The sequence below is a fragment of the Sciurus carolinensis genome, chromosome 6 (genome assembly GCF_902686445.1).
Source record: "Sciurus carolinensis chromosome 6, mSciCar1.2, whole genome shotgun sequence".
Taxonomy (NCBI): domain Eukaryota; kingdom Metazoa; phylum Chordata; class Mammalia; order Rodentia; family Sciuridae; genus Sciurus; species Sciurus carolinensis.
Window position 1 is genome coordinate 52,742,837 of NC_062218.1, and position 144,179 is coordinate 52,887,015.

Sequence of the window (144,179 nt, forward strand, 5' to 3'; positions counted from 1 at the left end):
GTTCTATTGATGGGGTACTCAATCACTTATCCCCTCTTTCTTCCCCAGAGGTTGGGGAGTGGGGAAATTTCCAAGTTTCTAAATAAGGGCTACTCTTTCTGGTAACAAGATGCTCCTGTCATTCTTGTCCCTCAGATAATTTCCAATGGTTTTTGGAGTTCTGTGCCAGAAACCATATATTAGCTCTCTTATTTTACAACACCATGTCAGTGTTTAATTGTCCTGTGAAAAATAATAATAATAATAATAATTCTAGAACCACCCCCTATTTGGGGGTGTTAGCCTTCCTGTTTCTGGCTCTCCCTTTCTATGTATTTTCCATATCCCCTTAAGAGACTGACCAGGAACCTCTGATTTATTCTTGATAGGCTTTCCCCCATGTAACTAGTTCCTCTGTGGCAGACTTCTTTTATCTCTCTCCTCCAAATAAATCATTCATGAGAACAAGCATCCTCAGAGCATTAGAGTTGAATGCCCACACTTACTCCCTTTTCTTCCCAGAAGGATCTTAGGAAGTCAGTGGTTAAGAGTGAACATAGGTGGCTGACACCTCATCTCAACCCCTTTTTATACAGGCATCTACTCCTCTTTCCATTGGCCTTCAGGTTAGTGATGCCCCCAAAGAGGAAAAAGGATCATTTTTGAGGGTACATGGAAGTCTTTTGGCTCTTACTTCTTCTTGTCCATACTGGAAAACTCAGAGTTGGATCCTGAGACTCCACAATGTAAAACCAAAAGTGTAAGTTGAAAATGGAAAGGGGATGAGGATCGATTTGAGGGAATGCCTCTGTGCATTCCACCTGATTGCCTCCCTACCCCTACAAACAAAAACAACAAAACCAAAACAACTCAGGGAAACAAAGCTTCTCTTTTATGTTATCAAGGGATCTTCACATGAAGCAAAAACCTCACTCCCTCCTGTGGACCCAGACAGTCTCCTCTGAGAAGCTGAGGGCTCCAGCCCACGTTGGCTTATTTAAAATCCTGTTTAGGTCCCAGCATGTGGCAATGTGCTCTACTCTGATGACACTTTTCGTTTCTAATAATAGAGCAGATGAAGTAATATTGCAATTGATGTTCCCTGGGATTTGATTGGGTAAGTGCATAAACTGTGGAGGGGGAAGGGGGTTGTATGGACAGATCACATTAGTATTCCTGTCCTATCAATGTGCGGGGCCGCGACCAACGTCAGCCGGACCGATTCCCTGCGTCTGCCAGTCCCGCCACGGATTCATTTGGGATCCTTAAACAGAGGAGCCCGTGGAGACAAGGGATCAAGGCAACCGATTAGAGCCAATTGCCTGCTGCGGGGACGGCCAGCCCTTCCAGGCCTGGCGACCGCAGAGGGAGGGGAAAGAGGAACTGAGCGCCGCTGCGGGAAGACACTGAAGCAAGAGCGACACCCCCTCCCGCCCCCCACCTCGCAGCTCAGGCTTTGAAAGCTGCTCCCCCATCTGAATGGAAACTCGGAACCGTGGGGCAGCGCGTTCCTTCTCGCTCAGCCTTGCAATCCATGCCGAGAGGAAGGCTGTGCGAACCCACGCCAGCGTCCAGCTCCCGGGACAGGGCCGGCAATGCTGCTGAGCAGAACTTGATCGCGCCTCTTCATCGCTGCTAGTGGAAGCGATGCTGCACGGCACAGCCAGCGCTTCCCCTGCTCTCCTTCAAGCTGAAGGTTACCCACCCGCGCAGCCAGCTCCAACCTTGTGAGCTGCGCGCCTCGGGTCCCGACTCCTGCTGCTTGGCCGCGTAGTGCAGGGCAACCACCGGGCCGCCCGCGCCGGGGCGCACTGCACCAGCGGCTTCGGCTTAGTGGATGTGTATGCATGAGTTCTGCACCGAATGGGCGCAAAAAGCGCCCCAGCCGGTCCACCCGCTCCTCCATCTTCCAGATCAGCAAGCCCCCGCTGCAGAGCGGAGATTGGGAGCGCAGGGGCAGCGGCTCCGAAAGCGCCCACAAAACCCAGCGAGCCCTGGACGACTGCAAGATGGTGGGTGAAAATTGCGCCTCTTTTTTTTTTTTTTTTTTTAAAGAGGGGGTTGGGGGAGTCATGTATGTTCCTCGTTCGCTTGAGTGCCAGCCACTCCCCACGCTCAGCTCCTCCATGCCGATCACGTGCCATGTACTATTTTTAAATCTGCAGTCCCTCAGATTCGGGGTGACTGCCGGGTCGTACTGACCCTGCAGAGAGAAGTGCCACGACCAGGGTCCTGGGAGTCAAGGTCTATCGATTGTGCCTCTCCCCCCTGGAAGAATGGTGGATGTAAACTGGCTCGCTCACCAGGAGGGAGGGGTTGGGAAGGTGGGGGGGTGCTGCTTTGTGGTGAGACAGTAGCAAACAAACCCAAACAGAGCGCACGGGGCGCTGCGGAGGGAATGAAGGTTCCAGCGCAGAAACTGTGTCCAGTCTTCCCGTCAGGCTCCAGAGCCAGAGGGGTTCCGTGGCCCCGCAGGAGATGAGTGTTTCTGCCTGTTACACCCTAGTTTTGGTCTTTTTTCTCTTGCCACTTCATATCTATGTCCTAGCAGTAGCAGAGTGGAGCGTCCATGTAAGAGTCCCCAGCATCGTTCTATAGTGACCTGGGAGTGGCATGATAACTCTCCAAATAAGCTCTTGCTCTTCAAAAACTGAGTCTGAATAAGTAGGGACAAGTAGGTGTGCAGATAGAGCTTCCGGGGTTAGGCTTGCTTATGGAAAATAAACATTTGCTTTGGACAAAGAGATTTGCCATCTTTGCACCTTAAGCTTTTAAGCAGTCCTTAGACTCCTTGACTGGAGATGTGGGGAGCAGGCTCAGAAGTCAGTGAAATTTCGTTTATGTGCACCCAAATAGGAAACTTTCTAAAGACAAGTGTTTGGTGAAAGAAACTGGCTTCTTTTCCAGCTTGTCCAAGAGTTCAACACGCAAGTGGCCCTGTACCGAGAGTTGGTCATTTCTATTGGGGACGTCTCAGTCAGTTGCCCCTCACTTCGGGCGGAAATGCACAAGACAAGAACCAAAGGCTGTGAAATGGCCCGTCAGGCACACCAAAAACTGGCTGCCATCTCAGGGTAGGAGTCTCTTGGCATTATTTGATAATGTGTATATATGAGGAATGGATACTGACAGAATGTTATGGTGGCCAAGGCTCAGAGATGGTCTTTGCAAATTTGGGATTTAAACCAATCACCCCAAGGTCGGACTTTTCTAGAGAGCTATAAAGGAACTATAAGTGAAACCATAATCTGAAAGCTATAGGATTCTTGTGTGTGTATGTTGGAGGGTAGTTATTAAGTGTTTTTTTTTTTTAATTAACTTTCAGTATGATGGCTGCATAATGTAATTTGGGACTTAAGATTTGGGGAGTGGGGTGGAGCATCCAATTAAAGTTAAATTATCATGCCTCAAGCTTATTTTGTCATTTGCTGCCAAACAAAAGGGCTATGTTGTAGAGAGAAAATTTTTGCTAAATCCCAGATTTACTAAACTATTTATACCATGAGTTGAATTCCTATGATTTCACTTAAAATAAAATCCCTAAAATAAAGTCTTGGAAATAAATTACTCCCTTCACTGTAGTGATATTGAAAGTGAGGAAGTTTGTTGTTTGCTTGTTTTTACAGATTGGAGAAATTCACAAATCTAAATAAACCTAGTCCGTTTTGTCTCTCCAAGTTATTCATTTTTATATTTATGGATTTCCAAGTCTATGTAAGGTGATAATAGAGTGAGTGAAAACTTTTCTCCTGGGACCCCATCTACTCCTTCTTGATCTCCATATTGGGAGAAAAGTTAGCCAGGGTTTTGTTAACAGTTGCTATTTTAAAGCAAAGAAGCATAGAAATCCTTGTACAAATACAGTAATTTAAGTGCTCGGTTCAGTCATGATGTAGCCTTTATCTGTGTGAGTATGGCTTTATCATAATAGAAGTTCAAATTAGTCAGACCCACCTGATAATGTTGCAGATTGATCACTTGTAGGAATTACATATAATTTCTTCTTTATCATCATTAATGCCAATATTATGTATAGTGACTATTACTGGTAGAGAGAAACTGAAAAGCCCTATGTTGCCTTTCTTACTAGCTTATATTTGACAATAGGCATGTTATATCATGAAAAAAGATACATCTTTCTGATTGCCTGGAAGTGAGGGCAACAAAATATGTACTTAATATGTACTTAATAGGAGGTGAATCTGGGAAATGAAGGGGAAGTATTTCAAGAAATGCAGCTATAATAATTCTGAGAGACAAAAACAATGTAAAATATGAAGGGAGAAATGTGAAGTGGAGAAAAAAACAGTAAGAAACATGAAGGGGAGAGTAAGGTTTAAAAAGCATAGAGAAACAATGTCTCAGAAGAAAAGCAGGTTAGGACAGGGAATTTTCCACTCAGGGCTGAGGAGTAACAACTCCATAACCTTTGTGTCCAAGAGTGTAGGATGTGGTTGTATCCAGGATCCTTTTAAGTTGAAACTCAAAATGAGAATTCATTCTAAGCAGAGACGGTGGACTGGATAAATGAATGTTTATTTTTCTGTACACATGAAATTCAGTTCCTCTAAGTTTTAGAAAAGAAGGGATCTAAAACTGTTGGCTAAGAGTTTTGAGGATTTGAGGTGGATTGTATTAACTTTGTTGCTTATCTATTAAACGAGGGTCATGTTATTGGTGGAAGTTTTATAAGAATTAGTGAGAAAATATGGTGTTCTTAGATCCTTGCAAAAGTAAGGCTAACTTCAGAAAATGGTCTAGGATAAAATTTGACACATTTTCCCTCTTGAAAATAATTAAATGCAGTTTGACATTATTTATAAAAAATGACAGTGATATAATTGAAGAAAATCCCTCTAGTTCTTCACCTTCAGTGTTCCATTAATGAAGAATGTGATTCCCTTTTGTGGAATTCTGTTGCTGATATTTGCTTTTTTTTGTGGGTTCTCATATCAAGTTTGATGTGAAGGTTGGTAGAGAGGCTGTAAGTTTCCCTTCAAAGTATGAAGCTGAGGTGAGAAAAATAAAAGTTCTTAGGAAAGTAGAGAAAAATACTGGATTTCTTGAATGCCCACTATCTGCTGTCACAATTCAGCTAATTCATAAAACAGGCATCTGAAGGAGGGATTATTATCCTTATTTTACCAAGAAGGCTCAAGGAGATTAAGGAACTTGCTCAAAGACCCAGCTAAGAAGTGTCGCATCTTTGATTCAAACCCCATGTTTCCTTGCTTCTGAAATCCTTGCTCTTTTCTCTATTTAATGATACCATTCAAAGAGTTATGTAAAAGGGAACGAAATACCAACAATGCCAAAATATGGATGAATCTTAAAGAGAATAGGATAACTGAAAAAAGTCAGTCATAAAACACCTCACAGTATATGATTACATTGCTATGAAATGCCCAGAAAAAACAAAGTCATAGGGACAAGTAGATTAGTGGTTACCTAGTACTTAGGTCGGAACAGCTAATTACTCAAGATATACTCAAGGAATCTTTTTAGGGTGATGGAAACATTTCAAAATTGGACTGTGGAAATATTCCAAACTACAACTCTTTTATTTACTAAAAACCATTGACTTGACCACTAAAAGTGAGTTCATTTTATGGTATATAAAGAATATCTCAATAAATGTTTTTTAAGGCATTATCACCATCACCATGCTTAACACTTGGCCTTTTGTTGGCTTCATTCTTTTCTACAGATGTAGCTTGTAATAAAAGGATATAAGTTAGAGAGATGAAAGAAAAATTAAGCTTGGTTCCCCATGCATCCATCAAGTGCCTGTCTGATAGCTAGCCTTTAAGCACTGGTGCTACTATAGGAATACAGTTACAAGAAAGGCAGGAGTTGAAGTTAGTGAATTCCCTAACTCTATTTCTTACCAGTACAGAGCACTCCTTCCTTGTTTACCAGCTGAATTTGGGGCCAGAGGAGGGAGATGGGATTGAAAGTAGGGTAAAAAGACAAAACAAGAGGGGAAGAAAAAAAAATTATGAGTCAGAATTAAGCCACAGATGCTACCTCTCTTTCATCTGCGATCAATTCAACCACTCCAGGAATGGTAGTGACCACGAAGGAGAAAACCCAGCCTGAGTTTCTCATGACCACCCTGGATAAGAAGGCTATCTTTGCCAACAATCAAACACTTTCTGAAATGGTGTTTAGGTCAGTAACTGTTCCAGCAATAGCCTTTGCTTTCAGAGGCAGCAAGTGTCTTAGCACAAACCCAGCCAGGTGAATCAGGAGTATCCTGTGCCTGGTATGATTTACCAAGATTATTATACCTTTACAACTCAGATATTTTTCTAGATATTAAGGCTGGGAGAGACCTTACTTGCACTGGGGATGTATCTCAGTGGTAAAGCACTTGCCTAGCATATGTGAGGCCCTGGGTTCAATCCCCAGTAACACAAACACACACATACACATTACTTGCAAGAGACTTTTTAAGCAGTAAATCTTCCCTTCAATTTAAATGTGGAAAGTCAAATCTAGAGGATAGGTCAAAATAGCATTGCTATGTATAGTTTGAGGGTATATGTATGTGCCTAAGTGTGTGCCTGCTTGCATATCATGGGTAGGTAATGGTCCAAACCCTGTCTCCTTGGACTTCCTTCTTAAAGTGACTTCTGAGACATCCTAGGGCTCTAGGGCACTTTATATTTGAGGAGTCTGACATTCAGAAGATTTTAGAGGCAACTTGGCAGAGTATACAGGAGATTTTGGTCAGACAGACCTGTAATGAATACCATCTTTTATGACCTTGATGGAATTAATGTTCTATCAGTCCCTTCATCTGTAAACTAGTTGCTGCATTTGCTCATGGAGTACCCAAGAGGACTGAGAGAGCTCAGTATGCAGAGCAGGGATCACGTGCCCAGCCTATCTGATGGCACTTTTCCTATCAGAGTTTGCCTGAGACTGGAATCCGGAGTCTTTTGCTCCCTGATCTAGTGCCTATTCTATCAAACACACAACCACCTCCTGAGCATAGAACACAAGGGAGGGGTGACCCAGAAGGGCCCCGGGCCCCTAGCAAATCCCAGAAGCTGATGCTATGGTGGTCTGGTGGTTAGGATTCCTTTCTAATACTGCTTCTGTGGTGTCTGTGTTAAACTGCGTCTTCTTCATGCCAATACTTTCTGTAAACGGCTGCTGAAGAAACTCCAAGTGTGGAAGGGCATTTGCCAGATCTTAAAAATAAGATTTAAGTATGCTAATGTGAGAGACAAGATAGTGTAATGGAAAAGAGCATTGACTCTAAATCAGATTAGATCTGGATAAAATTCTGGCTTTACAGCTTACTAAGGGTACATGTGCAAGTTGATATGCAAATTGCTTCACAGAGTGGCATGTGGCCATCTGGTAGAGCGGTTAAGTACATAAACTTGGGGGCCAGACTGGTAGTTCACAAACAGTATATCCTTTGGCAAAGGTATAATCTCTCTCTGCCTTAGTTTCCTAATCAGCAAAATGGGGTTAATAAATAGTAGAATCAAATCATACGGCATTGTGAGGGGCAAGTATTTAGGAGGCTGCCTGTTATAAAGTAAGTTGCTCTTATTAAGTATGGGTTGATGTTAGTGTAATTGTTAAGATATAAATGTTAAGACATAAAGTGCAGGTTGTCAAGATGCATTTATATAAAAATGTATATTAATCCATCAAATATTTTTCAAATAAATATTATGACTGGAATAAATTTTTGTTTGTCTTTGTTTCTTACATTATATTTTGAGGAATGTTCTATGATGAAATTTCCCAGAAGGCCATAAAAAGAACTGTTCTTGAACACCTAACAGACAATATGGAGAAATCATTAGGTTTAGACATATTTTCTTTGTTTATATCAACTTCATAAGTTATGTAATACTGAAAAAAATTTTACCTAGTTCTGGTGTAGCCTTTGTGACATTGAACACGTCTGTTAAATTCCCTGTGCACCTAAACAAGAGGATTGAACTACATTAATTGATGTACAGTCACATAGATTTTGTTTACAGAACTGACCTAGGAAATAAAGCACCACATAGGGAGTTTAAGGATTAAATTCCAAAAATAATTTTCTTTTTAATCTTAACACATACTAAATTCACAAGAAGAATCTTAATTTCCTGATTTTTTTTTTTTAAGCAATGTGAGGAGTCTCCTAAAGATCCATAAATACAAAATTCAGGATTTTCCTTGACCAGCCAGGCCTATGTTTTTCTCTTTTTCTCCTTCTCCCTGCCTCCTCCCTCCTTGGTCTGTGTTTGTTTGTTTCTTATCCAATTTTTCTGCTCTATTTTTTCCATTCCCATTTCTTGCAGGTTTCTGGAACATTCCCTTGCTTCATTTGTTAGGAAGAGGGAAAATAGAACTGCAGCTTAATAAAATCCCCTTGCCACTATGGCCAAGACCACAGCAAAGACGTGGAGTGGGAAAATGTGGAAGAACTCAGTAACCACGGAGGCAACTTCTCAGTTTTCTTTGATCCGCACGATGGAGGAGGCCTTAAGTGGGCAGTGACAGCCTTTGCTGTTAGCAAAAGAGCCCTGGAGTTGGCAGGCACACCAGGCCACCCACTCTGTCCTTTATTTTCCCTTCCTATGACAGGTGTTTTGCTTTAGAATTTTTAATTCTCCCTGATCAAATAGCGAAAGGCAAGTTATGTCTATACCAAAATGAATTTGCTATCTTCTGAGATAATGATGGAAGCACAATTCTGCATTAGTTTGTTAGGGCAATAATTATAAAGTGCCACAAACTGAGTGGCTTTAAACAATGGAAATGTATCGCCCCACAGTTCTGGAGGCAAGAAGGTTAAGGGGAATGTTTCTGCAGAGTTGGTTTCTGGTTCTAAGGACTGAAGAAGAATCTACTCCATACATCTCCCTTAGCTTTTAGTATCTTGCTGGCCATCACTGGTGCTCCATGGTTTGCTGAAATATCTGTCTGCAGTTTCACATGACATTTGCTTGTGAGTGTGTCTGTATTCAAATTTCTCCTTTTCACAAGGACACAATCAGATCAACAAAATCAACTGACAATACACATGCAGAGTGACCACTTTCTCTGGTGTGCAGGGAAGTATTGGGCAGGTGGCAGTCCATCGTGGTGCATACACAGTTGGTTAAGGACCATAAACATACTCTGGAGCACATGACCAAGTACCAGTTCACATCAGATTAAAGAATGCTCTGATTAGCCACTAAACTCAATTGTGAGAGGGGATCTAGACAATTGTCTCTTCCATTGTCTGCAAAGTTGAGCCTTTTTATGTTTTGAGTAAATGGAATGATTTTCACCTTGTTAGTGTTTTCTCAATAGATACTCCAATTAGAGAGAAAGTTGGGTCTAAGATAAACTGTAGGAAAATTCATCAACTCTTTATTGTTTATACTAAGAAGTGCAAGGGGTCAAGGCTGTGTTTCATCATCTCCACACTCTGAATGGCACGTTCAGCGACGATTTGTGCCTTGTTTGTTCATTAAGTTTACTTGATATTCCAACATTTACTCTTAAAAGGAGCTGTGACTTGATACAGACTTTAGTAAGAATTGGGAGATTAGATTAGTTCACATTTTATGACATTTCTACTATATTTGCTACTTTTCCTGTTTTATAACTCTAAAGCCAATATGTTGGTTTTCAAGTAATGGAGGACTTGAAGAGTATATCTAAGATCAATTTCTGAAGCATAAGCCTTCGTTATTGTAACCAGTCGGTGGTCAGTGTGTTATTCTACAATTACTTATAAGTAATTATGTTTAATATCACCATTACATCCTTCTGCTTGGTGGCTTTATATTGAATAGTTAAATAATCATTACTATTGAGGTCACCTTTTAGAATTGTTCTTTAAACTTTTAGCCCTTGGTTGTTTAGTTGTGCTGTGTCCCAGAGACATCTGTATACATCATGGCTCCAGAGCAGTAACTACATTGCCTATTTATTTCCTTCACTTTACTTGATTTGAAAAAGAAAAAAAATCAAAACCTCATGAAAAATCTTTAACTGCTTATACACACACACACACACACACACACACACACAGATATAAAATCTTTAACTGCTTATGTATACACACACACACACACACACACATATATTTATAAACACACTAAACTTATTTGTGAAATTAACTCTTGTTAGAATAAAACTTCCAAGCCTTTAGCAAATTTAGCAAATAAATGTTCCCAACCTAATGAGAGACTCTAGATACACTCAGGCTAAAAAAAATCTACCTAAGGTTTGTAGCTATAGATACATAGTAAAGTAACAGTTGACAGCAATTTAACTGAGTTTAAGCAAAAGAGGGCTATCTGCATACTAACCCAGAAGTCACACCCCCTAGCCTATTCTTCTAGAATATCTCTAAGTTCCCCCACCCCTTATCCTCTCAGTTACCAAGTCCTTTTATCTTTTTCAGTGTCTATTCTTTCTCCTTTTCCCCATTTCTGTGGCCACCCTCAGTTCAGAAATATATTCCCTCAGGCCATTCACTACCCAACTACCTCCCATCTGCTCTCCTTACCTTCGATTTCTCACCTCTTCAATTTATTCACCAGATTCAAACTAATCCTCCTGAAATGCTTCTCTGATCTTGTTACATCTTCGCTTTAAAACTTCCAAAGATTCTCCACTGCCTAAAGCACTGTCTCTTCAGATGTGATCCTAGATTCTCAGTACTGGAATCACCTGCCCTCAGACCTAAGGAACTAAAAACCTCTGGGTGTGAAGCCTGGAAACCTGAGTTGTTAACAAGCATCATTGCCTCCCCCAGGAGATTTTGGAACAGGCTACATATGAGGTCTGTCAGCCAAACACAGTGATTCTCAACCTGAGCTGCCCGGGGGATCACTGAGGCAGCTTTTAACATTTACTATGCCTGAGTTCCATCCCTAGAATTTCTGATTTAATTGGCCTGAGATGCAGCCTGAGCATTGGGATATTTTAAAAGCTTCTTACATGATCATCTGTATCAGAAAGGATTATATGTGGCTACATATATTTTATTTAAATTTTTGGTTAAATTTTATTTAACCAAAAAATTCAAAGTAGCAGTTGCTTAAAGACACCAGGCTTTATTCTTGCACAGAAAAGTCTTAGAATGAACAATTTAGAAGGGGGTGTGGTGGCTCATGTGATCATGGTTCTGTTGCCCATTCTTAGTTTGTGGCTTCCACCTGAAACTTCACTTTATGATGCAAGATTACTGCATTGGGTTCCAGACTAGAGTGAAGAAAAGAAGAAGGGCAAGAGGCCATACTTCCAACTGCATCACTGTTCTTTAAGCAGTTACAAACAGAACCTCTTCAGGAACTGCATTACATTGTCGCCCTAACTGCACACTTTCACCTAACCAGTATTCTTTTCCCATTGTCATGTTAACTAAAATGAGAAATTTATAATTAGAATTTTTTAAAAAAGAGAGAGCAAATGAAGATTAAGAAACAACTGAAAATCTCTGTCAATAGTACCCAACCTAGACTCCTGTTCTTAGCTTTTGCCACTTAAATTTTAAAGTCTCCATTTCTTTGCACTGGTCTTCTTTTTAATTTCTTACATGTATGTAACAGGAAAACTCTATCCCATTTGTCCAGATAGATGGTTTCTATATGTAAAACCATACTCATTAGCCAAAAAAATAAATAAGTCACTCTCCTGAATGTCAGGAGACATCTCATTATGACCTCCTATGCTTCTCACAATGAAAGCCAAAACAGAGGGAAGCATCCATTTTGCTGTTTTTAAGCAGACCCATCAAAAAGTATTGAGGCACAGAAAACACTTGGGAGGGCAGGGAGTTGGACAAGGTGACTTTGAAAGGATTTGAGTATAAGTTTCACCAACATAGGATGTGACATGAGATAAAATCTGGAAGGAATATAGGTAGTGGCACTCAAGAAATCTGTTTTCAAAACGTACCTGACATTGAAAGGGACTAAAAACAAAGTTTTTTGAAAACTCCTTTAGTATATCAAAGAAAGAATTTCATCAAGGAGTTAAAATCTGATCTGCTTTTATGAATAAAAGGTGGGGAGGCAGCTATACAACTAATTCGAGGAGGGAGGAGGGTTTTCTGGGTATGGGGATGAAGTACAAAATGATCTATGGTCAAGATTGTAACGAGCTCAGTAAGCGAAACTGAACTCAAAGCTCAGTATCTCCTAAAAACACTGCTCTATTGTTAGGTTGTAAGTCATATTTAACCCATAATTCCCTAAATTGTGAACCCATTCAGTATATATGATAGTATTTTCTATGGGAAACTCTATTTGTGGCCCAACTCCAGGAGTCATCTCTCTATTTGGGAATCTATTCATGGAGCACCCACCATATGCCACCATATGCCATGTGTTCTTCCAGGTGCTGCAGATACAACCACTCTGAACAAAATGCATTCATGCTGTGGGGGGAAGGGGAGACCAAGATGGAACCAGTGAAAAGGCATTTTAGATAGTGATAAATGCAAATTCAGTGATTAAAATAAAGCAGAATGATATGAAAGCATTTTGGATGCAGTATGGGTAGTTATTTTCAGATAGGGTGGTTGAAAAGGATCTTCTGAGCAGGTGACATCGTACCTCGATATCTTATTTTGAGAAGGAACTAGATGTGTGATAATCTGAGAGAAAAGCACTTCGGGCAAAGAGAATAACAAGTATAATGTTTCTAATTATGAACTGACATTGGCATGTCTGAGGAAAAGAAAGCAAGCTAGATTATTAGTTCAAAATTGTCCCTAGCTGTAAGTAACATAAACCAGACATCAGTGACTTAAACACATAAAGGTTTAGCTTTCTCACAGAATTAAAAACCCAGGGGTGGGACATTACAAGCATTGTTCATTATTCAAGGATATCCAGACTGAGATTTCTGTAGTACTCCATGTGTTGTTCTCAAGGTCCCAAGATTGCCATTGCTGTTCCAGAAATTGTGTCTATGTTCCAGGAAAGTAGAAAAGTCATAGAGCAAGGACATAAGCCAAATAAGTATGTCTCTTTCTAAAGACCTTTATTAAAAGACTCATATAGCAACTTCTATGAAAATCTCATTGGCCAGGACCATGTCATGTGGTTTCCCTGGTTATAAGTTTCATGGTCTGATTTACTTACATCTCTCTTCATACCAGCTGTCTAATGAGAATAAAACTCTCCTAATCCATAAGCTAAGGTCCAGGACATGATCTTTAGCAAAACTGGGGAGATGGGAAAAGTAGGAAGCTTTGATGTAAGAAGTGAGGAAAAGGGTCTGAAGTGAGAAGCAAAAAGTAGAAGGAAGGGCTGGGATTGTGGCTCAGTGGTAGAGCACTTGACTGGTATGTGTGAGGAACTGGGTTCAATTCTCAGCACCTCATACAAATAAATAAAGGTTCATCAACAACTAATAAAAATATTTTTAAAAATAAGTTTAAGGAGATCTTTTAGCATCTCCCTGTCCTTCCTGCCCATTTCCTTCTTTGTTTGTTCCTTCACTTATTCATTAAACATTAAACACCTATTATGGAACAGATATTGTGCAAGGCTCCAGAAATATAAAGATGAAAAAAACATAGTCCCTGCACTTGAGGTGCTGAGCACCTAGCACCTGGATAGAGACAAGCATGTAAACAAACCATTGCCAAACAATGCGATAGATCCTGCAAGAGAAATATCCAGTTTACACAGTAGAGGTAGAAAGGAGGCAGCAATCAGTTCTGCCTCAGTGGGCATAGCCAAGGAGAAAAACTTCAGGAGGGGGATGATGCCATTTGGCTGAGCCTTGAAAAGCAAATAGCAATGTATTTTCTCTTTTATTTGTGTGGCCTTGGGCTTCCTGCCATGGAAGCCTCAGGAGACACTCTTTGTAGGTCTTGAACCAAGAGGAGACAGAAATAGTTTTTATTTATTTATTTACGTATTTAGAGATGGGGTCCTACTAAGTTGCTCAGAGTGGCCTCAAACTCCTAGACTGAGTTTGATCCCAGGTAGCTAGGCCTATACCTGACCAGAAATAGGAGTTTAAACGTGGTAAGAACCCACTATGTGCGTTGCCCTTTGCATATGTTGCTTCATGATTAAACAAGTTCATTAGAAATAAGAATTTCTTACAGGCCACAAAGATAATGTTTTTAAAGGCTGGGCATGCTGACTGGGAAGTAAATTTGCTTGCACACGACAGAGGTTGGCCATAATGACCTTATCATAGAGCCAACTATGTAATTGAGTGGGAGCTGAATTGAGTCCTTGTCATTCTTTCGACTTTTCCCTATGGTCCCAAGATGGCAGTCCTCTTCAGAACAAATATATTTCCATGGATGTCTCTGGAGTCTAGGTCAGGCGCGCATGGAAATTTTTCAGAGCAAGCAAAATGTTACTTTTTCTTTTTCTTTTTTTTTTTTAATTACATTTTGTAGTAAACTGGGGTTCTGAAAATTTGATATATTTGGTCAAACTATTTGGTGGGTTGGGGTTTGGACACTAGTCTCCCTGGTACCAGAGTCTTTATTCCAGCCACTACGTGGGCTGTTTCCTCAGACTGACCCTTCCTTTCTTGGACTGCCCCAGCATTCCTTTCATTTTCTTCCACTGCCACAAACTATTATTTCCACTCAGAATCTCTCTCCTCCCCTGGACACACTTCAGAACAAGGATCTCTTCAGCTGACATACACAGTCAACTTGAGGGCTTTTAAGGTTTCCTCAGCTACTAAGAAGAGGAAAACAGGATGGAAGAATAACAGAATTATGGCCTTACTGGAACCGCCAGTGGAATGTAAATGGATCTTGGCTCTGCATTCCTGAGGTTTCAGCACTTTTCTCTGGACCCCAAATTTTTCAAACTTTCTTCCCTCATAACCACATTTTCTCAAATTGCTCCATCCTCGGGCACTTTCCTTCTGGGTTGTGATTATGCATGTCCTAGAAATGACCTGAAAGATCACACTTTGTCCCAGGCCTGACGGGGCTGAATTCTGGGTGTTTCAAGAGCGGATCTGCTTCTTCCAGGCAGAGGACATTATAGCAGGAACAGGATATCCCATCACCACAATGACCATGACCACTCTGCTCCCTTCCAGGGTGCCAACCGGCACAGGAGTAAAAGAGAAATGCAGGAGATGTTGAGGAATGGTACCAAGGGCTGGAGGGTCTCAAAGGAGAGACAGCTTCCCACTTGGATGACAGAAGCCCTCATAAGAAAGTAGCCTTTCCATTCTTGCCATCCACTCATTGAGCTGAGGACATATGTGAAGCTGATAGGGTTTCTTTTCCCCCCTCTCTCTCATATATTCTTTATCAGTAAACAAATTCTCATTTTTCCTTTTTGGTATTCTATTCTTGTTATTCCATTACCTTGAATATTGCTATTTGTCTTATAATCAAAACACAAACCATAGCCCTATTCCTCACCAAAATATTTCTTATGTAGGAAAATTTTAAGCAGGAATAGAAATTTATTCCCAAAATGGTCTCCAATGCACAGTACACACTTAATGTTTCTTGAATTGTGCACCTCAAACATTTTGGGTTTTGTTTCATCATTTCTGTTTTTGAAAATACATTATATTTCCACCTATTCTTGCTGTAAAAAGAGAGAGAGAGGAAAGAAAAGAAAAAGAAAAGCAGGTGGGGAGCATGCATATTTTTTCATAGAGTGAGAAATCAATAAGCAGAGTCTAGGATCAATCATCTTAAGACTTGTCTCTGTTCTTCCTAGCAGTTTATTAACTTCTGTAAAGATCTGTTTGTTTTAGTGTCGTGATATTCCTCCCCTGGGCCTTGTTCATAAGTAGTGGCCAGAGTAGACAAGTCTTCTCTATGAGGACCACAACATGTCTTCACCCCCAAGTAGTCTAGGTGAGGCAGGTATAAGTTCCTGACCAGGAACTTTTCTGGGACTCGGACTTGGTATTATGTAGTTTGGATGAGGATAGCTCTCTGGGGGGAGAGAAATGCTAACCCTACTAGAGGTTGAATGGAAGGTCTCTCCCCATTTGGGTCAGTTCCTTTGACTATAGCAAATGACCAAAAGCCTCAGAATTCATAATTCTTAGAGGATAGCTATGGAAAGGTCACCTATGGACATTTAAGGAGCCTTCTATGTATGCACAGCCAGAGGGGAGAGTAGAGGTAGCTCCTGCTAGACAGCATACAACCAGGAGCCACAACACATTAACCCTCTGCTAAGAGTGAATCTATGGGGAAGGACAGGGTGTGACAGATTGTACTGGGTAACTCCTATGAATATTTCCCCCCATAAGCCACATTTTCTTATTCTCCGAAGTTTGAGCTCAAATGACTGCGTCTGTTTGAATACTGTACCATGGTTGAATAATGAGGAAACTGCTCAGGTTATTTTGGGCCACAGTATCCACCATGGTACAAAAATCACTCTGCAAATGTTCCTTCCATAAAACAAGCCATATCAACTGTTTTTATATTCATAGATTCAATCTTTTGTTTTCTGAGGAAGAAATGTGTTTTAAGCTACTAAATCTGTTCAGACTCAGAGTGGCTTTAAATTATTCTCTAAATCTTCATACCAGGTTATTGTAAGGCACCCCTGTACACATCATGTGAAAATGTGAAGTGACTTCTGCTATCCATTTAGGTATAATCTTTCCAGAAGCGAGGCAGCACAGTTCATTCCGGGAAATTCTAGCGTCACACGTCAGCATTCTAAAGGCATTCTCCAGCTTCTGAGGAGGAAATTCTGTGGGATGTGAGGGGGAACAAGGCAGGCGAGGAGAATGATTCAGCTGAAAAAGAAGAAAGGAAATGGGGAAGGAGGGCTGAATTCGTTCTTTGCGAACTATGCTGACTAAGGAGTTGGTACTGCCAAGAGATGAAGGGATGAAGTTGAAGGGAAATAAAAGGGACTCTCGGGTCTCCAGATGAGGAGCTGGAGGCAGTGTGTGACTCAAGGTCTCTGAATTTATGTCTAACTGGGGCCAAGATAGGTGAGGATGTGGTGGTGAGTGTAAGATCATGTGCCAGGGAGACTGAAGCAGGCCAAGGCCACCAGCCTTCATTGGTTGCTGATTCCTTTATGGAAATATGGGCCAGATATGCGGTTTTTGAGGCTTCTTCTTCTTCTTCTTCTTTTTTTTAAATAAAATCTCATTTATTTTTGTTCCATTTTTTAATGGTTGCATTATAATTGTACATAATGGTGGGATTCACTGTTACATATTCATACACATGCACTATTTAACAGTATAATTTGGCCAATGTTATTCCCCAGAATTTTCTCCTTTCCCTCCCCTCCTCAGTCCCCCTGGTCCCTTTCCTCTACTCTTAGATTTTTATGGTATTCACCTCCACCCCACCACAAATATGTAGCTTATTTCTTAAGAAACCATGAATCCATGTTTGTGTATGAAATATCATGATTTTGTATGTTGGTCAATGACTTCTGACTCAGGGGGCCTCAGCCTTCTGTGTCTGCCTCTGTTAGTTATCACCTGCTTGTTTGCTCAGAATACTTAAAAGTTGTTGATGGTGAACAAATTGAGAAGTGCCTGGACGTTTTATAATTTTAGATTTGTAATGTTCATTGTGATCGGTATCACCTCTTAATTTCTTTGTTACTTTCACAGTGGCATGTGGTAGAGTAGTAAAGTTTGTCAATACCAGTAGCCTCATTAAAAACACAAACTTACTAAATATAGAAAAAAGGAAATACATTTTAGTTTTCAGTTATTAGTTAATGAAGACTAATCTTATTTAATTAGCCTTAGGAATCTGTTAAACATTTCTGGAATGGAACCTAAGGAAGGAATGATAATATTTGTGCATTTGTCCTAAAGTCAAATTGCTTGAAAGACCCTCTTTTGCCAGGAAGACTGTTATTTAAATAATTATATAGCTCACATATTATTCTCTTTCATTAAACAGGAGCCATTAATCTTATTATGAGCAAGATCAAAACAAATAGCCTGTCAGGTGTGAGTCTGAGGTCTGCATGCATGCCAAATATTGAATATACATATTTTACTTTACCTAAATGAAGTCCTAAGGGGAAAAAATCTTAACCTGATTTCTTGGAATTTATATGATTTAGTAACTGCTAGGATTTAACTGAAAGAATACCACATACAATGTACTGACAAATTTCACTCTATGAGAGTTATGACTGTTTCTATATAGCTGTTTCTTAATTCCCAGTAGAGTGTTCATTTTATGATCAGATTTTTTTCTTCTCACAGGCGTGGAAACTGTATCTAGCATTTCCTTTTCTGTAGTCAACTATACCTCTTCTAAGACTAAGCTTGAATGTAGCCTAGGATTAGCCATTCTTCTCATTCCCTCCTCTATTTCCCCCTCCCTCCTCTAATAAAGCAGTCGGGTGAGATGAGACTAAAGGGAAGGGATTTGGGACTAGAAAGGCATAGGTGTGATTATGCAGAGGGAAAAATGTTTAGGGAAGAAATTTGTGTGTATGGAGAGAAACTGGATTGAATGACTGACTTGTTAAATTCATGAAAACTCCAAGGTCCACAAATTCTATAATAATATAACTTTGTCTTGATAGTTCCTTTTAGTCATAGATTTAGCATCTATATATGTGAAGCGGTATCAATATTTCAAACACCATTCTTATATTACTAATGTAATTATACCTTCTGGAATTTTTAAGGTCAGTAAGGTTCCCAACTCCAAAGTTTTTAGAGTTCTTTACATTTTTTTTTATTGTTTATTATTATCTTAGTCCCCAAGGCATTAGTGCACATGCTCAAATCTCCAACCACAGGCACCACACAGCAACCTCTAGCCTGTTTCCCTGTCCTGAATTGACTTCGTTTGTCCATGCCCACTGCCCACAGGTCCCTTAGCACAGCTTCCATGCCACCTCTTGACAAAGATGTTGTCTTAAGTTTTTCTGGAAAAAAAAAATATACATTCCCTAAGGTGGAAAAGTGGTACTGAGGTCTATCCTGAAGTGGGAGAATAGCCACCACTCCATCTCTATGCCAAGGACTGGGGCTTGAAAAAACTCTACTATGAACTATTGATGTATTTACTGAAGCTTTTGCCTCTACTTCATCTCATCACTGAGGTTGAGTCTAATCTAGGGTTCAGGTGGTAAACAGACACCATTCAACCACCAACAGCCTATTCCTTCTTCCAGGTCTTTTCCTACACAAGTCTATCCCCCATCCCCTCCTCCCAGGACAAATGAAATTCAGGAATATCCACATGCAGATTCTGGTGATGGAAGTGGAGATGAAGATATAAAGAGAGCCAGAGATATGGGAGGGTGTCCTTCATCTGGGAACTTCTCTACCCTAGCTCAGCTGGCTAAGTCAAATGAGCAGTTGAAGAAATAACTACTGGGACTTGTATTCATTCCCAGGCATCTGATAGAGTCCCCTCACCCTTCCTACCATGGCAGGGTCCACAATGTCAGAGCTAAAGTGGGTGCTCTGTGATATCCCTTGATTTCCTGGAGCCCTAGAGACCCCTAAGAGGTGCATTCACCCTTTACTGAATAAACAGAACCCATTGTCACCACAGATATTCTACTGCTTTCCCAGAGCAAAGTGCTTCCACTTACATTAAGACATTTAATTCTTACCTTTACGAACTGGGAATCATCATTGCTGTTTTACATATGAGGAAAAATGAAGCTCTGAAAAGTGAGGTGACTTGCCTTCACCACACCACCTGGGAGCTTGGAATGAGAAGCCCATGGTCCTGCCCTCTATCCCACAGGGCCCCTCTCCATTCATTCTGTTATTTATCTTTAAGGGATTTGGGGGTTGCAACAGACAGTTTTCTTTTTTATCTCTTGTGAGTGAATGCCCATCTCCATTTTTATTTTTTGCAGTTATTTGCCTCCAGTTGTTCTGATGTATTTATACAGATCTGAAGAATCTCCATCACAGAAGGGACAGCAGGGAGCAAATTCACCACAAGGGAGAAATAATCTACCACTTTGCTGTAGTTTCTGTGGGAGTGTATTCTGGTACAGCTTGCACCTAACCTATTCCCAACTGAAGCCCAGAGGGGAATTTGTGGGTGTGAGTGAACATTGAAACACTAAATCCTAGAGTTTTTCAGTCCAGTTAACCTTGCCTCCAGACACTTCTCCAAATAATTGGAAGACTTGGCAAACTGTCTTTTTCTGACCTGCAATCTTTGGTCTGAAAAAGTGATGAGTGAGTTCCACTTTTTCTTGCTTCAAGGTAATATCCATTTTCAACTCCACTGCAATCAGGAAGGGATAATGGCAGTGATGGCCAAATCCTAGTCCATTTGACACCTCCATGAGACAGTTGGGGTCTAAGTCTGCATGTGCTTCAGCCAGCTTACTTAGGCAGTGAGCAAATAATAGGAACATTTAAACACCTACCAGTATTTTATGGAAATATAAGCTTGGGGTTTCTGGAAATGCTTGGAGAGGCTGGCTGCAATCAAGCAGTTGGTGCTCAGAGCCATTGAGCTCTCAGGACCAATGCTAAAGGATTTATAGCTATAAGTACAAGTAGGAAAAGCCTGAGACACTCCAATTTCCCTTGAATTGAAGCTCCTCATTTACCCTCCAACCTTTCCCTTGTAACCAACTCTAAAGCAAAAAATTCAAAGTTCTCTAAAACCAGAGTAGTAACAAGAATATGCACTTCTCTAGCTTTCAAGACCAAATACCCTGTGAAAATTGACTAAGATATCACCAGAGTGATATGCCCAGGTACCATTAGCTCAAGAAAGAGTAGGAGGCTTCAAGAGACTCAGTTATCCACTTCCCCCTTTAACTTGCAGAAGCTAATGCTGCGAGGGTCCCAGGACACCTCTCTTGAGAGATCTCGATTTCAGCAGCCACCTGGTATTGAGCAGTGGCTCTTCACCCCGCTGCACATTACAGTATTTAAAAATAATGATACCTGGGCTCCATCCCAGATAAATTAAATCAGAATGTCTGGGAGCAAGGTGAGGGCATGACATTTAAAAAAATTTCTACAGGTGTTTTGAGAACATGCAGTAGGAACATGAGAATCACTGGTATAGAGGAAAATGGTCAGGACTGGTCATCAGAAGACCCCATTTAGAATTTCTGCCAAGCTTTTCAACTGGGTAATTGTGATCAATTCATTGACCACTCTGAGATGTAGTTTACTGTAGGCTGTAAAAGTTTGTATGTACATTACAGTATTGTTCATAACTATAAAAAAATTAGGAATGATTTAAAGACCCAACAGAGGATTAAATAACTAAGGATGTACCAAGGTGCTTGAATACTGTGTGGACATTTAAAATGACATTAAGTGAAACACAGATTATAAAGCGGTTTTACCCTATGACCTTACTTTTGAAACAAAATTCAAATATAGATAAATAGACACCAGAATCTACAGTTTTTCCTTTCTAGATAAGTAATTGTCATTATTTTTACATATTCATGTTTCTAAATATTTCGTATTAAATGCTAAGGGGAAAATCTACTCACACACTTCAAGTCTTGAATATTAGTGTTGAAAAGAGTAAAATCTAAAAAATAATTATGTTTATATATGTGGAGTTGCAGTTCAGTTTAGTTTTAATTTTAGTTTTAGTTTTGTTTTTTTTTTTTTTTTTTTTCTTGGCAGTGTAGGGAGTAAATCCCAGGGTCTTTCTCATGCATGCTAGGCAAGTGCTCCACTGCTGAGCTTCATCACAGCCCCTGAGTTTTAGCTTTTGTATGTGTTAGGCAGCTATGTGCAAAACTGGCTGCTTTGCTTGTCCTCCAAATTACCCACAAAAGTGTAGTAGTGGGCTGGGGATATAGCACAGTTGGGCTGGGGATATAGCTTAGTTGGTAGAGTGCTTGCCTCACAAGCACAAGGCACTGGGTTCAATCCCCAGCACTGAGCACTGAAAAAAAAAAAAAAAAAAAAAAAAAGTGTAGTAGCCCTAGGCTTGTTTTCTTCCTGATTTGCAGACTGAAGATCAAGAAAGGATGGGAGGATGAAGAAGGCATTTCTCCTGCAGTGTTTGTTCTGGGTCCTCATGGGGCTGCCCTCATTTCACTGGAGAGAACAATGAGAGAGAAAGCAGGAGTGAGAATGTCAGGAGGCCAGGGAACCAGGAGAGATGGCTTTTGATCCATTTTTCTCCCCTAGAGCATCTTGTATATATTTTTTGTCTTGTTTTGGTGGTGATGAAGATAAGATGAGAGATATAAGTAAAAGAGACTAGATCACCGTCAGGCACACAATCACTCAAATTTCTGTGCACTCACATATGCCTCCCTGAAGTGAGTGACATAACAGTTATTTAACAAACATGTGACCTCAAAAATTATCACCTGCAAACCTTAATTTCCATTCCTGAAAAATTGAGGATAATAATAGCACCAACTTCACTGGGTTGCCATGAGAATCTAATAATGTGAAGCACTAAGCAAAACATCGAGCATATGTGTTTGGTACATGGCAGTTATTATTATTCTAGTATTCCTTAACCCAAAATACTTGACATATTGATAATAACTTCACTGTAATTCAGAAAAAAATTATACATAAAATGATACAAATAGTTTGGGAGATTATATTTTTATTTAGAAAAATGTATTTTTTTTCCTTTTTGGTGCCTTTTAAGAAAGGATATTTCAACTTTTCAAAAATAATTCTTATGAGGTCTGACACTTAAAATAGAATATTCATTTCAGAAAGAATGCCTTAGAGAAATGATGAACCACCTACAAAGGCTACTACACTGGAAAATGACTTTGGGTTGAAGGCCAGTATTTCTGTTATAAAAGTGATTAGGCCTTTAAAAATAGTTTCAAAACAACACAGTAAATGCACATAATATAATAAGGTTTATTTTCAAGCTCAAGTGTCAAGAGAACCAGGTAGAAGAACAGGGAAAAATAAACTCTCAGATACAGATGCTTTTAATTCACACACTTTACTGGGATAAACAGGTTATGAAACAACATAGGTGGTTTCCAAACTTGCAATGCCCAATGGAATAACCCCAGGAGCTTAAAAATGTCAGTATTTGGATTTTACACCCATAGATTCTGACTTACTTAATCTGGGGCATGGTCCATCCTCCAGATTTTTTAAAAATATCACCAAGTACAGCCAAGTTTGAGAACTACTGGCATAGACAAAGGACCATTTAGGGCAAGCAAAGCCCCCAATAAAGGATGTTTCCCTTCTTTCCTGAAGGGCATGGTCTCAAAAGTAGAGCAATGGAGAGCAGTCCCACATGAGTGTCCTCTTTCTTTCCCTCTCTGTCTCTCTTTTTTTTTTTTTTTTTTTTTTTGACCCCTGCTAGAAGAGATACATCAACTTCTGCTAGAAGAGATACATCAACTTCCAAGAGACAATTGTTACATCATTCAGGACAATGACCATATTTCAGATTATAATTCTTGCTTTGCCAGCATCATGCCACCTCCTGATTTATGCACCTCTACCTCAATTTCCACAGCTTCCCTTTATCTGTGATAGCATCACATAACCAGAAATCTTCCATTTATGGCCACTTAAGAGCCTCCATGGGCAAGATTTAATTTTGTACTAAGTGACATTGCCAAACCAAGACAACACATTTCAACTACATTAATTTTAGGTAGAAGTCAATAAGTTTAGATGGTATCTTTGAAGTATGACCCAGTAGAGGAACTGTTTTGTTTTGTTTGTGTGTTTTCTATTTTGGTACTGGGGTTTGAATCCAGGGCCTCATACATGCCAAAGGAGTGCTCTACCACAGAACTACACCCCAGCTCCAGGAGCTGGGTTATGAACACAGCTCTTATTGTCTACATTTGTGTGTCTATCTATAGGAGAATAAATAAAGTACATTGGGTTAAATAGAAACTTAGGTTTTTGAATTGAGAAACAAGAAGTCATTCACTCATCTTTTAGACATAGTCTGGGCTCATTGCTTACACTGGAAGTAACTATAAATGTCCTTTATACATTAGAATTTGAAGCCAGAGTCATTTCACTCCCCAGTCTCTACCTGAAAAAGGAACTAAGAAATATATAATGGATGTGGATGGTGTACAAAATGAGACCATATTGAAGAGAGTTTTTCGACCTGAAATGATAAAAATACCTTCAAGATTTAAAAGGGCTTTCATGATTAAAATAATCTTACATTATCCTTGGAACATACCTGTGTGATATTTTTATTCTTCTGTTGTAGATGAGGAAAGAGAGGCTCAGAGATTAAATGTCATGCCCAAGGTCACATAATCAATAAACAATAGGGTCAGTGCTAGAATGCATGTCCTTCTGATTCAAAGACCACAAGACTTATTACTGTACCACAACTGGAAGAATACAAATAACCTCTGACTATGGTTCTAATTTATTTAGACAATTTATGACTTTTTGCTCTTCTCTTTATTTTAAATACAACTCCCAGGAATAGGCTTAACTCTGCTATTGATCAGTAATTAATGTGATTTGTCAATTAGGGTTTTTTTTTTGCAAGCAGGAACAGCTGGCTATATATATCTTAAGTAAATATTTATTGGGACATTATGCGGGAATCATACAATTAAATGAAAATAGGAGAAAAAAGAGTTGGAAAATGGGCATGAACAAAGGAATCTGCACATACTAGGTAGCAGCAATGGCACAGGTGGAATGGCCAGAGTACCACTATAACCAATGCCACCAGTGGATACTGCTGCTCCAAATGGGTCCTAACCATTCCTTTCTCTTGGACTGCATACTCCAGCTTCACAGTTCTGTTAGGAAGACTCAGTTGGCCATGTGCAGCAACCTGGCTGGAGGGGGTAAGGGAGGGAGGCTTTCCCCATTTCATCTTCCATGGTGGACTTCATGAGTTCTCAGAACCACTAGAAAGGGAAAGAGGAAGAAGGGTTGAAGGCTGGATAGCTAAAGAAATGTCCCCTACAGAACAACACTGGTTTGAGAAGATATCTGTTCTTCTTTCTATTTTTCTGCAGTATTAGAAAATCTCATAAGAGAGGACTCCAATGAAAATTATAAGCTATGATAAAAAACACTTTATTCATCCTTTTAATTAAAAAAAACCCTATGGTTAATAATGTCAAGTCATTGGAAACATAAGTCAATTTGCACATTGAGAAGAAACAATGCTGCACCAGGGGACTTCGTTATTTGTCATCTCCCAAGTTGGAGGATCTGTGGAGTTACACTCTCATAAGTTTTTTAGCCCATCTCTGGTTCCTGAAGAAATCACCCATGCAATTGGGTCACAGCCACTCTGGACCAGAGTCTGAAAACACACTCCTTATTCATTCATTCATGTACTCATTCATTCAATCCTTCTTCAGCTTACATTTATTATGCATTTTTCTGCGTGTTAGGCTTTGGGGTTTCCAGTGTCTGGTTATGGGAATATGAGGATAAATCTTTTCAGGATAGATCCTGAGAAGAATATTTTATTTGTGTGGTAGGTTCATCCTCATATGATTTCAAGTGTGTTTATGTTGCAAAGCAAGAATTAGAGATAATCTAAGTTTTCAAACTATATATGGGATTTAGGTCATTTAGAGAATACCTTTATTAATAATATGAGAGTAACAAATACTAATATTTAGACAGTGTTAAAATTTTCATTATTTTGGAAATTTGCCTCCTTCTATCTCCTCTAATTTTGTACCTGCTAAGGCTTTTTTTCTTCTCTCTCGGCTGTGTCCACACACACACAACTAAACAGCAAAGATTGCTTGTTGCTTATCAGTAAGTGATATTTTTAGAGAGAAACTTAGGTCCTAAAAAATTTTGTTTCATAAATCTTTTTGGCATGCTTACTGTCTTTCAGAAAAATGACACAGGAGAAACTCACCAAAGAGATTTATATGTAAAGTTGGGTTAATTTAAGTGTTAAGAACTGAGCTGGAGTCACATACAGGAAGAGCTGAACAATGACTTAATGCTATCATGGTTTAAATCTTTCTCTAAATAGTGCAAGCACCCCCACAATTTGTGGCAATATCCTCTTCTCCTGGAGCCATACCTGGGTTATGTCAGCTCAGTGTCTGTTTTTATAAACCCAAACAGAAATCTCCCTGGAACAATGAGACCTAATTGGTAAAGCATAGAGAGGCAGAATGTGCTTTACAAAAAAACATTTATTTTTGAGAGAAATTGTGTAAATACCTTTTCAAGTGTCAAAATAATAACCTTTTGTTACTGGAAGTTGAATGTAGGAGCATCTATGTTTACTTTTTTAGTTATTTGGAAGGCCATTTCCGTTTAAAAACAGGTAAAAAGAATAATGATCTAGTTTCCTATTTCATAGAGAAAGTAAAAGAATCAGCTGCTCAAATACCCATATAAATAATGATCAGTTTCTGTTCCTGGGGCTGCCTTTTTTTTTTTTTTTTGGTGAGGGAGGTACTGGGGATTGAACCCAGGAATGTGCTTGTTAAGCACACACTCTACCACAGAGCTACACCAGATGCTTTCTGCCCAAGCATCCTCCAGATGCCATTCCTAAGAACTCTTCTACCTACTGGTATGGCCCAGGGGATAACCACAGCACTTACTCAATTGAATCATTAAATATCCACCTCATTTCTTTCCTCTTCAGTGGACCACCCTCCCCTCCCTGTATTCAGTTCTCTTCTCATTGCTTCTGAAACATTCAGCCTCTTCTCACCAGGTGTCACCAAAGCCTTCTCAACTTTGGGGAGTCATGTGGTTAGTGACACTGAAACCCAGCCAGGATGAATTAGGCCTTTTAACTCCCAGCTGTATTAATGAATAAGAAGATATAAAAACCTGTAATATAGACAAATAGCCCTATTTCCCAGATTCCATGGGATTTGGAAAGCATATTTGATGTGATCCTAAAATATCCTGTAGAATAGGCACTAGAGGTACCCTAGGAAATAAGCAGGTATGATTTTCCCTGATGCAATTTACATCTGCTCTGGAGACATATGACAAATAAGAAAACAGACCCAAGTACAAAAATGTTACATGTACAAAGACAATAATATAAAAGGATAATATGAGAGTATATATGCTGCATCTGGGAGCAGAGAAAGGGCAGTTGATTTACGTGGGCAGGAAAGTCCTCTCTGAGTGAGTGACACTTGAGGTAAGACCTGAATGGTAAAAGAAACCAGCCCTGCAAAGATCTGGGGCAGAGCATGCCAGGCAGAAGGTAGAGTGATGCAAAGACCCTGAGGCAGCAACAAACTTGGCAAGTTCCAGAACCTGGCAGACGGGAGTGTGGAGAGAGATGGGTGAACAGGACAAGACAAGGTCAGAAGGGAGTTAAGAACCAGTCTGGTGGGGGTCATGCTAGGTCACAGGGAACAGTGGATTTGATTAAAAACAAGTAAAAGGCCATTAGAGAGTGAGATTTATGTGTTTTTAATGTCAAGGAAAAACCTGTACAGGGCAGAAAGCAATCAGTTGCTCAGGTGACAGTGACTATTTTAGAGGTACAGTCTTAGAGGTAAGGCAGCAGCCAACAGGACTTCCAGATGGATGGAGGGCTGGAGGAAGAGGGAGGGAAATGAGGGAAAGGGAAGAATAAAAATCAAGTCCTCAGGTTTGGCCCTAGCAACTGACTCAATGGGGGAGTCATGTCATGAAACAAGAAGGTCTAGGTGAAGCACATGTAAGGGGATGAGAGCAAAAATCAAAAGCTCTGTCTGCATATAACTTAGAAATTCCTTTAGGCATCCATTAATATCCACTAGACGCTCATGTCCATTAGGACAATTCTGGAGCTCAGAGGAAAGGTCAATTCTATAAATTTAAATTTGGTAGACATGGGCATGGAGGTGGTATTTAAAACTTTGGTAATAAATGACTTTGTTTAGGGAGATAATATAGGTAGAACATGGAAAAGAGTGAAGAATTGAACACAGAGACACATTAAAGTTCAGGAAGAAGAGAACGATCCAGTAAAGGAGATTGAGGAGGAGGAGCCAGAGATGCAGGGTTATAGGGACCTGGAAGTCAAGGAGAAAAGTGAATCAAAATGGAAGGTGTAACAATTGTGCTAAATGCTGGTGACATGTCAAATAAGATTAGGACAGAGGGAACAGTGAATTTTGTGGGAAAGGTTCTTGGTGATCTTGACAGTTCACATGGGAGGTTGAAGACACAGTGGCAGGTGAGGAAAGTGGAGACAGAGACTATTGACACATTTGCCAAGAGGTTTTTCTATTCCTGGAAGCGTGTGTTCTTTCCCTGTCCTGGTTTAGACCTCTGGATAGACAGGTCTATTACAATGTTCCCATTTTTCTTGTCAGAGCACAAGTGGATGCATTCACTGGTTGGCTTAATGGCCCCCAGAAACTTGAATGAATGCTTGGGGTAGGATTGGCTCTGCTCTCAGATCATGTAAGAATAACTGCTGGAAAGATGCTTCCTACCAGTCCCACCTCATCATTATCAAAGAGGAAAAATATATGGTCATCTTAAAATGGCTATAAATAAAAACAGATTACTAACTGCAAAGAGAGGCATTCCAACACAGAGTTTCTTAAATAACATAAAGCAAAGTTTTCTCACATATTACTCTTCATTTTGACTTAAAATCTGAATAAATTAACATGGCTTTTAGTTTTAGATGGAAATAGATCTTTGTTCCTCTCTAGAGCAGACAAGAAGACACACATCTTCCTTTATGGAGATAAAATAATAGCTATGCAATATCTCTTTTGTATACACAGACTTTGTTGTCTTCAAATAAATCCCCAGAAGTGGTATAGCTGGATCATCTGGTCGTTCTATTTTAGTTTTTGGAGGAAAATTGTTCTCCCTAGTAGCTTTACTAATTTACTTTCTTACCAATAACGTGTAAGAATTTCTTTTTTTCTACATTTTACCAGGATTTTGTTTGTTTGGTTGGGTGGCTTTTTATGGTACTGAGGATGGAAAGAGGGCCTCACATGTGGCAAGCACACTCCTACTGAACTACCTCCTGAGACCTTTTTTATCCATTTGATCTATAGTGTGATTTATCTCTGATGTTTTTTCATTTGGATAATCTATCTAATTGTAACAGTGAGATATTAAAGTCACCCACTATTATTGAGCCCATTTATATCCAGTAGTGTTTGTCTTATAAAAATTTAGGGGCATATGTATTTGTATTCCTTATATTTTGATAAATTGTTCCCTTTATTAATATGTAGTGACCTTCTTTGTCTCTTCTAACTGATTTTGGCTTAGAGTCTGTTTTTTTCAAATATGAGTGTAGCTACTCCTGATTGCTTTCAGATTCCTTTTGCTTGAATATCATTTCCCATCCTTTCACTTTCAGTCTGTGTATGTCTTTACCAGTGAACTGAATTTCTTGCAGGCATATTATTGGCATTGTTTTCTAATCCAATCATCCAATCTACATCTTTTAATTAGAGAACTGAGACCATTTAAATTTGGGGGTATTGTTGAAAGGTATGTACTTGATCCTATCATTTTGTTGTAGTTTTCTAGTTGTTTTGAACATTCTATGTTTGTTTCTTCCTATTTTATTCATCTTAGAGTTTGATGGTTTTCTGTATTAATATTTCTTTTCTAATTCTCATTTACTTATCTATTCTAGTGAGATTTATTTTTTCTCATGCTCTCACAATTGTGTTTATCTTTATTCTTCTTCTGGGTGTAGGACTTTCTTAAGTATCTACTATATGCTGGTTTAATGGTCATGAATTACCTTAGTTTATGCTTAGCAAGGAAAGTTTTTATTTCTTCTCCAATTCTGAAGGATAATTTTGCTGGGCATAGTAATCTAGGTTGGCAGCTATTTTCATTCAGAATTTGAAATACATCATTCCATCCTGTCCTGGCCTTTAGAGTTTCTTCTGAGAAATCTTTTGTTATTCTGATGGGTTTGACTTTAAATGTGACATGGTGCTTCTCTGTTGCAGTTTTTAATATTCTTTCTTTTTCTGTACTTTTGACAGTTTAACTATAATGTGTCAAAGAGAGGTTCTTTCCTGGTTATGTCTATGTGGGGTTCTAAAGGTCTCCAGTACTTAAATATTCATGTCTTTGCAAAGATTTGGGAATTTTTCTATTATTTCACTGAACAGATGTTCTATGCCTTCTTCCTGTAGCTTTTCTCTCTTGAATATTTCAATTATGCTTTAATTGACCTTTTAGAGGTATCCCAGAGACCATGTACATTGTTTACTCTTCCTTTTTCTTTTTTCTTCATTACTATCTGAATGTAAAAATTCCTTAATCTTGTCTTTAAGCTCTGATATTCTTTATTCCATTTTATCTTGTCTACTGGTAAGGCTGACAACTGAATTTTGAATCTTACTTATTGAACTTTTTATTTCTAAGATTTTGGTTTGGTTCTCTTTTTTTTCAAAATCTCAATCTCTTTTGACTTGCTCATTCCTATCTTGTATTGTCTTTCCTAATTCTTTTAACTGCTTATTCATATTCCATTGGAATTCATTGAACATTTTAAAAATCATTGTTTTGAATTCTTTGTCTAGCATTTTATCCACTTTAATAACTTTGGGATCAGTTTCTAGAGAGTTATGAACTTTAGGTGGTGTCTTGTTGCCTCATTTTCTTTTTATATTTTTGTGTTTATCCCCTGAAATTAGTGCATTTAGCTATCTCTTTCTTCTACTTTTTGTGTGGGCATGCTTAGTAAGCAGTCTTCTCTTTATGTGGTGCCTCGGAATATCACTTATTGTGTAAGATTGAGTTCAATTTCAAGTATACTTGTTTACTTTTCCTTTGTTTTCTTTAGATGGTTTTAGAGGATTTTAACACATGGTCAGAGCCCGAGGAAGACACTTTCTCTGTAAGTCTCACTAGAGTGGAATCCCTCTGGTAGTTCAGGCAGATGTGGTGCAGTCAGCAGAATATAAGGTAGTGCCCTCTGTGGTTACTTCTCTAGTCTTATTAGCAGTGTGAGGTTTGATATAGTGTGGGAGTGACCTATGATAAAGTTTCTTATAGATGCAATGTCTACAACTGTGTGTAATTCTCTCTGCTGTTGGTATAGAGGTTAATGTACAGAAGTAGGACTTCAGTCTCCCAGCACTACTCTATTTTGGGGTGAGTTGATTGCTGGCAGGGGTCTTTTGTCTGCATTATTATTTATGTTCAAGTATTTGCCAAAGTTTGAACAGGGTAGAGCAAGACTGGAGTAAGGAACAATTCTTGAACTGGTCTGGGTGTATAGCTGAGCCGAAGATTACCCACTCAATGTGTTCAAAGCATAAGACTTGTTTCCAAGCACCACATAGAAAAAAAGGGGGAAAAAAATCAGATAAGGAAATAAAATAAAAACCAAATAAAAGCAACCACCACAACACCAACAACAACATAAAAAGAAACAGAAACTATAATATATAATAAACTGAGAAGTTAAAAATAATAAAAAAAAAATTAATTTTAAAACTTAAAAAAGAAGAAAGAAAATGGAAAAAAGGTAGAAGAAACAAATGTAAACTTTAAAAGAGGAAAGAAAAACTGGGAAATAGGAGAGAGCTAAAAAATTAAAAATAGAAAAAAGGAGAAAAAATAAAAAGAAAATGTTAAATATTTAAAAGAAGAAGAAAAGTTAAAGAAAAATAGATATACAGATGACAAATAGCAATAACAGAAAATGTATTAATAAACAATAAAAATTTCCTCTTTGTCAAGGTGCTTGATTGTGCAGGCAAGAGTGGATGATCAAACCTAAGCAAATCTATTATTCCACCATGTCTTTTCAGGCTGTGTCTCTGGAAGAGATCAAAGGCTAGGCGTTTTATCTCCTTCTTTCCTTTGCCATACTGGTTAAGTAACCAGTAGGAGTGGTTTGTGGCCAAAAACAGCTGGAATACCTTTCAGTTATTCTGCACACCAAGATAAGTAGGGCAAAACTCAGAGATCCCCAGGCAAAGATTTATTCTGGAGTTATTTGAGTTGCACACTCTGAGAGTGGGGCAAGCACTGATGTTGTAGTGTGTCATCAAGGTAGCATTATGAGTGGAACTTCCCCCAACACAGAGTCCTTCTAGAGCCCTGTGCACTTCAATAACATGGCCAACGTGGTTTCTGCAGAATGTCAAGGACTCTGGTGCCTTTTGAACTAGCACTCTGAGGGTAATGAGGAGCTTTGGAGTCACTTCTATACTGGGAAATGGGTGGCATGGGCCTGCATAATTCATTGCCTACAACTCTGGTGTTCTCAGACCTAGCTCCTTGGAAAATCGCAGCGATTGCCTGGTCTCTGGGACTCCTACAGTTGGCTTCCTGAATCTGCCTCACCAATTGAAATGTATAGTTATCAATAGTCAGTTATGTTGGGTTCCAAATCTGTTTGTGATATAGTTTTGATTAAGTAATTCAATGAAATAGGAGGATAAAAAGAGCTGTTAGTACAAAAACTGATTTGATGAGCTAGTAAGAAAAAATTGATATCAAATTGGTGTGGACAAAATAATTATAAGCCAGGTGCAGTGATGCATGTCTGTAATACCAGTGGCTTAGGAGGTTGAGACAGGAGGATTAAGGTTCAAAATGAACCTCAGCAACGGCAAGGTGCTAAGCATTCAGTGAGACCCTGTCTCTAAATAAAATACAAACTAGGGCTAGGGATGTGGCTCAGTGGTTGAGTACCCCTGATTTCAATCCCCAGTACTCCCCCCAAAATTATAAAAGGTTATGGAAAATAATCATAACCCTCTAGAAGTATAATGCATTTGGTATGCACAAGTGTCTCTAAATTCTTGCTATACTTTAAAAAATTAAAACTGGAAATTGTAATATGAGTATGGTTTTTGCCAGACAGAGCAGTCTAATCAATGAAACTATATTCAGAGAAAACCTCAGCCTATTACCAGAAGACTGGTAGATTTATGTATAATTATGTATACCAGCTTAAAATAACAGTTTAAAATATAAAATTATATAGTAATTGTTAACCACTCAAATGCCAGTCTCAGTGGCATTGGGTAAGAATTTCTATCATACCTGATAGGGATGTCCTTTTTGGAACTTTTAAGATTTTACCTTTTTCTAGGAGATTGGTTAAAATCATTTATATTTAAGAGAGATAGCCTGTGGATATGAGTTTCTTTAACTTCTGTTCCTGGATCAAGATCAAGCTCCAGAAAACTACATCTCTGACCATTTTACTTCAGGTTATGATGGAAATTCCTTCATAGAAATATGATGTTAGTGTTAATCTCTTGACTTTTATTGAGAATCCATGAGATACTGTTATATAAAGAATATTTCTGCCTATACTATTAAGTTGCTATCTGAACTTTCCATTATGCTACTCGAAGTTTGTACATGAAGAACCACATGATAAACTTCTCTGAATGCTAAATGACCTCTGGCATCCACATTGGAACATTGGAAGAGTAGGAAAGAAAAAAAGGAAAGAAATCATGTATTTTTCATATATATAGCTAATTGTGTGTATGTATGTGTGTGTGTGCATGTGTGTGTGTGTGTGTGTGTGTGTGTGTGTGTGTGTGTGATGTTGAGGAGAAAACCCAGGGCCTCATACATGTCAACCCGATATAGCTAATTTTAATTAATATTATTATTAATGTTTTGAATACTTCTATAAAACTTAATTTTTTTTCAAATTAAACAATTGACAAACTTTTTTCTTTTAGTCCTTTGTATTTTTTAATCCTTTAGCATTTATTTAACTATAGTAAACTTCACATTTGCACATTTCTGAGTTGTAACAAATGCCCAAAGTTGCATGGCCCTGACCAACATCAGGATACAGAAGAGTTCATCGCTTCCACAACTCTCTCATGCTGCCTTTCATAGTCAATCTTTTCCCTAATCCCCAGCCTCCGGAACATGCTGATGTAGACATCTGCTCTTTGTCACTGTAGTTTTGCCTTTGTCAAAATGTCAGTTAAGTGGACTCATACACAGTGTAACCTTTTGAGTCTGGCTACTTTCACTTAGCCAAATGCACTTTACTTGAGATCAGCCCATGTTTTTGAATATTCATTTCTTTATCGTTCAGAAGCATTTCATTGAATGGATGTGCCACTGTATTTTTGTCCACGAATGAAGGACATTTGTGTTGTCTCCAGTTCCCACAATTATGAATAAAACTGCTGCAAACAATCACATGTAGGTTTTTGTGTGAGTATAAGTTTTCATTCATTTTGGGTAAACACTTAAGAGTAGAATTGCTATATCATATGGAAATTATATATTTAACTTTATAAGAAACTACTAAACTGTTTTCCAAAGTGTTTGTATTATTTTGTGTTCCAACCTGCAATTTTTGAAAATTATAATTTCTCTACTCCTCTCCATTACTTAATATTATTAGCTTTTGTTTAACCATTCTTGAAAAGGGTATAGCGGTACTTCATACTTTTAATTCACATGTCCCTAATGAATGATGATGTTGAATATCATGTTTATGTGCTTTTTTGCCATCCATATATCTACTTTGGTGATGTGTGCAAGTCTTTCACTTATTTTTTATTGTTTTCTCATTGTTGACTTTTGAAAGTTCCTCATATATTCTGGTCATGAATCCTTGTCACATGTGTAATTTACAAATGTTTTTACCAGTCTGAGGTTTGTATTTTCATTTTCTTAACAGCATTTTTCAAAGAGCAAATTTGTAAAGATTTTGATAAACCCCAATTTATCAATTTTTGTCTATTGTGAATCATGCTTTTGGTGTCTTAAGGCCTCTTGATCTAACCAAACGTTACAAAGACTTTCTTCCATGCTTTCTGAATTTAAAAGTTTTCTGGTTTTGCCAGGCACCACAGTGCAAACTGCAGTCCCATCTATTCTAGACACTAAGGAGAAAAGCTTGAGCTCAGTCCTGAGCTGTAGTGTGCTCTGCCTATTGAATGTCTGTACCAACTTCAGAGTCAACACAGTGATCTTCTTGGAGTGCGAGTCCCCTACGTTGCCTGAGAAGGGGTAAACCAGTCAGTTGACAAACAGAGCAGGTTAAAGTTCCCATGTTGATCAGTAGTGGAATTATGCCTGCGAATAGCCTCTGCATTCCTGTAGTGTTTTGGCAAAGTAGTGAGACTGCATTTAAAAAAAAAAAAAAAGTTTTACATTTGGGTCTAATAGTAAAATGGGTATAATTTGATCTATTTTGAGCCAACTGTTTCACAAAGTATAATATATAGATTGAGTTATATTTTTGAATATGGATGTCAGATATTTCAGCACCATTTGTTGCAAAGAATATCTTCTTCATTAAAATGATTTGCATTGTCTTTTAAAATCAGTAAAATCTAATTTTAATTATTGTTTTAAATTTTAGAACATTTAAAAATTTCAGGGCAGTATAAAAGAAGTAATATTACTTGGAATATCACCCCAAGAATAATCTTCGATTATATCGTGTATACTTTGCCTATCTTTTTATAATGGTTTTATAAGTTAAATATTTTTACCATAAGAAATTCTTATTGCAGAAAATTTAGAGATTATAGGAAAAAAGCACTAAGAATAAAATAAAATTTATCCCCCAAAGTACAGACTTTGTTCTTTTGTTTACATATACATTTTAACAATATTGAACTCATAGTTACCACTTGTAATCTTTTTTTGCTTAACAGTATAAGAAGTACCCTTCCCGTATCTCTGACTTTGAGATCATGGATTGTGTTTTATAAAATTTACTAATGTATCCAATTATTTATCATTAATGTATTTTCACTTTTTTCACCTATAACACTTAAAAATAATCCCACATGAAATTATATCAATATTTCTGCATATTTCCTTTTCAATTCTGAAAGTGAAATACAGAAAATTACTGCACTGACCTTTGAAAAGATTATGTGAATTTATTTTCTTCAGTTTGGGTACTCCTCTGGGAAGCAAACATCAGGACGATATTAGAAATGCATGGTATTTATTAGGGAAAACACTGGTGAAAGATTAGGAAAAGAGGCATCAGGAATAGGATGGGAAAGCTTTCAATAGGACTGACACTTGTGAACGAGGAGGGGGAAGAACAGAGGGATGACCAAAAAGAATTGCAAATAGCAGTGCAGCCCTGGAAAAGTCGCCGCCCTTCCTGAGCAAAGATTACCTGCTAAAGGAGTCCTGCAGAAGGGTCCCAGTTTTAGGGGTCTCACCATGCTCTTTCATTTTTAGGGGGACTCTGGAGAGCTTGGCATCAATGTGAATACTTGTGTAGGTCCCGGAAGTACAGCAGCTGGGTGAAGTGAGCCCACGTACTCCCCACAACAGGTTCTCTGCTCCATGCCTGCAGTGTGTATGAGGGAGATGGTATCCCAGGACCCCGGCTATGGTCATGGGTATCCTCGTCATTCTTCAGTGCAACCAGTGTGACTCCCAGAACACCAGATCTCATTTTTAAAAATTGATTTTGAGTTTCCTTGATTTGTAATATAATTGTACTTGTGTTCATTGATGTTTTATATTTCCACGTTTGACAATTACTTGTCACCTTTGGCCCTTTCCTATGGTGGCGTTAACATTTTTTTCAGTGATTTTTAACAGTTAATATACGAAATAGATCTGTGTCAGATGTGTAGCAAATATGTTTCCCTAGTTTGTTCTTTGTCTATCAGTCTTTTCTCGACTGGTTCTTCCTTTGATGTTTTATTTAATTTAATTAAGTAATTATTAATTTATTGCTTTAAAAGATCTTCCCAAAGTAAAAATCAGAAATAGTTTCATACATTTTCTATTCTAACTATAAAATGATTTTTTCTTTTATATTCTTTGTTCTAGTATGTAATCTAAGGTAAGAATCCATTATTTCTAGCTATTGATCAATTTTCACAGCACTTTAAAAAATAATCTATTCTCTCCCTGGTCTGATATGCTGCATTTATTAGTTTATTAGTTTCTTATCTAGACTTGGCTATACTAACCAAAGAGTTGAAAGTTCCAAGTAGAGTCATGAGTATTATACAGTTTTCTCAACCACAGGCTTCACTAATGACACACAGGGTACTGGTAAAAACCCAACAGAGGTGAGAAATTCCTCTCTGAGGAGCCTGAGTCTATCAGACACAGCTTCCCCAAACCTTCACTTTCTTAGGACTGGGGTGGTGGCTCAATGGTAGAGTGCCTACCTAGCATGTGTGAGGTATTGGGTTCAATTCTCAGCACCACATATAAATAAATGAATAAAATAAGGGTCCAACAATGACTAAGAATATATAGAAAGTATATGTACACTGTCCCTTTCTCCTACATTAGATTATATTTTGGTTTCAGAGTAACAGCTGAGTACTAAACAATTCATATGAATATGTTGTTCTAAAAAAAATCCATTTTGGTTTTGAGGTTCCCAGTTTTATCCATTTTTTAGTTAGAAAATGCTTACATGACTACCTCCCAATCTTCAGCCAGTCATGTCCCATAAATCCATAAACTGCAGATTTATTTGCAATACACAGTCTAGACAGACCAGGTCTATACTGCCCAAAAACATAATTTTAGATAGGGACTCTCTGGTGTCTTTCCACTAGTAAATACCATTAGCATGTTTACAAGGAGCTCTGGTTGAGGTCAATCATTTTTCCCTAAGTAGGAGGGAGGAAGTCTCAGAGATACCCCCAACTCTTTATTTTTCACGTGAACATTGCTTGATTTACCAATAAACATCCATAATTTTCCTTTGTACCTGCTTTACATCTCCTCCAGTACTATGAATGGAATAATAAGAGTGCTATGTCAAGAACTCATCACCATTGTATAGCACCACATTTCATAACAAGAATGAGTGAAGAAATAAATACAAAGTTATTAAATACATGGTATGCGTTTCTTCTACATGCACCATCTCCTCTTAGCTCAAATCAGGCTTGAAGACTCCTTTGTCACATTCCAGATGTTTTCTTCTATATGGAAATGGCCTTGATACAGCATTCATACTTCATATTTAAATGCATCTGCTTGCAGTACACAATACAATCCGGAAAATATACATTTTTTCTTTTTTTCTTTTTATTTTTGGTACAGGGGCACTTAAAAATTGAGCCATTTTCCTAGTCCTTTTTATTTTTTATTTTGAGACAGGGTCTTGCTAAGTTGTTGAGTTTGGTTTTGAACTTGCAACCCTTCTATCTCAGCCTCCAGAGCTGTTGGGATTTCAGGCTTGTGCCACCACCACAGTACAACTCTTTAAATAGAGCATGTCTTCAACAGAGAAAGTCCTCTTAAAAACGTAACATCCAAAAATCTTGAGAACTCTAACTTAAACAAAGGATTCTTCATTCTTTTTATTCTTCATAAGAAGCAGTACTAGAAAAGTACAAGGCTACTATGGAGAATCAATATATATCAGAAAAATGCACGGAAAATTATCATCATTTTAGAGCCCTAACAGGTAACGACAAGAACTATTTCACAAAGTGTTGTCTTCCGAACATGAAAAATAGTGGAGGAATCAATCCATGGACATGTTTGTACTAGTAAAGACCTCTGGTAAAACATGACTATATTACCTATATTTCGTGTTCATCAAACTTAACACTGCAGTGGAAGAGAGAGAAAGCAAAGAAGCAGTGGTAACTCAGTAGTTGAATGTACATGTTATCTTCAGAATAAATATAGGATGTATGGGGATCTTATAGGGATAGTACCTAAAGTAAGTTAGGGATATTAGGGAGGATTTCCCAAAGAAAGTAATTTGGATATCTTAGATGAGACTTTAAGAAAGTATGGAGTTGGGGGACTGAGATGTAGCTCAATGGTATATCAATTGCTAGTAAATGTAAAGCTGAGTTTGATCTGCAGGACTGCAAAAAAAAAAAAAAAAAAAAAAAAAAAAGAAAGAAAGAAAAGAAAAGAGTGGGAGTTGATGAGAAGAAAGGAGATGTTATTAGAAGAAAATGTACAAAGGCCCAAGAGGAAAGGAATCACGCACATTCTAAAACTGAAAGTAGTTTTAATATGAGGCTGAAGACTAAGCTGAGCCACAACAAAGGAAGAGCCAGGCTGTAAAACACACTAAGGAGCTGGTTCTTATCCTGAGGGCATAATGGAAATAGAATAAACTAGTCAGCTTTTTTCTCTGCTGTGACTAAAAGACCTGACAAGAACAATTTTAGAGGAGGAAAAGTTTATTTTGGGGCTTGCAGTTTCGAAGGTCACAGTCCATAGACAGCCAATTCCTTTCCTCGGGGCTCGAAGTGAGGCAGCAGGTCATGGTGGAAGAGTGTGGCAGAGGGAAGCGGCTCACATGATGATCGAGAAGCAGAGAGATCTCCACCTGCCAGATACAAAATATATACCCCAAAGGCATGCCCCCAATGCCTACTTCCCCCAGCCACACCCTACCTGCCTTCACTTACCATTCAATTAATACCAATCAGGGGATTAATTTCACTGATGGTTAAGTCTCCCTTACCTGATCATGTCACCTCTGAATGTTCTTGCATTGTCTCACACATGAGCTTTTGGGGGACACCTAATATCTAAACTATAACAGGAACCCATTGAAGAGTTCTTAACAAAGGAATAATATAATCAAATTTGCATCTTAGTTTGATCTGACTATACAGTACTATGGAGTTTGAGAGGGAAAGGAACAAAAATTAAGTGAATGTTGGTATAATTTATGTGGGCAGTGATGTTAACCTGAACTCCAATTATTGTATGAGAATCAAAAGAAGCAGAGAAATTGAGTATAAATTCAGAAGGTAGAATCAGAGTGGTTAATTGCATCTGAAAAAGGAAAGGGAAGAATTAATTCAAGATAATTTATAAAATTTTGGCTTGGTCATCTGAATGAATGCAGTGCCATTCATTCTGGTAGGGTAAAGAAGAAGAGAAGATTGAGGGGAGGATAATAATATTGAGTTTGGGGTACATGCTGGGAAATTGAAGTGGAGATGCCTAATAGTTTGCTGAACAAATGGATCTGAATTTACAAGAATTGATGGAAGTAGCAGGAATGGATGAGACGGGTCAGGGAAAGTGTGTAATGAGAGATGACAGGCACCAAGCAGAACTCTGAGGACAGCAAGAGAAAATAGCAAAGGGGACTAAGAAGCGGCACCCTCAGAGGTAAGAGAAAAACCAAGAAAGGCAGCGTCACAGAAACAAGGAAGACAGAGACTTTCAAGGAGGAGGAAGAGGTCAGGAATGACAGATGTTCCAGAGAGGTGATAAAATAACCGAAAATTGTTCATTAAATTGAATAGCAAAGATATTAGGGATCTTGGAAAGGATTGTTTCAGGGGAGGAATGAAGACTGTGGTTGAAATTAGGAGAAGTTAGAAAAAAGTGGTCACAGATGTTTTTGAACTTCATAAAAGGCCGAGAGAGATACTAGGAAAGGACAAGCGACCAAGGATTCTTTTAAGATGGGAGAAACTTGAATATACATATTTCAACTTGCGTGAAGTTAAAAGCATCAACAGAGTTTTTCCCCTTATGAAACAAAATATACATATAGTAAATCAAGTTAATGCACTAATATAAGTAAATAGTTCATTTAATTCTTGTGTATACATACACCTGTGTAAGTATCCCCCAGATCAAGCTTTAAAATACTTCTAACACTGAGAATTTCCCTCATGCCTCTTCCCAGACCACCTCCGCACAGGAGTTAAATAATCCTCTTCTAATTTCCATAGCCATAGATTAGTTTTGAAAGCCCTTAAACTCCATGTCAATGAAATCATTCAGTGTTTTTCTGAGATTTATCCACATATTGCATTTTTTTAAATTGCTGTATTTCATTGTGTGAATTTATCCATTTTCCTATTGAAAAACATTTTATTTATTTCCAGATTGAGGCTATTATGAATAAAGATGCTAGCCTTATATATACCTTTTAATGGAGATAGGTTTTTCAATTCTCCCCCTAAATGCCTAGGAGTAAAATGCTGGGTCATTGGTTGGATACATACTTTGCCTGAGTAAATACAGCCAGATTTGTAAAGAAATAGTATCAGTTACACTCTGGATAAAATTTTTTCTCATTAAAATGTGGTGTTGTGAATTGAGCTGCTATAAACATTTGATGTGGCTGCGTTAGCTATAGTATGCTAATTTTAAGTCCTTTGGGTATAAAGGAGTGGGATAACTGGGTCAAAAGGTGGGTCCATTCCAAATTGTCTGAGGATTCTCCACACTGCTTTCCAGAGTGGCTGCACCAATTTGCAACTCCACCAGCAATGTACAAGTGTGCCTTTTTCCCCACATCCACAGCAACCTCTATTATTGTTTGTGTTCTTGATAATAGCCATTCTAATTGGAGTAAGATGAAATCTTAGAGTTGTTTTATCTGTCTTTTTTATTTTAACTTTGTGGTGAGCAGACATTTTGAAAAAATCAGGTTTTCTGATATTATAAACCATAACGTCTCATCTGGTACTTATAAAAATTTCAAAGCTTTCTACCTTAAGCATTTCCCATCATTAGCTACTGCCTTTCAGTAAACCAAATCTAATATTAAAAATATGTAAACATAATTCAAGATGTTTTATGAGGAAGAACTAATCTAATTATCCTTTCAGTTAGCTAAATGATAACATAATGATCAGGAAAATCCTCTCAGAAAGTCTCACCCCCTAATTATGAGTATGTAGGAAATATTATCATCCAATATATTAGTTAGTAAGAGGAAGGTTGGCTTCTATGACGATGGAAATTTCTCATTGATACATTTATTCCAATTTACATTCTGTATAAGTAGTGAGTTTAGAGATAATAGCTTGGTTTCCTCTTCTCATTTCTCTTTAATAAGCTATATTTAAAACCATCATTCACTATGATCAGAATTATAGACTCTGCTATTTTGATGAATGCTAGTGGATCTTTAGGGGGAAAATAATGAATTAGAATAAACTATTAACATAAAATGGAATGTGATGATTTTATATCTTGACTCACAATCTTTCCCTCTCTTTGAAGCAGTTTGTTGCAAAAATAAAACCTGACAAAGAAAACAAATATATGATATACTCGGATGTTATGTGTATGATTTATTGTTGCATTAAATATTTATTCATGTTAATGTTATACACAAAATTGCTTGTCAACATCATTACCTAAATCATTTATTTAATTTTCACAAGTGTCATTGTAAATTTATTTAGAAATCTATTTATTCATTTCACCAAAACAATATAGGTAACAGACTTAACTGTAAAATCCAAACTAATAAAAGACCTAGAAAATGATGAAGATACACAGTTATATAATTGAGGGAAGGCCATTCTAAAAATACACTGAAGCCAATGGCCATAAAGAAAATGCTTGACACATTTGCCTATATAATACTTATAATTTTTTGTATGAAAGTTAAATATCACCACACAGAGACAAAGATTCAGGACTTGAAATATTTTGCCTCCTCTCTAAAAGAAGTCCATGCCATGGGTTAAAAAAGGCAAAGGACTATTCGGATGAAAACAGATTTAAGTGACATAAGAACTTTGTGTGAATTTCCTGTTTTTAAACTTTTTCAAAGATATTTAGAAACCACTGAGAAATTGTGTAGCATATCAGTATTACAAATGTTTTCTGTATTAATTATATTCATTGCATCTATCACTTTCTGTAGCTATTTGCTTAGCAATTTAAAACATTAAGAAACATTTTAAGTGCATCAGAAATAAGTTAATAACTTATCTTTAAAACTATAAGTTAGTAAAAAAGACAAACACTTCAGGAATAAAATAAACAAGAAACATGAAATCTTAATTCGTGAAAGAAAAAAGTGAGCAGAAAACTTACGGGGAAACTTCCTCACATTGGTAATCAAACAAATGAAACTTAAATAACCAAAGAGTAAAAAAAAAAGAAAAAAATGTTTGAAAATTCATATTTTCTCAGAATTGACTGGTAGAGGACATAAATTGGTTGATTTTATGGATGGCTTGAAAAACTTTTTGATGAAATTAATGAATGACTATTTAGCAACACTGATCAAAAGCCTTAAGCATGTCCCCACGTTTGATTCAGAAATTCCACTTGTAATAATATAACTAAGGAAATAATCATATGTTTTGCAAAGATTTGTGGATGTTTTCATTAAAATGTAATAGTGTAGGTATATTAATATGGAAAAGTGTTCCCAATGTAGCACTTTCTAAAAGTAAGTTACAAAGTACTATTTATTATAAGTTGCCATTTATTTTAAAATTGTGGATTTCTTGTATTATATACTTCTTTAGGAAAACATCTGAAAATATAATAAAAGTTAATTATTATATGGAATTATGGGTGACTTTTTCTTCATTACATGAAGGTTATTTTCCAAAGATTCTATGACAGACTTGTAATAATTTCTTACTAATGAAAAAATGTTGCCCTTAAAAGGCAGTAACCTTGTAGGCAGTTTGCTACTGTTTTGAGAAGAGTATATTTTCCTCTTCTTTTAGCCTTACAGAAAAGCATTTGTAAGCAACTTGATTGTGGCTCCTGCTGTAGTTCTGTCTGATTTAAATCCATATCAGGAAGTACGAAGTGCTTTCCCACACATTATCTCCACAAAACCCTATGAAGACACTTGGAATAAGTCTGATATCTTAAGGGAAATGCAAATCAAAACTACCCTAAGATTTCATCTCACCCCAATCAGAATGGCGATTATCAAGAATCCAAGCAACAATAGGTGTTGGCGAGGATGTGGTGAAAAAGGAACACTCATACATTGCTGGTGGGGTTGCAAATTAGTGCAGCCACTCTGGAAAGCAGTGTGGAGATTCCTTAGAAAGCTTGGAATGGAAACACCATTTGACCCAGCTATCCCACTCCTTGGCCTATACCCAAAGCACTTAAAATCAGCATACTACAGAGATACAGCCACATCAATATTCATTGCTGCTCAATTCACCATAGCCAGATTGTGGAACCAACCTAGATGCCCTTCAGTTGATGAATGGATAAAGAAACCGTGGCATATTTATACAATGGAATATTACTCCGCAATGAAGAATGATAAAATTATGGCATTTGTAGGCAAATGGTCGAAATTGGAGAATATCATGCTAAGTGAGATAAGCCAATCTCAAAAAACTAAAGGACGAATGATCTCGCTGATAAGCGGATGAGGACATATAATGGGGGGTGGGAGGGGCTAGCATTAGGTTTAGGGTTAGGTTTAGAGTTAGGCGAAGGAGAGCGGTAAGAATGAAGGAAAGAAGGACTGTGTAGAGGGAAAAGAGGGGTGGGAGGGGTGGGGGGAGGGGAAAAATAAAATAAACATCATTACCCTATGTAAACGTAAAAAAAATTAAAAAAAATTAAAAAAATTAAAAAAAAGTCTGATATCTTACTCTTCTATTAAAAAAGTGAAGGTAACAGTTATGAATTGGCTCCTTTCCCTCTGTCAGAAGGAAGTGGCAATGAATGAGGCTCTGCCTTTTTCCATGGACCCTTGGGAGTTGTTTTCTAAGCAGTTGTTTGTGAAGTACATCATGCTAAGGAGGACAACAGTGATTGCTTTGTTTTTTTCAGGACTGACTCAAGAAACCAGTATGATTACACTGTTTTACTGAACACTACCCTGAATCAAACCTAAATATTGTTTTGTCTGAAGTGAATTTTTAAGTAGAGTAATTTTTATTCATTTGTTCTGCAAAATGTTGTAGACAAAGATTATTGTGTACCTATTGTTAACATTATATTTGCCGATTATTAACATTTTACCCTATTTACTTTGAGTAATTATAGCGATGATAAGTTTCTGAATCATTTGAGGGTAATTTGCATATATCATGACCTTTTATTCCCAAATATTTCAGAGTGTATTTCCTAAGAGTCGGAAATTCTCTTCCATAACCACAGCTCAGTTACCAGCTTCATAAATTCACATTGAAATAATCATTCAATCTACTGTCCATCTTCCATTTTTGTTAGCTGACCTAATAACTATTCATTAGATCATTTTCCCCCTACTCCTGTATATGATCTGTTCTAGGTCTGATATTGCATTTACTTATCATATTCTATTTAGTTTCCATTAATCAGATATTTCTGCAGACTTTTCTCTCTTTTATTTTTTTTAAATTTATTTTTATTGTAAACAAATGGGATACATGTTGTTTCTCTGTTTGTACATGGAGTAAAGGCATGCCATTTGTGTAATCATACATTTACATAGGGTAATGGTGTTTGATTCATTCTGTTATTTTTTCCCTTCCCCCCACCCCTCCCACCCCTTTTTTCCCTTTTTACAGTCTCTCCTTCCTCCATTCTTGCCCCCTCCCCTCCCATTATGTGTCATCATCTGCTTATCAGCGAGATCATTCTTCCTTTGGTTTTTTGAGATTGATTTATCTCACTTAGCATGATATTCTCCAATTTCATCCATTTGCCTGCAAATGCCATAATTTTATTATTCTTTATGACTGAGTAATATTCCATTGTATAAATATATCACAGTTTCTTTATCCATTCATCAATTGAAGGGCATCTAGTGACATTGACATTTTAAAAGAATACTTCCTTCCCTTTTGTAGCCAGGCTTGGTTGTGCAGGACTGTAGTCCCAGTTACTCAGGAGGCTGAGGCAGAAAATCACAAATTGGAGGCCAATCTCAGCAATTTAGTGAGCCCATGACTCAAGAAGTAAAAGGGGACATAGGTCAGTCGTAAATAACCCCTGAGTTCAATTTCTAGTAACCCTCAAAATTGCTAAAAATAACAAATAAAATGAATTTTCTTCCTTTTTTTTAATAGAATGGCTTAATCTGCTTTGCCTGCCATAGTAAAGTCCCTTAATCTGGGCACTTCAATGACATAAATTTATTTTCTCACTGTACTGAAACCTGGAAGTTCAAGATCAGGATGTTATTGGCATGGTGGAATTGTGGAGAGGGCTCCCTTCCTGGCTTGCAGATGGCCAACTTCTCACTGTTTCTATATTGTGGAAAGAGAACAAGCTCTCTGGTGTCTCTTGTAAAGACACTAATCCCATCAGACTAAGTACCCCCCCTCCCAGTGACCTCATCTAACCCTCAAGACCCCATCTCTAACTACCATCGCTTTGGGGATTAGGGCATCAACATTATGAATTAGGAGGAGGGGGTGGATGCAGATATTCATAGAACATTCCTCACTTTGTTAAACAAATCATTTTAAATATATCAAAAAAGAAAGTGGCCTAAATTATAAAAATAGCCTTTTCTAAATCTTTTAAACCAGAATAAAAGCATATCATCAATTTCCCAAATTGAATCTTCACTGAAATCCCAGCCATTATTACTTAGTCTCTGCAGTTGGCTGTTTGTCACTCTTGTTCAGTGATGTGCCTGCTTCTGCCAATGCAATATTGAAACAGACAAAGGTTACTCTCTACAGAATCACTGTTTCTTAACAATTTTTATGAGAGCCAAACTATCAGGGCCATAGAATGTGCTTCAATTTATTTATAGACATCAAGTATTCAGAAAAAAATATTTCATATCAGCACTTGACTAATAAGACCAACGGGATTTTTTCTGTGAAGCTTCTGATCTTTTTTTAGGTCAGAAAAATACAGTATGGTTTTTTTCTGCATTTCATTGAAGTACTGCATCTTTCTTCCCTTTTATTATGAATTAAGCAGTTGTTAATATTTAATTTAGTCCATTAAATATTAGTATCCTATTCTTCATAATTAACCTACTATTTTTTACTTTTTAAATTTTAAGACAATTTTTGTTTTTTCCAATTAAGTATCATCTGGTTTATATATAGTTTCTTTTTAAAAAATATTTGACATCCTCACATAAAGTTTACCAGTATAGCAAAACTAGAACCTGGTTAGCATGTCAGCTTCATATTTGATACCTTACTAACTTAATTAGAATTTGGATTAAAATCTAGTTATGTGCCTTTATCAAATGGCTTTGAAGAATTAAAGCATCTGTTTATTTCTTATCTACAAAATTCATATTCCTGGTGTGCAAGGTACATTCTTAAGTAAATTTCCTTCAATACTTAATTATGTATACCTGTTAATAATCACAAAATACTACAAATGTGTTCTAATGTAAACAGTCTACAAAAATTTATCCCCTAAATAACATATCCCAAAATATTCAAAAAGGTACATATTAGGAAAATTTCTTTTTTTCCCTTATTTTAAGAAATCTTACTCCTTCCCCCCCACCACCATTTTCTGACTATATCCTCCAAAATCAGTGACACTTTCTAAATAATTTTCAAGATTTAGCTAGTTTTCAGATTGTATTTACCTACTTCTGAAATTTTCTTCAAGTAGAATGCATGTTATTGCATTCCAGGGGATTTTTTTTTTCCTTGTACTGATTTCTCAACAAAGTAAGATTTTTCTTTTCTCTCATAAAACAAAAGTTTCAAAATGTAATTTACTCTGTGTTCTTAACATATCATTATTTTGAGTCCCTTCTATACACGAAACAATTTTTTTGACCTGATACAGCATAAACTGGAATAAGAATTACTTCTTTGTGTCCTCAATTCTTGACACCAGAGTCTGAATTTTAGATTGTGGTGTTCTGAACCTACTTTCTTTCTGTGGTTCCTGTGGACCGTTTTGTCCATTTAGAGGCTTGTGATTCTGTTTTGAAGCAACATGGGAAATTTTGTTGTAAATGCTCAGACAATTCAAAAGAAGGATTTTTTGTTTAATCATCATATATTGCCCAGAAGAGAATAACTTCTCAGAAGTTACCTTTTTTCCCCCTTTAAAAAAGTTAGAAGAAGCAATGTTAGATTCACACCTGCAATCTAGAGTGCCTAAAGCTCAGCCCTGCTCAGTGTATCTCTAGTATTCTAGTATTCTTGTCTACTAGCCTGTCTTATTTTGTGACTTTACAGATACTCTTTCAGTATTACTCGAATCTATAAGCCTTCCTTCCTAATTTTTCTAATTTTTTTTCTTTCTCTCTCTCTCTTTCTGTTTTTTTTTTTTTTTTTTTTTTTTTTTTTTTTTTACTGACAACTGCCACTCTTCTGATAGCTTGCTTGCACCTAATATTTACTGTAGCATAAAGAGCCTGGGTCTTGGAGTCAGTGTTCCAATCCCAGGCTTATATATAGTTCAGTGACCCCTGGGAATTAACCCAGTCTCAGTGTTTTCCTCTTTAAAACGTTTAATAGTATCTGCATCATAGAGTCTATGTAAAATTGGGTGAGATAACTTGTCTTCTTTTCCAGCAATATGCTGAACTAGGTAACCCTAAAGGCTACAAGTCAGATGAGTTGCAGAAAATAAACAAACACACTTTGAAATGTGGAACTGAGCTCCCAGGAATGTAAGAGAAAGTTCCAGGGTCAAAAATGAAAAGGGAATAAAAACCGAGGTGGAAGGCAGCATGGACCAATGCTATAGGACTTCCTGGAGGGAATTGCTGGAACATTGAGGGGCTTGCAGTTGGAACATGAGCTGGGGACAGGAATTAGACTAAGAAACTTACCTGATATCATCTGTTGAATGACTGCTCTTTCCTCTCTAGATCCACTCCCGCCCTTTTCCACCTTTGTCACCTGATTCCCTTGTCCTGCGGCTTCCAGCTGGGCTTTGTCAATGGGTAGCCCTGGAAAGAGTCTGGAGTGAAAGATACAAGAAAAGTCACAGTATTTATTCTTCTGTTTCCCTCCCTATGAGGTCCCTTTGAATTGGTTTTGTTCCACAGCTGTAGGTCTACCAAGGAGGCCTGTGTTATACATCTCTTTCATTTTGGGTTTCAGGAAACTTTCCCTCCTCTCCTCACTTAGGATTTAGGAGTAGTGACAGTGCCATTTGGTCAACCTCAAGTTCCTTGTGGTTCCCATATGCCATCCCCACCTTTATAACCAATCCCTAGATGAACAGATTTGCCCCTTAGATCATCCACTTGTTTCCTGTTAGCGTTCTGATTCAAACCAGGACCCTCAAAAGGCTTCATGTTTCATGAAGGTAGTCCAGGGAAATGGACCACCAGCACCAGGAGAAAACTAGGATGCTTGCTTGACTCAGCCTTCTCAGAAATCATCGCCATGCTGTCATCATAGTCCAGAAGCAATGCATCTCCAGAATCTGCAAATAAAGTCCTACTGAATTTGAGATCACGAGCTATTGTAAAACAAAATGAAAATGAACCTGAAAAATAAACAATATAATTTAACCCAAGAGTTTTAGTTAATACTGTTACCTGATAATGACTTAGAGTAAATATGTCTTAAATTATTAAAAATACAAGAGATGAATTGAAAATCAGACCAAAAAAAAAAAAAAAGAGAGAGTAGGTAAAAGTACCAAGAATACTTGGAAAAGAACTCAAATTCCAGAAGTGAAAAAAAAAAATGACTATTAAAATTAAAACAATAAATCACAGAAAGAACAGTAGAGGGAAGGGAATCAAGGGGAGGAGAAAGGTGGGGAAGGGGAAGTACTAGGAACTGAATTAGAGCAAATTATATTTCATGCTTTACAATTATGTCAAAATGAATCCTAATGTTATGACATTAGGGAAGATGGATATAAGGGAAATGGCCAGAAATAGGGGATGATAAAAATATAGAAAATATAAAAAAGGGTTATTAAAAAACTAGAATGAGGTAGTATAGTTCTAACAAGAGTTTCAGAAAGAGAAAATAGAAAATGGAATGATACCACAGAATACCAAGGAAGATCTTTAAAGCAATGAGATAGAAAAGACTTTACCTATAGAGGAACTACTGTTAAATGGGAAGTAAATTTCTCCACAACAAAAATAGAAACCCCATGACAGTGAAATAAAGTGTTTAACAGACAAGGGACACTAAGTAAATGAGCAATAAACCTTCCTATACTGCTCAGTGGATTGTTTCTTTGAGAACTAAATAAGTCCTTCACATTCTAGACAAGTTTGTCTTACCCAGTGCAATCCAGTGTTTGATTTCTGTTTTGTTTCAATGGCAATTTAGTTTTTGTATAGTTGAACATGTTGATTTTAACTAAAGTTGCTTCAATCTTCAAACAAGAAACCATAAGCTAAAATGCACTAATAATTTAATGCTTCAAGGAAAATACAATGGGAAAAATTGTACTGAAGTTCTAGAGGATATAAATTAAAAAGAAATTGCAGAATATTATAAAATGAGTTGGAACTATTGCCAGAAAAAGGGATTAGCTGGAATTTATACCAAAGACTTCAGCTAACAATGCACAAAAAGGTATGGACAGATGATTGAAGTAAACAAACACAAGCAAAAACATTCAAGTCTATTAATAGTTGGAAAAGTACATACTGTATGAGAAATAGAATTCTACACATTGAAAATTAGCAAAATATCAAAAAAGGAAAACATTCAGTTTTGGTAATTCTGTGGTTACATATATTGCTAGGAGTATTGAGATTTAAATTTACCTAATTAAAATTTAAAAATTCAGTTCCTCAGTTACATTAGTCCTTTCTAAGTGCTCAATAGCCACATGAAGCCAGTAACTACCATGTTGTTCAACACAGAATACTTCCACATCAAAGGAAATCCTATTGAATAGTCCTATCTACAAGATAGACACAGGAGCAGGGTTGAAGTGTTGTTGAATGTGCACAACTTCCATTCTACTCAGTTCTTTAAGTTGTTCTCCAGCAGTTGTGTCAATTTACCTTCCCATTGATCAGTACACTGCTTTATCTCCTTTTAAACACTTATTATTTTCATATTTTTATTTTTCTAATTGAATAAGTATAAAATGATATATCTCACTGAATTGAATTTGCATTTTTCCTGCTTACTAGTGAGATTGAGTATTTTTATATATTTACTAGTCTTTCATAATTCCCCGTCTGAATTTTCTATGTACAGTTTTTCACATTACCATGTTGAAATTATTTAAATGGAAAAGTGTTTATGACAAAGTGATTTTTTTAAAAAGAACTCATACCTCCTCCCACCAAAGAAAAAAAACCAGTCCCATATGATTTTAATTATATAAAAGAAGATATCCATATGGTTAAGCTTTGGAAAATTCATTATGATAGTTATATACATTAGTGGAATTTGAGGTAGTTTACTTTTTACCTAAAAATTATTTTAATGTTATCATAATAGTATTTTCTCATTTTCAAAGGACAAAACAAAAATAGTTTTGCTCGAGGTTTGGGAAAATTGCCCCACAACTTCTTACTCTTTGTTTTCCAAGTCTTCCTCTTGGCTCCATGTAGACTGTGTGATGTTTTTCTTTACCCCTGCTATTATTTTTATTTGATGTTACTCCCTTCTGGTAGAACACTTTATGCTTGACCCAAAAAAATATCTTTATGTGTGTGCGTGTGTGTCTGTGTGTGTAAGAAAGCAAAAATATAGTGGTGAAAGAAGAAAACAGACATTTCTTTTCTAGATTTGTATGTTTATTCAGGCAATGTGTTTAAATTGCAATGGAGACTGCATTTCATAATTCATAGCGGAGAGAAATGAATTTGTGCACATTGCTGGGGATTTCATTTATTCATGCTTTAGAAATGAAGCTTATGCACACTCCAATTCTTGGAATTCCAATTAGTCAACTTGGAAAAGAAAGACATTCTTAAAACGTAGAATTGCACTAAGAGAGAGAGAGGACGAGAGAGAAACTGTAGTATAGACATTAAATAGAAATTAATTTCTGCCCACCTAAATCCTTGGGAAAGAATGGACTGTATTCTATAAGATGTTTCGCTGCAGCATTAGCTGCCAACCTGTGCAAACTTCCACTGGTGAACCGTACTTAAGCTCCCCCACAGATCCAAACAGATTAGTTCCTTACTGATTCTTTTCTTCTGCCGGGCTTCTTGCTATTTCTTCACTTCTGACTGAACCACCTTTTCCAAATTCCCTGCTACTCTTGCTGAGTTGTCACTCATCCCTGGTACAAGTGCTCCTTGCAGCAGGTCCAGACAGCATGGCCAAGATTTCACCTTGAACAAAAGGATGGGTCTTTATACCTTTCACTGACACTGCAGGCCCAGCTGATGCTACCACCTCACACCCTTCCGGTAGTTTTCATCAGCTATGGGCATATTAGCCATCTGTTATGAATCTCTGGAATTTTAATAGAGTGAGCAATAGCACACCTGTGCATATCTTCTACCTTTCCCATTTGCTTTCATGTGAACACTCCTTAAAGTGATATGTTTAGAGCAGGAGGCAGAAAGCCTTCTAGTTCATTGCTTTTGCCCTTGCCCTTGCCTGGAACACTGCCACTTTCCAATCTTCTCACCATTTGGGGCTCTTTGCTAACTCATATGCTAATTTGTAAAGTGGGTATTGTTGCATGTCCTTTGGTTTGCAACATGATGTCAGTTTATAGTAAGCCAATGAGACATGAATTCAAGGGAAAGAAATGAAAGAAGGCCAAAACAAAACAAAACTTGTAAATTTTTAAAATTAGGATAAAACCTTGCAGGGAGCGGGAGTAAAACCTGGAGTGCAAACCAAATAGGATTTGCAACCTGAATGCACACTCTCCAGGAGGCCTCGCAGAATAATCTGCCAAGCAATGCTTGGCTTCTCAGGGGTGCTTGTCATGCGGGATGCCATATCACTGTGGTCCTGGAGCCTCCCATAGTCTTCCATCTGCTTAAGTTTGAGCTAAGGTGTGGATTTGGATCTACTTCCTAAGATTTCTCTAATGTGTATCCTGAATGGCATCTGAAAACATTTCTCTCCATGTGTTCATTTGGAATGTACTTGGGTGTTTACTGAAGCTATGCTGAAGCTACTCTTTGCTTAGTGAAATTAGCTCTAAGTCTACATGTTATGTATGATTTGGGCCTAGAAGCTAGTCTGCTTTAAATATCAACCTTACCACCAGCACATCAACATTATTGCTTCTTTCCCATGGATGCTGGGATGCTGGGTGCCTTCCCAACTTCAAAAATTCCCTTTTAAATGTATCTCTGCTGATACATCATATTTCAGGCTCTTACCTGATGTTAATAGATGGAAAATAAAAGCAAGAACAGGACTTGGGAATAAGAGAGAGAAAAATTCTAATGGAAGAGATAAAGAAGGCAAAACAAATTTTCCTCATACAATAATTTTGTCAGGTACCGAGCCTCCTTCCAACAGTTAAATTTTATTTAGACCCTGCATTGTTCCATTGACATACACGTGCATTTATTTGGTATTTACACAATCAAACATAACGATGGGATCTTAAAAAGAGGTAATTTGTCAACTGAAAATATAAGGAGTTGCCCTCCTGATATTGGTCAGGCAAAAGCTTGGAAAGACACCCATTTTAGAGAACTGAATGGGTAAAGATTTACTGAAAGTAATTATCATGTTTTAGATACCGCTAATTAAGATACCTGAATTCTTACTTGTATAAATTGTCATGTTACATAGAATATTCATTGCTAATAAAATACTATGTAAGTAAGTCACATTGGCTAGTGCATGGCAAATTACTAAAAACCATAAATTAATGTTTGTAACATCAAAATTTAACATTATCATATCCTGTCTCTGACATTTAAAAACAAATTTATTTTGAGGTATTCACCAGAATTATGGTTGGGATAGACTAAGCCAATGGTTCCTGAATCAGGTGGAAACTTAATAGAAAGTAAATTATCAGGCCCCACCCAGATTGTGATGCACATTTTAAGTTTGAAAGCTTCAAGCTAAGCCTATGGACTTCAAAGTGACATGTGCAAGATGACCTGATAACTTTGATCTATGACTTTGTATTTCATAGTCTCTTTTTCTAATTTCTATTTTTATGCATTTAAATGTCTAATAAATAAAATGCATAATTTCTCAATAAATTCACGCTCATATTAGAAGTGCATGCTGAATTTTTTTTAATTGGTAGGAATGCATGATATGCAAAGTTTGGAGACCCACTTGTCTAACATTTTAAAAATTTTTCTGCCCCAAATCAAACAGCCTTAGCCACAATGTCATATATTTGCATTGAAGCATTAATCTCACTTCTCATTTCTACAATGCTCTACAAATAGTTTTCAGTACCCCTTTCTCCTCTTCTGAAGAGAATTTTCCTATTCCTGGTAAAGAAGGGACTTTGCATTGCATCCTGGACTCTTGTCTCTCTTCGGGAAAAGAATAGTGACGCCCCATGAAGAGCATCAGTGCTCCTTTCCCACTTCCCACTCGATGTGTTAATGTTTGTGTTCAGCAAAGGGCACAAAGAGCTAGAAGGAGTATGGTATGCCCAGTCCTTGTCATGTCCTTTTCCCATTCTCATTGCTGTGCTTGGATGGAGGGATCCCTGGTGGGTGGAACACCCTGTCTCTTTGGCAGCTCCTCCCACTCCCCCATACACACCAGCTTGTACTAGCCTGGCAGACCTCCTCTGTTAGACACTTGGGCCTTGTGTGTTACACAGTCCTCTGAGCTAGGCAGAAAATATCATTCTACTCTTATTATACAGGGAAAAATTAAAGAACCAAGAGTAGGGCTGACTTTTAAGCCACAATAATTCAGGGCCTTCACAAAGAAAAAGTAGGAAAAAAATGATGTATTCCTAGCACAATATTTTGCATAAAGTATGCTCTCAATAACTATGCATGGGATGAATAAACAAAAATAAAAATATACTTCAGTTCCTGAGCATTCTGTGCAGGTAATGTTATATAGCAGTTAAAAGCATAAATATGGGTTTGAGTCTTGTCATTGTGCTTGCTATAATGTGACCTTTAGCAAGTCCTGTAGCATCTGTTAAGCCTCATTTCCCTCAATCTGTAAACTGAGGATAAGGATAGCAACTACCTTATAGACTCATTGTGTGAATTAAATGGGATGAATGTGCTTAGCATAGTGTCTGGTACATAGTAAGTTCTCAATAAACATCAGTTATGTTGTATTTTGCTAATTTTGAATCAAATGCTAAGTACTAAAAGCAGTTTACTGCCCTCGATTCCTTCATCAGTGAAGTTTATCAGTCTCTTTATTTTGTCCTAGCTGAAGACTAATGATTCTTAATAATTTATACTGTTTTGAAAACCAAAAGTAATACCTCCATTGGAGGAGAGACCTAAACGTTTGCTAATCACTATCTCCTCCTGCCCATGTGCCTGTCTGCATGAAGAGCTATTTCTATTCTTGAACTAACCATTGGCAGAATTACAGGGTCCTTTTTTCTGCTTCACCTAATGACATATTATACTTGATTATTAAGAAAGAAAGAAAAAATAACTTGTCAGTCTCTACAGTAGAGCAATTTAGTCAAAAACTTGTTGGCAGTGAAATGATACCAGATCAGGGGAGGAAGAAGGAACTACAGGTTTTCTATCCCTGTTCAGAAGAATTAATCTGTCTTATAGGAGATTTCACAATATGTTATCATTAAATAAAAATACCACAGGATAATAATGAGAGTTTTCATGAACTCCTAAGAAAGGACTTTAGAAAAGGTCATGGTTTTATTTATTTTTGTCTCTAAATTTACTCTTGTGCATTAAAGGACTCAATAAATATTTGAATCAGTAATTAAGTGGGGAAAAAGCCTCCAACAGAGTTATAAGCATGTTTAGACATAATAGATAGAATTACCTTTCTGAAATATGTTCCCTGCTCATTTGTGTTTTCTTCTACCCCATAGTGCCCATGTATTATTTCACTTAAATCTTTTCAATAATGCTATGAAATAGATATTCCTCTCCTGGTTCAGTATTTGAAGTACTAAGGGGGTAAGAAACAAGCCCAAAGTCACACAGTTGATCACGTAAAGAACTCAAGTTAGAAACCAACTCTAAACCACTCCTGCCTTTGGGGGAGGCTGGAAGATGGCCTTTCTGTTAATATCTTTCCCTCCTTTTGAGAAACCATGAACTACTGCAGTAGAGTAGAATCCTCCTTTTGAAGTTCCATTCCTGTTTCTTTCTTTTGCCAGCTAGCCTTGTCCTTTGAAGACACTATATGAACTACATGAACTCAAATCCATGGCCCTTCCCACCCAGTGCCATTTCCAACAGTGACATGGGGCAAGCTGGTGCTGGAACAGGACCCGTCATCTTCCAGGGTGTCAGCCTGGAATGTTCAATCGGATTCATTTCAGTAAACATGGATGAAGAGCCTTCAATGAGCCAGGCAATATGCTAGGTGCTGGAGAAATAGAGATAATGAATAAAACTTCCTGCTCTTGGGGACACGGTAATCTACAGAGTAAAAGGACTCGGATGTTGTGAGACTCATCTGCCACTGCTCTCCTTCTGAAGAGCTTTTGTTTAGGAATTGATAGTTTGCACTTTGAGCCTGGAATTTTGTTTTCTTTTCCGTTTTCCTTAGTTTTCTGAGTCCATCATTTGTAGCCAAACAAACTTTCTCAGAGAGCTGCTCCTGTGTACCACCCTGCCACTTGTCATTTTTGCTATTTTTTTCAAATCTATGGCTTATTTTATGATTTGGACTCTTGATTTCAGCTCAAGAGCTTTTGAAGCTTTGAAGTAATTATTTTGGTTATGATGCACAATTTATTAAGAAAGTACAGATTGTGGTGAGCTTTTTATACATTTTTAAGTAATTACCATTTCTAGATCCCAAATTTTATGTTTCATAGCAAAGCAAGTGTTTTTTTTTATGTGGGAAATTCTATTGCACTAAAACTGATGCAAGCATCCACTGCAAACTTACCTCCCAAAATGTGGTTATTTGGTGAGCTTCCTTTGTGGAGTGTTTGTCATTTACAGATGCTTCTTGACTTACTTCTTGATAAATTCATTGACTATATTGAAATATTGTCAATCAAAACAGCTTTTAAAACAGCTAACCTGCAGAGTATTCTAAAGAGTGTTGGTACAGAGGGTACTGATCAAGTACTCTCTTGATCCTGGTAATTTACCAGCAACCAAGGCTCAGGGTTGCTGCCTAGCATTACTGGCACAGATAAAGATCAAAATGTAAAGTTGGAAGTGCAACTCCTACTGAGTGTATATTGCTTTCACACTAATCCAATGTCAAAAAAAAGAGTAAGTCAAACAACTGTAAGCTGGGAACTGTCTGTCACCTCATTCATTGGACTCTAAACCAGTGCTGATGAATCTAGATGCAATAGGAATGACACCAATAAGTAAGTTAAAGGCACAGAACAGGCTGGGCAGGTGTCAGGAGAACTTAGTCATAGGCCTGATGCCCTGAGATCTTCTGATTTTAAAAGATACAGAAAATCCAGCTTGCTATGTGGGTTCAAAAACAGAAGGTTGATTAGTGCAGGCCAAACAAAACAAGTTCAGGGGCAACTTTGGATGATGTGCCACTTGTGTGGAGTCTCAGCATCAAACCTTTACGGCAAGTAAAATTTTACCAAAAGTAAAGAAGAAACTTGGACCAGCATTGGGATGCTTTATCCTTCTCTATGTGTGATCAAACTGGAAAGCTAATTATGTACGTGGATAATTTTATTTGTCATGATAACACAATCAGATGAGATGGTTATCCCCATTTGATAGATAATGGAATGAAGGCTCAGAGAGGTTAAAAATACAAAGGTTAAGCTCATGAGTGATGTGTCATTAGGTGAAAAAGTGGATTCCAAAGTAATGTACATATCACATGCCCTCCCTGTCTCCATGCATATTGCCTACATATACATTTATATATTTACATTTTTATGTGGAAGGAAATATTCCTTAATGTCAACAATGCTTTCCTCTGGTATTACTATCAGTCATCTTCTCCCGTTTTTTACTCATCTGCATAAAATGTCTGTTAATATGTATTTCATAAAACTGTTTTGTTTTGGTTTGTTTTTTGCAATGCTGAGGATCAAACCCAGAGCCTCACACATGCTAGGCAAGCATTCTACACTAATACACATCCCCAACTCAATAATTTTGTTTTGTTGAGGGCCACAAGAGACTGTAAGAAACCCATCCCTAATGGTGAAATGAAGCTGTTGATGACACAGTCAGCCCTGTGACCACAGTCTTCCACACAGATACATACCACACAGACAGCACCTTTTAAAGTCCCCTGGGGGATTGCTTCTTTGAGAACCTATTAGTGCCAGACTATCTGTTAGTGCTAGGGACTATAGAGATATTTAAGGTAAGCTTTCTAAACTCAAAGGCTTTACTGTCCAGTGAAAAATCTCATGGTGAAACATGGTATTTTCATGGTAAAACATAGATACCAGCCTCTTCTATTTGCATAAAGCATTTGCTTTTTGTTGAAAATAGCTCTTACATCTGTCTAGAAATGCACATTTCCATATTGGCATAAGTGTCATCTTTTGACAGTTATGCAAAAAAATGTAAATTATCATTGCATGCCAATAGACAGACACAGTAACACCACAGGATTCTATTAGGTATAGTATTTACAGAACCTCTAGTGTTGGGCAGGATTCTGAAAAAGGAGATTCCTGAAAAAGAATACTGCAAAATGCTAAAAGAAAAAAAAAAAGAAAGAAAAAGAAAACTTTAATTCTAACTCTTCTCTCAAGTCTTCATATGAATTAAAGCATGAACCTGAGAGCTAAGCTGGCAGCACTGAAACTCTGACATACAACAAAGCTATACGTATTTGCTGTTATCATTATTAATATGATAAACAGATGCCACCTTTTCACCTTCTTTCTAAGCCCTCCCCAAAGAGCCTTTCTGACTTCTTCCTTTTGTAAGTCTAGCCATCAGGATTTCAGTCCCGTGGGTCATGTTTGGGGGCCTCATGGTCTTCTGTCACCTCTTAGACTACCACAGTAGATAGTGTCTCTCACGGGGCTGGAGTTGTGGCTCAATGGTAGAGCATGTGCCTGGCATGTGTGAAGCCCTGGGTTCAATCCTCAGCACCAAATATAAATAAATAAATAAAATAAAAAGATCCATTGACAACTAAAAAACTTTTTAAAAACAAATAAAGTGTCTCTTACCTGTAAGAAGAGGCCATTGGCACTGACAACCACAATGGATTGGACAATTATTATATACTTATGCAACTTATGGGAAATAATTAATTATTAAAATATTGGACAACATTTCCTGCTATCATAGTAAATGAGATGATGGAATAATTCCTTTTTATCAAAAATTCTCTTTTTCATTAGCTGAATAAGTTAAATTTGACTAGACCAATTATCTCAGGTCATTGTAAAGCCGTATCACTGTTTCTGGCAACACTGATGAAGCCTGTAATGTTACTGAAGAGAATTACAGCATCACTTTACCTAATAACATAGTTAAGAATGAAGGGCCAAGTACTGTTTAGATAAAGTTTACTATATTGAGTCCTAAAATTCTAGTGGATAATAGCAGGAAATAATTGCATGTTGTAATGAATGACCCAGACTTTGGATATAATGAAAATTAATGAGTTGAATTATTTCCAGTGTAACGTATGATAATTGAGTACTGATTGACCTTTGAACATCATTGATATCGGGAGAAAACAGTGAGCTTCAGAGGTTGAAAATCTTGATGTGAAATGCAAAAATAGAAGCTGGATGCAGTAGGGCACACCTGTAGTTCTCAGGAGCATGAGGCAGGAGGATCACAAGTTTGAGTCCAGCCTGTGAACCTGTCTTCTCAAAATAAAATAAGAAGGGTTGCAGGTATAGCTCAGTGGTAAAGTGCCCCTGGGTTCAATCCCCAGTACCACAGAGAAAAAGAAAGAAAGAAAACAGGTTTAGTGGATTAATTTGTCCAATTTTTAGAGACTAAAAAATGATACAGCCTGGATTCGAATTAGGTGCAAAAATATTTCCAGATTAAAATGTGGAAGCAAATATATGCTTCTTTAGTTTATATATACATATATATGTATCTTAAAATCACAAATATATAAATATATATCTTTAAAAATAAGTTGATCTTAACTTTTTAAAAGTTGTATTCAAATATATAAATATATACACCAATTTATATGCAAATAAATATATACAGACATGTATGTATATGTATGTATTTATGTACTTTTATATTTATATAGAATGTTTATAGTTTGGATCTTTATATATGTAATAGATGTGTATGTTGTATATATTTTTGTAGAACTTTTAAAAATGTATATATCTTTAAAAATTCACTGACCCTCACTATACACAGTAAGAAAGGGCTGTGTTCTTGCCATGTATTCTATGGTGCAATGTTCATCCAGCAGAGACTCTAGAATCTGAAACTCAGACTCCGCCAGCCACAGGCCTCCGCTAGCTTTAAGAATCACAAGATCTAGTAAGAACAGAACCTAAAGAGCTATTTGAAGACCCCATGTGATTCCCAGTCAGATACCATAAAGGGGAAAACAGCAAGAAAAGCAGAGGGGAAAATGGAGAGGCCAGAGACTCTCTAGCCAGAAAGCGTAGGAGGTTGGTGAAGAGGCCAAGACAGAATAAGAAACATTTTACTTTGAAGATTAAAGAATGTTGCATTCTACATGTTGGTTTTCTTCTGGCCTGTAAGCCTGGGCTTTGTAAGAGGTACTCCTGTAGCAAGAGCAAACAGTCATGTTGTTCAGCTCTTAACCCCTCAGCCTCTTCAGACTCACCACAAATGGCACCCACCATTCCCGGCCCTCCTGAGTATCACCTTAATCAGTACATTTAAGATGACATGCAATTCAATAGTAATATTTTTAGCCTTATTTCATTCTTAAGTATAATGTCAGAAAACTGATGGTGATTATTTTATTTAATGCTTAAATATAGTTTTTACTTTTAAGTAGAAAAACTGAGTAAGGCACTTGGTAACCCTATCCATTATTTATTTATCCATTCTCCCAAGGGAATGTGGAGAAATGGCAAATGGTGAAGGTCCTGACAGGGGTAAACAAATAGCAATGGGAAGATGGAGACCAGAATGCAGCCCCAAAATTGTAAAAGGTGCCTGCCTGAGCCCCATCATGGCCTTGCATAAAGAGGCCCATAGTAGCTGCTGAAAGAGAATTCAATTGCACTTCAGATTTCCTTGTGCTTCTAAAAGTCAAATTTCATTTCTGACTGAACCCGAACAGCTCCAGGGCAGAGTTTGATCTCTGTTTGTGTTCACAGAGGAAGTCACAGAGCCAGCCATATGCTCCTATGAAACAATAGGCTGCCGAAGTGAGGGGAATTACTGCAATTACTTTTTTGAAGGCTCCCGGGGGGCACCAAACTTGCTAAGACTTTCTATGAGGAAAATACAGGAGGATTCCACCCAAAGCACAAGTTTCACAAAAACTCTCAGGAGGAAGATAATGAACAAAATGAGATAGTAGGGAGACTCAATGGTTATATGTAGAGGTACTTTGGAAAATATCTTGTTTCTTTTCTCTCAGTTAACGGGGCTTCTCTTTTTATGGAAGTACTTCTTTCATATAAAAAAGTAGAGGGGCTGGGGAGATAGCTCAGTCGGTAGAGTGCTTGCCTTGTAAGCACAAGGCCCTGGGTTCGAGCCCCAGCACCAAAAAAAAAAAAAAAAAAAAAAAAAAGAGTCGTTAATAGATATCCAGCATCTGTCTGTGTTTATGAATGTGGATTCGACTCTACAATTACCTTGAAGAATTTGTGAAACCTAAAATAATAACTGGATCACACTCACAGTCATGCCTTCCTTGCCCCCTCACTATTGATTATACAGACCTATGATCAATAGGGACCACCTTGAGGAAATCTCCTTCACTAAAACCACATGAAGGCTAATCTGTGATGTTGGCACAGAATTAGGTATATTCATATGTACCTAAGAGGATGGGGGTTGGGAGGTGCGAATATTTGAAGAGAGATCCTACAGATCATTCTGTCTACCATGTAATCTCTTTCCTCCCTACCCATTTGCTCCAAAAAATAAAGGATACCATTTCCTTCCCTCATCCCTCTTAAATTTCCCGAGTCTTTCTTTGCCTTTTCACTTAACAGACAACAAAAGAATTACTTCCAAAAAGAGAAACTTGGATATATTTGCTGCAGCAGGAGTTCTGGTTCCCATCTCTGCTAGCTGACAAACGCCAAGTATTTATCCGTCATCACTAAAATCTGCAAAACGTTGAGTGGTTGTCAGTGGGGTCACACCTTCTTTTCTTAGCCTCATGGAATGTTTATTTAACCAAAGTCTTATTTAAGCACTGCAAGCAAATAAAGAATGCTACAGAATAGCGGATGATTTCAATAACTAAGGACTATATGCAAGCATAAAGCTAAGTAAACACACTGATGTGAAATGGATTGCAGCCAACTTCTTAGTCCTTCACATTTTTTTACTTGTTTTCCCACACATGATCTCATTTGATCTGTGCAGTAACTTTGAGATACTTTGCATAATTATTACTATTTCACAGTGGAGGAAACTGAGTCTCAGAGAAGTTAAAAATGTTTTTTCCTAAGATCACAATTCTAAGCAGCTAAACTATTTGTATGTCTAAGTTTTCTGACTCCAGAATTTATTTTCCTTTCTTTGTCTTACTGCCTTCAACTAAATACACAAATCATTACATTAGAGACAGACTATCAAAACAACAAACATTTTGCTGGTTTTTAAAAAGCTCTTAGCAGCTGCACAGACAGCCAAAGTCTGGCAACCTTAGCAAAAGAGCAGACAGATGTAGGGCCAAGACATTCCACAATGAAAATCCCCAGTGTAACTCCTGAACTTGATCTTACAAGCCATAAAACTTCCCAGACGTTTTGTTCAATTTATGCCAGGTGATTATTTGGGGAAACGCAAACCCTCAGCGATTATGTAAATGTCCATCACCTAGACTCCACAATTAAATTTTATTAATGTACTTGCTTTAATACATATCTACCTGCCTCTTCATCCTGTTGTCCAACCAAAATTCATAAAACATTTCTGAAGTTGCAGACATCAGTAAATTTTACCCCTAAACAATTCAGCATGCATATCATTAACTACGGTTCAGTGTGAAAACAAGCTTTCTATATAATAAAATACATAAATCTTAAGTGTACCATTCAATAAGATTCACTAAATGTATACATCCATGTCACTCAAATCTCTGTCTAGATATGGAGTAGCACCTTCATCCCACAACGTTTCCACATGCCCCTTCTCAGTCAGTTCCCATTACTATTTGAAGATTTTTCTTCATCAGTTTTACCTATTCTAGAACTTTGTGTGAATGGAGTCATATTTTACTTAGTGTAAGAATTTTTCACTGAAGATAAGATTTTAATGATTCATTCATGTTGTTTTAAATATAAGGAGTCAGCTACTTTTAATTGTTGAGTATACGGTTCTGTTGTAGCAATATACTAATTTCTTCAACCATTTTCCTTTTGACAGACACAGAGGCTGTTTCCAGTTTTGGGTGATTCTAAAATGAGGACTATGAACACTCATGTAGAGATCTATGTGTTAATGTTTTCATTTTTCTTGGGCAAATACTTAGAAACAGAATCACCAGGTCATAGAATAAGTGTATGTTTAGTTTTGTAAGAAACTTGCAGAACTTTTCTTCAAAGGAGTTGCACATTTTAATTCCCACCAACAGTATTTGAGAGTTTCTATTCTTCCACATCATCGCCAACATTTGGTATTATTATCCTTTTTATTTTACCCATTATGGCAGGTATCTATCATATTACTGTTTGAATTTTAAGAATATTCCATTTTCAAAAGGGGATTTAGGCAGTAGCTGTGTTCATGTCTCCTATTACTATAGCAATTTGGGTTTCTTGAGCTGTTTAATTCATTCATTAAATCCTGATTCTCATCCTCAAAGAGGTGATTGAAAGCAGAGTCATAATGCAGTAGCTGTTTTAAGTGTTTGGGGTTTAACTTGAGCTCTGAAACTTTGTCAGAACTGATTTTTGGGTTTTTTTTTTTCTTTAAGCACTGAAGATTTGACATTAATCTAAATAATCAGATTAGTTCTTGACTTAGACTCAATAGAAAATAAACAAATAACCACAACCTTTGATTGAATTAAATGAGCACCACCTCAGGGTAACTCTCACAGATCTAAACTTTGATTAATAAGAGTGAAGCTTTTTAGAGCAAACATAATATGTGGTCAAGTTACTTTCAGCTCCTGGAAGTCCATAGGTCTAATTTTGCTTCAACATAAATGTTTCCTTAGGTCTTGTAATTTATCCCTAAGAAGTTTCAAGCATTTAAATTGTTATTTTTTGGCTTTTTGCCCATTCTCCATACTCCAACTTTTGTCCATTTGTTATGAAAATAACTTAATGTGTTTAATGCTTCTCAAAAATGCATTTCAGTTCACTGTTTATAACATTAGACATATTATAACTCACTGGGCCATGTCTCTTAATGCATTTTTAGTAATCAGTAACAGTGATACAATGGTAGAGCTCTAAAATGGTAGAAATAAATTGTACAAGTCCAGAGATTACTCTACGTTGCTCTAGGCATTGTAAAACACTAACAAAAAAGATATCTTGTTTTTTCTACTGCTCTTTAACTAGTTCCTATAGGCATATCTCAATTTTCCAAGTTATGAAAAGCTAACATATGAAGAAATATGTATGAATTCTTTAACCAGAGATTTAAAAATTTATCTTTAGCATCAATTACTATTTTTTAGGCAGATAGTATTTCCAGTGTCACCTCTTCAGTTCCTTCCCATCACATTTTTGAGGGGCAGAGTGGTTTCACAGTTTCTAGACTCTCCATGGGTTATAGAGGCATTGAGGAGATGTCACCTAGAGAAATGTTTCAAACAAGCATCTGTTCCATTTTGCCTTGCCTTTTTTCAGAATCTCTTAGTTTATCTTTCTCTAGGTGTAAAATAATAAAATATACTGACTCTTAAGATATGTTAATACAGTAGTCATTTACTTAAATGTCATCTATATATGAAGTTTGAATATTTTTGGAACTAAGCCACTAAGCACATATTTGGTACCTCTGAAAATAAGACTACCCCATGGATTGGAATGAAATTGTACTGGCTAATTGTCCCACACATAAAATGTGCAATACACACAACAGATTTATTATAGGGTTCTGTTTCTTTTTTCTTTAATCTGCACATGAGCCTCCAGGACCAGTACCATGCGTAGGTGAAAATAGGCAGCTGCAATTGGGATGATGAAGCAGCATAGAAAAGACCTGCCTGCCTTAAAATATTCCCCTTCTAGTGTGCCTTGGGAATAAGACGTTATCTTCAGTGTTTCTATGAAAAGCAATCTTTTTGCAGATAACACACCAAGATCACTTTTTATTATGGGAACTGTTAATTCCTATTAACCATTCAGAGTTAACAAGGTCATCAGGGAATAGAACACAGAGACATTTCCAAAGGCTGAAGATGATATGAAGTAATAAGTGTGTGTGGCTGGTGGCGTGGGCTAGGGGAACCTCCTGATGGAGAACTTGAAAGTAGAAAACACCAGTGGGAGGAAGCCCTGCGAGAAAACCTGAGAATTTCACCCGAGATCACTTGCTTCCAGTGTTGATCTAGGGCTAGATCAATGAGAAACAAATGAAAAAGAAGGGAGTTTTTTAATTTAAAAACCAAATTTAGCATGCAAGCTCTCTGAGGCACTTTGTTCTGACACAGGAAAGACGTGGGATGACTGTGCAGGCATCGTGGATACTGTGGCAAAGAACTGTGCATATTCCTGCATTGCATGAGCCATAGGGTTAAACTCTTTGCTCATCAAGTAAGCATTGGAAATAAAATCTAATTGTCATTGTCAAGTGCAGTGTACATACAAATTCTTTTGGCTGAAATTCAGAACTTTCATAAAATGAAGACATCTTTATTGTTTAATAATAATTACCCCTAACATTTCACCACTGACCCACTTTACAAAGGAATCAAATCCAAATGCTACATTGTTTAATAAGATTACATTGCATTTTAAATGAATGAGGATAGAAGTTAAAGATAATACATTAGAACATTTGACAGAGTTCACTTTAAAGGCTTGTTTTCATCTGAAGTCTATCTTTAAACTTTAGCCCTTTTATTTAGTTTACATTATAGAGCATATGCTATTTTGTCTGCAAAAAACATAAAAAGTATTATTTTATTAACAACTAATTTCTCTTCATCAAAGAACAAAAGTCGATATCACTGTATTTTACCATATGTTGTAGGAAAAGATTCAAGAACTTCAGAATAAATTTTTGAGCATATACTCAGTGTTCACTTAGCTTACATTGTTAAGAACAATTATTAGAATTTGATTATTTTTCTCTTTTACATCAAATTTTTATTTTTCATTAAAAACGTTTGGATTTTCATAAAATAGTCATAGCAAACAATACAGGAATATCCTTCAGAGAGAGACAAAGAACCTTAATAAAAATAATTTGTAAATTAGCTCTCTAATTATATTATACTGGGGTCCTAGCATTAAAGAGTTATCTTATAAATATTAATTTAATAGAGTTTGTTAGTTTCTTTAAAAACAAGAGTTTTGAATCTCTTTTTGCAGGCTAGGAGATTACCATGGTTTTAAGTATATTTTGGAAATTTGTTCAAATGGCTAAATTGAAAATGTCTGATATTCTCAATTACTTAAAGCATTTATGATTTTAAGCTCCCAGAAGAAGTCTGCTACTGAAGGAAGAAAAAAGTAAGAGCAGTTAGTCAGAAAGACACTTATATAAGAGCTGTCACATCGATTACTGGTTTGAAAGCAGGAAGCCCTATATTTCAGACTCCGGGCTTTAAGGAATCTTTATTGAGCATTTTCCCCTTGAATAGCTGAGACAAATGGCTGATGAGTGAAATCTTGCGACTGTTCACAGCTTTTCTCTTTCATTCTGTTGCAGCCCGGAAGATGGTGAGATACACCCAGAAATCTGTCGGCTTTATATCCAACTGCAGTGTTGCTTAGAGATGTACACAACAGAGATGCTAAAATCCATTTGTCTGCTGGGGTCTCTTCAGTTTCACCGAAAAGGTATCTACATTTAATAGATTGCAAGAAACACTAAGGAATGTTAAACAAAAGCTAATCTTTTGCCAAGTGTCTATGTACACTACATGTCCATCTACACAAAACTAGAATGAATTTACATGTTCAGAAAATGCTTATAGTATGAATTTATAAAATGTCCATATCGCTACTGTCTAAGTGCATGAGAACACTAATTGTTTTGAACAGAAATTGTGGTAGAAAGAGTTCTTAAATTTATTCTTTTACCACTTGTGAACATAACTTTCAATACAATCAGCAATGGTAGAAAATGCTTTCTGAACGTGCTGTTATTTTATTTTTCTAAATGAATTGAGTTGCAAGAAGACAAATTACATATTGTGTCCCAAGGATTTAAAAACAGGGAGAACTCAACATAAAATAGGAATGCATATGAGTCATAGGAAATCTCCTTCCCATAAAGTGAATACATGGGCTTAAATAACTGTACCCTCCAGAAGTGGCTATGGCTTCAGCGTAGTTTGATCAGATTTCCGACTCCCATTTGGAATGATGCCTTTCCTTCTGGGTGTTGGCTTTACCCTCGGTCTGGCTTCTCCCACACTAGCAAATGAATTGCAGCAGATCCAATCATTACCTCAGTACATCACATGCTCTTTAAAGAGAGAGAGCTACTCCCAACTATACAGAAAGGTGCTGAACTTTATTCTGGTTGACCAGCTTCATGCGTGAACCATAGGTAGAGAGATGGAATTCCATTGATCAGTTTAGGCAATCAGGGTCCACTTATAAAGGTGAGGGTGAAGTCAGTCCCACCAACCAGTGCTATTATATGATGGGAGAGGCTGGAATGGGATGGATGCTACAGAGGAAGCCAAAAGTTTCCATTAATAGAGGTTCGACCTATATTTTCTTTATTAATTCACTGAACAGTAATTTACTGGGAATCTTTTGAACATAAAATTTGTGCTTCAATTCAGAATAGAGGAGTGTGTGGAAGGATCTTTGCCTGTGATTTAGATTCAGAGATGGTAAAGTTCAATGAACTCAGAGAAGGAAAAAGATATTTCAGGTGAAGATACAGTCAAAGGTTTGAAATCAAATAAGCATTGCAATTTGGGGAGAACAAAATGACGTGAAAACTACTTGTAAAAATCAAATCTTATAAATATACACATACATACCTGAATGTATGCACACAACAAGACTAAAAATAGGATTATACCGAATTGTTCCAAAGACAGGGAACATTTTCTCAATATCTTAATATTATTTTTTATTTCTAAAGACCAATCTTTCAAGGGTTTCAAAATTTTCAGTTTCCAAAATCGAATACTCAGATACAAATTCATAATGTCCAAACATGTGTCATTGTCCTGATGTTTTTACTTCTTAGTTGTCTCTCTGCCTCCCTATCCCTCAGCCACCATAAAACGTATGCACGTGTGCACACATGTGTATATACACACTCACACATAGGAGTAATATTTTCATTCTTTTTAATGATTGAGTAGGCTGGGTTCAGATAGTTTTATTCCCCAGGTCCACATAGAGATAAATACACCTGCAGAAGTTCTGCCCTTGTTGCAGGGACCTCCCCTCTCACCCCATCCTAATTCTTTGGTTTGTTACCTGATCTCCTTCTGCCATCCACTCCTACTTTTTCTCTTTCACAGTTAACTTTTGAAAGAAAAACTCTTCTGTGCTATTCTCTGTTTAAAAGAGGATCCCCCTCATCCATATCATTTCCTTGTTGTATTTGGTCTTCAGCATCCAAATCAAAGGCATGCTGCATCTTAACTGATAAGCCTACTTGGTCCTCATTAACAATCTCTGCTTTGCCTCCATCCTGCTGCTTCTTATAAAAATAAATGAAAAAAATAAATAAATAAATAAAAAATAAAAAATAAAAAAATAAATGAAGGTGGTGGTGTAGCTTAGTGGTAGAGCACTTGAATAGCATGCACAAGGCCCTGGGTTTGATCCCCAGCACCAAAAATAGACGGATAAATGAGCCCTTACCCCTGCTCTAGTGCCTAACCTATGTACAGCACTTAAAAGGAAAACAACTGACAGCATCCTTGATTTGTCCTACATAAGTCTCCACTTGGACTTCTATTTTATTCTTCTAAAATCATTATTATTTAAAGTGTAATCTTTAGGAAACTTGCTTCACAATCATCCAGGATACTGGGTAAACATGCAGACTCCTGGATCCTATCGAAGGACCTACTGAATCCAAATGTCTGGGACACTCCAGGTGATTCTTAAACAAAGTGCAGACTGAAAACTGCTGCTCTCCCCTTTGAAACAAAGAAACAAACAAAATCATCCCACTTCCCCCAATCTAAAAATAAAAATTCTCAAGCCTTTACCATGCCGTTCTTCTTTGCTACCCTTTACTCCCCGAAGTACATGCTTTCAACATTGTTTTAAGTTTTGTTCTTTTTCTTCACACTGATGTAAAGCAAGTACAAAGTGGTGTGTGCCTCTGATGAGGATAAGCTGGGTAATGGCTCATGTAGGAAGTCTTCTCTGTGAACACTTGACATGACCATTAACATGGGAAACAGCCCTCAGTGCAGTCCCTGAACCACAGCATTGGTATCTGAGTCCTTTGTTAGAAATGCAAATTCTTGGTCCCCACCCTAGACCTACTAAATTAGAAACCCCACTTAAGTTGCTTCTTGAAATGTCCTACTGGAAAAAATTGAAAAAACAATTTGTGAGACATTTCTTCAACTAAATATATTTGTAACCTAATTATTCGATTTTGGAATCAAACATAATCAGCAAACAGTACTTATTTCCTCTTTTTGTAAGTATGTATGTACCATATACTTCTGGCAAGCCGCCTGTGTTTCCAGAGTGCACATCCAAGAGCTAGTTGTCCTAGGGATTGTTACCTTTGTCCCAGTACCAGTAGAGTTAAGGCAATGAGGAGATGATTTCTTTATTGGTGGAAAAAATTCTTGCTAATCTAGAAAGAAATAGTACTATGTAGGATTAAAAACTATGTTGAAGATAGAGATAAGATGAGAATAATTTTAGTCATTTTCCTAGCAGTAGGCACAAGGAAACTGTCATTACACCAGAGAAAATACACTAGAAAACACATGCATGAAAAGATATACTAGGCAAATTCCCTGGAATTTTCTGGAATGAACAAAATACTAGCTCTTACAGAAAGGGTGGGATGATTCCATTAAAAAATTATTTCAAATTTTACAGTCCCATTTTAATATGACATATTCTTTCTATTTCTTTATTTCTTTTATTAATTTCTTCATTATACCTAAGGAATTAACTCTACTTTACTATTTTGGACTTCTGGATTTTTGAACTATTGTTGTCATACTCCTACCATTAGGATAACAGAAAATTCTGGTGTTATTAGGTTTTGTTTTTTATTTGGTATCTTTGGAAACTGTTGAGTAGCCTATGTCCATAAGCTTCCAGCCAATACACAATGAGTATCTGAAGTCTGCTACTAACTCTCCAGAAAATGCTGGTTAAAAAGAAATGTATTTTGCTCCAGTGACCATAAACTATCAGACATCAGTTGAGATAGAAATTGGTCCACAGACTACAGCACAAGAGTATTAAACTTTAAAGAGTTGAGTTGAGCAAATTAAGAGACATGACATGTATCTTGTCCTTGAATCCTGGAGTCCCTACTCATAAAAGTAGACAGAGAGTAGTCAACAAGTCTAAGAAACCCTATTATGGCATTGGAAGCAAAGGAATGGAATGCCTCATCTTCGTGAAAACGAGAAATGGGGAAGGGAGGGGAGGCAGATTCTGCAGATGTGACTTATCAAGCCCCGAGTCAAGATGTGAAGCTAAGGAAAAATAGGTTTACTCTAAAAGAGTAATGGAGTGGGAACTGAGCAATAGGCATTTGCAAATTTCAGTCAAGGTAGTAGAGGTAGGGAAAGAAGGCGTGCATTAAGAAATCCATCTCCCTCCCAGGATTGATATTTATATGTGCATATTAAATTGCATAATTTAATACATGTGTCATGTCTTAGTAAAAAAGACCATTTATCCTCTAGAAAGAAGTCTATCTACTGAGGTCTAAGATGCTAGTCTAGTTTTCCAAGATAATATACTCCTTATTCAAACATTGATGCTTCTGATGTGGTTTCAGGCTAGGAAGTGAGCCTGTCTAGAGGACCTCACTAAATTCTTTTTGATAAATCAGATAATCACTGAGGTTCTGGGAGATAGTGACTCTCACTGGAATTTGTAACACTCAAAATCTCTTTCTGCTTTGAATTTCCATCTGGTTTGTTTCTTTTAATGTTGTGATGAAAGTTGGTATTTAATGTCCTTTAAGTAAGCTAATTTCTATTTTTTCTGTGGGAGTGGCTAAAGGCTGGCAGTTCCCCTCTCTTTACCATTTTTTCCAGCAAGGAAAGGAGAGGGATTTTAATTGAGTCACCAAATTTAACCTTACATGAGTCTCTGGTAAATTTCTTGGTAGAGATTAGATACTGAAACCAAGTTGTTTCATCATAATCTGCACACTTGATTTATTTGTATGTCTGTACGTGTTCCTGGCTGCCACCAGAAGTCCAGATAGTGTTTCTTATTTCACTTAGTTTTACAACTGTATTGAGTAGTTATGACATGAGTTTACTATTCGAAGAGAATGGGCACACAAGATCACTCTAGGGGTTAAGTTTATGATTTCTTCCTGGAAAAATAAGCCTCAAATATTTTTAAAACTCTTGCTGTGAGCCTGAATTTATTAATGAAGATCATCCTCTATCCGGGCACCATGGCACATGCCTGTAATCCTAGCAACTCAGGCAGCTGAGGCAAGAGGATTGTAAGTTTAAAGTCAGCCTCGGTGATTTAGCAAGGCCCTAAGAAATTTAGCAAAACCTTGTCTCAAAATAAAAAGAGATGGGGATGTGGTTCAGTGGTTAAGTGCCTCTGGCCTAAAAAAAAAATTGTCCTCTTCCAATTAAGCTAATTCTAAGCATCCTTAGTCCTTAGTAACGTCTTCATTGGATCTTCTTGCTTGTTTTGTGCACTCTGCTTCTGAGTTTTTGCTGTCTCATAAGTCTGAGTAGTATAATCTACTTAGAAATCTTTTATACTTCGCAAGATCATGCATGATATTGCCAAAGAAATGAAGAAAAACATTACTAAAATGATTTTCCTTTTTCATGGCCAACAAAATTAAAGTAAATTACAGTGATGTGAGGTAAAACCCACATTTAATAAAAGCTATTGGGTTATATCAGGTAGAGAATGGTTCTGGAAAACTGTTTGTATAAGAAGATGACAGATGGGAATAATTTTAGTCATTTTGTAATTTCATATTCTAACACTTTAAGTTGTAGTTGGAGCATTACTTGACAAAGTCTAATTTCTATGTTTATGATGAAAAATAGTTGTCCTCACTTCTCTACAGTTAGTTAGGTAGGAAATCTTTTCCCATTACTGAGTCCATGTATCACATTGAACTTTAATGCCTATTTCCTGCCACTGGATGAAATGAGATTACAAGTTTCATTCACTTTGTTGGAAGAAAGTGGAGCCAGGTTTCTAAGGGAATTAGGTGATCCTGTTTTGACTGTGGCTTTCCCCTCACTTTCTGTCCACCATCTGTCAGCTATGACAACACTCCCATTCTGAAAGGAGCCCCCTTCACATGGGAACTTGTCCTTTCCCTCTTTGTTCTCCTCTCCTTGCTAGGTAAGCGTTCTCTTTGACTCTGCTTGCCTCTCTGTCATAGTTTACAACAAGATTATCCTCAGGTCCTTTGAGATTTTTGCCATCCTCCCTTCTGCCTAAGATAAGATGGGTCCTACCTTCACTTGTGCCATCATCAGAGATGAATCCATGCAGAGGAGATGTGATCACAAGAAGGACAGGATAGAGAAATGTTCAAAGTTGAAAAATCTTTATTCAAAACCTAGTTCAAGATGCTCTAATGAGAAATTAATAAACTGCTATCTAGAAAACACAGGATGAACTCAAGACAAGAATGGGACATGGGCAGTAAAGACTCCTGTCTCTTCAGCATCATACTAGGAAATGCAAAGAGAATTATCCACACCAATAAAAGAAACAAGCAACATAAAGACAGAAATAGAATATAGCCAAAACACCTTATTTTTCAATGCAGTGAGGTGTTTTTTTTCCTAATAGAATAGTGGGTTAGAAGAAATGAAGCAGAATAAATCTTAAAATAGAAAATATGGTTCTAATTCTGAACTCTAGAAACATGCATTCATTCCTTGAACAAATATTTATTGAGTACCTATTATGGTTTACATCTGAGGTGCCCTCCAAAAGCTCATGTGTGAGACAATGTAAGAAAGTTTAGAGGTGATATAATTGGTTTATGAGAACCTTAATCCAATCAGTGCATTAATCCAACTTGAATGGATTAACTGGGTGCTAACTGTAAGTAGGCAGGGTGTGGTGGAGTGGGTAGGTCCCTGGGGGCATGCCTTTGCAGTATATATTTTGTTCCATGTGAGTGGAGCTTAGTGTCTGTCTGCTTCCTGATGCTATGTCCTAAGCTGCTTTCCTCCTTCACGCCTTTCTGCCAGGATGTTCTGCCTCATCTTCGACCCAGAACAACAGAGTTAGCTGTCTATGGACTGAGAGACGTCTGAAACTGAATAAATTTCAGACCTCTGAAACAAATAAACTTTTCCTCCTTTAAAATTGTTCTTGTCAGATCTTTTGATCACAGAGGTGAAAAGCTCAGTGATCAGGGCTGAAGAAATCCCTGTTCTTATGGAGTATATATTCTAGTTAAGGGGGGAAAAAAAAGGAAGGAGGGAAGGAGGGAAGGAGGGAGAGAGGAAGAAGGGCAGGAAAGCAAGAAAGAACAGTAATAGTCAAACATTCTAAAAATCCCAAGTATTAATAAGTACAATACAGATAATTTGAAATAGAAGAGATAAAGTAATAGAAAGTGACTTGGTGGCTACTTTAGATGGGATGGTCAAAGTTTTCTGAGAAGAAATTTTGAATCTGACTTGAATGACAAAAAGGAAACAACTTCATAAACATTGGCATTTGATGCAAAAGACCCAAGACCAGAAGCCTGTAGCGTTTGAACAGTGTAAACATAACTAAATTCTGTAATCCAAATGTTATCTAAAACCATCTATTACTCTCATGTCTTCAAATATTAATAAGTAGGACTATATTGTCACCTTTATCAAATTATGTGTCACATAAAGAACAGGATGATAGTACTGATAATAGCTTCCACTTACTGTGCCCTTTTGCTTGCTAGATGCCCGATGCATGTTATCTCATTTTACCCTCAAGAATATTTCCTTCATTGTACAGATAGAGAACGTGAGGCTCAATGAGGTAAGTTGCCCAAGGTCACATTAAAAATTTGGTCCCACTACAAAGTCTGATTGGTCTACCACACCAGTTCATTCCCACTAAAGTACATTGGGGCAGGGCAGTAGAACATATCAAATGGAGAAATCAAATTTTATTCACATATTTGGCTTATTTAATGATTAAAGAGCAAATATCAAAACCATGTTTAATGCTTAAATTCCATCATGTGTTAATTTCTTACCATAATACTAAACTTGGAGACTTGCTTTTAAGGACTGGAGGGAATGTTAATTCATAGATTACTTACTGATTTATAAAATATTTTACATTAGGTGAAGAATTTTAATTCTGGGCTGGGGTTGCCTAGAACATGTGAGGCACCAGGTTTGATCCTCAGCATCACATAAAAAGTGAATAAATAAAATAAAGATATTGTGTCAAAAACACATCATATCATTTTAAAAAAGAAGATCAATTCTAAGAAGTCATTGAATTTAGTAAAAAATAAATAAATAAAATGGAACATTCATGAGATCCAAAGATAACGTGGTTCAGCCATGTTACCCATTATGGCAAAGTTGGAATTAACTAATTATATAGTAAACACACCTCACACCATTGTTCTGCTCGTCTGGAAATAGAGCAAAGTCTCACAGGAATCTCCTTTGAATGCATCTTCCATTGTCTTCTCCTCCCCCGTGTTCTCAGGGAATCCTGCGTATCTGCTTTCTCGCGCAGATTCATGATGCCACCATGATGGGTACTGCTTTGGGAGCACTGATGGATCAGTGCCGTAAGAAGCACAGAGAAGGCTGCAGGGCAAGGGGGAGCGTAGAGTGTATCTTCTGATTTTGAAAGTTTTCATTTCCAAGTGCATGGCCAAGATTGGAGCTCTTTTTATTTCCAAACTTTTGGGATGTTTTTTGGTTTTGTTTTTGTTGGTTTGGGGGTTCTTTATTGTCGTTGTTGTTGTTTTGTGGTACTGGGCGTTTTGTGGTACAGGGCCTTTTGCTTGATAGGTGCTCTACTACTGAGCTATATCCTCAGTCATCCTTTTTTATTTTATTTTTGACAGTTTCATGCTGGCCCCAAACTTGTGATCTCCCTACCTTGATCTCACCAGTACCTAGGATTATAGGTGTGACCCACCGATTCAACATCTGTAATATGTTTTGTAGCACTAAGAATATCTTCTTACCATAGAAGAGTCTTTCAAACTATTTTTTAATATGGATAAACAACTAACTGAATTGATATAATTTTTTTTTTCTGTTTAAGTCGTATACTTTCTAGTACATGAGAACATAAAAGTGGATTCTGAACAAACATGCTGCATTTTCCCAGTGCTTTCCACACACGTGGAATTAAAAAGCACTGACCGAGGTTATCACTATTTGGAGAAGCCCCTATGCATCTGATTAAGCCATGTTCATTTTGTTTTTCTCAATTCAGTTAGTATGAAAACTGTCCTAAAACCCTGCTCTGTGCATAGATAATGCACAAAGGACATAAACAATCGGCCCTTAATATCAAGGAAATGGTAGAGCAGTGATATAGTATTAACTCAGAGAAGATTGGTTTGTTTTGTTTTAATTTCTGGATAAATGTACTCAAATGGATAAAATTGACTTCTCTGGACACTAGAGGCCAAATGATTGACCTCCAAAGAGATATTGTCCATGGCAGCACCTTCTATTGCCACTGATAAGCTGGAGACAGGTAGGAAAGGAAGAAAGAATGAAAGGGGGAAAGAAAGAATAGAGGAAAACACAAGGAGAAAGAGGATAGTTGAGATGAAAAGGAAAGAGGTCACTTGAGTAGGGGTAGTAAAGGACCCTACTGCTGCCAGTGCCTAGAATTTCTGGGGCTGAGGGTGTTCAGTGGCACCCTGGACATGGTCCCATGATCAGATGTGTTTTTGTTACTCCTGAATGACCATTTCTCACGAATGTAAGAATAACCAGCCCTTTAATCTGGTATGTGCTTCATGGGTGGTTTCCTTTAACTTTTCTTCAAACATGTCTCTTATATTCTCCATAAACAGGCTAAAAATACATGGAAATCCCCAAGGATCTGAAAGCAAAAAGCTTTGCAGGACCCTAAGGAAAGTGGCCAAGTTCTGATGTCCTAGTTCCAAACAGTGACACAGCCAACTTAGTATGATTTCAAGGTGCTTTGAGGGCTCCCTTCCCCCTTCTTACCTCCATTCCCTCCCCAAGCAAACATTTGTTCACTGAGGCCTGAAATTGATTTTTCAGGGGACAGAGTTTTTCATTTCATAAAAAGAAACTATTTTAAATGCACATTCATTCTCTTGGGCAAGGCAAAACTTGAACTTGAGGTTTCCATTTGGAAGCATGTCGATCCTTTCTCAAATGAGCACAGGGATCCCACCTGCTGTGAGAGGACAAGTGCCCCATTCTTAGGTCAGCCAGGCAAAGGAGGGAAACTGGGCATGGAGCTCTTCAACTTGTTTGTGGAAGGCTCTTCCACTGGCTCCTTAATGTGGCTTAGAAGATCTTCCATAAACTGACTCTGCTAACCTCTTCAACTTCACATCTCATGGACAACACCCTCCCTCACCTTCATACCCTGCCCTGCCACACTCAAATCAACTTGAACTATGTTGAGGAGCCTCAACATACAATTCTTTCCAGTATGTCCCCCTGCCTGGGACATCTCACCCTTCCTGCCTGACCCTACACCCATCCCTTTTACCGGGCCCATTCCTACACTATATTTGGGTGATAATTTACATGTTATTTCTTGAAGGAATCTTTTCTTGACCCTCCAAGGCTGGGCCAATAACCACCCGATGTGGACCCCAAGCATCTCCATGACATTGATCACGGTGCACATTACTTGAGGGGTTGTTACCTGGCTCCATGCCTGCTGTTTTCTCTTGACTTTGATTGCCTTGAGTGTGTTTGCTATTGTATCCCCAACATCCAGTACAGTGCCTGGAGCAGAGTAAAGTTTCAACTAATGATTATCGAATAAGTGGATGAATTGATTTCATTCTGCATCTATTGTCAAAAGAAAGACAATTTAATTAGAAGAAAAGATTATCCAGAGGTGTTGGACTGAACTCATACACATATTTTCCTTCCTACACATACACATATTTCACACACATATTTCAAATCCATTTAAATAACAGAAAAGTATATGATGAAAAGAATAAATCCATATTAGTTCTTATATTTGTCAGGATGAGATAACTGCTGTATGTAATAATACCAAATCTCAACGGATTAGAACAATGAATGTTCATTATTCACACACGTCTTAGTCCAATGTCAGAGCTGGGGTGGGGCAAACAGTATTGCTCTATTCATTCTCTGCATATCCAATGTTCAGGAAGGAAAAAAGAAAACATGGGAGATCTTAAAGGAGAATTTTTAGGCACCAGTCTAGAAGAGGCTACATCACTTGTGCTAAGGGTTCACTGGCCATAACTCTTTCACATGACCCTTTCTAATTGTAGAAAAAAGAAAACAGAGGTTAGCAAACACAAAACTCTCACAACCCTGAAAAACAAAGAAGGATGACTTCAGCAAACCAGAAAATGTGAAAAATTTCTTACAGCTAAGAGGCAACTGGAATTGAATTGGTAGAAATAAATGAACAGAGGAATCCATAGCAAATAAGAAACTCAAGAAGAAATTCAAGAAGGAGAAATTTTTGCAAGAAATCAATTCCAGAGATACTTTAAGCTCAGTCAGTAAATACAAATCATAGGAAAGAATTCTGGAACTGTTGTCAGGGAAATTAGTTTCAAAATTGCATTCCAAAAAAGCTGGGCTACCCGACACTGAGCAGCAGACTATCTGTTCTTGTCTCAGGAGGACGTCTGGTGTCAATGTCAGTCCTGGGCAACAAAGCCGAATAGAGTGTGAAATAACTCTGGACCTCCACAAGGACAGCAATGGAAGGAAAAGAACCTGAGCTCAAGACTACAGTGTTTTTTGCCAGACAAAATGGCTCAGTATATCTCACTGGAGTGGGAATTCAAACCAGGAAACTCAGAATAGACACGAGGCATAAAGAACAAGCAGGCTGTTCAGAAAACCTACCAATAAAGATGGGAGACCTTTGCATCCAGCCATACACACTGCTCCTTCTCCACAATTACCAGAAGGACACTGTTATTAGAATGATAGGCAAACAGAGATGTTCAAAAACATATCTGAATAGACAGCCAGGAATGACCAGATTTTTAAGAAAAACTAGCACTGTGAAATGGTATTACCAAATGCAACAAACAATGAACTCCAGAAGAACAAATTTTAAGGTGATGAAAATTTAAAATATAAGTAATCAATATATGCAAAGAGATTTTTGAGACTCATAAATTGTTTTATCGTTATATGAAAAAAAATTGCAACATAGGGAACTGGTCAGATTGGTTGGAAATACAAAGTTTTATCAATGAAAAACCCCATAGGTAAGTTAATTAGTGTTGGGTGACGATTCTCCATTTGTCTATTGCATTTTATGTGTCTTGCAAAGTGAGGTAATTATTGCCCTTTGTTTTATACTATCTTTTCAGGGATGCTTATTTAGCAAATGTCTTGGAAAATAGAGTGTCTCCCTCCAGAGCAAGGCATAGGCTTACAATGCAGTATAATTAAAATGTTTCCTTCTGGAGCAAAGGGCAGGCATGCTGATTAAAAACTCAGGAACCCTAAACTCATAGCCCACTCTGTGTGAAGGTATCATCTGGCCTTCTTACATCTCCATCTGGGAACTAAGACTCAAAATACCAGCAAATACTGATATCCTGGCTACTGCTATTCTTTCTTTCTCTTTTGGTACCAGGATTGAGCCCATGGGCACTTAATCATCGACCCACGTCCCCAACCCTTTTTATGTTTATTTTGAGACAGGGTCTCACTGAGTTGCTCAGGGCCTCACTATTGCTGAGGCTGCCTTTGAACTTGTGATCCTCCTGCCTCAGCCTTCCAAGCTGTTGGGATTACAGGCGTGTACTACCACACCCAGCTGGCTTCTGTTATTCTTTAAGTAATCAACTATCTTTGTCTTTGACCTAGGAATCTCATGTTGTTTTCCACCATCTATAAAATTGTAGCAGGCTAACTTGCAAGTAGGATAAAATCTCGGACCTGTCATACTTCTTGAAAATTATTATGATGGAAATACTGAAAGCCTAAAATGGTGAAGTGAAATATCAAGCCAAGGTATTCACCCAGAATTTGGTCCAAAGACAAATTTGGACTATGGGGGAGAGTTAAGAGATGTGAAAGATCCAAATATAAAATAGGAATTCTGAAAGAATAGAGAGAAATCAGAGAAGTAGAGAAGCAAGAAAAAGTGGAAACCTTTTCCCCAAACCTAATGAAAGACAGAAATATTTAAATCAAAAAGATCATACTATCTCAGTGAATTACCTTGAAGATTATTTAATAATCACAAAGGAGAGAGGGTGCATCTACAGTAGTGAAAGCAGGCAGAACCCAGCTTAATTAGCATAATTAATAGTGAAACAACTAACTCATGTGCTTTTGATATGAAGCACGAAGAAGGATTCATTATCACTTCTATGATATTCTTGCCAAAAATGTTTACTCTGAATCTATACATGTTGAAACCATCAGATAAATCCAAATGGAAAGATATTCTATAAAACAATTGACCTGGATTTTTCATTCTAAAACATCCATGACATGAAGTTTTTTTTTTTTAAAGGCAACAATGCTATTCTAGAGAAAAGGAAAAAAAAAGAAACATGCCAACTAAATGCTGTGCATAGTCCTTAATTGGGTCCCTCAATTAAAAGAAACTATAAAGAGAATTATTGGAATAGTTGGGGAAATTTAATATTAGCATATTAAATAATAGTGTGTCAAATCATATTTAATCAAAATTTTGAAATTGTTTTGTCTGATAGTTGTTTTGAGGTTATGTAATAAAGCATCCTTATTCTTCAGCAGATATATATGTAAGTATTTAGGATAAAGTATCATTAATGCCTACAACTTACTCTAAAATGATTCATTACAAAATAATTTTATATATGAAATATATGTAATATTTTTTCAAAAAAAAGATTAAAGAAAACAAATTTCAAATGCCAAGAAAAACTAATATAAAGAGGACTCTTACCCAGGCATATTTAGGAACCTTTATAGAACTCAAAAGTTTAAAGATTACATCCTGAAAAATTTCAGAGAACCATAAATAGGCTACATACCGAGCATCCCTAGGTATAAATAGAAGATAGAGAACAATGTCATCCAAGTTCTTAGAGAAACTTAGTTTGAACATAGATTTCTATATACAGCCAATCAGAATTTGAGCACAAATAAGGAGAGGGAGGGGGAGATGTAATTTCAGTCATGTAAAGACTAAGAAATTCTACATTCCACCGATCTGCTCTGAAATAATTAGGCAAGGAGGATATGTTCCACAGTGCTTGCAGGTTGTCGTACTCTTAAGAGATTTGAAAAGCAGAGAGCCGTTCTGGGGGAGCCCCTCTTTTGGCCCTCTTCCAGATCTCAGACACCCCTGCTCAGGCTCACATCTTATGGCTAACTCTGCCCAGAGGTGGGTGGCAAATGGACTGACGGCATTTGCCACACTCTTAAGGGGAGATGAGATGCAAATGCTTTTAAGAGGTCATTGCCCTCCAACTGTGAAATGGTAATGTGCTAAATTATGTGTTTAATTAATTTCCAGCCAACAGCATACCATAAAATTGAGAAAACAATTCCTCAGGCAAGTTCCTCCCTCGGGATCAGTGTGCATGAAGTACACAGCAAAGGATCAAAATTTCTCATCAGTAAATTTATGTCTGTCCTTTGGATGAATGTTCAGAGGTCCATTTCTGCTGTGGTTTGATGAAAGGTGCGCTTAGCACTTACTCGTTTGTCTTTTACTCCTTGTGTTTGTTACCATATGGATTAGAGATTTTTGCTACTTGTCTTTGGATCGGGAATCCAAAGAAAAAAACTGCTGTTAGATTTTAACCATGAACAGCCATCCTCTTCACAAGTTTGTTTTGAGTTTTATTTAATGAAAAAAAAAATCACAGCAGGATTAAGGAGACTGAGCTAACAAATAATGGATGTAATTTCAATCTTGGGACTATTCAATGATATGGACTATAACATTATCTAACTAATCTAGAGCTGTGCCTACATAATAAAAATAGAACTAAGCAAAAGAGTAAAAGACACAAATTAGATACCTTTTATCCAGACTACATAATATTGTACAATAGCTTTATAATGATTTATATGATTTTTTCATTGTCTATCTACTGCACTTTAAGCTCCACGAACTCTTTCTTTTACCTCTTATTATTTCTAGCATTAAGCCCAGTGCTTGATACTGAGCTGACACTTGAGAAATATTTGTGAATTAATCAATAAGTGAATAAGAATGACAAAGCCGGGTTTAAAATCCAGTGCTTTGGCATTATTGGTCATTCCCATGGTACCAGGTTATCCCACTGTGGATATAGATACTCAATCAAGGCAATATAAAAGACATTAACAGAGTATGCCTTGAACACAGACTACCATATAATTTCATATAAATTTATGACTGAATAAATTTGGCTATTTGTTTCTAGAAAGAACTGATTTATCTACTTGAGATCAGTCATGCTAAATACAAGCCTGAGTGAATTGTCAGTATGTTGCTGTGAATAGCTCCTGTACAAGGCCCTCCATGGGACACTTCAGTTGATGGTACTTCACTGTCTCAGCACAGTAAGGCTCGATCACATGGCTGAGCTGTCTCCTTATAGAAGGATGCACTAAATGAGGGTGGAGAGCCCAGGAATTGGAAGGCAGGTCTATGATCTCTATTGCAGGCAGAGAGAATCAGTGTCTAAAATCAGAGAAAATGGCAAGAGCTCCCACTCTTCCTGCTGGCTGTCACCTGCTCCTGGTTCTTTCACCTCCTGTTGTGTCTGAGTCCAAAACCCAGCATGGTTTCACAGGCTAATTCCTCCCACCCAAGCTAACTTGATCTAACTCAAAACAGGCTACAAGGCACTAATAATCCACCAAACACGGGGACCTTATTATTTTTATTATTATTTATTTATTTATTTATTTTACTATTCTAGGATAAAACCTAGGTTCTGGTACATGGTAAGCAAGTGCTGTCCTACTGAGCTACATCTCCTAATCCTTTTTATTTTATTTTGAGACAGAGTGTCACTACATTGCCCAGGCTGACCTTGCACTTGTGATCCTCTTCCCTTAGCAACCCAAGTAGCTAGGATTACAGGCAAGTGCCACCGCATGCAGCAAGGACCTTAATTTTATCTTCATCTTTAGGTTGCGCTGACCTTAAAATCTTTCCCAGATGTTGTGAAAACATCTCTCTCTCTCTCTCTCTCTTTCTTACACACACACATACACACACACACACACACACAGAGTACACAAAAATTATTCTGTCACTCAGAAAGCTATTAGGTTTAATGTAGCATTTGGCTCAAAACGTAGCCAACTTTTGCAATGTCCTGGATTTAGAACTTGCATTTATGATTTCTTACCCTTTCTCTTTGCCAACAACCCCTCTGCCTCAGGAAAGGAACCTGGTGGGGGAATGAAGAGTTTGGATTGCAAAATCGAGGAGAGCGCTGAGACACCTGCCCTAGAGGACTCCTCAGCATCCCCCATAGATAGTCAGCAACATTCCTGGCAGGTTTCCACAGACATTGAGAACACTGAAAGGTAAGTGGGAAGTTACCCTGAATAGACTTCCAATCCTCCTCCAGCTAATGTTCTTAGGGGCCACAGAGAGTCGAGAACTTTCTATTTCAGGTTCAGAAGAAACAGCTTTCTTTAGTCTGCCAGAGAGGTATAGTGCTAGCAGGGACCTTGGAGACTGGTCTCACGGCAAATGAGAAAACTGACATGAGAGAGGGTAAGTAGTCCAAATCCTACAGGCAAACAGTAGCAGTCGTAGGTGCCAGTCCTAAGACTCTACTTATCCTTCTCATCATGCAGTATCTCTGTAGAACAGAGAAAAGTGTATCTACGTACTGTCACAGTTCATCTACCAGCCTGGTTCCCAAATTTCTATTTTGTTTAAGAGGGAAAAACCCAAAGTCATGCCAAGGCACTTCTAGTAGATTCTTGAATTTCAGGTACATGGAATGGCCTATTTAGCTGAGCATTAGTTGGGAGCTGAGCATTCTGTCCTGTTCACAAAGGGCGTTTCTTGGAGCCTCCTCTTACTCTCCCAGAACATAACTGATGGCCCCTTAGTGGTCAAAGTGAGTTAATGCATCGTTGTAACTAGGAGCTCACTTCTAGAGAGGGAGTTTCTCCCTTGCGAAGAAATTCTACAATGATTCTATTTCATTTGGGAAAAGAAAGCAATAATAATATAATAAGTGTCATGTCCTACCTAGAGGTTGAAAGTGTTGTTCTGTGAGGCAGAAAGATGAAGCCCTTGTTTATTGGTCTTCACACTAATATCCATACCCTTTGCTACTAATATCCCCAGAGTTGGCACAGAGCAGTTGAGTGAATACTGGGCGATTCCAGAGTGTTCTCTGTGTGTAGGGTTGACTCATTGACAACATAATGAGCATTTTATTATTATTATTATTTTTTTTAGAAATGTAACTTGCAATGGCATTTATAGTCATTGTGGTTCTACTTTCAGATTGTAATATAATTCTAAAGCTAATTACTGAATTTCTGTGTTTATAGAAAATTTAAGTATGTGGTGATTATGTGCTTATTAATAAAACTTGGATTTTGTATAAGCTTGGAAATCCAACAATTCATATAAAGCTGTTTGGCTCAGTTTGATAGAACTATAGACAAATGATAAGGTAGTGAATTATTTTAATTTATAAAGTAGAATATCTTTTGCTCTGTTCCCAGGAAAAAGATATGTATATCTGCCAGAATGCTGTGGTCAGGGCAGAAACTCTCAGCAAAGCCATTTTCCCTTTCAAGTCACCTTGCACAGCAGCAATAGCCACACGTTATAAGCTTTAAAAGAAAGCAAGCTGTGGATGGCAGTAAGAATAGGGTAAGACGCCACAGTGCTGGCTGTGTTTCTGGTCAGCCTGGAAGTCCAGATTCTGGTTAAAGGAGTGGAAAAGAGTGAGGGAAGTGGCAGAGGAGACCTGGTCTGGATGTGGCTTCCTCAGTTCTCCTGGATTCTCTGACTGGGTCCCAAACCAGGCTGTGCATATAACTCTCCAGGAAAGCTTTTTAAAAACATTGAGGCCTGGGGCCCACCAGAAACCAAGTGAATCAGGATCTCTCTGGTGATAATCCTGTCTTACATGGAAGCAGAATGTACCCCTTGTATTTCTGAAGGCAGGGCCCTGCCTCCATCTCCCCTTTTTGTCTCATCTGCTGTCTGCTTGCAGTGCCCAGAGACACACCCTTGATATCACACCATTTATAAGGAGCATTTCTACAGCCTGTGAGCTGCTTTCCTTCCTTTTCCAATCAGCAATTCCTGAACCTTGAGGTCCTCTTCATATCTTAAGCAATGCTCTTGAGGAAGAGGTTCCTTGGGGTCTCTAGCCTCTCCCAAGACAGTGGCCCTCAAACTGCTTAGCATAACAGTGGGGTTTTGTAAAATAGACTGAGGGTTTTCATACCTAAAGTTAAATGGTGACTCTCTTTCCTAAATGCAGGAGAATAATTAATTAGTGGATAGAATTTCTTCCACTTTAGAAATGTCTCCTCCCCCAAACTTAAATCTATGGTGCCTGTTGATGCTAGCCTATTCTAGAGTTGATTAGAAGATGTTATCTGGTTTTTGCATGAAATTATTGCTGTTTTAGATAAAATCTACCACTATGTCCTGAGATTTCAAGAGCACTATCTCCCTTTGCACAACCACCTGGACGTGTATGGGCACACTGTTCCTAACATTTGAAAAGGTCAGCTTTCCTAGTGCCCTAGGCTAGAAGTCCCTGAGGTGGTCGCTTGCTCTACGGTTCTGGGGTGTTATGGTCACATTCCCTGTGAGATAAGGGAGGATGTTGGAAGTGTGCAGTGGTATTGCAAACCACCATACTGGGCAGCCAGGAAGTTTGGAAGAACAGGCTGGTGGGTGGCTACAGGAAGACCCACCTGCCCCCTAGTGGTTTCTCTTTCCCTCTTCATCAAGAGCTCTTCTCTAGAGGTTATAGAATTTGTCATATTCTCCCATCATTCGATTTAGTAAACATTAGCCTTCATGAATGCTTAACACTTCATTATGCTGAATTCCAATCACAGCAAGGAGAGACTTGAACCTGAGAGAGAACAGGGAGGAACCTGCACAGCCACCCCCCACCTCTGACCAGAACCCTTGATAGCACATCCCCCTACCTCGGCCCCTACTCCCTAGTTGTTCCAGCTGCATGTCCTGGCCTCTCCCTGTAAATCTGAAGCACTGTCCTCGTTACCAAAGGCTCATCTCTGATCTCAGCCAGGAGCAGTTGAAGGCAAGGATGAAGTTTCTGCAAGAGACCGTCCCGTGGAAACATTTTGTCACAGTAGGTCTCTTTCCCACAGGAGCCAACCCCATCTCAGATTTTTTTTCTTGTGAAAGCAAAATAAATTTAATATTTGCCTACTGAAAACAAGAGCTAGTCCAACTAGGCACAGATTCTTGCCCTTCAGTTGTCTCATAGAACAGACCATTTTGAGATTTCGTTTTGGAAATTTATAGCTGATTACTCTTTCTTTTTATCAATTTTACAGAGACATGCGAGAAATGAAAAACCTTTTAAGCAAACTCAGGGAAACTATGCCTTTACCATTGAAAAATCAAGGTGAGTCTTATCATTTCTCTGTGTAGCAGAGGATGTGTTAAACAAGATACATAACTTGGAACTTATTTCTTAAGAAATTAAAGCAGGTGTTTTCCAGAAACAATAGAAAGCATTAAGCATCTATTTGTTTTTCTTGGAGGACATGTGATATTTTTGCTTGAATGGGGTAGCAATACACTCTGACCTAGAATCAGATTTCTCCTTCACTGGTTGTATGCTGTGGCAAGCACTATACCAAATGGGGCCACACGAAAGGACTGAGAATGTGACACTTGTCTCCAAGAGGTTTGCAGCCTAGGGGAGAAACAGGAATACTTCCAAAGGCGATCCCTGACATTTATATGTCTAATTATCTTTAAAAAGTAATAGTAATACTTCACATAAATTGGGAACTTACCGTGTGTCACTATCCTGAATATTTTACCTATATTAACTGTACTAACTTCTTTAATTTGTGTGTGTGTGTGTGTGTGCGTGATACAAGGGATTGAACCCAGTGCCTCACACATTCACACATGCCAAGCAAGTGCTCTACTACTGAGCCACCTCAGCTCCTTATTTAATTCCAACAACAACTTTGAGGGAAATAGTATTACTTTTTCCAAGTTACAGGAAACTGAGACATAAAGAGGTTTTAATAAACTTGTTCAAAGTCACACAGACTGTAAGTAGAAAAATTGGGATGTAGATTCAGGCAGTTCATCTCCAGAGCTATTTTGGAGTAGACTTCCTAACAGAAATGGAGGGGATATTCACTAGAATGAAGGAAGGGCCACTTTATGTTTTTGTTTACTATTGTATCCCTAGTATCCAGAGATAGGGACATAGTAGAATAATACCTGGCACAAATGATAAGTATTCGTTAAAGCCGGCCCAACTTTGCAGGCCCTGGGACTGAGGATGTGTACAGGGGATGAACAACAAGCACTCTCACAAAGCACATGTAGCTGGAGCAGCTTCAGAGAGTGGCACTGGAGAGTGGGGAAAGGCTTTTTAGAGGCACGAAAGAAACTATCTTGTTTCCACTGAGCAAAGCCTGGGCGGGAGAGAGGACAGGGTGCTGCCTGCCTTGGAGCGAGGAGGAGGGGAGGAGGAGGATTTGGCAGCAGAGCTGAAGCGCCTCTTGGCTCAGGAAGCGGCTCAGCAGAAGGTAGAGAGGTGGAAGTGAGAACACCAGACGAAGAGGCTGAGAGGCTTGGGAGTAGCGTGGCCTCAGCTGCATGGGGCGAGAGGCAGAAGATAACAGGCAGGGCACTTGGCACACCAGGTAGCTTCAAGCACCCCTAAAGGGACTGGCTGCCAAGGCCAGCTGTCTTTAGCCAAGGACGTAGTGCTTTGTGGTTTTTAAAGGAAACAAATAACACGTTGTAGTGATGATAGATTGCTCGGATCAAAACATGGAAGATGTTGCTAGAAATAAGCAAATTTTAGGACCAAGAACCTTGGATTAAGGCTAGCAATGGTCCAAATGCTGTCTCTACCACCTATCAGCGTTTCACCCTGGAACAAGTATTTAACTTCTGAAAATTTTAATTTCCTCATCCCTGAAAGGGGACAATAATATCACCTACTTCAGAGCGTTGTCGTGAGGATTAAATGAAACAATGACTCATATGCCTACTACAAACTTTACAAAAAGCAAATGCTTGACAGATGCTTTATTGTAAGTACTATTGTTATTACTGGTATCATTAACATTATTTACTAGCTGACCCACCCAGCTTTGCTTAGGAGAACCCCAAATCACCATTGAATCGAACAGTTCCTTCTTCCACCCACCCTGCAGGAGACCATGTGTTATATCCATGTGAGACTGGTCTTGAGCTGACAGTTCATAGCATTGCCTTCTGGGACTTTAGACTTGGAAATCATATCTAAAGTGTCCTCGGGGTCTAACAGGCTTAGCAACTCTCCCCCATCAATAGCACCAGGCCCCTTGCTGACCCTCACTTCACATTCAGTTGCCTAGGAGGAAGACTGCCCAGGGTGCCTCCCAGTCTAAATTTCATGGATGCCATGAAACCTATATATTTTTTCGATGGACATTTATTTATTTTATTTATTTATAGGGGATGCTGAAATCAAACCCAGTGCCTCACACATGCCAGGCAATCTACCACTGAGCCACAACCCCAGCAAAACCTATTTGTTAAAATCACGCCATCTTTTTTTTTTTATTGGAAACAAATGGGATACATGTTGTTTCTCTGTTTGTACATGGAGTAAAGGCATACCATTTGTGTAATCATACATTTACATAGGGTAATGTTGTTTGATTCATTCTGTTATTTTTTCCCTTCCTCCACACCCCTCCCACCCCTCTTTTCCCTCTATACAGTCCTTCCTTCCACCATTCTTGCCCCCCTCCCTAACCCTAACCCTAAACCTAACCCTAACCCTAACACTAACCCCTCCCACCCCCCATTATATGTCATCATCCGCTTATCAGCGAGATCATTTGTCCTTTGGTTTTTTGAGATTGGCTTATCTCACTTAGCATGATATTCTCCAATTTCATCCATTTGCCTGCAAATGCCATAATTTTATCATTCTTTATGGCTGAGTAATAGTCTATTGTATAAATATACCACAGTTTCTTTAGCCATTCATCAATTGAAGGACATCTAGGTTGGTTCCACAATCTGGCTATTGTGAATTGAGCAGCTATGAACATTGATGTGGCTGAAAATCACGCCATCTTAAACATCCTCTCCATATCTGGTGGTAATTCATTCAGCAGTTTTTGAATTGTGCATTTGTGGAAAAACATAAATTTTATTCACTTAGTCTATTTTTATAGAAAGTATAATATAAATATTTTACATAAATTTGTATTACTTTTGTAAACAAAAATAGAATTTTAAGTACATTTTTAAACATAAGAATAATTATAAAATACTATGAGTTAAAGGAATAAATAATACAAGGACTTGAGCCCTGGATCCATATGGAGAATGAAAAAGAAAGAACTAGGAAGTATAAGAACTTATTCAGAAGGAAATGGTACAGTAAGATTTTAATTAAAAAAAGGTGGGGGAGGATGAAGGACTGGTGGAAATGCAGGTGTCTTCATTTGGAGAAGAAATGGGAACCCTCAGCCTGGGAGGATCCAGATGTATTCTCTACATGTTTAACATGTCCCCACAGCATGTTATCACTGTGAACTGGCTGATGGGAAAGAGGGTTTGAGAGCCTCCAGCAGGGTCCAGAGAGTGCCTGAGGGCAGGAGAACAGATCTCTTGGGATCCCTCTGGGAATGTTTTTTGACAAATGCATATGGCATCATTTTAAAGAGCAAATCACTGAGATTCTTCTTTCGCATAGATCCAGGTGTTCTACCGAGCTTCCCCATTCAGGTGATTTGTTTGTTACACAGGTCCAGTCTAATATGTGCAGGAAATGGTGTAAAGTATGGAAAAATCATTCAAATTCTTTTCTGTAGAACATTATTTTCAAAACATGATTCTAACTGGTTGAAAACCTTTATAGAAAGCCATCTGTTTTCTTTCTGGCTTCTTATTTCCTTTCTCTTTTTATTCCATTTACTTGTTTGCTTGAAAAAGAGGAAAAGGAGAAAGATACCATTCTTGATCCTCATTTTTCCTACCTCAAGCCCTGACCATGTAATTACCTGCCAGCCAGATTCCCCTCTTCTCCAGGCTCCCTCTTAGTCCTGTCTCAGAAACTGTTCTGTTTTCTTTTTATGGATTTAAAGATTTAATCATATCTTTCCCTTTCTACACAATCAAAACTTGACTCAACAAAAGTTTACTTTAAATTGATTTTCAGTGGAAAAGAAAGGAGGGTGGCCAAGGGCAGGGATTTTAATGGTTAGCGATGATGGTTTTATTTTAGACAAAGCCTTTTCTTTCCCATCCTTCCACTTTAAGACTGAAGACAAAGAGGTGCACAAAAGAAGAACCAGCCACCCTTGTTCTGCTGCAGCTCCCCAGCAGGCTCCAGGCGACACCCAGGTCTCCTGGCTCTCAGCCTGCTGTTCTTTCCACTGCTTCGGTGCCCCTCCTGTCCTACATTCTGGGTCACTGGCAGTGCTGTAGGGAGCTTCATTAATTATGATGGTCTTGCTGTGTCAAATGGATTACAAATGGAACCACCTGTGGAGAGCCCGCAAGGTTACTGACAAAGGCTAAAAGGAGATTGGAAAGTGAAGGACAAGCATCTTCTAAATGCACACTGTTATGAAACAAAGCAAATTGGCAGAAATAAATTAAGCCTGAAAGACAGTTTCACCTTTTCTAAAATTCTGACTTAATGCTGTGGGATGTGTTAGTATATTCACTCTTGCATAGAAGTCCATTGTTGATCCCACTTATTAGAATCAGCCTGGAAGTAGGAAAATCAGGAACCTAATCTGCTCTAGAATGGGTGCCCACATGTGGACAGTACTGCTCCAGAGTAAACTGGGCCTTTGAACTGTTCTCCCAGATTTATACCCTCCATCTGCTCTGATCTGGACCACCATATCCAGAACCAATCTGGCCATATCAGTTCTTGGATATCTCGCTTTATTAAAGAGCACTGGGAGTTATGTATTCTGTCCTGGAGGTGACCTTTCAGGTCCTGTCCCCTGGGGCCTCAACTGAAGACTTTCTGTGTTTCCAGGTGGTTTTGGAAAGTTATTCTGGGCAATTTTACCAGTAGCCCCATATCCTTTGTAATCTCTGCAACCTTTTGTCCAGCTTTCAATGTGGCAAATTCAACCCTCTCTCTCTTCCAATCTAATCCATGCATCAATTTCTAATGAATTACTCTGTCGAGCCTCTACTCACAAATATTAAATATCTACTGAAGGAAGAACAGATCTCACTTCAGTATCCAGTGTCCTTATCATCATGCAACATATGATGGTCATCTATGATGTGCCAAATTCTGTGCCAGATCTGAGGATGTCTCCCTGCCCCCTCACCCTAGAGGCTGTCCCTGTAGACAGGGCAGAATTAGCTGAGAATCACCTGGGAAGCTTTACCAAATGACCCATGCCTCCCTCTCAGAGATCGTTCAGAGAAGGCATGTGTACTCTGAAAAGGACTCTCCCTCCTCCTACACATATGTTAAGACACAAAGATTAGCACTTAGAATATAATAATGCCATAGTATTTGCACACATGTTGCTACAAGATCATATTGGATTCTCACTTAGCCTGAATTCGAGTTGAATTGAGGAATCATTTGAGCTTACTTTTTAAAAGTATCCGAGCTGAGACTTTTAAGGTGAGCAGGAGTTACTCAAAGAAAAAGATGGGGTAAAGACCATCTAGGCAGAAGTCTCTGAATGTGAGCAGGTATATGGGGAGATGAAAGCACAGAGAACTTTTTATAAATGTCAGCTCTTCAGTAGTTAGGAAAGTGATTTGATGGAGGCTTAAGAGAGAGATGAGAGGTCTGGGAATGTAGCTCAGCAGTAGAGCTCTTGTCTAGCATACGTGAGGCCTTTGGTTTGTTTCCCAGAACAGAGAGAGAGAGAGAGAGAGAGAGAGAGAGAGAGAGAGAGAGAGAGAGATGAGAAAAATAGATGAGTTATACCTTAAGGCCGCTGTAAGCCACCTTAAGAGGGTTGGATTTTTCTCCTGGAGGTATTGAAGGATTCAGTTAGGAGAATGGTACAGTATTCCAAATGAGAAATGCTTAAGATCTGACTTAAAGCTAGAAGATTGGAGAGGGTGATATGTCCAGTCAGAGGTAGTGCATAAGAGAGAGGCAGAATCAGGAATGAAACCTGGGGTCAGACTCAGAAAGTGAGTGAATAATGGTGTCATTCATTAAGTTAGAGAGAACAGAGGAGAAGCAGCAGAGGTAGAGAATGATTGAAGTGTTGGACACGGGGAATCTCAAGAGCACTGCTCATTTGTTGGTAATGCAGAGGTGGACATGTAATCCGGGAGGACAGACACAGAGCTGAGCATCTTCTACATAGTGGTAACTGAAGCCCCACAAATAGTTGAGACCACTCATGGAGCGTGTGCAGAGACAAGAGCCCTGGAATGCCAGAAGGTAAGGTTGGGCAGGAAAGGAGAGCAGTTTACAAAAAGGCCTGAGAAGAAATCCAGGAGAGCATTATGGAAAAAAATCAAAGAGAAGAGCAAGGAAAGAACAGCTACTAGGGCAGGGTGATAAAGCCAGATAAGAACCAAAGGTGTTCACAGGATTCAGCAGCAAGGTGGGTAGTGGTGTCGCTGGCAGAAGCAAATAACTTGGAATTTTGGATATGGAAGCATGGCTGATTAGGGTCAGGGAGTGAGTGGTAGTAAAAAGCTGGGGCAGCAGAGGCAAATGTATGAAGATTTTCATGAAGAGTTGCTCACAGAGTGGTGAGAAGACAGGACTGGATGCAGATAATGTGCCAAGACCTATAGCAATTGTTTATAGAAGGAATGAGAACATGACAGAATGCAGAAGCATAGAGCAGTCAGAAAATACTTTATGGGGGAGAAAAAAATGTTTTAATCTTGAAATGGAGATTAGCTTACCATTCATCTAAGGAGGTAGGACTTTTCTGGGAAAAAAAAAAACAGCATGAATAAAGGCAAGGAGGCAAGGGAAGATGTGAGCATTCTTAGGGAATTCTTAGGGCATGCTTAGGTTCTGTCTGATATCCTCCTTTAAACCCTTCATTCCAACCAGACTGGACTGGTAACTTGGATCCAAATTTAGTGGCCTTTGATCACCTCCATGTCTTTGTCTATACTGTTCTCTTTATTGTGAATGCCTACCCGCTTCAACAAACATCCAAGTTCTCCTTAGTTACTGTGGTCCAGAATGATCACTAGGACCTCCCACAAGCTTGCATGAATGTTTTTCTTCTCTAAATGAGAGTGATCTTTTGTCCCCTCCCCTTGGGAACTCTTACCACACTATATTTGGAGCTGTCTTATTGCATTGTATGAAGCCTCATAGTTACTAAAGGAACCATCCTTGCACCAGGGACCATGTTTCTGTTGGGACTCATTTTAGTATTACCCTCAGTACCCAACACAGGGCCTTCTACTTGGCAGGTCTTCAGTTCATCTGTGGTTCTCAAAGTGTGGTCTCAGAACCAGCAGCATCAGCATGTCTGGGTGCTTGTAAGAAACACTGATTCTCTGACTTTGCCCGCAACCTGTTAGAAACTCTGCCAGTGGGACCAACAATCTGTGCTTTAACAAGCCCTCAGATGATGCTGACGCAGATAGTGTTTGAGAACCACTGAGTCCCTGCAACACAAACATTTAACTATAGTTCCTTTATCTACATTTTTCTTATTATATTTGAGAACACAGCTTTATTTGAAAACTTCTCACTTTCATAATCCTCTTTTTTTCAACATATCATCTGTATAAGAAATTTGAGAAATTTATTAACCAAGAAATTTGAGCAATAAAGAAATGATATCCTACATCAATGTTCATTGCTGCTCAATTCACCATGGCCAGATTGTGGAACCAACCTAGATGCCCTTCAGTTGATGAATGGATAAAGAAACTGTGGCATATTTATACAATGGAATATTACTCCGCAATGAAGAATGATAAAATTATGGCATTTGTAGGCAAATGGTCGAAATTGGAGAATATCATGCTAAGTGAGATAAGCCAATCTCAAAAAACTAAAGGACGAATGATCTCGCTGATAAGCGGATGAGGACATGTAATGGGGGGTGGGAGGGGCTAGCATTGGGTTTAGGGTTAGGTTTAGAGTTAGGCTAGGGAGAACGGTGAGAGTGAAGGAGGGAGGGACTGTGTAGAGGGAGAAGAGGGGTGGGAGGGGTGGGAGGGGTGGGGGGGAGGGGAAAATAAAATAAACATCATTACCCTATGTAAACGTAAAAAAAAAAAAAAAAAAAGAAATGATATCCTTATGTCCTATGGGATTTCAGTCCCTGGTTTGAGTCACATCCAAGAACTAAATATCAAATGAATAGGGTCTGACCTTACTGATGCTTGAATTTCATCTCCCTTGTCTTTCACTTTGCCCTTTGCTTTCCTTTCTCCTTTTCCCTTCCCCACTTTTCATTTTCACTTTTAAAGCTGTCCTTGGTTATAGTCTCCTGACATTGTGCACTTTGGAAAAAAGAAGCTACAAAAGTCTCAATTGATAAACACATCCAAACAAACCTTTGCAATAAAACTCAAAGATTTCCCAAAAAGTTCAAGAGGCTTAACCCAGACAATTTAGAATTGCTCACATTCTTTCAGCAACTCTTCGCTTCAGAGATGGGATTTCAACCAGTGTAAAGAGACATCTTTCCTTGGAGTCAAATTCACTTCAAACCATTCCAGGCATACTTCCTGCTTGGTGAATTTCAGCATTTACCGCAGGTGTCAGTTTCCTGTGGTGTAGAAAGCTGCTCTGAATTTTGGCCAAGAAGTTCTGAGCTTTTTTGTCTCTTCAGCCCTAGGTGATGATCAGACAAGCTCTGGGTTAGGCAAAGGTGTCACAAATGCACAACAAAGATTCCCCAAATCAGCAGTGTCCTTAATAGGCAGCCTGCCCTTTGCTTAATGTCTGAGCACTTTCCCCATCAATCCTAACACTTCTACCTTATTGTGAGTGACATATTTGTGAAATAAATATGTACATATATATGCAGTATGTATGCAGTGACCTATATGTGCAGCATACATATCCCACATATATGTATGTATACATGTGTGTATACATGTGTATGTGCATGTATGTGGATATGTATATGATGTGTACATATGCATCTATAAAGAAGGTTAAATGAGAAGAATTTCAACACCATAAAAGCTATACTACTGAAATATTTTTGATTCACTGTAATGAATGAACAAGACTCAGTCTTGATAAAAAAAACACATAATATTTAATACACTTAAATAAATTGGACTAAACATCTGACCACAGCATAGAGAGGCACACTTTCATTTGTAAAAACAGCATCATGGCACATATTTCATCATACAATGAGAATAATACACATTAGAATTGTTGTTCATAATACTTAAAGACCAGTTAAGTCTCTCCTCAAATCTGTTAAGTATTAGGGGGAAGGAAAGCAGAGAATGTAGGAATTTGGAAGATAGATCTTCCAAGTCTTAAAAAAGTGGAAATATAAAAAATCTTTCTTCCCTATGTAGATTTCTAGTTTTGATGACTCTGTTCCAGGGAAGCATTGAAGTGCAGGTCAACTTGAGTTTCAGGAAATGTAGTTACCCTTCAGCATCTTAAAGAGTCTCCCATAATCTTTGCCATCTCCACTTAGGCTAAACCCATTAATCATTTGGTGGTTAGAGAAATAAGAGTCCTAGAAATGATAAGAAAGCGAGTTATGATTTCTTTTTTTTTCCCCCAAATATTCATGGTTCATCTGTGAGAGATTCTCTTGAAAAATGAGGTTCATGTATATTGTCTGACATTGCTTTCAGTATCTTAATCCTTTGGGGACAAGTTAACTCTAAAAGAAAGATGTTCTATTTTTAGCTTTCAAAATGTTGATGTTCAGATTATCATAAATTATATTTCACTATGGAAAGGACAAAAATAGTCCTGTTAACAGAATCTGAGTTTTAAAGAAAACATTTTAATCTGTGGAGACTGGAGAAGGGATCATGTTTGAGTCATTTGATGTGCCCAGTTGGGGCATCTGTTTTCTTCTCTGGCTTGGACTTGTAAATATTTAATATAGTGTTCCATTCTAAGAACTCCTGTCAACTTTGGTGGACGAGGCCCATTTACAAGTAAGCATGACACACAAAAGACCTTAGGGATAGGGAGGAAATGCCTGGGCAATTGGATGATACAGTTTATGTAAGAGGACCAGAAAACCGGGATTTATTTTAACCTGACAGTTTCCTAAGCATCTAGGCTCAGTAATCAAGAAAACAAACCCTCACCTACAACCAGCTCTATTGAGGTGAGGCATTTCATCACTGAATTCATCTCCTCATTTAATTCTGTGCCCTTTGCAGATTTTCTGTCCTCTTTAAGGTTAGGGGTGGGAAAAGGGGGATCCGCTAAGTCCCACTCTGAAAGGGTACCTAACAGTTCGCCAGTGCCACCCAGTCCTTTTGTTCCAGTCAGACCTTGTTCTAGCATCACCCCAGTTGGCAGTTTCCAGGACATTCCCTTGTGGTCCTGCCCAGGCTCTGAGACCCACACTGCCCAGTTCTGCTCCAACAGGATCTTTCTACCCTCTCTGTCTTTTGGACTGCACTATTTAAACAACAGCAACAACAAAAACCAATTCATTTAACCAGATCTGGCTTACTGATTTATTTCTTCCTCTACTTGTTATCATGCAAAAAACTTCAAACCAATACTTACAAATTCAACAGTTACCAATCTTCTCTGGTTGCCTTAATATACAGAAATCTATAGAAGATGTTGGGGAAAGACCCAACAGGAAATATCTGAAATTTCTGAGACATGAAGGAAGTAAATAGAGCTAGGGTAATGGTGCTATGTAAAGAAAAAGAGTTAACAATCGCTATATTACCTGAGTGCTTCCTCTTTGCAAGGCACTAAGTTACCTGCCTGAGCTGAGTGTTTCTCATAGCTTATTTCATTTAATCCTCACCTAAAGTTAGTATTATTATTAAAACCTAATTTATAGACTGAAAAACTGAAGCTTAGTGAGCTTAAGTTACATGCTCAACATCACAGAACTAGTAAATAGCAGAGACAAATTGAGAAAAGAAGCCAGAGCATGCTCTTTCTAGTAAGCAACATTCTTCTCCCAACACAAAGATTGCCTCTAAGCAGTTTTAATTTAATTCTGAGTAATTATTCTCAATCTTGGGCTATTTTACCCCTCCTCTAGGGGACATTTCATCATAACTGGGGACATTCCGTCATAACTGGGAACATTTTTGGTTTGTCTAAACTGATGGGGGACTGTTCTTTGGTGTCCTGGAAAGTAGAGACCAAGGATATTGCTAAATATGAAGTATCCTGCAAAGTTCAGGATGGTCTCCTACAATAAAGAATTAATTATCTGCTCTGAAATGTCAACAGCGATGAGGTTGGAAAACGCTTGATTCAAAGGATCATGCATTTTAAAAGCCAATTCATAAGGAGCAGGGTTTTTTTGTCTATACCTCACTCATATGTACATTCTGTCCCCTCACAGATGACAGCAGCCTTCTGAATCTAACTCCCTACCCTCTGGTTAGAAGACGGAAGAGAAGGTTCTTTGGGCTGTGTTGTCTTGTCTCAAGCTAGGCAGTTCTTCTTCCTGGAAGCCCACCATGGAAAACACCTGAAAAAAAAATCACAAAACCTGAGGACCTCCAGACAGCTGGACCACACAGTGACGGGTTTTTGTCTATGTTTTCTATGCTTCCTTATTACTTTTATCTGCCTCTCCCTGCCCTTTTAAATGATTTTACACTTGAAAGCAGCTGCCTTCAAGAAAAAAAAAAAAAAAGAAAGAAAGAACAGATTCAAAAAGCAGGCTGTTTTTAAAAGGATTTTTAAAGCTGACATTGTGCATGTCTGCTCCAAACCATGCCATGACAGATGCAAGGATCATGATTTTTAAATTATTTAAAGATTTTTTAAATGTATTATACAGAGAAAATTTATTTCACATATAATAGTCTATCTATAGCTCTTACTGATCTCATGTTAACATTTATCATATATGAAAGAAGTCTTTAAACATAGAAATTATTTAAAACTGCAAAACTGTGTTCAAATAGTCAATCTATCAATATCATTAGAAATAATATTATAACCAAACATACCACCTCACCTATTGCTTTCTCTGCACTGATTTAAGTTTAGTCTTCCATTCTGTCAGAATCTAAAAGCTTCAACATAAAAATATCTTAATTTATAATGCAACAAAAATCATATATGAAAAATACTTAATTTTGTAAATATACAATAATCCTAATAACTTCCTACAATGCATATGGGCAACTAAGTTCCCTTTGATCCAATGGTGTCTTTTCAGCTTCTTGGAGAATGAAGTTATCCAGTTAGGAAATGGTGTAGTAACATATACAATTACCCTCCAATGTAAAATTGAATATTATCACATTTCGTTCTAATTGAAATCTGAAGCATGGTGTCTGCACATCAGCATAGTGTTAAATCTTATAGGGCATGCTGGAATTAGCTCAGATCGTAAAAATATTTAACATTTTACATTATTAATAAAAAAATTTTTAGTTAAGCTAAGCTTGTCTCATTTTAGATGACTATGCAGATATGACTTTTCCAATGTGTACTTGGTGTCTTGTCTTATGCTTAGAATCTTGAAAGCAGGACACATTAAGCAATACTATATTTTAGAAAGGAGGAAGCCACATGCTTTGTTTATCTGCTCCAGGCTTCATTGTGATCTTCCTCCACTAAACTTGTAACTTGGTATAAATTTTGTTGTATTTTCCCCTGCTCTTCCTGTGACCCATTTCCCAGACAGAATTTCATATGGTTTGAAAGATCAAGTCTTTGCACTTCTCTTCTTGTTTCACATAGTCTGAACAACTGTCAAGTCGGACAGGAGATACCAGGGTCCAGTACAATAGAAGAAGGAGCTAGAAGCCTACAAGTGGTTTATCCAAGACACAATTTTAATCCCAACCCTGTATAGGCACTTACATATGCACTAATATCGTGACCTAAAAACTAAATATATTAAAGCTTTTAGCTTTCATGAAGATGAAGAGAGTAAATAATTATTCTATTAGGTTGAATTATATGAAATTGCTGGTATTTGACTGTTTTGACCCACAAAACGGCATTTTCATATAGTTCATTCTGTTGGAATGGTCTTCTAGCTCCTTGTATTGAAAGCAAGCAAAAGGATTAAGGGGTTGGAGGAGAACTCAAAAGGCTATTCAGGTCTCTATTTTGATTACACCAGCTATTTATCGACCTTATTCTTGGAGTCCAGAGTTGGGTTTCAAAGGACTGGTAATGAATACAGGGTTGTAGGTATACCTGACTTCACAAAAAGAAGTACCCCTGACAAGTTATATAAGAAAAATCACAATTTTCTAGGTTAAATAGTTGTAAAACACTTGTGGGACCATGCTATTTAAAGACTCAATTGAATACTCCCTTAGAAACAAGCAAGCACTCCCAGATTCAGTTGGTCTGCCCACCTTCCTGGGTCTGGTTCATTTTTATCCCCTGAGCTTATTTTATTTAAGGACCTCTATTTTCGAAATTATGATGTAGCCCAAATTGGCAGGCTCTCAGCTCCCATCTCTGCCCTCTCCCACCCTTTGACTATATTGACCCTTTAGCTTCAATCTTGTTCCTACAAATTCATGCAAAGCAACTAACTGATAAGTCCGACCTTGGCGTTCAGCACATTCTTCTAAATGCCTGACCTAAATCACTTCTGCTTGGTTAATTTGTGCTCACTCTCGCCTTAGTCTCAGTGTGAAGTAACACTTACCTTCTGTGCAATTGTCCTTTGTACAGCTGAAGACTGTTAATAAATTCAGGTCTCACCTCCATGTCTGAGAAGGCTGTAGTAGCTACTCATGGAGATGGGAATTTGTCTAATTACCTAGCCAGACTTTCCATATCTAAGGTAATATATTCAGTCACCTTATCTTTTATTCATAGTGCCTGTTTTCCAGCCTTCAATCAGTTTTATAGTTCCTGTAGACACACTCCAAGATTTATAGATGTCCTTGCAGTAGCAGGTCCTAAAAATTACATTTAGTACTCAAAGTTCTGATAACCTACATTGGCTCAGAGTTGCAATAGGTAATTCACCATCTCCCATTAGATACGCCAGCACATCCTTTAGGAGCTAGCCCTCTCTACTCTCACCTACCCAAGGACTTTTTCAGGTGTGGTCCCATGAGATAAAGTTCTGCTGTCTTGGCTTCCTGCTAGTGATTTGCTTTGAGATTGGCAATAACATTGAGCTGATCTCAAGGGTAAGAAGAGAATCTTGAGCTTATTTTCTCATGTGTACCCACAAGCTTGAAACAGAAAAGGATGTAAACTTTTTGTGGCACACACTCACTTATTTGACTACCTTCTTTGTGATGTTCTATGTTGATTTTTTCCCCCAGATTACAAAGACAATATGTGCTCTTTGTGGAAAACCTGAAAAATACTGCCTCATAGAAGGAAAATAGAAATCACCCAATTCCACCAAAATCATTTCATTTAAAGCCCTCTGGACTTTAAATCAGTCAGGGACTGGGCCCAAAGTCACTTTTGGATGAGTAAAATGCCCACAAGGCCAAGGTGTCACTTTGAAAATCTCTCTGCTAATGTTTTCCTAGCATCTAGGTGCAGACTCACTGCACAGAGAGCTTTAGAAGTAGCAGAGTCTGATGCAGTCTCAAATGAATTAAAGCTCTTAGGGGAAATTCTAAATTCTACCTGACCATTTTGTTCCTCCGTGCTCCTGTGAAAACTGTTGAGGTGCTCAGTGTTTGGCAATACTGCCACCTACTGAAAGCTGGGCTTCATAATGAGAGGAAAATAAACAGTATAAAACCATTGGATTCATTTAAGAAAATGAACAAATGGACCAGATTATTAATGATCCTGTCTGGAATTTCAGACTCTGAAAGTCTCAACATTGAAAGGATTAAGGCTGTCATCCAGTTTAACCTTCTATCCTCTGACCCAATACTTATGCACTATCTGTTACTGCATGTGTTCTAGAATGTCGCCTAAAGGACAACATTCAACCTTTAGGTAACTATAGTCAGAATAAGAAAAAGCAGTGGTACTAGTGGCCTCAATAGAATTAAACACACAGTCTGCAATTTGACCTGAGGACATAAAAGAGTTGAATACATTATAAAGATGACATTTCAAATTTGAGAAAAATTTGTATTATTAAATAACTTATGTCAGGATAACAGATTAGCCATTTATTGGGAAAAATGTTAGAATTATACCTCATAGTATAATTATACCTCATCAAAATAAGTTTTAGATTAAATTAAGATTAATGTGTTAAAACACATAATTAAACACATAAAAGGACTAGCAGGCAACATGGATAAAAATGCAATTTTAGAGTGGAAAAAGCAAACAAACAAACAAAAAAGTCTGTCTTAAACTTGATTCCAAAGGAGAAAACTGTAAGGAAAAGATGGATGGATTGGACTGATTTAAAATGCAACACTTCCTCTGAATAAAACACCAAATTAAGAGAAAATAATATTTGTAATATATGAAACAAAGAGCCTAGATCTCAAGTATCTATCAAGAATTTAAATACCACTGGTTTGGGGAAGTTTCCATGATCTATGACCCTTGTGCTTTTTTCATTACTGCTTGTTTAACTGTCTGGTTATCCTGCTAAACTAGAAGTAGAGATGATAACAACCATGACTATTTTGCTTACGTTGTTTCCCCAACTACTAACACAGCTCTAGACACACAGAAAATACTGAAAACATTCATTGAGTGAGTGAATAATGAATGAATGACCTAAATGATATTTGATGACTCAAAAAGAAGCAAACTTTCCCGTGGAAAATTGAACTACACATAACCTAAAATAACCTAGAAGAATTCACTAACAATAAATACAAAAATAGTTGAATACACTAGTAATCAAAAATGCAAATTAATGATAATCTTCCTTTTACATCTCAGAAAGAAGGTTTAAAGAATTAAAGTTTCCCGGGACTACTAAGAAGTATGGAATGAACATTCTCTTACAGTCAACAGGAGTTTAAATTGAATCAACATTTCTGGAAAATATTTTGGCACTGTATTTTTCCTGTATGCCCAATAATTCCATGTTAGGGGAATTTTCTTTTAACATTTTCAGAAACAAATGAGTAAAGATGCATTTATTCATTACACAAAAATGTGCAAGGAAAGATGTTTATAGCAATATTATTGGAGAAGTAAGAAAATGTAAATAAAACTAAAATATGGTTAGTTGAATAGGGCACCTCCATTAAATGGAATTCTGTGCATCAATAAAGAATAAGCACTATGTATATGTATTGAAATGTACAGGTTAGATTATTAAATGAATAAAAGGAAGTTGCTGAAGATTAGCATAAGATCCCCTTTTAAAAACATACATACACATGTGTGCATTGGAGTCTGAAAGGATGTTTGCCAAAGGATAACAGAATTTATCTCTGGGAGGTGAGATTTGGAGCAATTATATTTTCTTTTTGCATATCTGTAATTTCTAATTTTTCCATAATGAGCATGTAGTATCTGTATAATTTTTTCAGGGAATAAACAATGATGTTCACAATATATATTAAATGAAAAACATGCTATAAAACAGTATGTATACTATGATATAATATTTGTAAAAAGAAAATTATATATAAATATATCTATGTATGTATATATATATATGCATAAGCAAGCTAGAAGGACATACATTACAATGTTAATAGCAGTTATCTATGGGTAGTGGGATTATGGGTGATTATTTTTTCTTTTTGCTTTTCTGTGTTTTCTAATTTTTTCTACAATGAACATGTATTACTTGTGTAATAAAAACTAATAATAAAAGTTTTAAAAATATGTAAAAGTGAGAGATGTTATGACTCACCACTTCTCCTAAACCCCCCCCGCCCAACACTTACTTAACTTATTCCATGTTATTAAATGTGAGCAGAGGAAATGCCAGGGCACCAGATTGAAAATAAAAGAGAAAGAGGGGTAGGGAGGAAACAGAGAGGGAGGAGAAAATGGAGTGAGACAGGAAGGAAGGAATGGAGGAACAGAGGGAGGGAGGGAAGAAAGGAAAACAAGAGAAAAAACTATTAAGAGAAGTCAATAGAGAACAAAATCAGGCTTTGGAAACTTTTTCACTAACAATAGCAATATCTTTAAATTAAGTTCATCTGAGAACTACATCAAGTAAAAAATACATAGATTGAAGTAATTTTATTTATGAATAAAAGGATGCACACATACACACACACACACACACATGCACACACACACACACACACGCACACACATCTGGAAAGACATCTAGGTATTAAATTCTGATGGAAATATATCCCAAGAATCTGCTTGAAAGTCAAACTACTCAGAGCAGCTGTTGTCAAGGACTGTGCTGTGAGGTTGGGAGTTAAACAATCCAGATCTCAAATGTGCTGAAGCCAAGTCCCTGGCTGTGGCTGGCTATTTCAGTACTCATTGTCTCCTTTTTTGTTTTTTTGTTTTTTTGTTTTTTTTTCACTCAGCAAAAGAGACCTTAAATATCAGGGACACATCACCATCTAAAGTAAAGATTTTGTTTCCCAAGTTCCTTTGGATGTGGGTGTGGCTATAAAACTAATTTTGACCAATGGTATATGAGTGAAAGTGTGCAATTTCCAGGTAACATCCTTGAAACAGGGAGTGTGCATTCCATCTCTTCTTTCCTTCCCTTTGGACTGCAATGAGAACAAGAGTATGGAAGCTGAAGAAACCAGGTCAGACCCAGAAATGGAATCACATGAGGTTAACAAATTCCTTAGAAAGCCTGGATTATCAATTTCCATTATATTAAACATGGAAATCAGTCAGTCAAATCACTTCCATCTTGTTTAAGTCATTAGTAAGACAAATCTTTGTATAGAAGAACCATTCACTAAATTAATGAGCTTCTCTGAGTTTCCATTTCTTCAGCACAAAAGAAGGATTATAATACCAAGATCACAAGATATTCAACCAAATAACTGTCCAATTACTTACTTCAAACCGAAGCACTTTTATTAGAAAAGCCAACCAAATAAAACATTATAACATACTGTGTTGGAGAACAGCAAGGGAAAGGAGAAACTTTTAAATTGTGTTTTGAATCAAAGAAGCTATTGATTTCCATATGGAGAAGAAACTAAACTTGAACCCTAACTCATACCATAAATAAAAAAACAATTCTAAACGTAAAAAATTCCAAGTTGGTTACTGTATTAGTCAGCTTTCTGTCATTGGGACCAAACTATCTAACAAGAACAAATTGGAGTGGAACGAATTTAACATGACTTTCATATATATATATATATATATATATATATATATATATATATATGAATACCACAGTGAACCTCACCATTATATTCATCTACAAGAAATTAAAATAGCCATGGGTAAATGGCAGAAAGATCAATAGAGGGAAAGGAGCAGGGAATGGGGAAAGAAAGGGGAAGAAGAGGTACTAGGGACTGAATTAGAATAAGATATATTTTCCATGCTTTTGTAATTATGTCAAAATGGATTCTACTATCAATTATAACTAAACAGAACTAATTTAAAAAAAGAAGGAAGAAAAAAAGGGAGAAAGAAAAGTTTATTTTGGCTCACAGTTTCAGTTCATTGATCAGTTGGCTCCATTGTGCTATGCCTGAGGTCAGGCAGAACATCATGGCAGGAGGGCATGGTAGAGGAAAGGTGCTTAGCTCATGGTAGTTGGGAAGCAGAGGAGGACAGCAGGGACAAGGTAGAGTCCCCAAGAACACATACCCACCTAGACCTACTTTTTCCAACCATGTCCCACCTGCCTACAGTTTCCTCACCTCCCAGTAGTAGTTCATTCAGCTTTCAATGGATTAATCTACTGATGAAGTCAGAGCCCTTATGATCTAATCACTTCCCAAGAGCCTAACTTCTGAACTGTATTGGTGACCAAGCCCTCAGACCATGAATTTGGGGATGACACTTCATATCCAAACCATAATAATTCATGATATAAAGGTAAAAAGGAGAGCAACAAAGTTTCAAAAGATAATATAAGAGACTATATTCATCCCTATAGAATTAAAAATAGTCCCTACCAGGATGCAGACTGCCTTGGAATAGTGTTTAACATTATCTAATAGTATCATAGAACATTTAGGACTATGAATAAATAATTTCACTTGTGGGTAGAAATCCAACAGAAATGCACGTGTATGTATTAAAAAACAGGTAAAAGAATGTTCACAGTGGCATATTTGTAATAGCCAAAAACTATAAATGATTCAAGAGTCATCAAAAGAATATATAACAAATAAATTGTGATATATTTCAACAATCACATGCTACACAGCAGTAAAACTTCATTGCAGCTGTATACAACCATATGAAGGGATATAACCATTACAATGTTGAATGAACAAAAGTTAAGTGCAAAAGCAAGCATACTGCTCTTAGCAGCCATCATTCACAGCAGCTGGAAGAAGGATGCCCTGGCCCCACAGCATCTATTACAGCTCTTTGTACAGCTCAGATTCACTTGCTTCACACAGAAAGTTTACTCCACCCAGGGACAGCTTCTTCTGAATTCTGTTGTCACAATTCCTGGGGACATATACAAATAGAGGACAAATCAAAACCCCAAATTTTGCAGTTGGTAACAAGATTATACACTGATACTCATCATCTCTTTTCCCTACGTCCTGGGCTGGCACTTCTGGGTTGTCTTGGGGGATGGTCAGGTCCTCACCATAGAATGGTATGAGACCATGGTTACCATGCTCTTATTAGACTGTGGTTGCTATACTTTCCCACTTACTGTTGAGCTTGTGCATGGGTATACCAAGAGACAACCCAGAGGCTTCCTTGCATGAACTCTTTTATTTGTTCCATGAATTCTTCTATTTGCCTCCTAATTTACTGGAATAAGAAATCTAAAGTGACCATGAAGCAGCTGTGCTTCAAGTTTACTGGGACTTTCTTTTCGTTAAGATCCATAGATTCTACAGTTGTACAGATAGGAAGCACAGATTTCTCAGTAGTTCAAAGGCTTCTACCCTTACCCCTTGATTTTTGGATTTATATATTCTCCCTATTGGAGCTACAGAACCATAAAGTGAGCATATTGGAGTGTAGTGTGTCCTGAAGCAGGAGACCCAGAGTAGCATGGGTCCTCTTCTTTAAGAGGCCACATCACCACGCCATCAGGAAGGAGCTTCTTCAGGGTAGAGTATGTGTCAGGGACAGGGAATCCCACAGTCATGTTTTTGCTGATGTGCCTCCTCTCCTGCAAAGTGGTCTGGCTGTACATGATCCAATGTCAACAGATCAAACACTATCTCTGAGTCCAGGGATAGTGGGACTGGTTGATTCCCTGAATTCAGCAAAGGCAAAACACATTCAGAAGACAGGTTAGTCCTAATCAGGGCAAACACTGTCAATTTGTCAACAAGTGGCAGGTTATTTGCCTTGTAACAAAGGCACAGTGTTGATCTCTGTTTGTCAACAGGCTACACATTCAGCAGGCCTAATGCCTCCTAGTTTTGGTGAGAGAAGTCTGTATGAGTTTCCTACTGATGCTGTAACAAATTACCACATACTTACAACAACATAAATTTATCAATGTCCCATTCTTGAGGTCAGGAATTTTTTTTTTTTTTTTTTCTGATCTAAAATCAAGGGTCAGCAGGCCTTCATTCCTACTGGAGACCCTAGAGGTGAATCTATAGGTTCTCAAAGCTCCCTGCATTCTTTGGCCCATGACCCCTTCATCTTCAAACCAGCAGTACAGCATCTTTAAAAATCTCTCTCTCTCTCTCTCTCTCTCTCTCTCTCTCTCTCTCTCTCTCTCTCTTTCTCCCCGTCCCCACTTCTCTATCTCCTTCTTCTCTCTCCCTCTTTCACCCTCTCTCCCTAACCCCTACTTCCATACCATTGCTTCCTTGACTCTGACCTCTGTCTCCCTCTTACTAGGACCCTTGTTAACTTGCAACCACCCGGATAAGCCAGGATAATTTCTCACCTCATGATTCTTAACATAATCTTATTTGCAAAGTCCCTTTGCCATGCAAAGTAATATATTTACATTCCAGAGATCAGGGATGTGAACCTCTTTGAAAGGATCATTATTCTAACTTCCACAGACAAATACTGTTGAGTCTTATTTGTAACCTCCATCTCTACCAAGAGCTGTATTTTCAATGGTATGTGATTCTTTGTTGCAGATAGCATGACCTTGCTTCAGAACCTTAAGGATCTGTGCTGTGTGACTATCTTATTGGCATTTACCAGTCTCTATAGCATCATTGAAGATCCAGATACCTCTAGTACCACACCATATCTACTAGGTGATATGGCTCAAGTGACCAGGCTGTTTATGTTATAGGACCCCTCCTTACTGCAGGGCCCACTGAAAGCTCGCACTTTGAACACTACCTGATGAATGTGAGGGAGCTCTATCCCCAAGAGTGAAATATGCTGCCTCTCAAACCTGAAGAGTCTTCAGATTTGAACCAAACTTCAGATATTTTTTTCAAACTTCAGATTTTATTCATACTGAGAGGAAGTTCAAGGAACACTTACTTATTTTTACTTTGAAGAGGATGTTCCAGCATCCCACTGACCACTGCACCAGTGTAGAAGCTCTCTTAATCTCTGCAAGGTTTACCTTCCATTTTTTGGAGTTCAAGCATCTTACCAAGGCATTCAGAGTACTTCCTGCTCATCAAGTCCACTTCATATGACATCATCCACTTACGGGGCAAATATGATATTAGAAAAAGCACTGGGCTCAATAGGCTTGGACTATGCTGCCTTGAGTCATGACGAGATTTTCTGGAGGGGAAGAAGCCAGGTTTTCAAAGATCATCTGAGGACATGGAATTATATGCTATGTCTCAGGTATTCAACTATTCAGTGATTTTTTTAAATACCCAATAAGAAGACAGAGTACCTTAGACATGCAAAATCTACTAGATTTAGAGATGCCTGATTCCAAGAGGCCACCTGAGGACATGGAGCTAGGCTATCACCCAGGTACATAGCTACTGAGTAAAATTACACAATGAAACTTAAAGTGCTAGTCTCACTGTTAGATAAGAGTCTATAACATCATGGCAGAACTTGGAATCATGCATATACACTTCCTGATTGATTAAAATAAGCCCAAGTGTTTAGGGACTTCTTTCCAACCTGATCACAGAAAAACTGCTGCAACTCTTAAGAATAGCTTGTTTGCTAAAATAAAAAAGTAGCAATTTGTGTGTGGTGCTGGGGATTCGACCTAGGATCGTGGACATGCTAGGCAAATGCTCTATCACTAAACTACATCTCTAATTGAAAAGTAACCATTCTTATTGGAAACACATAGCATCTCTAGAATCCTGATCCTCTTCAATTTTCTTTTATTTTTTTCTGTAATTTATTTTATCACATTTGCAACTAGGGGAGATCTTTGAAATTGTGTTAAATTCTCATGACATAATACCTGAGGCCGCTAACCTGTTCTAGTAAAGATGCCATATTGGCACAGCAGCCACTATTGGAGCATCATAGGTAAGCCTGTGGCAGTCTACTCATTGCCATGATCTATCCAGCTTTTAAAGAAACCAAACTGGTGAATTAAGCAGGCATATGATAAGAACCATCACTCTGAATAATTTCTATTACCCTTGATATATAAAATGATGTTTTTTGATTACTTTGATAAGGATGGGAAGATTTCAGGAACTTCCACGAGATCTTTCCTACTACACTAGCTCTTCCTCTGCAAGCCAAGAATCAGTGTGCAGGTACAACCAAATGCTAAGTATGAAATAATTTTGGGTGTTGGAGGGTCCATGAATGCAGCTGACCCACTGTGAGTCAGATCTGGGCCAGGACGCCATTTGTTCTTCTAACATTCATTGGATCCCTGGATATCAGTGTCAGCTCAGAACTTGTGTCCAAAGCCCTTGCCCTTGAAAGACCCAGAAACATCCCTTTTCCCATTGGTTTCCTGAGTAGGAAGCCATAGGAACCTGTGGGGAAGGACTTGGAGGGCAGGGATCATTACCACATAAACTTTGAAAGTCTAGCAGGGACTATTAGCCTCTCATTCTGTGGTGGAGTTCTGGGTTTGATAACTGGTTCAGGTCTGAAAACTGGGTAAGAGATTGTGATGTCAGTCTCTCCTTACCCATTTTTAATTTCTTCAAATTATATACTAAGTAATACCCTGCCCACTTATCTTACCCCTCGGAATAGCATGATCACCTTTATTACCTATCTGCAAAGATCCTGCAGGTCTACTTCTCCTGATGCCTTTCTGATAATGCTGCCCATTGTAGTAATTATGCTCACCTTGCTTCAGATGGTTAGGTCTTTACTACTAATCCAGGACTACCATCTCCACCATTATTAGGAGCCAAATAAGTCCTGCGGTACCAAGGATGGATGCTGTTTTTTGTTCTGGAAAATAAAGCATTCTCTGCATCCTCCCAAAAAACAGGGCCAGGATGGGTTTTCCAGTGTTATAGTAGATCCTCTTAAGCATGCTCACTTTGAACCTTTTAATCCTGTCTTCTATACTCTTACCTGGAGTTTTGGTTTTCTAACTGTATGCAGCATGACCCATCACTTCTTCAAGCTTCCAAGTGTCATAATAACAATATATTAAAACTGTTTTCCAGGGTCCTTACAAAAGTTTTAAATCCTGTGTTATAGAAAAGCATCCCCATATTCAGCTTTATATTTGCATGACCCTTAGAATCCACTCCTAGTCATACTTTTCTGATTTCTGCTAGTACAGTGTAGTAATTATACACTGGGTGTATAATTAATTTGTATCTTTCTTCATAAGTCTAGAAGATGATCATTGAAGATTGGACATTAATTATTGGTCTGGCAGCAAGACAAGAAGGTAGAGACAGAGCCTGAGAAGCCAGTCTGTCTTCTAAAATTCAAGTCTCTATTGAAGTGCCTGCATTGCCTTTGAACAGGGAGGTGGGATCTCTATCTTCCACAGGGTAGAGGCAGCTATGTCTGCAGGCACAGTAGATTTAATGGAATCTGGGGATTCAAGATGCTCAAGCAAAGATACTCAGACACTCCCTTTCCAGATCTCCATCCTTATTTGTGCCCTAACTCTGTTGTTGAGAATTCTTCAGCCTGCTGTGAAACTCTGTTACCCTCACAGTTAAATCTAGTATATGCTCTTTAGGTGCCTGCTCTCTAGCTACAGAAAAAAATATTCCCTTTAAGTTCTTCCCAAGAGGCCAACTGACTCTCATATTTTGCTTTTAATTATCTGTTGATTGCCACAAGCCTGTTATTTTCCCTCATCAATGACCACCCTGTTCCAAAACCCTTCTAATTTTGTGTTCTCCCATGCCAAAACCAATGCATCCCCTTCTTTGCATCCTGTTCAAATTCACCATAGAGGAGTATCAGCAATTGCACTGCTACAACATGCCAGAGTTCAGTGCTCCACCTACTGTGAAGGCTGAGGGCCTCACTACCATCTGTTGGGTGAATAATCCCATTCTTAGAGTCAGTTTTCTAGAACCTTTCTTGTACCAAATGTCTTAGGTTGAGTTTCATAGAAACATATCCTAAAATAAGGATTTGTGTGAAAGTAATATTTTGAAGTATATGAGACCAGCACTTAGAAAAGAGATGAGAGTTCAAAGCACATGTATGAGCCACCCACATAGGGAACTGGATGAGATTATCCTTAGACACTGTGGCTAGAGAAGATTAGGGACAGGGACTGAGTCAGGGGATCATCTGGGGCTTACAGCTTGGGTAAAAGAGAAGCAGGTATGCAAAGAAGTCTGAGAAGGAACACATGTAAGGAAGAAAGAAGATAATGATATTCTAGCCTAGTGATAGAGTGTTCAACAAACCCAATTATTTCATATTTGGAATAAATCAAAGCTTAAAAGTAGGGTCATTGGCTTTGCCCATATGTAGGTCATTGATGATTTCAACATTGAATGATAGAGACAAAAGTTGGTTAATGAGAAAATTGGAGATCATAGTGTGGAAATAGCCAGTATGGACAACTACTTGAAGAAGTTTTGCTCTAAGGGGAGCAGCTGAAGGGAAAGGTGGAGTCAAGGAAGGGGCATTATTCAGACAAGATGTTAGAGTACGCATGAATGCTGATAGGACCAGTCTAGTACCAAGAGAAACACTGATGATGTAGGAAAGAGGGCAAAGCATTGGCAGAACAGTGTTTTGAGAGGATGAGAGAGAAGAGGATCCACTTTGTAAGTAGGGGAACTGTCTTAGATAGGCACTCAGGCATTCTAAATTCCTGGTTCTAACTTCTACCTGTATATTAGAATCTCTTCAAATAAAAAAAAATAAAAAAAAATTTTAAAAAAGGGGGAAAAAATGTTCCACTCAGATTAAATAATTCAGAATTTCTGGGAATGGATTTGGCATCAGTGTTTTAAAAGTTCTACAGAGGCAGGTGGGTGAGCTTACTTGCAGGAGACCGGATGGACTCAGTGATGGGAAGATGAGACAATTGGCCTCTGTTTTCTTAACGAAATAAGAAACAAGGTCTCAGCTAAGAGGGTTCTGTTGCTTTGAAGAGAGAGAGAGAGGGTTAAGGTATGGAATAATTTTAGGAAGTAGAAGAGTAAATTTACTCATGAAATATAATAGAATTGCAAGGACATGCAGAGGGTCCACTTGAGATCTGAGGGGATAAATGTAATGTGAGACTAAGTTAGCACAGCTGTGTTTTTTCTCCAGCCACATTCATCCGGGCACAGGCAAGGAGTAGGTGGAGATGTTCTTCTGTGACATTTGAAGCGGTTGCCACCACTTGACTCCTGAGTAGAGTTACAAAGTGGAGGCGGCTGCCTTTGGAATTTTCCTCCCTCCTGCCTGTTTCCTAAAGCTAATGTGCTCCGGGTTGACCTAACTCCACCGAGATAATATAAAAAGAAGAGCTGGGAAACCCAAATGGAATTCTAATTGGAAAGGTTGAGGGAGAGGAAAGGAACTTTTAACAGTACCTTACTGAGCCATAATTTACGTAAAGAAAGAATGTACAAACCTTAGGCATATTACCTGTTCACATTTGTGAACCTTAATGTGTGATCAGCACTAGATCCAAATTTTAAAATAATTGATACCACCTTACTAAGTTCCCCTTATGCTCTTTTAAAGCCAACATTCCCCCCAAAAGGTAACCAGTATTGGGATTTCTATGCCCATAGATTAAATTTTGCCTATTCTTTAACTTTATGTAAATGGGATCATACAGTATGACTTTTTAAAAAGTAGTACAAAATTTTTGAGAGTCATCCATATTGTTTCATGTATCTGTAGTTATTCTTAATGCTGAGAAATCCATTATATAAATATACCACGGTTTCTTTATCCTTTGTCTGGTTGGTGGATACTTGAATTGTTTCCAGTAGCTTGCTTTTATGAAATAAGATTGCTGTGACTATTCATGTATGAGCATTTTGTGGACATATGCGTTTTCTGGATTATATATCTAAAAGTGGAATTGTTGGGTCATAAACTAGGTGTATGCTTAACTTAACTGGAAATAGCCAGATTTTTACCCATCTTACACTCCAAACAGCAATGTAAGAGTATTCCAATTACTCCACATCTTTGCCAATGATTGACACTGTCAGTCTTTTGGTTGACAATTAAAATTTTAGTGAGTGTAAGAAAAATATTTCTAAAGAAGACTTTTCAGAAGTCACTTATCTACTCCAGACCCAATATATTAAGTCATAGCTCAACAATTTAATGCAATATCTAAAAGGTTGCTGAGCCTTCTGCTTCAGTACAGGGTGGAACCCACTGAGTGACTACTGCATCTCAGGGACTTTTGCTCTTGGGACCTAAATGGGGTTTGCCTGCAGGATAATTTGTAGCCCTAGCCTATAGTGTTCCAAAGGAAACTGTCAGGCTGTCAAAGGCATTCCCCAGGTGGGAGGGAAATTCTTTGTAATATAAATCAGGCCAGGAATGAAGGGTCTCTAGACTAGTCATAGGGTCCAGATTGTGTTCACAGAAAGAATACACATTTCCTCACATAGCCAAATCTTTGGAATGTCTTCAATCCTGTTACTAAGCTTCCAATCAAACTGGTCCCAAAAAGTTACTCTTGGACCCTCCTCTGCAAGATGACAATGCTTCCTTCCCGCTGCAGAACATCAAGCCCTGAGCAGAGGAAGACTCCACTGACCCACAGCCAAAGCCTTAGACCAAGGTTTAGAAACAAGAAGGGGCTGGATCTGAGGACCTTTATCCCAAGGGGTAGGCTGATGTGTGTTGAAGAAAGGGACTGTAAAGAGAGGACTGTATATAGATTAGGAAGGAGGTGAGAGTTGTGGAGGAAAGGTAGCCACATCCTCTGAAGTTTGTTAAAGAACAAATTGTTCAGTGATACTTGCTAAGCACTATAAGGCAGACTTTATTCAGGGCTGTTGAGATGTGCACAAGGACCTCTGCAGTGGGATTTGGCAGTAGAGGAGAGAGATTGGGCTCAATTCCTAATACAGAAAGAGGAAGTGAGAATTTATAGCCAAGGAACAGGAGAGGGGGTCAGTGGAGAGAAAATGGCTAAGAAGAAATCTTAGGGGCAAGGAATATTCTGGTGTATCCAACCTTACACAATTCTTGCTGAAGATAGGCCAGGGTGATCAGACATCTTGGGGCAGGGAGAGGATGGCAGAGGATGAAGAGCTTGATCAGGTATTAAGAGTGATCAGACATCAAGGACAGGGGGTTCCTGCTAAATGAATATAGCGGGCTCTTGCTAAAAAAATAGATTTTTTTAAGGAAGGACACAGATGGGCCCAGAATAATGTTTGGAAGTTTGGACAATCAAACAATCATTGTCAAATTCTAAATGTCATTGAAGTAGTGCAAACTATTGAGTTAACTAAACAAAAGCAAAACTCTTGACTTTTGTGTTCCCTCTTTTCTTCTCCTTCCTAACACACTCTCAACTCAGTACAGCTTTCCTTCTCTTGCTTAAATTCTCCAGTAAAATAACTGCTTAGCTTATTTAGGAAGTGTAGTTTATGCAGCCTAAGGAAGCCGTAGAGTGTTTTAAAGGGAGTTTCCTCCCTTCCAGTCTTCTGAATGTCACTTCCTCCTCCCATTGTGCATTATCAGGTAGAGAAGTACTAGGCACACTCACATTCCCAGGATGGCGTACTTTAAGGCTGATTTTCTGATTTCTGTCTTCATCACACAGAGCCCAGGATCATAAAGGAATGGGCTGTGACACAAGTTTCATGTGTTCATTCATTAACACAAGGATATATAGACAATGCGCATATGTAAAGTCTGACTGTCTGGTGTCTCTCCTTTGGGCCAGACATTGCCTAGCCCCTCTTCCCAGGCAGCTAGCTCCCAGAGCTGAAATCTGCTACTCTTCCTGTTGCTAAATCCCCAGGTTGAATTCCCCTCAGGGGAAGCAGACAGGAAGCCATCTGCAAGAACTGACTTCTAATGTCCCTTCCAGCTTTAACAGTTAATCATTCCGGGAATCGGCCTCATCCATAAACAGTTCTGTGACAGGTGTTAGTCATTGTTGACTCAATTCCTTATGATTTATTGATCTAGGAGCTTTTTAATGAGACCTTCAGACTCTACACCAGTAGCTGTAATCACCATTGCCCATACATTTAAAACATAACCTCATTGCCTTTGAAAAATTATTTACTTCGTTACACAAACGTGTAGTTCAAAACATATCCCAAAGATGGCAGTACAACAATACTTTGTGCTCCATCGTTTCCTCAAATATTTTTAATTCTGTTAAATTATAAAACATATTGAGAGGAAACTTTATTATGAGAGAATGGAAAATGATTTTTTGTTTTCTATTATTCTATTATTGCTACAGCAAAATGTCTGCAGATAATTAATATCTCACATCTGCACAGTACTTTAAAAAATAATCAGTCACATTATTTCACTTAATCCTCACAACAGACCTTCATAATGGTTATTTTTATTTTATATAATAGGGATCAGATATTGATTATGGCTAATTCAAGGCCACCAAGTAAGTAAATCAGTATAACCAGTTTTCTAAAGACTAAAATTCTTTCCTGTATATCTCTGTTTAGCAAAAAACAAATTATTAGACCTGATCTACAGGTCTAATAATTTACTTTAAATATCACAGGTTACTATAATCCAGCAGAAATTTGGAATTAAAAATCATAGAAATTAGTCAGGCATGGTGGTGGACACCTGTAATTCCAGTGGCTTGGGAGGCTAAGGCAGGAGGATAGTGAGTTCAAAGTTAGCCTCAGCAAAAGTGAGGCAAGTCAAGACCCTGTCTCTAAGTAAAATACAAAATAGGGCTGGGGATGTGGCTCAGTGGCTGAGTACCCCTAAGTTCAATCCCTGGTACTCCATTAAAAAAAAACAGAAATTGGAGCTGGTTGTCGGATAAGTAGAGTAACCAACTCGTCCTCATTTGTCAGAGACTACATTAGTTTTAGCTCTGGAAATCCCATGTCCTGAACCCTCTCAGTCCTAAGCAAACCAGGACAGTTGGCCATGAGCTCTGAAGCAGTCTGTCCATTGGTTACCTGGTGGTTATCCAACAGTTCTCTGAGTTCTGCCTAATGGTATCCAAACACTGTTTTTCACTTGATACTATGTGATAAATATTTATGAAATTGCAGCTTTGTGTTTCGTTCAGTGTGTGTGTGTTGGTGGGGCGGAGTTAATGGTCCTTCCTGCCGTTTCCTAGATAAAACAATCTTTGGACTCCCTCTTGTTGACTGCAGACCAAACTGCTCAGCTCATTTGGGCATCATCTAGTCTCAGCTTGGATCAAAATTGGTTGGTCTTAATACGTTCTTCAGGGTCATTTTTTGAAATGGGTAACGAAGTATAGAAACTGCAAGGAACTGCAAGTGGAAAAGAAGAACCTTTCTCTGTTTGCCTCCACTCTAATGCCACATAAAGCAAACCAATTTCTTTTTCACATTTCAGAGGCTCAAGAACTTCATCAGTGTTGAAAGCATGAGGCACAAAGGTCAGCATTTCTTTTCATTGTTTTGTAAGCTGTCTTGGATTTGTGAAACATATCCAAGGAACATAAAAACAAAGGGGGGTCTCTGAGGATGAAGTAGAAGGGGAAGCAGGGTGTGTGTGGCAATACTTCCACAGCCTGGGACACGATTCCCTGAATACCACTGTGACTCTGCCTCATTCTGTTCAACTCCTGAAAGCAGAATCATTAAATTATTAGGAAAGTCAACAGGTCAGAAAATACTTTAAGATAAAGAAACCAATTCCCTCATTAAAAAAAAAAAAAAAAAATCCTTGATATTTGTGACCTGAACAATACCTGAAATTAAAAATATCCAAGAATTGTTATTCTAAAAAATACACTGAATATTGGATAGCATCTAAGAAAAACAAATTGCTATCAACTTTTTAAAGTAGCTGCATAAATTTACTCAAAGGACTTTTCTTTTTCTAATCTTCATCTGCCCTGATATATCTCAATCTCTTTGGTCTCAGCAATTTCTTCCCAATATCAGCTTTCAGGAGAATACTGTCTCTCAGATGTGCCCCCCGCCCAACCCCAACCTCATCAACAAGGTGGCATCTCCATGTATCCTATGGGGAAACTGACACAACCTGTGGTTCTCTGGCCCAAGTGTTCCTTCCCTCCTGTCACACTGCTTCATCAGCCAGTGAAGTCTGTGGTTAATGAACTTGTGTGGAATCCTCCTCAACCTGACTTGGCCCCACCCTGGCTCTTCCCTCAGGTAACCTCCTCAAGTCTAACCATTAATCCTGTTTGCTCCCTGTCACAGGTGGTCAGCCCGGAAGATCCAACTGAGGTGAGCAGAGAGGAGATTAGAAAGGAAATTTAATGAGAATGAAGTTTGGAAAATATCAAGCTGGCAGTTCAGTTCTTCCTTCTTCTTCCCACTAAATTAAGTTCTCAGGCAGGGAGCCATTCTGTCATTAGAGTCCCAAAGAAGGGTGGAGGGAAGTGAGAAAGGCCCCTCTGGAAAAAGGACAGGATGCAAGGGAAACTCTAACAAGCCCGGAAGAAGTGGCAATTGGTCTCTTTCAGTTTCTAGGAGATTATGGAGATGGAAAGAGAAGAGAGTTAGATTTGTAATCCCAGTGGCTCAGGAGGCTGAGGCAAGAGGATCGCAAGTTCAGAGCAAGCCTAGGCAACTCAGTGAGGAGCTAAGCTTAGCAAGACTCTTTCTCAAAATAAATAAATAAAAGAGCTGGGGAAGGTGGTTCAGTGCTTAAGTGCCCCTGGGTTCAATCCCCACCCCCATCCCCCCAAAAGAGAAGAAAGTTAGAGAAAACAAGATAGATATGAGATTATCTGTTGTCTGATTTCTGATTTCTAAACTAATATCGCAGAAAAACGAAGAACATACTAGACAGACTTAAGTGAAAATTGCAGACTTCACAGAAGTGCCCAAGGATCTTCTCACTGCATAATTCTAGGGGTGCAGCCATGTGAATAGCTCTCTTGGCAACTCAAGGTGGCCGCTTTACAGTAAAATCAGAAGGGTCATGGGTTTGCATGGTGTTGAGGGGCTGTCGAATCTTCCTCAGCTCTTGGTGGTATGGACAAGCCATTTATGGTAGGACCCAGAAGAGTGGCTGTCAGGTAAGTTTCTCTGGATCATCCTACATTGGGAGCCATGGCTCCTAGACCAGACCCCAAGCTGAGAGCCAAGGGGGAATTCACAACCAAACCTCCAGGGGGGTTTTCAGCATCACCAACTGAGGTGGGTCTAGGTTGACAGGCAAGACTACTAAGAGAAACTAGACCCCAGAGTCTCCCGTGACTTCAGCAACAAAAACCAGTGGGATAGCAGTGACAAGATGGACAGAAGACACTGTTTCTCAGAAACCAGGGAGCAACACAAGGATTCACTCACAGAAGAGAGTCCTCTCCTCTCCTCCACCACTGCCTCAAGAACACAATAAGGACGGACCTCAGAAGCTATCTCCCCTGGGTACAAAGCAGAGGGTAAAGAACTGTGAAGAACTAAACATTTACTGAAAAACCTAAAAGGAAACATTTGACTCTTACTCTAATAATAAATTCTTACCAGAAGTTCCCCTGGCACACACCACTCAATAGGGCAGGAGTAGGGGAAAGGGCTGCTTATAAGAAAGATTACATATTGAAAAGTAAAATGGTCACATTTTATTTGCACTTTTGCTAATAGAATGAGCATACATGCCATTGTGTTCTAATAGTTAATAGAAAGATGTTTTTAGTGTGTGGATAATTTAGCATTAGGGCTTTTTGATAAATTACTCAGTTTGCTAATTGTTAGTCCATAAATCACTACTTGGCAAACTGGTGCCGAGCAAATTGATTTCTCAGAAAACTGGCATTTCAATAAATTGGTTTTCATTGAACTGATCTGTTTCAACCTACTGGTAAAAAATTATAGAGAATCCCCACTTGCATCATGTTTATTTTGACTCTCAGTAGTAGCAGTGACTCAAAGTGCTAGTTGAGAACACTTTAAGGTACATTATTTTGATTTCATATCAGCATCTGCAGCATTGCTATTTTGGAATAAACATGAAATCTAATGAGCCATGCATGATTAGGTACAAATTTTGTGTGAGTAGCCCTCCAAATACAGTTCTTAGTCTTTCTAGATATTTCTAGGCATGACCAGAATGCAAAAGAGAAAAAAGGAGATATAAGAAAAATGGAGAGGCGGGGGGAGTCAGGGAGAACTGAATGATACAAATAATCCTGCAGCTACAGAAAGAATATGAAGCTTAACTCTTTGAAGCTCCCCTACCTTGTTTTCACTTTAAAACAATCATCTCTACTTTAAACTTCCTTATGTTTCTACACAGGATGGAGTGCTCTCTCATGGCTAAACTTTGTTAGTACACAGTATGGAACATTTTTTTAAGGTGTACTTTGTGTAAGTTGAGGTTTATGTGCCCTCGGGAGCATCTGCAGTAAGACATCCTTCCCATCAGAATCACCCCATGTCATACTCCACAATGTCCCTCCTTGAGTAGTTCAATTCCAGTTCTATCTACTCCGACTCAGTGCAGGCAAGACAATGTCCTCACTGCCTCTTAGGTACCCTTGCTCACTTCTGCCTTGCTCACAGGATCCCACCCTGTCTACCACCTGCTCAACTGCTAGTTTTTCAAGGTGCTCTGATCTGAACTGCCACATAGAACCACTCATCAACCACCTGGTTTCATATCCATCTCTCCATTCTTTGGAAATCCCTACAGGTACTGCTTACCTGCATCATTCATTTTGGCTCTCAACTTCATATGTCTCATATTTAATTTATTTGATCTGTGTATCACTCTGAACACCATAAATGTCTTGAATTGAGGTGTCCTGCTTATGTTTGCTCACATTTCAGCACCTTGTTCTGTGATGAGGACATCCAAATCCACTCTAACAAAGGTTTATGGAATTGAATGGTGTTTTCAGCTATAATTTAAACACTTTGCTCTGATGTAGAAATAATTTTGCTTGCTCATATGCTTAAAATAGACACCATTCCAAACCATTTAGTAGCAAGAATGCTTTCAAAAGGATTTTTGTAATGATGGGGAAAGATGGTATTCAGAAATAGAACTGAATTGGTTCTTTGCAAAACAACTTTGGAACACAATATTCTTCTTACAAATTTGTTGAGCAAAGTATACAGAGCATATAAATGTTCTTGAGGAAAATGTACTATTACATTATAGAATAAATTTAGGGTCCAAATGAGATAATAAAGACAGAGACTGAGTAGTTTAAACTTACAAAATGCAAGGCAAAAAAAAATAGAGAAAATTATCTTCATGTTGCAATAGGTCATAACTTTTGTTATTGTCATTGTGGAGAATGAATGAGGCATATATACCCAACAAACAGGAAACCAAAAACAAGATAGGTTTTTGATAAAATGCTCATATACTTGTCTATTTTATAATAGTAAGTTTCTTAAAGTTTTCTTAAATGAATTTAAAATAATTTGTTCTTGTGTTTGATGTACATCTCAAGAATATATCTATAAATACTTTTGGACATTAAGATACAGTCATAATGCTCTATCATGATTGGTTAACTTTTCAAGTATTGAATTCTCATTTGGAAACCTCAACTGAGGGTATGGAGAAATTGGAATTAAGTAAAAGAAAAAAAAGCTAAAAAAAGGAATAAAAGGTGAAAGCTTTTGCAAACATAATGTTACCTACATAACTGTTATGAGTGTTTTTGTATATATCAAAAAGTTAGTATATACTCAGAGATAAAAATACCAGAAGAAACAACTGAAAGATTGAAAACTATACCCCTGTAAGAGGAAAATAGAGATGGAATAGCATAGAGACCAAGGACAATTTTTTCATTATAAAATTATAATACTAAATGATTTTTTTTAAAAAAATTCATCTATTACTATAAAAAATAAAGCTAAAATATAGTGAAAGTGTGAGTTTGATAGCTAGTTGGAGGCTCTACAGGCCTGGGTGGAGTTTCTTAGCTATGACTTGGAATCTAGGTGATTGAGTAGAGGCAGGGTTTGTAACTGTTATTAAACAGAGATCTTTTCTCTAGGGTTAATTTGCAGAGAAAAATCCTCTGAAGGAAGTCAATAGTGACTACACTTGTTCAACCAAAATATAACAGTAAGCATATTTTTAGAGCTAGGGAGATTATCTCAACAATTAAATAGATTCAGCCTCCAAGAAGGACTGGTGGGAGGAGAAGAACAATCTGTCACTTTCCATTACAAGCTGATTTTAGCCATGCACATGTACTATTGGGAACACTTGAAAAAGTAAAACCTTTTCGGATGAAGCCTTTCCAAAATGTAAACAACTAGTTGCCACAGGAGTACTGCCTTTTTCTTTTACTTCTCCCATGTTTCAGAATCTGATGCCTTACATATTCAAGACCTAAGTCTTGAATTGAACCTTGATACAGACATCAGCTTTATAGTTTCCATGTACCTTTTGACTGTTCTTCAACCTTATCCACCCTGTCTGTTGGCTTAGCCAATAGTAGACCTAACCATGGAAGAAAAAATATCAAAGTATCAGCTCCCCAGCTCTTACTTTCTCTCTCCAGATCACACTTTGTTAGTGGTTATGTCCCATCACCCAAATTCACAGTTTTTGAAGGGCTGCCAATTCCCTACAGCCACAGTTCTTACCAGATTCCAGAAGCCACTCCCTCTCCTTGTCCCTTTAAGACCTAGGGGAGGAAACAACTTCCTGCTCTTACAAATCCTACCCTACCCATCCAGGCTGCTATAACAAACTACCATAGACTGGTCGCTTACAAATAACAGAAATTTATTCTCACAGTTAGGCAGGCTTAAAGGCCAAGATCAGGGAGCCTCGTGGTGAGATTCAGGTAAAGGGTCTGTTCTAGGCTGCAGATTGGTTGTCTTGTATCCATATACATGGAGTCTCTTTTATAAGGGCACTGATAACGTTCATGAAGGCTTTACCTTCATGACCCAATCACCTTCCAAAGGCCCCACCTCCAAATACCATTGCATTGGAGGTTAGGATTTCAATAGAAATGTTGGCAGGACACAAACATTTCAGCCCATGACATCCCTGTATGCTTCACCACCTTCCTTTAACCCATACCTTTAAAAGTAGTCCTTTTTTTTTTTTTTTTTCTTTTTTGCAGTGCTGGGTGCTGAACCCAGGGCCTCATGCATGCTAGGCAAACTCTACCACTGAGATACACCCCTTGTCATTTTTATTTTATTTTGAAACAGGGTCTCACTAAGTGGCCCTGCTGGCCTCAGACTTGATATCCTCCTGCCTCCATCTCCAGAGTAGCTGGAATAATAGGTGTATGCCACCTTGCCTGGCTTAAGTAATCCTTTCTATTTTCTTTTATGTTTTTAAAAAATATTTTCTGGTGTATTATAGTTATACATAATATTGGGATTCAATTTGACATGATCATACATGAATGGAATATAATATGCTCCATTTCAATCCCCAGTATTTCTTCTTTTCCTCTCTCCTTTGTCTCCCTATTCTCTACTTTATTGGTCTCCCTTCTATTTATTTATAATTTTATTTTTAAAATAGTGCTTTCTAGTTATAGATAAACATGAAATTCATGTGGTATATCTCTATAAGTACAAACTGTTATTTGGTCAATTTTCTTTTTTCTTTTTTTTTTTTTAGTTGTTGATGAACTTTTATTTATTTATATGTGGTGCTGAGAATTGAACCCAGAGTCTCACACATGCTAGGCAAGCTGTGATCCCAGCCCTCAATTTCATTCTTGATGATGATTCTTCTTGACTCTTGTTCTATTTCCTGCTCAAATGTTCACAGATGCATCATGAACTTCGTGTTCTTAGTCCAATGCAATAAATCTTTTTTCTTTTATTTTTATTTGTTATTTTTAGATGTACATAACTATAAAGTGAATTTTGACATATTATATGTACATGGAGAATCAATTATTCTAATTAGGATCCCTTTCTTGTGGTTGTATATGACATGGAGTTTCACTGGTTGAGTATTCATATATGAACATATGAAAGTTACATCCAATTTATTCTGCTGTCTTTCCTATTCCCATCTCCTCTCCCTTCCCTTAATTCCCCTTTGTCTAATCCAATGAACTTCTATTCTTCCCCCAACCGGTGTTGTGTGTGAGCATACACATATCAGAGAGAACACTTAATCTTTGGTTTTGGGAGGATTGTCTTATTTCACTTAGCATGGCAATCTTCAAATCCATCCATTAACCAGCAAAAGTCATAAAGTCATTCTTTTTAACTATGATTAATATTCCATTGTGTATATGTACCACATTTTCTTTATCCATTCACTTGTTGTAGGGCACCTAGTTTGTTTCTGTAGCTTATCTTTTGTGAGTTGAACTGCTATAAACATTGACAATACAATAAATCTTTATAAAACCAGGCATTGTGCAAAGTCATGTGAGACAATGAAAATTCAGTCTTCAAATGCAATGCAAAGACTTATATGTTCATTATGCAGATCACTATTATTCATTATATACTGATGTAAAATATTATAATAGAATGACTGGTAAATGCAGGGCAGATAACTTTCAAATTTGTTCTTTTTCCCAGGATGTCATGGACTTTGGAGCCAGGAAACTACTTGGAATCAAATCTTGGCTCTGCCACATTCTTAAACAAGCTATTTGGATCTCTGTGCCTCAATCGTCTCATCTAAAAAACGAGAATAAAAGAATCTTAATGAAAATTAGATGAGAATATGAGAAAAAGCTTTCATACAGGTCATGGTATACACATATTAACTGTTGTTGGATGGTGGGCAAGGGTGGGGAACCTAATAGAACGATTATGAAATCCTTTCACCGAGTTAGGCTTGTCCTGGACTGGCTTCCTTTGATGTGAAGAATTCCATATAGCCAACAAAAATCTCTTGAAATTCTGCCAGTCAAATGTCTCTATCTTGATGTATACTACTCAAGATTGGTCCTAATTGGATATAATGCTATGAAACATATAGCAAAATTTAATATTAAGAACTCTTCAAAAACTAAGCCACAGGTGGCTCAAAAAGAGAGGAGATCACGTTGATGGGGAAGAGGTTAGTACACACTTAGTGAAGGGACATGGAAAATCAGTAGGCCTTGGAGGAGGGGGAAGGAAAAGTACATGTCTGTCCTCTTAGGAAACCATTTTTAGTTACCAGATTGTGCTTGTCTTTTGTTTATACCAGGGTACACTTTCTAAAAGCACTTAATCTTCCCAAGGCCAGCACTAATAGGCACTGATGTTGTTTATTTTGGAAGAAAAGAAAGAAAGAAAGGAAGCCAAATAAAGGTTATATAACCATGGCACAAATGTAAATGCTTTGTGTTACATTTTGCCAAAATTGTATTAAATACTGTGAGGTCACATCATTTAGGATGTACACGTGTGTAACCCATATGCCAGACCTTCTCGTCCTGCTCCTGAGTCAACATTTTCCAGTTAATTTAGAGAAGAGGTTTGTCTCATACCTGTTCTGAGCTACTTCTCTCTGTCCCTGTGAGGTTCTCCATGGGCCATTATCCACTTAACTGCTAGCTTCTGCCAGGACACAACCTACTCTCCCCTTGGAAGGGTGTCAGCAGAAAGGTGAGAATAGGATAGACATTTTTGTTACTTTTTTTTTTTTTAATTTACCCTATTACCACCCACAGGGTTCTTCTGGCAAACTGAATTTATAATGAAGAATTAAAGAAAGAGTCTTCTTCATTAAAACACAACAACTTGCAATGAAATGTACTCTTTGGTCATAGTCTTCTGACAATTCCACCACTGAAAATTTTCTACCATCTTATTGCCTGTCTTTTCTCTCCTCTTTCTCCACCCAAGCCCTCTGCCCTTCTTGATTCACCCAATATGTTTCTTCATTCTTATGCAGATCAATTTATCCATCTTTTTGTTCATCATCCTCTTCAAAATACATGCCCTAGAATTGCCCTAGAATCTCTCCTCCTGCCCTCCAACAGCTCATCAAAGTATTTGCTTTAAAAAAAGACATTTTCTCTAGCACCAGGTGCTAAATTGTCAAATATGTGATAAGATGGAGGAGAATCCTCACAGAAAAACTGTAAATGAATATGAAATGATCGACCCAGGTAGTTTCCCCTCCCTATTGAGCTAACAAAGCAGCAGACAGTAGCAAAATGGAAGGCTTCTTTGTTTAGCCATACTAAATGATAAACATTTGAAGTTGGATCGCCTAGAAACAGAAATGAGATGGGGCTTCCCGTGTGACTGTGTCACTGAGACAATGTCTCATTGAAACTGTAGAAAGCAGAATGGAGCTGGGGAAAAGCCCAGGTGAGGGAATCTGTCAAAATCTAGTCCTTGCCTGATCCCACAGGGAGCTCTGGAGCAAGAATAACACCACAGAGTTATACTAACTCAAGACTAGAGGTTCAAGCTGTTGAACCCACATGTCAGTCAGACATTGACTGTGGGTCACTTTGCCCGCAGGGTGTAACTTCCTAAGTATTTCCAAGCAAGGAAGCTCTTGTTGGCACAGGACAATTCTCAGGAGCAGGGGGAAATGTGTGCTGTTATTAACACGCAAAACAGCTGGGGGAAGGGTGCCAGACCTGATGAAGAGGATGGGAGAGGGCAACTATGGTATCTATACAATGTCTGGCACCGTAAAAATGTACCATTCCAGTGCCCTGGTCTGGAGGTGAGGCAGCTGTAGAACTGGCCAGACTCAGGAGAAGATTAATCATACATCAAACAGCATTCCATCAAAATCACTTTCTTCCATATTTATTTTTCACTTCATAAGTCAATTCAAAATTTCTATTGACTTTATATTATTAGCATATTTCATATTTTTATTTCATTATGGCTCAATAACCTTAAACATTTACTTTTCTCAACTTGGTGTTTATTTCCACAAGAGGCACAATAAGAGTTGAGCTACCAAATTCTGATAGATAAATAACCAGTTTTGATCAGCTGGATTGTTTGTTGATAGATGGATCCAAATCTTAGCTGGAGAGACACAGATCTACAAAAATTTTGTTGCTCTTGCAAAAGAAGTAGATGATTTATTCATTTAATATTTTATATAGGTTTTTCCTAAGCAAATGTTCATCTGATAATTGCATGTTAAATAACCCCAAAGCACAATAGTTTTCTCTAACAAAAAAAGAATGAAGAAAAGATGTGCACAATTATACTGTTTGATCTTAGAGCCAAGATTTGTCAGTGGCTTGAACAATCAAACTAATTTTAGTAAAGAAAGAAGTTAATTTCAAGGATTCAAAAACCACAGACTCCAAGGACAGTGAATGACACAAAGAGATAGAATGTCAGTTCTTTATTTTTTCACCCCCAATTCTTTTTTTTTTTTTGCAGACAGGTCCAATCGTGTTGGTCTCTCAGTCTTTCTTTAATCCCTCACCTTGTACATGACTGTGGAGCCCAACTCCACATTAGACCACCAATGACTGAAACATCACTTTAGGCCCCTTGGTTCTAATTCTAAGCAGGGGAATCTCACTGGGTGAGGAGACTATGTCTAGGTCACTGAACTCTGGATGGGATGGGAAAATCCTGTCACCTTCTATTTACTCAGCAGGACTGGAACAAGATTTAAACTAGGAATTAAATTGAGTGTGAGAGATGCACCAATCTTTATGATACATATTGTTTACATAGGAGACATGTGGTCACTTCCTACAATTAAGCATTCCACATTGACCTGCTAAGGTCAAGGGAAAGTGTGTTCCATTATAGCCTGAGGCCTGGACACCAACAAGGCTTTTGAACAAATGTGCCTGTTACTTAATTTACCTCAAATCTAGTCTTGGATCACTCTATACAAAATCCGTGTAAGGAGCAAATAGATAATAAAGAAGATACCTGAAATAAGTTTTAGTATTGGACTATTTCTGTTCAATGACACAGATGGTATGGAAAAGTTAGGGGGGGAAAGCCTAATTTTCTTCATTTTTGTTTTAGGTCACAGAGGTTGAAACTAATCTAATCAGGACTTCCTGATCCTATCCAGCTTTTGGAAGCCCCTAGATGGTGACTGTCTCATAGGTAAACTTATGAATATGGACGACTGGTGTTATATTCAGTGGCATATGCAATATAATTAGAGAAGTTTTTGAAAGGGCATGACTACTCCCAAAGGTTCTTGCAAAACTTGATAACGATGCCTGAAATTTCATCATTAAAGATGCACCTCTGTCCAGACAGTTTTCTAACTTCCATTTATCACACCTTGGAAAACGGCTGATTCCAGGGCAGAAGAAGGGAAGTTCAATGCAAACCTGGGTACCTTGCTACTTCATAAAACAAAGAAGTTTTCAAAATTGTTAGGTCATGTCAACAGGACAAAAGATTTGATTTATGGGAATCTCACTGGCCAAATTTGAAATAACTTGAGCAATAAAAAGAATAATGAGAATGAATATAACAACCAAGCACCTGTAGTTATACTTAGGGGAGAAGAAAAGCTTTATAAAAAAAAAAAAAAAGAAAGCAGATAATAAACGTAGATAAAGTGATAGCAGAAAGAAGTCATCATTTGGAAACTTAATAATCAGTGGAGACGAGGATTCCCTGCAGATTCTAAAACCACTGGGTGAAAAGACATTGATTGTGATAATTCAGTGCTAAAATCTGCACTTACAGATTACCTACTAATCAAAAATGGAACCATCAAGTGATCAAACTTATTATTAGCCATAGGAAGGCAACTTTGTATTATGTGCTTCTTGGTGTGATACATAATAAAATATTAATATTTTTATCCAGATGTTTATCTGAGGTTTACCAAACCTCTAGAACTAACTTTAAGTTTCTAAGAAATACAAAGAAGAGTGGAAAAAGTTAAATTACCCCAGGAGGAATCTTTCTATTTATCAACTTTTTTTTTTTTTTTTTTTGCGGTACTGGGGATTGAACTCAGGGCCTTGTGCGGCAAGCACTCTACCAGTTGAGCTATCTCCCTAGCCCTTGTTTTCTTCATGTCATAGAAAAGTTAAAAAATGGGAGGACTGATCTGGACAAAAATAACTAGGGACATAGCAAACACCTGAAACGTGTATGCCTTAACTGAATCCTGAATTTAAAAAATAAAAAAATTATGTCCCAATGTAATTAAATATGGACTGATTATTAGATGACATTGTGATACTATTGTCAAGGGACCTAGCAAACACCTGAAACATTGTGTGCCTTGACTGAATCCTGAATTTAAAAAATAAAAATTTGTATGTCCCAATGGGAACTTTGGAACAATTAAATATGGACTGATTATTAGATGACATCATGATGTTACTGTCAAATTTCTTATGATTGACGACCATGTAGGATAATACCTTATTACTAGGTGGCTCATGCTGAAGGATTTAGGTGTACAAATCATATGTTTCTTATGGTTTCAGGGGGGGAAACATAAATAGAGAGGTAGGGAAGCAGGGAAAAGGGCAGAAAGAGAGACAAAGAAAGGGGCAAAATGTTAACAATTGATGAATCTTACATAGAGTATGCAGAATATTTGTGGTACAATGTTTTTATAGTTGTGAAAGATTTAAAAAGAAATAATTTGGGACTGACACCACTGCCGCCACTACTGCCTCCCAGAGATCTGTTCTCCAGGTGCTGCTGCCGCCGACACTGCCAACCCACTGCCCACAGCTGCCAACCCACCACTACCACCTCCCAGGGGTCAATTGCCAGAGTACCTGCAGGTTCACTTGCACACAGCTGCCTCCATCTTGGGACACCAGCCAAGGTCTGGGGGTGCAGGGTGCTAGCAGGTTTGCCACCATCGCAGGGTGCAGTTGCCTCTCTCTAGGGATACCAGTCAGGACCTGGAGGTCCAGTGTCCGCGGTACCTGCAGATTTGGCTGCACCTGAGGTCTTCGGGCTGAGAGTGCTGGTGGCAGCCATCTTGCTGTTTCTTCTCAGGGTCGCCCCTCTGTGTGAGTGCATCCCTGGAGGTCTCTCTGCAAATTGTAATGGCATTGAGATCTTGAGACTGCAAGGTGGCTGAGCCTAGGGTATCTGAAACCTGGATTCATTGGATAGTGACTGGGTCTGTGTGGGATGGTCTGGGCCTAGCAATCCAATGAACAGTTGGAGATGGGGTATTTTGTCTGGGCGGGGGGGAGCACATGTTGGAGTGGCTGGAGAGAGCCAGGTTCCTGGGATGAAAGGAACTGGTTACACTGGGTCTGTAGGTTGGAAGAGGGTGTGAGGGCATCTTGCTACTGTTCGCCCAGTCAGCTAGCAGAGCACCCACCAAACTGGAGCTACCAGCAAACTCCAGACAATCCCACCTATCAGTGGAGAAGGGAAACTAAGAAACTTTTGAACACTGATGGAAACAATTGTTCAATTTTTCCATGGAGATTTTTTTTTTCTGTGTAACATATCTACCATATTTGAAACCATGTATTCTTCATGCATTAGTTTATTGAAGACTGTGATATATGAATAGTATTTTACAGTTTTGTTGCGTATTATTATATGTTTAATTGTTTGTCTTTGTATATATTTTTCCTCTCACTTATCTGTTTCCCTGGATTCTTCTTCTATCTTTTCTCCTGCTAACAGCCAATCTCTATCAATTCTTCTTCCTATAAATTTTTGCTTCTAACTTCTCTCTTCCTCCATGATAAACATCACATCCTAAACCACTTCTGTTCTATTTTTATCCAACACTTGAAATTGTAAACCCTTTTAACAAATTTACTCTTTATATTGTAAACAATAATTGAACTCATCATTTTTGTTTATTGCAATATAACTGTAGATATCTTAATAGGAGCTATAGATTTAAGGTTGTATATTGTTTACATTGGGTGTCATTAATATTGTTCTCCCCTTCAAAGGGGAGGTACTGGAAACCTTCAGAGACACTATAAGTCTACAGGGTAGAACCTGTACTGCCTCAGATCCATATTGCTAGATGGGAAAACACACAAACAACATGAAAAAACAAGGGAACAAAGCACCAAAACAAACCAAGATGCTTCAATAACAGAATCCACTGACAACACAATAAAAGAAATGTCAGAGGAGTTTAGAATGTACAAAGTTAAATTGATCTGTGAAGTAAAGGATAGAATAAGGAGTGAAACCAAAGAGAATATATAAGAAGTAAAAGATCACTTGAATAAAGAGGAAGAGATTCTGGGAAAAAAGCAGAAATCCTCAAAATAAAGGAATCAATAAACCAAATTATAAATTCAATGGAGGGTGTCATCAACAGACTAGACCAATTGGAAGACAGAACTTCAGGCAATGAAGACAAAATATATACTCTTGAAAATAAAGTTGACCATGCAGAAAATATGGTACAAAACCATGAGCAAAACTTCCAAGAATTATGGGATATCATGAAAAGACCAAATTTAAGATTTATCAGGGTAGATGTAGGCATGGAGATACAAACCAAAGGAATGCACAATCTTTTCAATGACATAATATCAGAAAATTTCCCAAATCTAAAGAATGAAATGAAAAATCAAATACAAGAGGCTTACCAGACCCAAAATGTACAAAATTGCAGCAGATTCATACCAAGACATATTATAATGAGAATGACTAACATAGAGAATAGGGTAAAATCTTAAAGACTGTGAGAGAAAAAAAGCAAAAAAAAAAAAAGTATGGGGGAAACCAATTCAGATCTCAACTAATTTCTCAAAGCCAGAAGATCCTGAAATAATATATTTCAAGTTCTGAAAGAAAATGGATGCCAACCAAGAATTTTATATCCAACAAAATTAAGCTTCAGATTTGAAGACAAAATAAAAACTTTCCATGATAAACAAAAGTTAAAAGAATTCACAACTAGAAAGCCTGCACTTATAGAACATTCTCAACAAAATATTCTATGACAATGAAGTGAAAAAGAAAAGTGAAAAACCAGCAAAGGGAGGAACTACACTAAAGGAATAGTCAATCAAAGGAGAGACTAATTCAAACTGAAAACCAGAAATAAACCAAAATGACCAGGAATACAAATCATATCTCAGTATTAACATTGAATGGTAACAGCCTAAACTCATCAATCAAAAGACATAGACTGGCAGATTGGATTAAAAAACAAGACCCAACAAGATGTTGTTTCCAAGAGACTCATTTCATAGGCAAAGACATCCACAGACTAAAAGTTCAGGATGGGAAAAAACTTATCGCTCACATGGATTGTGTAAACAAGCAAGGGTTTCCATCCTCATATCAAATAAAGTGGACTTCAAGTCAAACTAATCAGAAGGGACAAAGAAGGACATTTCATAATGTCTTAAGGGACTTGTAAATATATATGCCCCCCAAAATGGAGCATCTATGTACATCAAACAAACTCTTCTCAATCTCAAGAATCAAACAGACCACACCACAAGAGTACTGGGTGACTTTAACATACCTCTGTCACTACTGGACAGATCTTCTGAACAAAAACTAAATAAAGAAACTTTAGTACTAAATAATAAAATCAACAATTTAGACTTAACAGACACATATAGAATATTTCATCCATCAAATAATGAATATAATTTCTTCTCAGCAGCACGTGGATCTTTCTCTAAAATAGACCATATCTTATGCCACAAAGCAACCCTTAGTAAAAACGAAAAAATGAAGATAATATCCTGCATTCTATCAGATCATAATGGAATAAAATTAGAAATCAATGATAGAATAAAAAAATAGAAGCTACTCTAATACCTGGAGACTAAATAATACACTACTGAATGACAAATGGAAAGCATAAGAAATCAAGGATAAAATAATAGTATACTTACAGGTAAATAGAATACTGATCCAATATATCAAAATCTCTGGGACACTGTGTAGGCAGTACTAAGAGGAAGTTCATTACATTGAGCTCATTCATTAAAATAATAAAAAGTCAACAAATAAAGGACTTAACATTACATCTCAAAGCCCTAGAAAAAGAAGAACAAATCAACCCCCTAAACAGTAGAAGAGAGGATAATTAAAATCACAGTTGAAATCAATGAAATTGAAATGAAAGAAAAAATTCAAAAAGCTGACAAAACAATAAGTTGGTTCTTTGAAAAAATAAAATAAAATTGATGTACCTTTAGCCATGCTAATGAAGAGAAAAATAAAACTCAAATTACGGAAATATGTGATGAAAAAGAAAATATCACTACACAATTGAAATACAGAACATAATTAGAAACTATTATGAAAAGTTATGCTCCAATGAAAATACTGAAGACTTTGACAAACTTCTAGACATATATGACCTACCTAAACGGAATCAGGAGGTCATACATGATTTAAACAGGCAATTTCAAGTAATGAAATAGAAAATACCTTTAAAAACCCAGGACCAGATGGATTCTCAGCCAAGTTCTACCAGAACTTCAAAGAAGAATTAACACCAATACTCCTCAAATTATCCCATGAAATAGAAAAGGAGGGAAACCTTCCAAACTCATTCTATGAGGCTAATATCACCCTGATACCAAAACCAGAGAAAAAACACATCAAGGAAAGAAAACTTCAGACCAATATCCCTGATGAACATAGTTGCAAAAATTCTTAGTAAAATTCTGGCAAATTGCATACAAAAACATATTAGAAAGATAGTGCGCCATAATCAAGTGAGGTTCATTTCAGGGATGCAAGGTTGTTTCAAAAAACAGAAATCAATAAACGTAATTCATCACATCAGTAGACTTAAAGATAAGAATCATATGATCATCTCAATAGATGCAGAAAAAGTATTTGATAAAATACAGCACCCCTTCATGTCCAAAACATTAGAAAAACTAGGGATAGTAGGGAAATATCTCAACATCATAAAAGCTCTAGATGTTAAACCCAAGGCCAACATCATTATAAATGGAGAAAAATTGAAAGTATTCCCTCTAAAAACTAGAACAAGACAAGGATGCCCTTTCACCACTTCTGTTCAACATCATCCTTGAAACTCTAACCAGAGCAATTAGGAGAAAGAAATTAAAGGAATATGAATAGGAAAAGAAGAACTGAAACTATCACTATTTGCCAATGACATGATTTTATATTTAGAAGACTGAAAAAATTCCACCAGAAAACTTCTAGAACTAATAAATAAATTCAGCAAAGTGGCAGGATATAAGATCAACACCTATAAATCAAATGCATTCCTATAAATCAGTGATGAATCTACTGAAAGTGAAATTAGGAAAACTACCCCATTCACAATAGCCTCGAAAAAGAAATACTTGGGAATCAATGTAACAAAAGAGGTGAAAGACCTCTACAATGAAAACAACAGAACACTAAAGTAAGAAATTGAAGACCTTACAAGATGGAAAGACCTCCTATGTTCCTGGATAGGCAGAATTAATTTTGTCAAAATGGCCATACTAACAAAAGCGTTATACAAATTTAATGCAATTCCTATTAAAATCCCAATGACATTCTTCATAGAACTAGAAAAAGCAATCATGAAATTCATTTGGAAAAATAAGAGATCCAGAATAGCCAAAGCAATCCTTAGCAAGAAGAGTGAAGCAGGAGATATCACAATACCAGACCTTAAATTGTACTATGGAGACATAGTAACAAAAACAGCATGGTAATGGCACCAAAACAGACACACAGACCAATGTTACAGAGTAGAAGACACAGAGACAAATCCACATAAATATAGTTGTCTCATAATAGACAAAGGTACAAAAAACATTCACTGGAGAAAAGATAGTCTATTTAACAAATGATGCTGGGGAAATTGGAAATTGACTTGTAACAAAATGAAATTAAACCTCTATCTCTCACCCTGCAAACAAACTCAACTCAAAGTGGATCAAAGACTTATTCACTAGAACAAAGACACTATGCCTAATAGAAGAAAAAGTATAGACCCAAATCTTCATCATGTTGATCTAGGATCTGATTTCCTTAACAAGATCCCTAAAGCGCAAGAAGTTAAATCAAGAATCAATAAATGGAATGGGTTCAAACTGAAAAGTTTCTTTTCAGCAAAGGGAACAATCAACAGCGTGAAAAGAGAGCCTTCAGAATGGGAGAAAATCTGTACTACATGCACCTCAGATAAAGCATCCATCTCCAGGATATATAAGGAACTCAAAAAACTTAATACCAAAAAATAATAATAATAATAATGAATCAATAAATGGACTAAGGAACTGAACAGACATTTCACAGAAGAAGAAATACAATCAATCAACAAATATATGAAAAAATGTTCAACATCTCTAGCAATTATAGAAATGCAAATCAAAACCATTCTAAGATTTCTTCTCACCCCAGTCAGAATGGCAATTATCAAGCAACAATGGATTGGGGTTATAACTCAGTGGTGGAGTGCTTGCCTTGCCTGTGTAAGGCACCGGGTTTAATCCTCAGCACTACATAAAAATAAATAAAATAAAGGTATTTTGTCCATCTACAATTAAAAATATATTTTAAAAACAAAGAATATAAGCAACAATAAATGTTGGTGAGAATGTGAGGGAAAAGGTACACTCATACTTTGCTGGTGGGAATGCAAATTGGTGCAACCATTCTGGAAAGCAGTATGGAGATTCTTCAGAAAACTTGTAATGAAACCACCATTTAACCTAGCTATACCACTCCTCAGGTTATACCTAAAGGATTTAATATCAGCATATTATAGTGACACAGTCACATCAATATTTACAGCAGCTCAACTCACATTAGCTAAACTATGGAACCAACCCAGGTGCCCTTCAACAGATGAATGAATAAAGAAAATGTGGCATATATACACAGTGGAATAATATTCAGCCTTAAAGAAGAATGAAATCATGGCATTTGAGAATAAATGGATGGAACTGGAGATTACCATGCTAAGCAAAATAAGTCAATCCCCAAAAAACAAAGGTTGTAAGTTCTCTCTGATAGGCAGATGCTAATTCACAATAAGTGGGGGGGCTAGGGAAGAATATAATTACTTTATATTAGGTAGAGGGGAATGAGGGAGGGGAGGGGGCTTAGGGGTAGGAAGCATATTAGAGTAAATCAGACATTATTACCCTATGTACATATATGACCATAGGACTGGTGGGTTTCTACATCATGTACAACCAGAAGAATGAGAAATTATACTCCATTTATGTATGATGTGTCACAATGCATTCTACTGTCACGTATAACTAATTATAATAAATAAATAAATAATAGATTAATAAATCATTTGGTTAAATAATAAAGGTAGTCACTCTAAATAAAACTTTGAAAATCTCAAAGTATTTTTGAATGCAGAGTTTCAGTTAGTAAAATGAAACATAATTGCCTATTGTTTCAAGAGTAAAATGCTTCAACACCAAAAATTTAAATTTTTCTGGGTGTGATGTTGGTTTTATTTTGTTATTGTTATCATTTTCGGTTTGCTTGTTTGGTTTTGGCAGTACTAGGGATTGAACCCAGAAGTACTCTACCATTACACTTCATCCCTAGCCTTTTTAATTTTTTTATTTTGAAATAGGGTCTTACTAAATTGCTGAGGGTAACTTCCAATTTGTGATCCTCCTGTGTCAGCCTCAAGAGTAGCTGGGATCACAGGCATGTTCCACCATGCCCAGCATGTGATGATTTTAAAATATCCCCACAGATTATTTGATACTCCTCCCTTGAATGGAGACCAATCTCTGTGATTCATTTCTGATGAACAGAAAAGTAATGATCCATGAGTCTGAAGTTAGATTATAAAAAAAGAGTAGCTCTCACCTGCCTCTTCAGATCTTCAAGTGACTATAGCATAGCCCTGCTGATATCTTAACATTAGCCTCAAAAGAAACCCTCAGGGTTGGAGTTGTGGCTCAGTGGTAGAGTGCCTGTCTAGCACACATGAAGCACTGGGTTCAAACCTCAGCACCACATAAAATGATAAATAAAATTAAAAGAAAAAAAGAAAGCCTTAGCTGAGGCAGGAGAATCACAAGTTCAAAGTAAGACTCAGCAACTGAGCAAGTCCTTAGCAACTTAGTGAGACTCTGTCTCAAAATAAAAAACAAAAAGGGCTAGGGATCTGACTCAGTGGTTAAGCATCCCTTGGTTCAGACCTGATACCAAAAATATTTTAAAAATTTTAAAAAGACAGGAAAAGAAACCTTTAACTAGAACCGTTTTTGAAGTTCTGATCCATAGCAAATGTTAATATAATAAATGTTTATTATTATTTTAAGCTACCATGTTTGAGGATAATAGGATAATTTTTACACAGAAATAGATAATTAATACACAGGACTAAGATGTTACCCCCATTTGGTAATCTGCCTCAAACCTTATAAAAAGTGACTACCTCTTGACTAAAATATGGCATTTTAAAAAATCTGTCCTAAGGAAATAATCAGACAGATATGTAAAGATAAATGTATTATGATATTTGTTCCAACAATACTTATAATAGTAAAGTAATAAAGCAATCTAAATGTCCAGTAATAGAGGACTAGTTGTATAAACTATGGCATATCCAGACAATGAAATAATATATAGTCACTAAAAGTATCTAGCTAACCTTGGCTGCTCATTTGTATGTAAGAGTGAGCCACTAAAAAGCTGAAAACAACTCCATTTTGGCAGCTAACATGCAGTTAGCTGGATTCCTCCTCATTCAATTTCATCGGTCTACTACTAGTTTCATGAGTTCACTCATGAAAACAAGGTTGACTTATTTCTCAAGAGAAGAATACTCAGAAGTTTGGCTCCCAGAATACTGAAAATTTAGGAATAAGACAACTGGAATTCTAACCTTTTAGTTTGTATTAACTCCCAACCTCATCTGTGCTTACTGACTTCAGAATACCAAGTATAGTTCAACATTTCAACAAAATAATCCTCCATCCTTCTGTCAGGGTGGGTACATTAGACTGCTACATGAATGGTATTCAATGAGTCACACTTCTGCATGGATGAGCTTGGAGCCTTGGAACCCAGCAACTATGTAAGAAGCTCAGGATGGTTAATGAATTAATGAGTGAATGCACAGAAAATGAGATCTTGAGATGACTATATGTAACCCAGCCATCCCTTAACCATCCCTGAGCCATCTCTAGCTGAATACAGCCACAAGAGTGACCTCAGAAGAGAACAATCAAATCCACCCAGCCAACATACAGGATTGTAAGAAATAATAAATCAGTGCTGTTTTAAACCATGAAACTTTGGAAGTGGTTTGTTACACAAAAATAGATGCTTGATACTGTGGAGAATTAGGATGGTGATTTGCTATGAAATTTTACCATCCTAAGACTTTAAACATATCTTCTTTTCAGCCCTCTCAACTCCCCTGTATTCAAAGACATCTTGAAATCCCATTTTTTTAAGCCTTTCCTACAATCTGATTATTAGATTGCTAGTACTTAATTTCATCAAATCTTTAAAGTCTATTTTACCATGTAAGGTAACATATTCATAAATTCCAGTGATATGGAGAACTGGGAGAGGAGTTCATTAATACTTCCTACCACACATCCCAAAGCACAAAATATCTCTTCATTCATTTAAATGACCTTCCATGTCTTCTGTAAGAAATTTGAGGTTCTCCTCAAAGAGGTCTTGCATATACTTGCATTAAAAAGTTCTTTGCTTTGACATTTTTTTCCTATTGTAAATGGTATCTAATTTCTTATGGCTATGATTTTTTTAAACATGCTCTTGTATCCAAAAAACTTCCTGAATTCTCCTATTTGTCCACAAGGTTCTCCTATTGACTCAGTGTTTTTTCAAGGTAAGTGATTAAATCCTGTGCAAATGATGGTGGTTTTATCTTTTCCCTTCTGTGATGGTCATTAGTGCTACTCAGCAAGTATTTCCATTTCTTCCTCCATCCAGACACACGGTAGGACTCTCCTTCCTTGCTGCATTAGTTTTCTATTGCTGCTGTAACAAATTATCACAAGCTTAGTGGCTTCAAATAATGCAAATTTATCATCTTTAGTTCTGCAGGTTAGAAGTCTAACACAAGTATCCTTGAGGTAAAACCAGGGTGTCTGCTGAGTTGCATTCCATTCAGAGGCTCTCGGGAATGTCTTAGTCTGTTTTGTGCTACTATAACAAAATACCAAGTCTGAGTAATTTATGAGCAATAGACATTTATTTCTTAAAGTTTTGGAGACTGAGAATTTTAAGATCAAGACATCATCAGATTCAGTATCTGGTATGAGCTTGTTCTCTGCTTCCAAGTTGGCTCCTTGTTGCTACATCCTATAGAAAGGAAAAAGGCTGTCTTTACATGGGAAAAGGGGGTGGGAGACACAAAAGCTGATTCCATTCCTGAGGACTGAGCCCTCTTGACCTAATCATCTCCCAAGGGGCCCAGTTATTGATACCATCACCTTGTGGTTTAAGTTTCAATCTATGAATTTTGGAGAAACACATAAATTCAAACCCTAGCAGGAAGAAACCATTTCCTTATTTTTTACGACTCCTAGGGCCACCCACACGTCTTGATGCACAGGCCCCCTTCCTCCAGGTTCAAGGCCAGGAATTTAGCCTCTCTGACCCTACTTCATCACCACATCTTCTTCTCTGGCTTTCTCTTCTGGCTCCCTATTCTGCTTCTCAAAACCTCTGTGAGTATATCAAACTCAATGGAATAACCCAGGATAATATTCCTATTGAAGGCCACTGATTAGCAACCTTAATTCTATCTACAAACTTAATTCTCCTTTTCAATTTAATATAATACAGTCACAGGTTCCAGGAATTAGGATATGGACATCTTTGAAGGAAAGAAAATTAAAGATAGCTATAGCCACGTGACTGACTTTGGCCAATGAAATTATAAATGAAAGTAATATCTGCCACTTTTTAGCAGAAACTTTAGAAGTACACTAGAGTGATCATTTGTTTTAGTCAGCTATTTCTCTGTTGTGACTAAATGATCTGACCAGTACAATTATAGAGGAGGAAAAGTTTATTTGAGGGCTCACAGTTTCAGAGGTTTTCATCTATAGAAGGCTGGCTCCAGTCCTCAGGGCTGAGGTGGGGCAGAACATCAAGGCGGAAGAGTGTGGCAGAAGGAAGCAGTTTGCATCATCAGGAAGCACAGAGAGACTCCACTCGCCAGATACAAATATATGTACCCCAAAGCCATGCCCCAATTTCCATCTTCTCCAGCCACACACCCTACCTGCCTCCAGTTACCACTCAGTAATTCACTTTCTTACATCATCTCACACATGAGCTTTTGGGGAACAGCTCACATCCAAACCATAACATCATTTAAGCATTTGTTGATATAAAACCTTTGTTTTCTGAATTTGTGGGCAAATACAATGCTCAGAGATCCACTGCCAACCTTCAACAGATGTGCAATTTGGGAAGAACATTTTCTTGGGTTAAATCACTGAGATTAGACTTTATTTAGTTGCCACAGCATCAACTAGCCTATCCTGATAGTTTTATCTTTCAATATGAACACTCCAAATTGTGACTTTATTTGCATTTCTCTGATGAACTATTGACATTGAGCAATTTCTTTTCTTTTCTTTTTTTTAATGCTGGAGATCAAAACCCAGGGCCGTATATGTTCTTGTCGAGTGCTCTAGCACTGATTTATACACTCAGCCCTTATTTTATTTTATTTTGAAACAGGGCCTCAATAAGTTGCTCAGGTTGACCTTGAACTTGTGATTCTCCTGCCTCAGCCTCCCTAGTAGCCGGAATGATTATGGTGCACACCACCATGCCTGACTTGAGCATCTTTTCATGTGCTTGTTGACCATTTGTATTCTTTAGAAAAATGACTACAGAAGTCTTTTGCCCAATAGTTAATTAAATTGTCTTTTTGTCACTGAATTGAAACAGTTCTGTACGTGTTTTGAAAGCAGACTCTTTTAGACAGATTTGCAAACATTTCTCCCATTGTATGGACTATTTTCACTTTCTCGATAAAGTCCTTTGATATCCAAAGGTTTTAATTTTAATGAAGTCCGATTTTCCTATTGTTTGTGTGCTTCATCTCTCTCTAGCACACTCTCTCTCTCTCTCTCTCTCTCTCTCTCTCTTGTTTATTTATTTATTTATTTATTTATTTATTTATTTATTTATTTATTTTTATGATGCTGGGGTTGAACCCAGGGCTTTGTACATGTCCGACAGAAACTCTAACCCTGAGCTCTAACCCCAGCCCAAATTTTTAAATTCATATTTTGCCACTGATTTTATTTATTTAGATTTTAGACGGGGTCTCACTATGTTGCCCAGGTTGGTTTCCAACTCTCAGGCTCAAGTGATCCTCCTACCTCAGCTTCCTGAGTAGCTGTAGCTGGGACTACAGGCATGAATTTCTCATTTATTTTTTACCTTTCTGGTTTTCATATAAAAGTACTGGAAGTCATATATCTCTTCTTGTGTTCCTTTTGTTGATTCCTACAAATATTGGCATGCAGGAGTTTCATTATTATTTAGTACTAGGTTGTTTATTGATTTTCACTGAACACAAAGACTGTATTTTTTAATGTTATAGAGTTTTCTGACTTTTAAAAAAACTATCCTTTTTGCATTTTGCAGGATGGGGAATCATTGAACCTAGGGTCTTACAAGTGCTAAGCAAGTGCTTTACCACTGAGCTATATACCCAGCTATTTTTATTTTTATTTTGAGACAGCATTTCACTAAATTTCTCAGGCTGGATTCCAATTTGGGATCCTCCTGCTTCAGCCTCCTGACAAACTGGGATTATAGTTCTGCATCACCATGCCCAGCTGTCCCTTTATTTTAACATAGACTTTATAACCTTAGTTCCTTGGAATGTTTTGAGTTTTCTACTGTGCCCTATGTTGTAGGGAAAAAAAAGACCACAGATTTAACTTTTCAAAATGCTTCTCTTGTCATTTACTGGTGACCCTAATACAGAAAATTAAAAAAAAAAAAAAAAAAAAAAAAAAAAAAAAAAACAGTGACCAATCATCAGTCGGATGTTAGAGACTGAAATCCTTTGGTATTTGCCATATGCATTTTAAAGATTCTCCTCTATATAGGACTGAAATGCAAAATTCTTCCACATATACCTGCTGTTTTAGTCAGCTTTTTTCTGCTACTGTGACTGTAAGGATCTGACCAGCACAATTATAGAAGAGGAAAAGTTTATTTGAGGGCTCATGGTTTCAGAGGTTTCAACCCATAGGCAGCCGACTCCATTCCTCAGGGCTAGAGGTGAAGCTGAACATCATGACAGAAGAGTGTGGCAGAGAGAAGCAACTCACATCATCAGGAAGCAGAGAGAGTCTCTACTTTCCAGATACAAAATTCATACTCCAAAGACCTGCCTCAATTCCCATCTCCTCCAGTCACACCCTACCACTTCAGTTACCATTCAGTTAATCCCTATCAGGGGATTAAATCACTGATTGGGTCAAGACTTTTACAACCCAATCATTTCTCCTCTGAACCTTCTTGCATTGTCTCACACATGAGCTTTTGGGCGACACCTCACATCCAAACCATAACACCTGCCATGAATTGCTTCTAGTCCTACATAGAATAAAAGGTATTGTATTTACAAGTAAACAAATATATAATATGTAATTTTAAAATAAGGGGAATAACAGCAAACTGATTTAAATATGTATTTCCAAAAATACAAAGTATCTGTTCAGAGAGTGACTGGGAATAACATTGAAGGTCTGTAAAGGATGACTAGCTATTATTCAACGACTAAAACAAGAATATCTTTGTGGATCACAAGTTAACTTTTAGAATACATGACTTAAAATTCTATTCATACTTACTTAACATAAAATCTATTTTGGTAAGCATGCTGTGAGTTCGTGAAAAGAATGTGTATTGTCTCTGGGTACATAGTTCCCTATAAATCCACTTGTTCTTATGGCATTTTATAAGCATTATTTCTTTATCTGCTTGATCTTTTCATTTCTAAAAGTGTTTTAAAATCTGAAATAAAATTATTGATTATCTTTTTTTCCCAGTAGTTCTGGCAGTTATTGCTCTATTCCATGGCTCTTGCTAGATACACATAATTATATTTTATGATCCTCTATTTCATTGCACTAAGAAATATGGGTTTTTTTGTCTTTTATATTTTTCACCTTGAAATTCTACTTTCTAAATTAAAATTCCTCTTGTTTCACACTTGCCTATCATATGTATCTCATTTTCATTTTAATACTTTTATAGCTTTTAGCCTTAAAAGTGGTCCTTAGAGACAATATATTGTTGAATTTTTTTAAATCTAGTCTAAATCTATCTTTTAATGAATTTAACCATTTACACAGTTTTAACTTGACATTTTACTTTATTAATTTTTTTAGTTGTAGATGGACACAAATACCTTCATTTTATTTATTTATTTTTATGTGTTGCTGCAAATAGAACCTATTGCCTCACATATGCTAGGCGAGAGCTCTATCACTGAGCTACAACTCCAGTCCTGACATTTTACCTTATTTTCCTGTATTTTGGGGGGCATTATAATCATACCATATATAATGGTGGGATTTTTTGTTACATATTCACATGTGCACATTATATGGCAATATAATTTGGTGGATATCATTCCCCAGTTTCTCCTTTTCCTCCTCTCCTCCTTCTCTAAGGTCCCTTTACTCTACTGATCTCCCATCAATTTTCATGAGAGTCCCTACCACACACGCATCATTTCCCACCTTTATCCTCTCTAGCTTCAACATATGAGAGGAAACATACAACCCTTGACTTTCTGAGTTTGGTTTAGTTCACTTAACATGATGTTCTCAAATTCCATATATTTTCCTGCAAATGACATAATTTCATTCTTCCTCATGCCTGAATAAACCTCCATTGTGTATATATACCACAATTTCTTTATCCATTTATCCACTGATGGACACCTTGTTTAGTTTCATAGTTTGGATACTGTGAATTGTATTGCTATAAATATGGGTTTGTGTGTGTCATTGTAGTATGAATTTAATTCTTTAGGATAAATACCAAGGAGTGGCATAGCTGAGACTATGGTGGTTTCATTCCTAGTCTTTTGAGGAATCTCCACAGTGATTGTCCTAACTATACTAATATACAGTCCCAACAATAGTGTAAAAGTGAACCTTTTCCCCCACATCCTCTCCAGCATTAATTATTGTTTGTATTCTGCCCTTCTAACTGGACTGAAATTTAATCTCAGTGTAGTTTTGATTTTCATTTCCCTAAATGCTAAAGATGTTGAACATTTTTTGATATATTTGTTGACCATTTGTATATGTTCTTTTGAGAAGTGTCTGTTTAGTTAACTTGCACATTTATTTATTGGGTACATTGTTTTTTGGTGTTTTTTGAGTTCTTTATTGTGGATATTAATCCCCTGTCAGAAGAGTAAATGGCAAACTTTTCTCCCATTCTGTAGGCTTTCTTTTCATGCTTTTAATTATGTCCTCTGCTGTGCAGAAGCTTTTTAATTTTCTGCCATCCCATTTGTCAATTCTTGGTGTTATTTTCTGAGTTTTATGAGTTCAATTGAAGAAGTTTTTGCCTGCGCCTCTATGTTGGAGTGTTGAGCCTACGTTTTCTTCTAAAAGGTGTAGTTTCTGGTCTAAGTCTTAGATCTTTAATCCATTTTGAGTTTTGTGCAGGGTGAGAGATAAGGATCTAGTTTTATTCTTTCACATAATGGATATCCAGTTTTCCCAGTACCATTTGTTTAAAAGGCTGTGTATTTTTCCAATCTGTTTTTTGGCACCTTTGTCAATGATCAGATGACTGTAGCTGTGTGGATATTTCTCTGTGTCTCCTATTCTTTACCACTGATCTATATGTCTGTTCTTATGCCAGTACCATGCAGTTTTTGTTACTACATCTCTGTAATATAATTTTTGAAGTCAGGTATTGATGATGTCTCCAGCATTGCTTTTTTGACTTAGAATTTTTTTGACTATTCTGGGTATTTTATACTTCCAAATGAATTTTAAGACTATTTTTCTAATTCTGTGAAGAATTTCATTGGTATTTTGCATTGGGAATTGCACTGAATCTATATATTTTCTTTGGTAATATAACCATTTTTTTGTTTTTTGGGGGTTTTTTTGTTTTTTTTTTTTTTTTGTTTTGTTTTGTTTTGTTTTGTTTTTGACATAAGAGTGTTTATTAAGCAAATAGAGTGTCTCCCTGCAGGGTAAGAGAGAAAAACGAGAGGAAAAGAGAGAAAGCATGTGCAAGAGAGAGTATGAAAAGCAAGGAGGAGAGAGAAAGAAAGTGAGTAGGAGATAGCATGAGAAAAGATGACGGGGAGCTATCCTTAAGCAGTTGAATTCCGCTGGGATAACAGGGGACCAATAATGGAGAAGGATACTTGCAAGCTGACTGATGAACCAATAGCTAGCTAGGACGTTCATAGACTGACAAGTAGTTGGGAGGTGGGGAAATGACTGCAGCAGAAAGAGCAGGGGAGCAACAAGAAGTTGGGAGGCGAGAAAATGACTGCAACGTAAAGGGTGGTGGAGCAGCTTTATATTACATTACATTCCCCCATTTCTGTTTTTATAAGAAGATATTTTGTTCTCCAGTTCTTTCCCCCCTTATCTCTCCTTCCTGCCTATATGAGTAGGCCTGGTTTTGCAGGTAAGATGTAAAAATTCCATTCTCCCAGGGGCAGTCTTCAACTTTCATAGGCAGATGGCTTTCATGGACTTCATTTCCTTGATTTGACTGATCCCCTATTTGTACACTAACTGCCTGTCCCCAATTCTGGCTTCATTTCCCCCCTCTAGTTTTAGGAACTCCTTTACTGCTTAGGGAAAAGGGGACGACGACTGCTCTGGCTTCTTCCAGCTGGAAGCGGGCAGCGTGGGGCAAGCAGTTTGGAGTTCCCTTTTTAGAAATTGGGCCAATTGAGGGGTCCATGGTAGAAGCCTGGTTGGGGAAGAACAGGTTGTAAAGGCCTCTGGGGTGGGTGCTTCTATGAGAGAAGAACAAAAAGGCATGAATACTGAAATGAGATTAGTATAAGATAAATGTTGCAGAATCTGGAACATGCCAATGAATCCCTCACCAGGGGGTGGAAGAACTGAGAAGTTGTTCCCATAACAAGGCCTAACAAAGGCTGGAGAGGACAAGGTCTTTATTTGGGAACTTTAACATTGTCCAGGTTATCAGGAATGTAAACACAACATTTAGTAAAGATCTCTATATTTCTATTACTACCAAACATAGATTAAGCCTACCTGTGTCTGTAGGCCTTAAAATGACTAAAACCTTCTGACTCTGGCAGTTTCTCTTGATAGTTATCAGGCACATTTGCCTAAGAATCTCTCTTTTGTAGCTTTTAGTCTCTATTCTAGTGGGCTAACACAAGTGTACATCTTAAGTTACATTTAATTATTATTTCTTTTAAATGCCCAAAAATGACTATATTTTGGTTTTAACTTTTTTGCTAGGTGTCTAACATCAAGCTGGTCAAAGTGATCTGTTCCTGTCTGTTAAAGTGTCAGCTGAGTTCCCACAGAGGTCACTCATAGAGAACTTGAGAGCTTTAGCTTTAGTTCAGTCTGTTAGGCAGGGTCTCCTCGATGAGG

General features: G+C 37.7%; 1 protein-coding gene across 2 annotated transcripts; it reads left to right on the forward strand.

Moving 5' to 3' along the window:
• The first annotated feature begins 1,161 nt into the window (after positions 1 to 1,161).
• Rgs7bp (regulator of G protein signaling 7 binding protein) lies at positions 1,162 to 97,014 on the forward strand. Of its 2 annotated transcripts, XM_047555675.1 has the most exons (6): positions 1,166 to 1,991; positions 2,887 to 3,053; positions 66,374 to 66,504; positions 82,376 to 82,523; positions 85,515 to 85,585; positions 96,675 to 97,014. In XM_047555675.1, the coding sequence occupies exons 1-6, from the start codon at positions 1,827 to 1,829 to the stop codon at positions 96,764 to 96,766; spliced, it is 774 nt and encodes a 257-aa protein (XP_047411631.1). In that variant the 5' UTR covers positions 1,166 to 1,826; the 3' UTR covers positions 96,767 to 97,014. The 2 variants fall into 2 exon arrangements, with proteins under 2 accessions (XP_047411632.1, XP_047411631.1); XM_047555676.1 differs by lacking the exon at positions 96,675 to 97,014 and having other exon boundaries at positions 1,162 to 1,991; positions 85,517 to 85,589.
• The last annotated feature ends 47,165 nt before the right edge of the window (positions 97,015 to 144,179 follow it).

Excerpts from the sequence above, each read along its gene's own strand:
- Rgs7bp (XM_047555675.1), top strand. The coding sequence starts at position 1,827 with ATGAGTTCTGCACCGAATGGGCGCAAAAAGCGCCCCAGCCGGTCCACC. Across the intron at positions 66,505-82,375 it reads TCTTCAGTTTCACCGAAAAG|GAAAGGAACCTGGTGGGGGA; the intron begins GTATCTACATTT and ends CCTCTGCCTCAG. Across the intron at positions 82,524-85,514 it reads GACATTGAGAACACTGAAAG|AGACATGCGAGAAATGAAAA; the intron begins GTAAGTGGGAAG and ends TCAATTTTACAG.